General features: G+C 41.3%; 2 protein-coding genes and 1 long non-coding RNA gene across 16 annotated transcripts; 2 read left to right on the plus strand and 1 right to left on the minus strand.

The window, feature by feature from the left end:
- Nucleotides 1-996: 996 nt before the first annotated feature.
- TIAL1 (TIA1 cytotoxic granule associated RNA binding protein like 1) lies at nt 997-20,042 on the minus strand. Of its 8 annotated transcripts, none has more exons than XM_077126216.1 (13): nt 19,480-20,037; nt 16,787-16,848; nt 12,813-12,909; nt 7,839-7,988; nt 7,537-7,591; nt 7,293-7,380; nt 5,317-5,392; nt 3,893-4,001; nt 3,168-3,263; nt 2,972-3,056; nt 2,667-2,790; nt 2,192-2,331; nt 997-1,390 (listed from the first exon to the last, which is right to left on the minus strand). In XM_077126216.1, the coding sequence occupies exons 3-13, from the start codon at nt 12,822-12,824 to the stop codon at nt 1,264-1,266; spliced, it is 1,062 nt and encodes a 353-aa protein (XP_076982331.1). In that variant the 5' UTR covers nt 12,825-12,909; nt 16,787-16,848; nt 19,480-20,037; the 3' UTR covers nt 997-1,263. The 8 variants fall into 8 exon arrangements, with proteins under 8 accessions (XP_076982331.1, XP_076982333.1, XP_076982329.1 ...); XM_077126218.1 differs by having other exon boundaries at nt 7,839-7,937; nt 19,480-20,035; XM_077126214.1 differs by lacking the exon at nt 16,787-16,848 and having other exon boundaries at nt 19,480-20,042.
- On the plus strand, nt 18,886-84,001 carry LOC143654369 (uncharacterized). Of its 3 annotated transcripts, XR_013161780.1 has the most exons (5): nt 18,886-19,512; nt 21,660-21,712; nt 22,809-22,930; nt 83,570-83,588; nt 83,802-84,001. It is a non-coding gene; the product is annotated as an uncharacterized LOC143654369 (long non-coding RNA). The 3 variants fall into 3 exon arrangements; XR_013161782.1 differs by lacking the exons at nt 18,886-19,512; nt 83,570-83,588 and adding an exon at nt 19,573-20,568 and having other exon boundaries at nt 83,802-83,986; XR_013161781.1 differs by lacking the exons at nt 18,886-19,512; nt 83,570-83,588; nt 83,802-84,001 and adding exons at nt 19,573-20,568; nt 27,407-30,998.
- Nucleotides 84,002-84,475: 474 nt separating this feature from the next.
- Nucleotides 84,476-107,408, plus strand: BAG3 (BAG cochaperone 3). Of its 5 annotated transcripts, none has more exons than XM_077126213.1 (5): nt 84,871-84,911; nt 85,373-85,445; nt 99,793-100,122; nt 101,510-101,914; nt 106,040-107,408. In XM_077126213.1, exons 2-5 carry the CDS (start codon nt 85,443-85,445, stop codon nt 106,847-106,849), a joined length of 1,548 nt encoding a protein of 515 aa, XP_076982328.1. In that variant the 5' UTR covers nt 84,871-84,911; nt 85,373-85,442; the 3' UTR covers nt 106,850-107,408. The 5 variants fall into 5 exon arrangements, with proteins under 5 accessions (XP_076982324.1, XP_076982325.1, XP_076982328.1 ...); XM_077126212.1 differs by lacking the exon at nt 84,871-84,911 and adding an exon at nt 84,946-85,259; XM_077126209.1 differs by lacking the exons at nt 84,871-84,911; nt 85,373-85,445 and adding an exon at nt 84,476-84,697.
- The last annotated feature ends 36,771 nt before the right edge of the window (nt 107,409-144,179 follow it).

The following is a 144,179-nucleotide window of genomic DNA, read 5'->3' on the forward strand; positions in this document are numbered from 1 at the left end:
ATAAATTGGTACGCTGAACTGTCTAAATAAGATGTTTTAGCAATCTTGTTAAAAAAAGTCTTGGGTTAAAATATAGCTAATTTAAAAAAACATCCCAAGATTGTTTAAAAACCTTTATACTATACAGTTTATATGAACCCTGAAATAGGTTTACAAGGTTTTGAATCAAGGTATTTATATGCTAAGTAAAGCAAAAAAACAAAAACAAAAAACTTCCAATGACATTTTAAAACATACTGATGTATCACAGATTTGTATGAAATTAAAATTAAGGCTTTTTCTGTATAGCAACTTTGTGTAATTTTAATTTTACATAGTAGCCAACCTTGGAAATATCAATCTTGAACATTCTTATCAATCCACTGCATTCAGTGCAGTGAAGTATGTTAAGTGTTACTCCAAATAATTACATTGATGCTACTTCTATGTTGAAGCATGCTTTTTAAACACTGTAGTTCTTCAATATTTACAATGTATACCATTCAAACTTTTATGTAAAAGCACAAGTATGACTGTCTGACTTTAATACAAACACCATACTTGGAATTTCCCCCCAAAATGAAATGTAATTTACTAGAGTTTTAATAATCAATACTTTTTGAAGTTTTTAAAATATGTCTTAATGTGGACCACCAACATTCGCTCAAGTAACTCAGGCAATGCTGCTCCTTATTTATGCTGCAAAATTCTTTGTCAGTCTGGCTTCAGTTTCTTTAGGCCAAGAAAGTAAGTATTTGCTCCAAAGTGACTCCAAAGTCACGCATTTCTTCCGAACATCATACTTTTTCCTGCTGACTTCAACTGTGGTCCACCTTGGGGTGGGGGAGGGGAGTATCAAGATTCAGGATGAACTTATATATGATTCCCAGTTTTTCAGGATCCTCCCATTTTTGCTCTTTTAAAAACATGGGAAGTTAAAATACTGAACAGCAAGATAAAAATGGAATTGTATCTAAGAATCAAAATGTATTACCCATTTCTCCTATTATATCAAAATTTGCAGTCAGAATTGTCTTTATTGACTTTATTTTAGTTTTTTGTACACAAAGAAAAATCATGTTCATATCCATCATGAACAAAAACTTAAAAAGGCAGAACTAGAAGACATGTGTCCTTCACCAAAGTAAAGCTGTGCTAAAGGTTCCAAACATTTCAATTTTTAAAATAAATATTTTCATTTTCCGATGTCTACTTTCATGTCTTCAGAGTGTCATAGGAAAACCGAAGCCTATCATGAATTACAATTCTGTTTAGAGTCCCAGCTCACTGTGTTTGGTAACTTGCCATACCATATCCAGCTTGGTTAGGAGGAGGTATTACAGGGGGAGGAGCTTGTCCTTGGGGAGGCTGAGCACCAAATCCACCCATCCAAGCAGCAGAAGGTGATTGACTTGGGAGAAAAAAAAAACTTCAGTAAACACAAAAGAAGAAAAAAAATCATCCATACAATTATATAAAAATCAAGCAGAGAATAGACAACCAGAAATCAATAAACCTACACAAATGGAAATAGTGAAGAAAAAAATAATGCATATGTAAAATAAATAGCCCACTATTAGTTTTACATTTTAAGATACTATTTTAATTTCAATTTAGCACAATTTCTCATATAAAAAATCAGTATACAGTATAATGTCTGTATACTGATTTTTAAAAATGATAAATGATTTAATACATCATCTACCCAATATATATTTCATACATGGTGTACCATTTATAAAAAATTTTAAAAATACAAGTTCATGTTGGAAAAAAGTATAAGCAACCAATCCATTCTATGAACATGGGGAAAAAAACAAGCTACTCTTTATTAGATAAATTTCTGAGATTTCTCATACATGCCAACGGGCATAAAAATCATTAAGTTTTTGAACATATCTAGACAAAAAATTTTTACATGCAAAACAAGTAAATATGAGCATTAGAATGTAAATTAAATCCAATCAACTGTTTATCAGGATAGTAAGATACACCAAATGTTACCACAACCTCTTTCTTCATCTAGGTAATGAAAAGCAATTTTTAAATTTCACAGATCACATTTCTTAAGATTTGTTTCTACAAGAACGCTTATAATTCCTAATAGCGCAAGATATTTAATTTAAACAGATTCTTTCTCGGAGAACATAATTTTAAATTTCTTATGTCAAACCCTTATTTGTTTTGAACTGGAAAAACACAAACGACTTACTCTACTCCAAATCCTTGTTGATTCCATGGTTGCCCGTACACCCCGTAAGGCGGTACTTGCCACCCATTTGCCATATACTGTCCATATTGTTGTGGGTTTCCATAAACTTGGCTCCATTGGCCCCACTGGCTATAGTCAACCTAGGAAAAAGGCAATTATTGTTTTAGGGAACAAGTAAGAAACACCGTATTTGAAGAAAGAGTGGGAGACAAGGAAGAGAAAAACTAAGTAAGCACCCTTATGTGAATAGGACTCTGTTATTTATCATTGTCTAAGTTTATTGGGGTGGTGACACCTGTGAAAAGAAAGTATTAAGATTCAGTTAATACCACAAAATAATCACTTTTGAAATAGCATTAATAAAAATCAACTGAAAGCAGTTATATGTTTTGTTTGTTTATTTTACAGTTTCTAAAGCTTTTATGTAGATAAGCAAGATGGAAACTTTAAAAAATGCTAAGAAAAATAAACTTACCTGTTGGAAGTTTTTAGTCATATCAGGAGATTCTTTACCCCAATAGCATTTAACAACATGTCCTTCGATCGTAGTGCCATTCACTGAAACAATGGCATGGGCTGCACTCTCATGGGTTGAAAACCTAAGAAAGGAAGATAATGAGTTTTTTGGTCTTTATTTTTTAACAATTCAAGACAATAAATAATACAGAAAAACTCATTAGCTTATACCTGTCAACTTGGTATTTTTCCTAAATTATATTATATAGGTAAAGTATTATATTGCAAAGAAGAGTAACAATTATATTACAGGTATAATTTTACCTGACAAAAGAATAGCCCTTCTCTGGAAAAACTCTTATTTCCATAATTTGTCCAAAGGGTGAAAATGTCTGTCTCATTAGCTGATCTGAAAACCAAAAACATACAAAAAAATATTTAAGGCTTATGTGTATCATGAAATTATATTAATAGTGATGAAGCTCCACAGAGAAGGTGATTAGAAAACAAAACTCTGTACCTGTTAACCCAGAAGCAATTCCTCCACAGTATACAGTACAATTTTTTGGACTTGACTGGTTTACTACATCTTCAAATCTCAACTGTTTAGTGTTGTCTGTAGGCAGAAAGAAAGCAAAAATGCTGACTACAGTATAGTACTAAAAACCTATCTTTTATCTGCATGCTAGAACATGCAGATAATGCCTCAACAGGAAAAAATACAATTATTTTCTTGATATTATGTTTTTTAAAAACATTTTTATTGATAAATCTTTACAGAAATATATTCCAAACATGGTGTACAATCAATGGCTCACATCATCACATAATTGTGTATTCATCACTATGACCATTTTTTAGAATATTTGCGTCACTCCAGAAAAAGAAATAAAAAGAAAAAACTCATATATACCATACCCTTTACCCCTTCTTCTCAATGACCACTAGTTTTTTCTATCTACCCAATTTATTTTACCCTGTTCTCCCTATTATTTATTTATTTTTTTACTCATTTGTCCATATCCTGGATAAAAGCAACATTGATACTATGTTATGTTTTAATCTATAAATTATGTGGTTCACAGCTCCAAAAACACTTTTACCAAAGTCCAATTATTTCCAGATAAATAAATCAAGATGAGTCTTGCAATGCTAATAAAATTATATATTAAGAAATTAAGACTATGCTCGATGAACAATTTTTTGAAGAGTCCATAATTTTAACGTATGATAGACATATCTTACTTTCTTGTGTACTTTTAGGTGCAGGTGGTTTACGTGTGGCCCAATTGGTTCGAATCTGACGACCACCTAACCACTGGCCTCCCATATGCACAATTGCATTTTCTGCATCCTATGGAGAAAAAAAGAGAAAGAGAGAAAGTGCAGTCACAAAGAAAATACTGGTATATAATATCCAGTAAGATAAAATAAAATGTAGGCACTGCTGGATTCAGTAATTCTCATCAGAAAATGAATTCACTAAATACACTAACTGAATAAAACTGAATAACACAAGAACATGAATTGAACTTGAGTGATTCATAAAAGTTATTTTTGTATATAGATTTCAAAATGCTAAGACAGCATTTAAATATCAAGAGGAATTGTATCACAATTCAAATAAGCAAGGAAAAATGACAACCTCAGTGATTAAAAAAATTAGTTACTCAAATATACACATTTGAATAAAAAGAGGGAAAGCAAGAACTCCACAAGATCTTTTGAAATATCTTAATTTCATGGATGGTTTGTAATGTTAACTTATTCTAAAGAATAAGTAAAAGCTCTAATATCACCTCCCCCCACCAAATCTACATTCTAGCAGCAATGAATTATGACAAGACTAAAAACTCATTTTTAGTGTGCCTGGGTGGTTCAGTGGCAGCATGCTCGCCTTCCAAGTGGGAGATCTGGGTTCAATTCCCAGACCAAGCGCCCCCACCCCCTAAAAAAAACCCACTGAGTTTTGGACAGAAGACTACTGTAGTATGGTTAAGAATGCTGTAAAATGGTTATTGATAAAAAGATGAGTTTAGATTGTCAAAATCAGTATGACTTTGCAATCTAAGCAAAGATAGAATATGACTTCTGCCCTTCATTTTACATCGTCAATAAAATGAGGATAATTTAAGTTGTTGAAATCTGTCCTAAAATTCCAACATCAAAGCTCACTTTATTTAATGCAAAAATGTTTAGATATTTTGGTAACCCTTCCTTAAAAGCACAAACATCGAGATAAATTATTTAAATGTTTATTTACATAGCATGCTACTCTCGCTGGCATTTTAATAATTAAAAGACTAAATATTGAGATTTTCTGTCATGATTAAGACTGAATTCATCCTACCCCTACTGCAGATTCTCAGATTCGATCATTTATCCTAGCTTTGGACTTTACTTTTAACACACCTTAGCTTTATCAATGTACAAATGCAACTTTAATAATCTTCGTTATAGTGTTATTCAATTAAACGCTATCTTTTTCCAGCTACTTATTTTCAAGCTTACAAAAAAGGATGACTATATTCTAACATTAAAACATACAGAAAAGTACCTAAGAGTCATATCTGTAGTTAATACCTAAGAATATTAAATTTAAGATACAATATATTAATTAATGGTTAAATTTAGCATTAGGAAATTTAAACTGAGTTGAAGGAACATACCAGTTTGTTATAAAAAGATACAAAACCATAGCCTTTGGATTTTCCAGTTGCCATGTCTTTGACTACCCGGGCATCCCTGTGAAAAGAAGCACAGCTAAATGAGGGAAGTAAGAGTCACCCACAAAATAAAAACTAAAAGGAACCACACACACTGTATTGTGAGCATTTTTATAAATAAAATTCCAGTTAGCCCTAATTAACTACAGCCATTCCTGAACTCTCCCTAATGCTTCTTTACCTGTTAGAAAAAAGCAGTAGGACAAAAACATGTAATAAACATGCAACCTAATCAAATAGCCTATGCTTTCTAAACTAAATGATCAAATTTGAAGCTTAAAAGGAACAATAGTTTCCTTTTCTAATATTCTAATATTGGCTAGTGTCCTCTAAGGTTTACTGGTTCTATAAATTACTGTAACAATGCTAACTACTTTACCATGCAATCTCTAAATAGTTAAATGTCTTCTGCCTAGTGATACAAAATATATGAAATATTAAAAAATTGAAAAAGAGGAAAAAATAGGAATTAAAAAGGCATACATGGCCTGTAAACAGATTTCTTTATTTTTCTTGGTCAATTCTCTACCATCATTTTGGAGTTTGGGCAGCTGTAAATTTTGAAAAATTGACATTTTCAGAAATTTAAGAAAGGAGAATAAAAACTAAACAATGCTAAGCACACCAGTACGAAAACAACAAATTTACACAGAAATTTTAGTGAGTAAGTTAAAATGATTGGAAATATAGAACTCCACTGAATATAGAATGTTAAAATGTAAATACTAAAATATGTATATATAAATAATGTATAATAAGAATAAATAGAAATGAGAAAAAAATCTACAACTGAGTTCCAGTGTGCACAGTTCCTTGCAGTTAGCCTTCAAGATCCTGTCCATTCTTATGAGCAATTCTGCAAAATAACCAGAATGCTATTACTTTTAATTGTGACTTGGACTTTAGAAAAACTGCAGGTCTCAGGTATAAATAAAGATTGAAAAACAGCAACCTGTATCATTTTTATACCGATTTTTTAAACAGTACTACTTACCACATATAAAGATTAAAAAGCAAAGCAAATATCAAAATAGAAAATTAAGAATTAAATCTTTCTTTCAATTCAATATATAGAACAACAAATTGCATATAGAAAAAAATTGTTGTTCTTAGTTGAAACATATTCCGGTAAAGCACTAAAATATTTCATTTAAATCCACAGGAAATATACAACATAAACAAATTTTAATCAGAAAAGTAAATTGTTATAAACATTTAAAACTTATAACCATTTTTAATTTCCAAAATATTTGATCAAAAGACATACAGTAAAATTTGAGCATAAAGTTTGTTTAAAAAAAAACAAACAAAAAACCGCATGTGCCCCCTAATTGGCAAAATAAAAAACCACTAACAAATATATCTACAAAGTAAATATCCCACATATATAATTCAGACATTGAAACATTTTAACATTGTAAGAGTACTATTTTTCACTTACAGCAAAAATATCAAAACACAGTTATTAAAATTAAACATGAACATTTCCAATTTAACCACAATATACCGAGTTACCTATTTTTCCCCATTTAGAAACTCCTTCTATAAAAGTTTACATGGTATAAATCACACATTTATTTTTAGTTAAATCCATTATCCTTAATCACCAAATTTTGAAAACAGTGACAAAACATTGGATTTGTTATAGGTTTTCCTATCCAAATATCTGCTTCAAAGATAACAAATAGAATCATTAAAAAATTTTTAACACATTATACACAAGATCAGATGAAAACAAGACCCCAAAACATTGAAATGACATTAACATTTTCAACATCTACTACTCAAAAAACAAAACAAACGAACAACAACCAAAAAAAAACCAACACGCTAGCTAGGAAAAGAAAACCTTAATTCCAATACAAGTTAATACAATTTTGCCTATCACTGTTGAGTGTAGTATTGATTATGATACTTACGATATTTTACCAAAGGGAGCAAATGCTGATTTGATATCTTCTGTTGTAATTTCTGGACTCAAATCCCCAACAAACACATGGAAGTGATCTGAAAAAAAGCATTAGGAATCAAATATTTTTAGGAAGTCAGCTTCTACACCTTTTTTAGGCAATACTCAAGGAGGAAAAAACCCTATTTGGGCCGGTAATGCTGCCAGAATAATTTCATAACTCTTCCACAGTAAAATGCAGCAGGAGTACTTACTGGAAGTATCTTTTTTCTGGCTACTTGGTGTTGTTGCCCAGTTTACTTTGACCTCCTAAAAATAAAGATTATATTTAATACAATTATTAGGCATGTCATGATGAATCATAACACTTACCACTTATTAAATCATTTATCAAGCAGAGGATTTATTTTTGTAAAAGCAATAGGCCAAATAAAGCAAAACCATCACTCAGCAGTGGCATATTTGTTTAAAAACTTGGCTAAGAAAGAACACAAAGTAATTCAGCATGCAAATATATGTACTTATTTTTATAGGTACCATCATTCTATTATCTTACCTTTCCCAAAATTTTTCTCCCATTCATAGCAGCTAATGCAGCAGCTGCATCTCTGTGTTCATAAAATTCCACAAAGCAATATGGGTCATTGCTTGTATGCTGCAAAACAGAAAATCCAACAGAAGAGTTGACCCTTCTGCTATCGGGTTGCTGAGAAGAAAATCCAGGAAAAAACATTACTGATAGCTAGGAATGTACACAGTGAGATTGCATAAGCTTATGAAAGCCTAACTCTTAAAAAATAAGATTTATAGCTACACCTGACTTTCCACCTCAGCGCACTGTCATACTCAAAGAGAACTATAAAAGCAGTACAGAATCATGATTATCAGTATTAAATAAAAATCTTACTATGTTGACATTTCTGATTGATAAAAGCATACCAGATCATCAATCATTAAAGATAGAACAATGAAAAAAAAAATACCTGCTAGTCTATGATGCCTTTAGATGATTATATAGAAAGTTAAGTAGCTACTTAAGTAGCTTATTGATAAAGATCAAACTACAGAATTCTGGTGAAGTATATGTTAAATATAAAATTGAAGGTTATATTAGACTAAATAAAACCTCAAGTTCAGATTTGAGAGATGAGGGACACTCCGTACCACTGCTCTTCTCTCAATATTTTAAAAAAGATGATGTTACTCATGCAACATAACCCTTCATAAACTTATCCCATGACTATAACAGATTCAGAAACGAACCAATTTTACAAACTTCACTCCTGACTGAAACTAGGATTAGGACTAAAAATGATGGTAATTCTACAAAGACTAGATTATATGTTCTCTCTTTTATGGATAAAGAAAGAATGAGAATAAAAACAGAAAAGTTAAGATTTATAACCAGATACAGAAATGAATTCCCTGGTCATGCAAAATATTCTAACATACTAGAGATTCTATATACTGTGAATATGGTCTTCCAAAGAATATAAGAATATACTAGTGATCAAGAAAAGGATTTCTGAAAATGTGTCTGAATAAAATATTCCAGGACAAAACTACATTTTTACATCACAAAAACACAAATAGGAAATCTTTGTTAAATATATTCTACAACATTATGCTTGACCACAGTTTGGCAAACTGACATTTATAAAGCCAAAGAAAAAGGTGCACTACCTAAGCTAAAATAACATCGTCACCCAACCAACATGGAAATGAATTCTTATGATATTGCAACCTCTATTGAATAGCTGTATAACTATACAAATATATCTTTTTTACTCAAGGTTAAAAACGTTCATCACCGTTCAATGTAAATACCCTGAAAGAAGATTTAAAATGTGGAATTCTAGTTGGACTTACAAGGGATAATAATACCAGATAAAATAAAGATCTTTTCAACAACCACTGTTTTTCATTCCAGGAAAATTTTAGAAGAAAAATCCAAAATAGGACGTCTAAACAATAGTGGCGAAGCAACCAGAAGGCATTTCCTTGAGGGAAAAAAAGTGTGATCATTAATACTGACAACAAAACTATGGGCTCTCATACAAAATCCTATTGTCATAGCTATGTGAATGTTGTTCTTAGAAGCAGAGAAAGGAAATGGGGAAAAAGACGCCAATAAAAATATGCACTTAAATTCCTCTAGTAAAACAGTTAACATTTACCAGTAGTATTTATTGAAGAATTGATTAAGACTAAATAAGCTAAAACCATGCTAGCAGATGTTTCCTTTTACGCCTACCTCTTCTACCCTGATGGTCTCTAATAGAAACTTTGATAACCGTAGGAAAGCATGCATAAGTCCCATAGTAGATCTATAATAATAATATAGGCTCTGTGAAACTAGGCTACTGGCATACTGACTGATTTCAAATTCCTCAAACTAGTCATTAAGGGTTCAATGTATCCTTTCAGAAAGTGACATTAGAAGTATACACACACACACACATATATATATGTTCCCCCACACCTGTTATATATTATATATATAATATATATATATATTGTTATAGTATATATTATATAATATATATTATATATATATATTATATATAATATATAATATATATAATATATATATTATATTTAATAATCTTTTAAGACATTGATGATTTATAAGACATATCCCAACTATCAGAGATGTTTTATTTTTTTTTAAGTTTGCCTTAGAATTGCTGTAACACATTAATTATAGTAAACTGGGAAAGCTAGAATCTAAGATAAGCAATATCTAAAGAAAAAAAGAACACAAAACTAAGGGGAAAAGGAGATTTTTCATATACTGAAATTAAATTTGTGACCGGAAAACAGATTCTATATTAGACAGAGTTCCCGCCTTTCGGGAGTTTCCCATTTTATACCTTAGTGAGATGGTCTAAAAGTCAATTATGTCCTTACCTTAATTAATGTTATCAATTTTTGTTGGATGGCATAATGTCAAGACAGAGAAATATGAGATTTTATGATTACTTAAATGTCCAAATCTAGGTACTTCTAGAATATGGATAAATTATGAAAACTCATTTCAAATCTCTTCACCTCCCAAAAGGCTGGCTAACCACATAGGTTTTTAAAAATACTGCTAAAATAAATCTTTATCAAATGGTTTTCAAAAATTTCCCAATGACTCTTTTCACTTTCTCACATCCCATTCTCTCTAAAACCTACTCCAGTGGGCTTCTAACATAACCATGCCACTAACTGCTTATCAAGCTCACTAATGACCTCTTCGTCACCTCCATTATCCCTTTTCTGTCCTCATCTTGTCTTCTAAGCAGTGTTCAAACAGTTGACTCTATCTATCCTACTCCTTTAAAATTCTCTTCTTTTGGCTCTAACCATACCCTTGATTTTCCTGTTACCTTACTGGAGGACCCTTCGGAAGATGCTTCTTCCTCTTTAACTTTATCTCCACATGTAATTCCAAATGTTGAGATGCCCCAGGGATCGGGTCTAGGGGCCGTTAATTCTCTATTAATACTCTCCCTAGGTGACCACATCTAACCCACAGCTTCAAATACCATTGCAAGATAAAGTATATTTTCAGCACTGTTCTCTCCAAACTACTTTATTCAACTACCTTTATATAATGTCCATTCAGATATCTGATGCACACATCTTAAATTTAACATTGCCAAAGCAGAACTCCTGAATCCTACCACTCCTCCCACCCATTCTGTGCCTCCTTCCGTCATCCCTGTTTCAGCAATAATTAGCAATTATTAACTAAATCACATAGATGCATAAATAAGACGCTTATGGTCTTTCTTGATGTCTTCCTTTCCCTTACTTTCTATAGCCAATCCAGTCCTATTGAGTCTACTGTCAAAATATATCCGAATTTATCTAGCTCTATTTCTAGGGCTACGACTCTAGAGAACAAACCCCTATCACCTCTTATCTAGACTACTGAAATAAATCCAGCTGGTTTCCTTCCTTCTGTTCTTGCCCTCTACAATCTATTCTCCACATAGCAGTCCTTCTCCACACACAGTAATCTTAAAAATGCAAATTGGAGCATGTCACTCCCCAGTTTCAAACTTTCCAAAGGGTTGCCCTTGCAACCAGAATAAAATCCAAACTCTCTGTTATGGCCCATACTGTCCTATGTGATTTAGGACCCCTGCCTGCCTCTCTAGACTCACTTCCCACCACTGCCCTCCATCATTCACCAGGCTTCAGCCATTGTGGTCTATGGTTCTAGGAACACACCAAGCTCTAATTATCATCACAACACTGTTTTTTTCTCTCTATGGCTCTTATCCCTATCTGAAAGTATCTTGCTTATTAACAATATTCTAATAGGTAAGCTTATTTGTCTGCTTCTCCACTATACTGGGAATGTCTTAAATAGTGCTTAGCACAAAACAAATTTTGATTAATGAATGAATAAATAATCAAAGATAGTAAGGAAAGAAGAAAAACGTGATATACTGGGACAGAAAATGTGTGTTATTAGTTAGGAAAGATGACCAAAAAGCCTATCTGCTTTACAAGATTTTAGAGTTCCCCATGCAAACTCCTTAGCACGGCCTCTGGCCCTGCCAAACACTCTGCCTTGTTTCCTGGCATATCTTATGACTAATTCCATTCTAAATTCCAACCATGCTCCAGTTTCTATTTCCCTCCCTCTCTCTCTCAGAAGCACTTGCGTGTTCTCTATCAAAAAGCCTGGATCAAATGCTCTTTTCTCTACCTGAAACCACTTCTTCCCAAAATTACTTTCTAGCTTATCCTTTTAGGCTTCAGCCTAGATACTGACTCCTCTAGGAGCCTCTCCCAACCTCCTAAGACTGGACTGGATATTCTCCCAATGTACTCCCAGTGCTTTGAGCTGCCTCTTTCCATAGCATTTATTATGCTGTTAACTCCTCTGTCGCCCTCACCAGACTCTAAAGTTCTATGGGGTTAGGAAATGTCTTATTCACCAATGTATCCCTAGCACTCGCCATAGTGCCTGATTCATTGCAAATACTGAAAGGGAAAAAAGTTTATAAAAGCTAAGTTTTCTTTGAAAAAAAAAAGGACAACAAAATTACTACCCTAATAATTCAAATGCCTATCTACAAAAGCTGGTCAGTCATTCCTATTTACTGAAAATGTGCGTGGTGCCGCTGCACATACTAACCTAATGTTCTTTTATACACAACAATTCCTAACCTTTAAATGTGCTATCTGAATAAGTAACATTCTTATTGAACTTTTATGAAATACCATCTAATTTTCCACCACTCTGAGATAAGCCCTGACAGCGCTTTACAAAGAGAATTATTTGAAAATAACTACATCATAGAGAATGACCATTTGAAAATAACAGCAAAGAAACTTTGCCCTTTCAAATAAAACTACATTCTAAACAGTTTGTCAGCCAAATCAAAGTAATAAGTCAATACAACAAACATGAATCTCTCCACCAGAATAAGTTTGAAATGATTTTTAAAAATGCTAATCAGCCCATATACATCAAAATGTTAACCACCACACTAAATGACAGCACATGTAATTGGGAAGATCTTACCTCTGTTATCATTTTACAGCTTTTACAGGGTCCAATTTGACTGAATAACTGAAGTATAAGGACTTCGGTCACATCTCTGGAGAGGTTACCTACGTATCTGTACAAGAAGAAAAACAGATATTATCAGCAATTTTCCTTCAGCTCTGATTCTAATGTGCTATCATTTAACTCATCACCTTTTATCTCATTTTAACTTCTTGTCTTCAATAATTTTTTTTTCAATTAAGGCTGATCTTATGAAAGTAACATTTAACCCTTATTTAGGAAAGCAACAATTTTTAGGCCACTTAAGTACCACTTCAAATGAAAGTATAAAGGACAAATCAATGCAACCCTGCATACTCCCAAAGGTACATACATTATTCTGTACTCTATATATTATTTCCTCATGTAAATCAGTCTCAAGATATAAACTACAGAGTCTGTACAAGAGATACAGTTCAAAATAATTTATCTCTCTCTCTCACACACACAAGTACAGATTCATTAAAACATCTGACCATAAAGAGTTATCAGACATAAAGTGAACATATCTTAGACCCTAACCAAAGCAATTAAATGAACAAAGAACCAAATTAGAGTAAAGTTATAGTAAGACATAAGGAATGGAGTTTTTTCTTCTTCTTTCTGACTGAATAAGACAGTTATCAATGCACATCCTCACTGTTGAAATTTCTTAGTCATTTTAGCATCAGAGTCAACAAAATACATCTTATATTGATAACAAAACAAATATAAAGACTTATTTAGAAATTTGGAGAAAATTTAAGACAATTCAGATAAACTTGTGATTATGGATTAGACTTAGGTCGTTTTTTCCTAATTATAAATTAAACATGCGTTTTATATAAAAAAAATTAAATACAGCTAAAAGAAAGAAAAAAGAAAAGAAAAAACACACATAGCCTTACCACCCAGAGATGACCACTTTGGTGTATATATTGTACCATGGATTTATCTTAATAAATTGCTGTACTTTGTTTTGTACACCTTTAAAAATTCCTCAAACTTAAATGTTATGAAAAACCTCATAAACCAAAAAATATTTATGAAATTTAGCATAAGTTTCTTCTAGAAAGTAAAACAGCATAAGTTTTATTTTTCTAACTATAAAACGGGTAACACCCTGAAACTGAGTACTTAGACTAAAATAAGCCTTGCATCCATGGATGCCACATTAAATTCATAACTGCTTTAAGATGAAACACTCTGAAAGAGAAAAATAACAGACCTAGGGAGCTAAAACTAAGTAAGAAAAAAGTATCCATTTAAGTATGGGCAACAATTCTACAGCTCAGCTAACAATTTCACTGCAGTGAGAACTAAAAACCTTAGTTTACATACTCTAAAATTGGCATCAGATTTATTACATAAATAAAAGACTAAACTTGTTTGTCATTGGTTTGCCATCTTTCCTTAAAACTGTCATCTTTTCCTTATAATTAAAGCAGAGCTAGCCATGCAATGACATAATTTTTCCAGGAGCAGTGAAAGGTTATATGATTATGAACTAGAGCCACAGACAACTGCCTGCCCTTTTCTAACTCATAAGGGTATATGAGCCTGTATCCATGCAATCATTTCTTTTAGTACAAGGCAAACCACTTTATAAGGAAAATGGACAAGTAACCTTGATCTTCTATGCAAGATCTTCTAAGTGTTCATCTGATGTAAAGACCTAGTTAACTCATTTCTAAGAGAGTAGAGGAATAGATAAAATTAATTTTCAAATATGGGGGCTAGCTAGAAACAAAATTAAAATAGTAATCTCTAATATAACAAAGTTTAAATGATTTAAAAAGTTTTAAATTTCCATTACTGTTTATTCATTGATTTGTTCAGGAAAAACTACACGGACATTCATTACCTTCTCTACCTGTCACAATAAAAGCTGTTATTGTTTAACAGGACTTTGATTTCAAGTAACAAATTTTTTTTTTACTGTTTTCAATCAGTAACAGATTTTGAAAAATTTCTATAGGCACATTCAGATATATTAATTTACATTTCTAGCACTGATGCCAGAGAGCAAAATGTTAATATCTAAGTTTAGAATATCATGAAGTACTTATAGAAAAATACAGTTTTAAAGTCTTCTATTTTTCAAATGTCTCCTCTAAAAGGTAAGTGGTGAAGCAGTAATCTTATTTCAAAAATTAACATAACATTGTAGAACATCTTAAATCACCAAGATAAAAGAACATAACTCATTATATTATTTCACGTACATGTTACCTTAATTTCAGATTGCCTTTTCCTATATTCAGCATTTTAAAATTCAGGCATCCTAACATTTAATATCTATTTTATAGCTTTAAAAATATTTTACTATACTCCTTAAGTACTTTTACATTATCATAAAATAATCTGTCCCAAATAAATCCTAATAAAAATATGTAAGAGAAATGTCCAACACGTGACCTAGTAAGAACATCATCTCCTGGTAGTATCTGAAATATCTTTTTTCTCCAAATTGTAGCTTCTACATTTCATTTTCTTTCAGCTCTGGTTATGAAGAAGTCAAATATTGTAAAGTTCCAAGTTTTTAAATATGTAATTTCCACCTGAAGACTATATACAAAATAACAGGAAAAAAGTGGTTCAAATTCTTGTATTGAGAGATCAATTCAAAGAGTAACACTTATGTGTTAGTATAAACACTTACATGTTACTATAAACACCAAAATGATTTTTAATGCAATAAAATACAAGAAAAGGCATACCTCAGAATCTATTTTGACTCCTAAGAACAGGAATAGTAAAAACTGAACTGTTAAAAACTAAAAAATGATGGCACATGGGTGGTTCAGTGATAGAATGCTTGCCCGCCATGCAGAGACCCACGTTCAATTCCCCATCCATGACCAAATTCAAAAAACAAACCAACTAAAATTGATGCCTTCGTTCTTGAGATCAGGGTTAAAGAAACCTGGGAGTTTCACAGTAGGCAAAAGTTCACATTGCCAACTACTTCCTATGTCCAATGGGGCAGAATTTTAAGTAAAGAACATCATACCTTTCAGAAAATTAATCACACTTTTTCAACACTGTATTCTCCCTCTTTTGAGTAGCCCTACATGATTCAAATTACCAACATTTTAATGCAAATTCTATGGCTAAATGTCAATGAAAGTAATATTTTTGTTTTTGTTCTTGAGACATTCCTATATGAGGAGATTTTGCAACAATCTGGGTCTCAAATAGACCTCTAATAAATTAAGTCGGTATTTCCTTTTTGGAAGGAGGCAGCATGGAGTAAAGCAGCACAAATGAACTGACCAACTACATAAAGGATACTGACACACAAACATTTTAAAGAAACAGAGAGAATTTGAATAAATTTTTAAAGGAGCTTAATTACAGCCATAACATAGCCAAATTCATGGCATAGCTAGTCAATTTTATAATGAGGTTTCATAGTATTTTCTTCTGTTACATAATTTTCTAAATCATTGGCTTATTTAGTCCTTTTGACTGAGTCTTCTATTAGGAAGAAAGAATGGCCTTAAAGGATGGGATTGTATAACATGGTATAATCCCAGATTCACAATTTCTACCAATTTGGGGGTACTGGATAGATGCAAAAGCAAGGAAACAAACAAACAATAGAACACTACTATAATTTAGGTCTTATTATAGATTTAGCTATACCATGGACCAAATCGCTGCACTACAAAGCTATATACACCAAAAGTCTGAAATGTGTGTTCTACAAGGCAGGTGTCAGGCAGTTCAATTCCAACACCAGTATCACACAGCAGGATTCCGTTTTTTATTTCTTCCAAATTACAAGTTACCCAATATATATTGCCTCAAAATAAATGTCAAACGAGAATGGACATAAGAAAACAGATCTTTAAAGCAATTATATAACAAATAAGACTTTAGGCTCAATATCAAAACAATTCTTTACCATTTTAAATACCATCAAATAAATTAATAATACTGTAGGTAATGAATATTTAAAGACCTACCTAGGCTATAAACACCATATTGTTTTCTGAAGATAGAACCATATGTCTTAGCTTGTGTGTGTCTGCAGGGAAAAAACCTCACTAGTAACACACAGGCATTTTAAGGAAACAGTTTAAGATAAGCTTTGTTAAGAGTACATTTTAAAAAACATACTTGCCACTTGAAAACCTAATCCATATATTACAATGCAAAATAAAGGATCTCCATAAACAAACAAACAAAAACCCTACTAAACAGCAACCCCTAAAAATCATGTTCACATTTTTCATATTACTTGCATCTAGAAGATTTGAGGAGAAATACATAAAGTGCACTTAAAAAAATACTATGCATCATTTTTATTAAACTCTGACAAAAATCCCAATTGTGAAACATTTACTTTTATCTGAAGAGGATTTTAAAATATATATAAAAATCAACAGAATGCATCATGTATGATAGTTATGTCTGCCTATAATTTTAAATCAATTAAGACTTTTTAAAAAAAGAGGACTTAATACTAATTTAATGAAAGAAGTATAATCATTGTAAAATATTTGAGTACCTCTTATGTTCCAGCCAGTGAACTAAGTGCTGCAGGGGTAAGACCTAGGAGGATGTAGCAGTTCTTGTCTAAAAAAAACCTTACCATGGAGAAAAGTGGGAGAAGGAAAAAGGAAGACAGAATAGTAAACATGTACTGACACACATACAACAAAGCTTAAGATGTTTATATACTCATATGTATACATGTCATGTTTTTTTGACAACTGTAAACATAGATAACAAGTATGTTTCAGAGAAAGGAAAGGAGACTGAAAAGCTAGAGGTAATAGAAGACAAAGAAATTAGCTTATTAGTCTACTGGAAAAGATTTGATGAGATGAGGACAGGGCAATACAGTTATATGAATAAAAGGTGTTAAAACAGTATATTGCTTAGCATGACAAAACTGGGAGTTACTCTTTCTAAAGAACAGATAGATACTAAATAGTTAATGAGAAATGTGTCATATGAGAATTTACCAATTATTAAGTAGCTATTATGATGCAATGATGACAGTTCATGTAATTTAGATACATAGTAACTTTTATCTTGGTTAAATACATGCTAACTGAGCGTTAAATGGAGCTTTCCCAGATGCTACTATCAAAGTACTCATCACTAATTAAACACGAAGCCCTGGCTTCAACAGACTTTAGAGGACAAATTTCAAGTTTGTCCCAATTCCCTTCTTTCAGGAAAGCAAAGGCAGAAATGGAAGACAGCACAAAGCATACATAATAGTTCCACTAAGTAGGCTTTTCTTTCAAGCATTTCATGTACTTAGGTTGGCCTCAAATTCTCAGGATGGCAAATCTTTAGTGATTCAGTTAGAGAAATAGGAATAAAAAGGATGAATAAAAGGTCGCAAACAAACATCAGTATTGAACATAATATAATCTACCTTCTTCACTGAGCTTTCTTTCTTTGGTACGAGTGAAGAGATAAGAAACTGGTTAAAGTTCCTGACTAGTGAGAATTCACGTTCATCTATTCCCCCCAAAAGTAATTTCCCTATCAGATAGCAGAGCCAAGTGAACTATGATCATATACTACTAGACAGAGGCAAGAGAAACAAAGCAGAGACTTGACTCCTTGTACGCAAGGAGTACTGAGCCTCGAGAGGCTGGGAAAAACGAAATGTTCAATTTAAACATTTAATTAGAAATTGCTCAGACTTACAAAAATAAAATCACAAAAAAGAAAAGAGTGCCACCCTATCCCGAAAGGAACACAAACGCTGAGTCATCACTCTTCATTAGGAAAGGAAGAAAACTCGACTTATGCAGTTGAAGATGAAATTCATTATTAGATTAGGTTTACAGATAAAAAAAGCAACAAGACAGAGGAAAAAGCGCCCCAAAGATATATCGAATAGCGGAGAAAGACATTACTTTATTCAACTCTAAGGTCTCAAAGCACAAACAGATTAGAAGGAGGCAACACCGTAACGGCAAAATGAGTTTAACAACTGGCTGTCAGTTCAGCGTAGGTAGAGCTCAAAGTAAACTTCTTTATTCAAGAAGGCAAGATGCTCGGACGGCAGGAGACATCCCTTTTGCACATCAAAAGTAGCGGGCGCTTGGCGGGCGTTTCTGACAGCGTGGGCGGGGGCACGTGGGGCAGAAAGAGAAGGGGTATGAGTGGCGGAAGAGTGTTCGGATCCTCAGAAAGCTTAGCTGGAGAGTAGAATCGGGTGCACCTTGAGCCAGGGGCTGGGAGGGAGTGAGCGCTAATTCTTCGGGGCCCACAGGGGCTGTAGCCGCGGTCCCACCCCTAGTCCCACCCTCCCCAGGCCCTGCCCCCGTGGGGACCGGCAGCTCCCGGCCCAGCCCCAGGCCCCCAAAGCAGAGAGGGAGCAGGAGCCTTCCCCGGCCTGACAGCCTCTACCATGAAGAAACCCAACCTAGGAAGGGTGTGCAAAGAAGAGCGCGAGAGGAAAAGGTCGAGATAAGCCCCAGACCCCAGGAAGTGACTGCGTTTGGGGGAAGGGAGGGTTTCCTTCCCAAGGAAAAGGAGACAGATGAGGAATGCTCTTCGCGTTCGCGCCACCACGGGCAGCGAGCCACCGAGAGTCCCGGCCTCCGTTCCCGCTCTCCTGCACCCTCCCCCAGCGTCCCGTGGGGCCAGAGGCTCTCGGCGCCAGGCACCCCCAGACTCGGATACTCACAGAGTCCGGGGCTGTCCGTCGTCTTCCATCATGGTGGGTGCGACGGAGCGATCCCGGGACAAGGGGGAGGGCAGGGCTGGGGAGGGGAGGGGGTGGGGAGGAAGGGGAGGGGGACTCCGGGCACCGGCTGGGGACAGAGGAAAAGGCACCGAACCCTGCTCTCGGGCTCTCTCCCCCCAGCCCGCGCCGGACACTACGCTCCTACCAGGGGGAGCAGGAGGAGGAGGAGGATGGAACAAAATGGCCGCCGCCACCAGCCAGGCAGGAAACGGGGTAGCGCGCAGGCGCGTCCCGCCAGGTCACCGCTCAGGCCAGCCGCGACGGCCTGCAAAGGGGATAACTGAAAGGGGAGAGAAACGGGCCGCTGAGGACACTTTGTGCCCTGCCACGACAGACCACGTCGTCGCCACGGGCCTGCTAAGTCGGCCGATGCCCAGGCAGTTCAAAGAGAGAGCGGATAAAATGAAAAACGCCGTGAAGCTGAAGTCTCTGGGAATTGTGGTCCTAGAAATGAGAGAGGGAAGCGCTTCCCCGGAGGGCTTCTGGGAAGTGTAGTCCAAAAGAGACGGGCGCCGAAGAAAGGACTTCTGGGTAGTGTAGTTGTACGTGAGGACGTGCGACAACCAGGAAGTCGGCGTGCTGGGAGAATATAAAGGCGACGTTAAAAAGCGGGGAAGCCAAGTGGAAAAGGCGTTCTCCGGGAAGTAAACTACAAGTCCCAGAATGCTTCGCTCTGGAGGCTGTCCTAGGACTGCTCCTGGCATTTTGAAGGCTGTTCTGATCGCTCTGCTTGAGCCTCTGCTCCGCCTCCGTCGAGCCCGAGAGCGGTTTCTTCAACTGCGGCTGAGGCAGTTCTCTGGTTCCGCGTGGTGTCCGAGACTGGCAGGCCTTCCCGGCGTTTCCCTCTTACTGTAAACCGGCCCAAGGTCGTCAACGCCTGTCTCACGTGATAGGCCAGAGAGAGGCTGGCCGGGCGGGGACCTGGAGAGACTGGGGCGGACTTCGGGCCGGGACTGAGCCGCGCTCGCCAGATCCTTCAGTTTTCCCGAAGGCCTGCCGTGTCTTATGGGCGCGTTTTCCCGCTAATAGGTATTCATTCCTAGCGAGGTAGCCTGCTTGTAGATTGCTTTACAAATATCAAAGGTTTTGTTATGCATTTTCTCACTGAAGAAAAAGATAAAAAGCCAGTGGAAGGGGCGGCGATATGCTCTCCTCCCCCTTCAATTTTTGGAGTAAAAATCCTGGGACAGAGACGTACCCAGATTAAAAGTTGTGTTTACGAACATCAAGCATGTGACCCGAGAACGAAGTCTTGCGGGAAGATGTGGGAAATCGGGTTCAAACGGACTCCGCAACCCTGTCCAATTTTTTACCCTGACCTACGGGGTTCCCACTCCTGTAGCTTAGTGAAGGATAGTAGTGGGGAAGGACCTTTCAGCCTGTCACTCGAGCTTAAAGGTACCAGTTAAAAGTGCCTTAAAAGTTGTTTTCACAAACACGTCCTGAGTGCCTACTCTGTGCGAGCTGCCGTACTGTTTACAATCCTAATCTTGTAGCCATAATCAAACATGCAGCGAAGTGGTTGTAATGCCTTAGATGTCCATATGCAGGGCAGGGGAAGGGGATTCAGTCTGGAAAGAAGGAAGGCTTTAAAACAGAGGTGGTGACAAGGGAGCTGAGCCCCATGAGTCAGTGAGAGCAGCAAATGAGCATGAGACTGGGAATCATAGCCAAAGTGTTTATCATTCGTTTTGCTGAGGTGAGGGGGAGCGCGTGGAATAGGGATCTCAAGAGTTAAAACTAAAGAGGAGGGGAGGGGGTGTTACGGAACCATATTGTCAGGGATCCATATCATGTTGAAGAAGTATGGTTTGTTTTTTATCTTCCAGGAAACATTTGAGGGTTATCTATTTTTTAAGTGGCCCTAGTTATGAAATTGTATTGGTTGTAATCCTAATTCATCATTGGGCCATTACTGGCCCATTCTATGGGTTTCCTATTGTGGTTGTAACATTATCACAAACTTATTTGGCTTAAAGCACCCTAAATTTATTATCTTAAAATTCTGCAGGTCAGAAATCCTAACTCAGTTTCACTGGCCTAAAATCAAGGTGTTGGTAGGGCTGGTTCCTTCTGAAGGCTAGGGGAAATTCATTTCCTTGCCTTTTTCTGGTTTCTAGAGGCTGTGCATTCCTTGGCTCCTGACCCCTTCTTCCATCTCCAAAACAGCAAGGTATCACCTTATTTCCTCTCTGACCTCTGCTTCCATTCTTACATCCTCTCTCTCTCTTTGACTCAGATCCTTCTGCCTCCCTCTCACACTCATAAGGACCTTTGTGATTACATTACCCTCCCTTCCACCTCCCAGATATTCCAGGCTAATCTTCCTATCTCAAGATCCTGGATTTAATCACTTCTGTAAAAAGGTGATTACCCCTTTCACCGCGCGTTTCAGTCAGGATTCTTTAGAGAAACAGAACCAGTAGGATACACACACACACTCAGGCAAAGAGATCTTTTTTTTTAAATTGACTCACATGATTGTGGGAGCTGACAAGTCTGAACTTTGTGAGGTCAGCTGCCTAGAAATTCTGGCAAGAGTTGGTGTTGCAGTCTTTAGTCCAAAATTTGTAAGGGAGGCCAGTGCTGTAAACGTAGACTCAGGGTTGATATGGTAGTCTCGAGGCGGAATTTCTTCTGGAAACCTTACATTTTTGCTCTTAAGACCTTCGACTGATTAGACATTATCAAGAGTAAACTCCTCAAAGTCAAATGATTGTAGATCACACCTATATAATACCTTCACAGCAACATCTAGGTTAGTCTTTAACCAAATAACTGGACACCACAGCCTTACAAAATTGACACTTTATATTAACCATCACACTATGCAAGGTAATATATTCACAGGTTACAGTAATTAGGGCATGGATATCTTTGGGGGAGTATTATTCAGCCTTCCACACTCACCTTTATTAATTGATATACTTTTAATCAGTTGCCCATCCCACAGGCACTGATTCTCTTCCCTCACCTAGGGTAACCATTATCCTGAATCTTTATCATTTCTGACTTTCCATTTTATATAGTTTTATTCTACCTATATATTCCTTAAAAATGTGGGTATACATGTATTTCTTAGTTTTCTTTTTAACTTAATAAAAATATATCTTTATAATCTTGTGAGACATGTGTTTCAGTTAATGTACCATTACTAAGATTCAGCTGTATTGTTGTGTTTAGGTAGTTCGTTCATTTTCACTACTATATGACATTCCTATGTGACTATACCACACTTTCTCATTGATGGCCATTTGGATTGCTTCCAGGTTTTTGTTATTGTGAACAGTGATGTGTGAACATTCTTGTACATGTCTTCTGTTAGAAATGTGCAAGGGATTTTTTGGAAGATCTGTTGGGGCCTTTAAGACTGAAATTATTGGATCATAAGGTATGTGATCATTAAATATTAGAAGATAGTGCCTGCCATAATAGGGTAATATATGGAAACCTTGCATTTTCTGCATGATTTTTCTAGAAACATACATGTTCTCTAATAATAATAATTTTTAAAAAAGGTAATGCTAAACTTTTTTCCAAATTGATTATACAAGTTTGCACTCCCACCAGCATTGTGTAGAAGATCCTGTGAATGGATCCACATCCTCTTCGACACTTGGTTTTGTCAGACTTTTTTTTCTATTAGTGAAAGTGTTAGCTCAGAGTGGTCTTGACTTGCTTTTCCCTAATCAGTAAAGTTCAACATCTCTTTATATGTTTATTAGTCATATATGCTATATTAGTTAGGGTTCTCTAGAGAAACAGAATCAACAGGAAACACTTACAAATATAAAATTTACAAAAGTGTCTTACGTAACCGTGGAAACGCAGAGTCCAAAATCTGCAGGGCAGGCTGTCGAGCCGACAATTCCAATGGAGGGCCTGGGGAAACTCCACAGGAGAGGCTTGCCGGCCAAAGCAGAAAGAGAGCCTGTCTCTTCTGAAGCCTCCTTAAAAGGCTTCCAGTGATTAGATTAAGCGTCACTCATTGCAGAAGACACTCATTGTAGTGAGACCCTTGGCTTTGCCCAACCAGACAAACAGGTACCACCACTTCGCCAAGTTGACACGTGAACCTGACCATGACAGTCTACCCCTTGTCAACTTGGCAGCTATACATATCACCTTAAACCATACCTAATTTCTAAATAAAAAAACAATAAAGCACATTTTTTTTCTTTCACCTAACAATACTCAACTGTCCTGCACATAACTGGAAACACATTAAGTCTCTCCAGAATAGGGTGCAAGTTCTTGGGTAATATTCATTCTTAAACTTAATATCTTACAACTTAAATAGTATAACAGGAACAAAACAGCATTACAGTCCTCGTTTCTGTAACTGATTACGTGGTCATAGTTCATATTTATCACTACCTTCTTCCACTACCCATTCCATGTTCCCTTTATCCTCCACAAGCACTTCGGCTGGCCATGGTTCTTTGCCTGGTGGGGTGACCCAAACCTTCATTCCTGAAGTTTCAGAGCCATTGGTAGTCCTGCCTGGATTGAGTTTTTGTGGTTTTCCACTGATTTTAATCACAGGACATGGTAGTACTAAAAGATGCCCTACAGGATCTGCTATATTCCGAGAAAACTCTTTACCTCCATTGTGTAGTTGCAGTCCTATTTCCCCCTGATAGGGTCAATCACCGCAGCCAATAATGTAATCCTCTTCTTGGCTTGTTGATCTAGGGGCATGAGTAGCCCAAAGTGACCAGGTGGCAGTCTTAGATTCCAGTTCAATGGAATCATTGTTGTTTCTCCTTTTGGAAGCACTCCCCCTTTTGGAACTAAAACCTGTAGACCAGCAGAGATCAGGGTCACAGGGACAGGAAGCAAAAATTTTCCCAGTGGATCACTAAGGGTAATAGTGAGTGGTACCACTCCCATTTCCACCCCTTGGTTCCTGGACCCATGGATCCTGGCTATGGGAGAAACAGCACCATACAGCGGATGCTGATTCAGAGCACAAGGTATTGCCACCTAGTTGGCACTGTAATTGATTTTTCAAAAGGCCGTTCCACCATTCTATCAATCCAGCTGCTTCTGGATGATGGGGAACATGGTAAGACCAGAGAATTCCATGAGCATGTGCCCATTCCTGCACTTCATTTGCTGTGAAGTGTGTTCCTTGATCAGAGACAGTGCTGTGTGGAATACCATGATGATGGATAAGGCATTCTGTAAGCCCACGGATGGTAGTTTTGGCAGAAGCATTGCATGCAGGGAAAGCAATCCAGAGTATGTGTGTATTCCAGTTAGAACAAATTGCTGCCCCTTCTATGAAGGGAGTAGTCCAATGTAATCAACCTGCCACCAAGTAGCTAGCTGGTCATCTCAGGGAATGGTGCCATATCGGGCTGAGTGTGGGTCTCTGCTGCTGGCAAATTGGGCACTCAGCAGTGACTGTAGCCAAGTCAGCCTTGGTGAGTGGAAGTCCATGTTGCTGAGCCCATGCATAACTTTCATCCCTACCACTATGACCACTTTGTTCATGAGTCCATTGGGCAATGACAGGAGTTGCTGGGTAAAGAGGCTGAGTGGTATCCACAGAACGGGTCATCTTATCCACTTGATTATTAAAACCTTTCTCTGCTGAAGTCACCCTCTGGTGCACATTCACATGGAATGCAAATATGTTCATGTTTTTAGCCCACTCATAGAGGTCTATCCACATACTTCTTCCCCAGACCTTTTTGTCACAAATTTTCCAATTATGATCTTTCCAAGTCCCTGACCATCCAGCCAAACCATTAGCAACAGCCCATGATTCAGTTTACAAATGCACCTCTGGTCAATTTCTTTCCAAGCGAAATGAACAACCAGGTGCACTGCTTGAAGTTCTGCCCACTGGGAGGATTTCCCCTCACCACTGTCCTTCAAGGATACCCCCAAAAGGGCTTGTAGTGCTGCAGCTGTCCACTTTCATGTGGTACCTGCATATCGTGCTGAATCATCTGTAAACCAGGCCCGAGTTTTCTCTTCCTCAGTCAATTCACTGTAAGGAACTCCCCAAGGGGCCATAGCTCTGGTCTGGGAAAGAGAAGGTTGTATGGCAGGAGCAGAGACCTTGGGCATTTGGGCCACTTCCTCATGTAACTTACTTGTGCCTTCAGGACCTGCTCTAGCCCTATCTTGTATATACCATTTCCATTTTACAATAGAGTACTGTTGTGCACGTCCAACTTTATGACTTGGTGGGTCAGACAATACCCAGCTCATGATAGGCAACTCAGGTCTCATAGTAACTTGATGGCCCATGGTTAAGTGTTCAGTCTCTACTAAGGCCCAGTAGCAGGCCAAAAGCTGTTTCTCAAAAGAAGAATAGTTATCTGCAGCAGATGGTAAGGCTTTGCTCCAAAATCCTAAGGGTCTGCATTGTGATTCTCCTATAGGGGCCTACCAAAGGCTCCAAACATCTCTGTTTGCCACTGACACTTCCAGCACCATTGGATCTACTGGATCATACTGCTCAAGTGGCAGAGCAGCTTATACAACAGCCTGGACCTGTCGCAGAGCCTCCTGTTGTTCAGGTCCCCACTCAAAATTAGCAGCTCTTCTGGTCGCTCAATAAATGGGCCAGAGTAGCACACCCAAATGAGGAATATGTTGTCAACAAAATCCAAAGAGACCAGCTAGGCATTGTGCCTCTTTTTTTGGTCATATGAGGAGCCTGATGCAGCAACTTATCTTTCACCTTAGAAGGGATATCTTGACATGCCCCACACCACTGGATACCTAGAAATTTCACTGAGGTGGAAGACCCCTGTGTTTTTGTTGGATTTATCTCCCATCTTCTGACACACCTTACCAGTAAGTCTAGAGTAGTTGTTACTTCTTGCTTACTAGGTCTAATCAACATGATATCATCAATATAATGGACCAGTGTGACGTCTCGTGGGAGAGAGAAACAATCAAATTCCCTGCAGACAAGATTATGACATAGGGCTGGAGAACTGATATACCCCTGAGGTAGGACAGTGAAAGTATCCTGAAAGCAAACTGTTTCTGGTGGTCCTTACTAACAGCTATTGAGAAAAAAGCATTTGCCAGATCAATAGCTGCATACCAGGTACCAGGGGATGTATTGATTTGCTCAAGCAATGATACCACATCTGGAACAGCAGCTGCAATTAGAGTTACCACCTGGTTGAGCTTACGATAATCCACTGTCATCCTCCAAGACCCATCTGTTTTCTGCACAGGCCAAATAGGAGAGTTGAATGGGGATGTGGTGGGAATCACCACCCCTGCATCCTTCAAGTCCTTAAGAGTGGCAGTAATCTCTGCAATCCCTCCAGGAATCCAGTATTGCTTCTGATTTACTATTTTTCTAGGTAGGGGCAGTTCTAGTGGCTTCCACCTGACCTTTCCCACCATAATAGCCCTCACTGCATGAGTTAGAGAGCCAATGTGGGGATTCTGCCAGTTGCTCAGTATGTCTATTCCAATTATACATTCTGGAACTGGGGAAATAACTACAGAATGGGTCCAGGGACCCACTGGACCCACTGTGAGATGGACCTGAGCTAAAACTCTGTTGACCACCTGGCCTCCATAAGCCCCCACTCTGACTGGTGGACCAGAGTGACATTTTGGGTCCCCTGGAATTAATGTCACTTCTGAACCTGTGTCTAATAATCCCCCAAATATCTGATCATTTCCTTTTCCCCAGTGCACAGTTACCCTGGTGTGCTGGTCTGAATCTGTCGTGGACCCCAGAAAAGCCATGCCCTTTGATCCTCATTCAATATTGCTGGGTGGGAGTATTTTGATTGTTTCTATGAAGATGTGACCCACCCAATTGTGGGTGGTAACTTTTGATTAGATGATTTCCATGGAGGTGTGTCTCCACCCACTGAAGGTCGAGTTACTTGCTGGAATCCTTTAAAAGAGGAAACATTTTGGAGAGAGTCCCTTTTTGGTAGAGTCACAAGAAAGTCAGCAGACGCCGCCATGTTCGCCATGTGCCCTTCCAGCTGAGAGAAAAACGTTGAACATTATTGGCCTTCTTGAACCAAGGTATCTTTCCCCGGATGCCTTAAATTGGACCTTTCTATAGACTTGTTTTAATTGGGACATTTTCTCAGCCTTAGAACTGTAAACTAGCATCTGATTAAATTCCCTTATTTAAAAATCATTCCGTTTCTGGTATATTGCATTCTAGAGCTAGCAAACTAGAACAGATTTTGGTACCTGAGGAGTGGGGTGCTGCTGCATTTTGCAAATACCAAACATGTTGAAACAGTTTTTTAAGTGGATAAGGGGAAGAATCTGGAGGAGTTGTGAGAAGCTTGATAGAGAAGGCCTAAAATGCTTTGAAGAGACTATTGGTAGAAATGTGGACTCTAAAGATACTCTGATGAGGCCTCAGACAGAAATGAGGCACGTGTTATTGCAAACTGGGAGGAAGGTGATCCTTGTTTTAAAATGGCAGATAGTCTGGCAAAATTGATTAGTGGCTTTGGCTGGAAGGCAGATTTTAAAAGCCATGAATTTGGATATTTAGCAGATGAGATTTCCAAATTAAATGTGGAAAGTATAGCCTGGTTTCTCCTCTCAGCTTATAGTGAAATGCGACAGGAAAGCGATAAGCTGAGAACTGAACTCCTGAGTAAAAAGAAACCAGAAATTGAGGTCCTGGAAAATTCTGGGCCTCCCGAAAGGGAGACCCCAGAGAATAGAGCCCTGTGTGAGGATTTAACCAAATGTGAAACCAGTCTGCCATTTCAGAGAAAGTCAGGATCAGACATGGAGTTATCCAGGAAGGATTTGTGGAAACTCCTTATGTCTGATGGGCATGATCCAAGGCTACTCCATAAAAAGCCAATGAGAGTGCTGTGGGACCTGTATAAACAGAGCTGCTGCCAGTCTGAACTGAGGGGTTCAGAGAAGGGACACACTGGAGGAAAAATAACTTCAGAGGCAAAACCATGGAGGCTGGGGTCTGAAGTCAAGAAGCCTCGGGCCAGGAGAGCAGACCCACCCAAGCCCATGGAGAGGGTGAGTTTGCCCCAAAAGCAGAGAATGGGCCTTCCACCTCATTGCAGTGGAAGAGTCATGCCGCCTCAGGCCTTGGAGAGGGTGAAGCACATTCCTTCGGGTTTGGGGAGAGCCTGACTGCCACCACATGGAGGGGTTGAGCGTGTGCCCAAGAGATGGCAGAGAGCCTGGGTGTAGCCCCGATGCTTGGAGTGGGTGGAGCCTAGAAAAAGGTGGTCTCCCCAGTGTCCCCCAAGGTTGTATTTGGAGAGAGGCAGGCCTCTGTATAGGCCCTTGGAAAGGGTGGGACTGCCGCTTTCTAAAGCCCTGAGGATAAATAACTCTCAGACTTTGAAATCTAATGGACTTTGCCCTGCAGGTTTTCGAAAATGTATGGTCCGGTGACCCCTGTGTTCCTTCCTCCCTATGGAAATGTGTATATTTATCCTATGAATGTTCCTCCTCTGTATATTGGCAGCAAATAACTTGTATGAGTTTTCAAAGGTCCAGAGCAAATGGAGAGAATTTTGCCTTAGGACAGACCATTCCTGTAATTGACTTGATGAGATTTTGCACTGTCTCTAATTTGGTACTTCATTTGTATTGCTACTGAAAGGTTTAAGGTTTTCTGATATTGATATGGAATGAATGTATTTTGCATTTGGAAAGAGCATATCTTTTTGGGGTCCAAAGGGTGGAATGTGCTGGTCTGAATCTGTAGTGGACCCCAGAAAAGCCATGCCCTTTGATCCTCATTCAATATTGCTGGGTGGGGGCATTTTGATTATTTCTATGGAGGTATGTCTCCACCCACTGAAGGTGAAGTTGCTTGCTGGAATCCCTTAAAAAAGGAAACATCTTGGAGAGAGTCCCTTTTTGGTAGAGCCACGAGAAAGCCAGCAGATGCTGCCATGTTCGCCATGTGCCCTTCCAGCTGAGAGAGAAACGTTGAACGTTGTCGGCCTTCTTGAACCAAGGTATCTTTCCCCAGATGCCTTAAATTGGACATTTCTATAGACTTGTTTTAATTGGGACATTTTCTCAGCCTTAGAACTGGAAACTAGCATCTGATTAAATTCCCCTATTTAAAAATCATTCCATTTCTGGTATATTGCATTCCAGCAGCTCGCAAACTAGAACACCTGGTAAAAGGCCATCCATCTCCTTAGAGAAGGCTTGGAGAAAGATTAACTGTATAAATTTGTGGCAGTGTAACAGGATTCTCCCCCAAAGGGACCTGACCTCCCCTTCATTCAAGGGGCTCTGGTTTGTAAATTGTCTCAAGTCTGGAAATTGATTAAGGGGCCATGACTCTGTGTTTTTGTAATTCAGGTTAGACTTCTGTTCACTTGACCTAGAACTCTTGTTTATACACCTCTAAAAAGAATTTAGTAGACTGCCCATCTGCTGTATTTCTAGGTACCCCATGATTTACTAGCCAATGCCATAAATCTCTGTGAGTCATATAATTTTGACTCCCGTTTTGAGTTTACTGTCTATTATAATAGCCACATCTACCCTGACTTTGGTGATTAAGTGCTGACATCTGACTTCTGCCAACTCAGGATCTGGTCATCCCCATTGTGTTTAAGGATTCCGGCTCAGTTACAGCAGTTCCTACAGTAATATCTGACCTACAAAGAAGTGAAACTACAGAGTTCTCCAGGAATGATGGGCTAGTCTCACAAATTTATTTCTCACTGTGCATCCTCCGGACATTCCTGGGGTGTAAGAGTAGGCTTTGCATGATAATTCCATTCTAACATTCCAATCTCTCTAAGCCTCTGGATCCCCTCATCTACATTATACCAGGGTAGTTCTGGCATTTCAGCCTCAGGTAATGTCGGCTACTTTTTGATCCATGTTTCCAACCAACGAACCAACCAACCATCCAAACTGTTAATACCTTTTCTAACTCCTTGAGCTATAATCTTGAATGCAGAATCTCTGCTTAGTGGGCCCACATCAGTAAATTCAGCTATAATCTTGAATGCAGAATCTCTGCTTAGTGGGCCCACATCAGTAAATTCAGCCTGATCAAGCCTTATATTCTTCCCACCATTATCCCACACCCTTAAAATCCATTTCTACACATATTCCCCTGATTTCTGTCTATATAACTTGGAAAACTCACACAGCTGTTTTGGAGTATAATGTACCTCCTAATGTGTGATACTTTGTTCCTCACTTTTAGGGGCCTGTTGGGACTTTAGTCTAGTTATATGTCTGGGAGAAATGAGGGGTGGTTGGGATGGGTCGTGAAAAGAATTAGAAATATCTTCCAAGCCATTTGCCTCAGGCCATTCATTTGCAGTTTCATCTGGTGAAACAGGATTATCACTCTAGGGCTAATCCCTTCAGGAGGAGGTTGCGTGGTTAACTCCTCAAGGCAGGCTGGAGATGGGGCCGCTATGTCCTCAGGGCAGACTATTACAGAGTTATCTAGAGAAGACTCAGCATGACCTAGGGTTTCAACCTCATCCCCAACATCATTATCAATCCATATGTCACCCTCCCATTTTTCAGGGTCCCACTCCTTTCCAATCAATGCCCTCGCTTTAACAGCAGACACTATGCAACATTGAGATTTCAGTTTACGTTGCTACTCTAACAATAAGATTCTGAGGCTGATTTTCAGAGCTTTCAAGTCACTTATGGCTACAGGAAATAAGATTTTCCTTCAGGATACTCATAGAAACTTCTCCATCTGTCAGACAGCACTTAAGCTTCTTGTTTGAAACCTTAAGTCCGTCCCTTTCACTCCTTAATGTATCCAGTGTATCTAACAACAACCAGCCAACATCTCTATACCTCTTATTTCCACAAAACTCCATAAAGGTGTCAAAAACATTATCCCCCAGAGCCTGGCTTCGTACAAGCAACGCATTAGGAGAACCAAATGGTGATATTTTGACTTTCTCTTTTGCCAACTGACTCCATGGATTGGGAGTGTCATTCCAATTATGGGAATCAGAGCCCTTAGTGCTTTTGAGTCCAGTGAGAGTTGAAAACCATTCATAAAAACCCATTTTTAAGATTCTGTTTCTTAAGAACCACTCCTGGTACCAAGTTGTATTAGTTAAGGTTCTCTAGAGAAACAGAATCAACAGGAAACACTCACAAATATAAAATTTATAAAAGTGTCTCACGTAACTGTAGGAACACAGAGTCCAAAATCCACAGGGCAGGCTGTGAAGCTGACAATTCCGATGGAGGGTCTGGACAAACTCCACAGGAGAGACTCACCAGCCGAAGCAGGAAGAGAGCCTGTCTCTTCTGAATTCTCCTTAAAATGCTTCCAGTGATTAGACTAAGCATCACTCATTGCAGAAGACATACCCCTTGGTGGACTACAAATGTAATCAGCTGTGGATGCAGCTGACGTGATCATGATTTAATTCTATGAAATGTCCCTATCACAGCAGAAAGGTCAGCACTTGCCCAACCAGAAAAACAGGTACCACCACTTGGCCAAGTTGACACATGAACCTCGCCATGTCATATGCCTAATTTCTCTTCTGGGAAATGCCTGTTGATATCTTTTGCCCATTTTTCTATTAGGTTATTTAAGCTTTTCTCATTGATTTGAAGGGGTTATTGATACTAATCCTTCATTGGTTACATATGTTGCAAATATCTTCTCCTAGTTTGTAATTTGTCTCTTGGCCTTCAAAACATGCCTTGGATAAATGAAAGTTCTAAATTTTCAAATAGTCAAATTTATTTGTTGTGTTTGTGTGTGTGTGTGTGTGTTCATATCTGTCTTGTTTAAGAAGTATTTCCCTACCATAAGGTCTAAATTGTAGACTTGAAAAGATACTCATCAATAGATTATATTAAGAGTTTTTAAACTTTGTATTTGATATTTAAATCCTTGATCTTTCTGTAGTTAATTTTTATATGTGTGTAGGGTTGGGAGCCAATATCATATTTTTCCATGTGGATAACCATTATTTTCCAACTCCATTCATTGAACAGTCCTCTCTTTCCCCCTTGATCTGACGTGCTCCCTCTGTCATTGTGTCAGTTTGGGTCTTCTAAGAAGAGGATGCTAAAACAATTACATGTGTAAGAGTTGTGTTGAGGGGAAGTCTCATGAAGGATGAAAGGAGGAGGGAACTAGAAATGACAAGGAGAGCCTATCTACTATATTTGATAGGAATTGCCTCAGATTCAGTGAAGCTTTGAGAAAGTCTAGGCTAGGCCACTGGGGATCCCCAAAACAAAGATTGTCCTTTAGGGGAGACCCATGTTGGGCAGGAATAGTCCAGCTCTAATATCCCCACCATTTCTGTCACTGGCTGAAAACTGCCTTGGGAAAGCATGGTCTCCGCATGGATGCCACAGTGGATACAAAGATCTAGCAGCTGGTGACTATCCACCAACTTCACTCCTTACAGCAGGTTTTCTTTCTTTCTTTCATTCTTACTTTCTTTTTTTAAAAATATTTTTATTGACAAATCTTCACACAAATACAGTCCATACATGGTGTACAATCAGTGGCTCACAATATTATCACATAGTTGTATATTCATCACCATGATCATTTTTAGAACGTTTGTATCACTCCAGAAAAAGAAACAGAAAAAAGTAAAAGCTCATACACCCCATATCCCTTATCCCATCTCATTGACCACTAGTATTTCAATCGACCCAATTTATTTTACCTCTTATCCCCCCAACTCAACAATTTCAGTTACTTCCTACTAGCCATGCTAATACATCATAAACTAAAAAGGGATATCTATATAATCCATAAGAATAACCTCCAGGATAGCCTCTTGACTCTTTTTGAAATCTCTCAGCCACTGAAACTTAATTTTGTCTCATTTCTCTCTTCCCCCTTTTGGTTGCGAAGGCTTTTTCAGTTCCATGATGCCAGGTCCCGGTGGATCCCAGGAGTTCTGTGTCACATTGCCAGGGAGATTTACACTCCTGAGAGTCATGTCCCATGTAGCAAGGAAGGCAGCGAGTTCACCTGCCAAGTTGGCTTAGACGGACCACATCTGAGCAACAAAAGTGGTTTGTTGGGGGGTGACTCTTAGGCATAATTTTAAGAAAGCTTAGGCTATCCTTTGCAGGAATAAGTTTCATAAGGGCAAAACACAGATCTATTAACTTGCCTTTATCTATCAGCCTATTAACTTGCTTGTCCCCATTGCTTGTGAGAATATCAGGAATTCTCCAAAGGGGGAAGTTGAGTATTTCCTCCTTTCTCCCCAGTCTCCCAAGGGAACTTTGCAAATACTTCTTTTTTCACTGCCCAAATTACTCTGGGGTGTATTGAGGCATCACACTAACCCGGACAAACCACAAAATCTCACACCCTATTCAAGATTCCATGTACGTATGGTGTTCAACTAAACTGACCATACAAGTTAAATCAGGAAATACACTACCCAAAGTATAAGTTTTGCACCAAATAAACATCTCTTCCTTTGGTCTCACACAGAAGTTGAAGTTTTAAAATATGTTGTTGATTGTTCAACTCAACAACAAAAAGACAGCCAACCCAATTACAAAATGGGAAAAAGACTTGAACAGACACCTACCAGAAGAGGAAATACAAATGGCCAAAAGGCACATGAAGAGATGCTCAATGTCCCTGGCCATTAGAGAAATGCAAATCAAAACCACAATGAGATATCATCTCACACCCACCAGAATGGCCATTATCAACAAAACAGAAAATGACAAGTGCTGGAGAGGATGCGGAGAAAGAGGCACACTTATCCACTGTTGGTGGGAATGTCAAATGGTGCAACCACTGTGGAAGGCAGTTTGGCGGTTCCTCAAAAAGCTGAATATAGAATTGCCATACGACCCAGAAATACCATTGCTGGGTATCTACTCAGAGGACTTAAGGGCAAAGACACAAACGGACATTTGCACACTAATGTTTATAGCAGCATTATTTACAATTGCTAAGAGATGGAAACAGCCAAAATGTCCATCAACAGAAGAATGACTAAACAAACTGTGGTATATACATACGATGGAATATTATGCAGCTTTAAGACAGACTAAACTTATGAAGCATGTAATAACATGGATGGACCTAGAGAACATTATGCTGAGTGAGTCTAGCCAAAAACTAAAGGACAAATACTGTATGGTCCCACTGATGTGAACCGACATTCGAGAATAAACTTGGAATATGTCATTGGTAACAGAGTCCAGCAGGAGTTAGAAACAGGGTAAGATAATGGGTAATTGGAGCTGTTGGGATACAGACTGTGCAACAGGACTAGATACAAAAACTCAAAAATGGACAGCACAATAATACCTAATTGTAAAGTAATCATGTTAAAACACTGAATGAAGCTGCATCCGAGCTATAGGTTTTTGTTTTGTTTTGTTTTGTTTTTACTATTATTACTTTTATTTTTTTCTCTATATTAACATTCTATATCTTTTTCGGTTGTGTTGCTAGTTCTTCTAAACCGATGAAAATGTACTAAGAAACGATGATCATGCATCTATGTGATGATGTTAAGAATTACTGATTGCATATGTAGAATGGTATGATTTCTAAATGTTGGGTTAATTTCTTTTTTCCGTTAATTAATTAAAAAAAAAAAAAGATAGGTCAAGTCTACTTAAAATTTAGGCCTAAGAGTCACCCCCAAGAGAGCCTCTTTTGTTGCTCAGATGTGGCCTCTCTCTCCAGCCAATATGATGAGCAGTCTCACCACCCTCCCCCTCTCTGCGTGGACATGACTCCCAGGGATGTGGACCTTCCTGGCAATGTGGGACAAAGATCCTGGAATGAGCTGAGACTCAGCATCAAAGGACTGAGAAAAACCCTAGAATGAGCTGAGAATTAACATCAAGAGACTGAGAGAACCTTCTCGACCAAAACGGGGAAGAGTAAAATGAGACAAAGTGTCAATGGCTGAGAGATTACAAAAAGAGTCCAGAGGTTATCCTGGAGGTTATTCTTACGCATTAAGTAGATATCACCTTGTTGTTTAAGATGTAGTGAAGAGGCTGGAGGGAATTGCCTGAAAATGTAGAGCTGTGTTCCAGTAGCCATGTTTCTTGATGATGATTGAGCAATGATATACCTTTCACAATGAGACTCTGTGAATGTGAAAACCTTATGTCTGATGCTCCTTTTAGCTACTATATCAACAGAAGAGTAGAACATATGGAATAAAAATAAATAATAGGGGGAACAAATGTTAAAATAAATTCAGTTTGAAATAGTGGTAAATGAAAGCGAGGGGTAAGGGGTACGTATAGTTTTTTTTCTCTATTATCATTTTATTCCTTTTTCTATTGTCTTTTTATTTCTTTTTCTAAATCAATGCAAATGTACTAAGAAATGATGAATATGCAACTATGTGATGATATTAAGAATTACTGATTATATATGTAGAATGGAATGATTTCTAAATATTTCGTTTGTTAATTTTTTTTAATTAATAAAAAAAGTTAAAAAAAATTCCAGCAGTTTTTTTTTTTTTTTTTTTTTTACAAACGTGGAAAAGCTGATCCTCAAATTCATGTGGAATTATGAGGGGTCCTGAATAGCCCAAACAGTTTGAAAAAAAGAACTAAGTTGAATGTCTCACACTTCCTGATTTCAAAACTTACTACGAACCTAAAATAATCAAAACTGTGTGATACTGGCATAAGTATAGATATAAACACCAATGGAGGGCAGGCCATGGTGGCTCAGCAGGCAGAGCTCTTGCCTGCCATGCTAGAGACCCAGGTTCAGTTCCCGGTGCCTGCACATGCCAAAAAAAAAAAAAAAGCAGCAATAGAATTTAATTGAGAGCCCACACATTTATGGCCAACTAATTTTTACCGAGTACATTAAATGTGGAAAGAACAGTCTCTTCAACAAATAATGCTGGGAAAACTGGCTGTTCATGTAAAAAAAAAAAAAAAAGAGAGAGAGAGAGAGATGAACCTATGCCACGCCATATACAAAAATGAACTCAAAATGGATCTAATGACCTAAATTTAAGCTCTAACTATAAAACTCTTAAAAATGTAAGAAAAATCTTCATAACCTTGGATTTGACAATCATTTCTTATATATGACCCCAAAAGCACAAACAACAAAAGAAAGAGAGGTAAACTGGGATTCCTCAAAATTAAAAACTTTTATGTATCAAAGGACATTGTCAAGAAAGGGAAAAAAGGGACTTCCTGGAAGATGGCAGCTTAGTAAGACGCGCGGATCTTAGTTTCTTCTCCAGGACACCTACTAGGGGAGTAGAAACGATACAGAAAGCGCCCAAAGCCACAACAGAGATAAAAAAGACAGCGTACCCCATCCTGGAATGGCTGGCTGGCTGAAAGAAGCAGCTCGGGTGAGATCGCCGAGGCGCGCGGGCCTTACCGGGCGGGGTGGCAAGCGGCCGGAGTTACTCCCTTCCCCCTTCCCGGGCCGGCTGGGAGAATTGGAGAGGTGGTCCCCTGAAACCAAGGCGACTGGCGCCCACACCACGCGCAGCCCCCGGACCAACTGAGAGAATTGGATCGGAAACCCCCAGGCCGCGGAGAACGGTGACCCCGTGACTCCCGGGGAACGTGCACTCTCTCAGGTGGGCCGCTGCCGCTGGCGCCCTCCCGCCACGCTTGTTGCCCAGGGCCGACTAGGAAATTTGGACGGGCTCTTTCCCTGGCTGCGGCAACCAGCAACCCTCCCTGCGTTCGGACACCCTCCCTGCGTTCGGACCCTGGGCCGGCTCAAGCCGCTTCGGCTAGCGAACCCCCAGGACGGCGAGAGTTTTCCAAAGTTAAAGGTCCCACAGCACCTTTTACTGGTGGGACCCGCAGACAAACGTGTGCCACGAGCGCCACCTACTGGGCAGGATAAGAAAAACAGAACCCAGAGATTTCACAGAAAAATATTACAACCTTGCTGGGTCCAACACCAAGAGAAATCTGAATAAATGCCCAGACGCCAGCAGCAGAAGATAACTGTCCACGCTCAAAAGATTGAGAATATGGCTCAGTCAAAGGAACAAACCAATAGCTCAAATGAGACACAAGAGCTGAGACAACTAATGCTGAATATACGAACAGAAATGGAAAACCTCTTCAAAAATGAAATCGATAAATTGAGGGAGGACATGAAGAGGACATGGGCTGAACATAAAGAAGAAATAGAAAAACTGAAAAAACAAATCGCAGAACTTATGGAAGTGAAGGATAAAGTAGCAAACATAGAAAAAATAATGGATAGCTACAATGATAGATTTAAAGAGACAGAAGACAGAATTAGTGATTTGGAGGATGGAACATCTGAATTCCAAAAAGAAACAGAAACTATAGGGAAAAGAATGGAAAAATTTGAACAGGGTATCAGGGAACTCAAGGACAATATGAACCGCACAAATATACGTGTTGTGGGTGTCCCAGAAGGAGAAGAGAAGGTAAAAGGAGGAGAAAAACTAATGGAAGAAATTATCACTGAAAATTTCCCAACTCTTATGAAAGACCTAAAATTACAGATCCAAGAAGTGCAGCGCACCCCAAAGAGATTAGACCCAAATAGGCGTTCTCCAAGACACTTACTAGTTAGAATGTCAGAGGTCAAAGAGAAAGAGAAGATCTTGAAAGCAGCAAGAGAAAAACAATCCATTACATACAAGGGAAACCCAATAAGACTTTGTGTAGATTTCTCAGCAGAAACCATGGAAGCTAGAAGACAGTGGGATGATATATTTAAATTACTAAAAGAGAAAAACTGCCAACCAAGACTCCTATATCCAGCAAAATTATCCTTCAAAAATGTGGGAGAAATTAAAACATTCTCAGACAAAAAGTCACTGAAAGAATTTGTGACCAAGAGACCAGCTCTGCAAGAAATACTAAAGGGAGCACTAGAGTCAGATACAAAAAGACAGAAGAGAGAGATATGGAAAAGAGTGTAGAAAGAAGGAAAATCAGATATGATATATATAATACAAAAGGCAAAATGTTGGAGGAAAATATTATCCAAACAGTAATAACACTAAATGTCAATGGACTGAATTCCCCAATCAAAAGACATAGATTGGCAGAATGGATTAAAAAACAGGATCCTTCGATATGCTGTCTACAGGAAACACATCTTAGACCCAAAGATAAACATAGGTTGAAAGTGAAAGGTTGGGAAAAGATATTTCATGCAAATAACAACCAGAAAAGAGCAGGAGTGGCTATACTAATATCCAACAAATTAGACTTCAAATGTAAAACAGTTAAAAGAGACAAAGAAGGACACTATATACTAATAAAAGGAACAATTAAACAAGAAGACATAACAATCATAAATATTTACGCACCGAATCAGAATGCCCCAAAATACGTGAGGAATATACTGCAAACACTGAAAAGGGAAATAGACTCATATACCATAATAGTTGGAGACTTCAACTCACCACTCTCATCAAGGGACAGAACATCTAGACAGAGGATCAACAAAGAAATAGAGAATCTGAATATTACTATAAATGAACTAGACTTAATAGACATTTATAGGACATTACATCCCACAACAGCAGGATACACCTTTTTCTCAAGTGCTCATGGATCATTCTCAAAGATAGACCATATGCTGGGTCACAAAGCAAGTCTTAACAAATTTAAAAAGATTGAAATCTTACACAACACTTTCTCGGACCATAAAGGAATGATGTTGGAAATCAATAATAGGCAGAGTGCCAGAAAATTCACAAATACGTGGAGGCTCAACAACACACTCCTAAACAACGACTGGGTCAAAGAAGAAATTGCAAGAGAAATTAGCAAATACCTCGAGGCGAATGAAAATGAAAACACAACATATCAAAACTTATGGGACGCAGCAAAGGCAGTGCTAAGAGGGAAATTTATTGCTCTAAATGCCTATATCAGAAAAGAAGAAAAGGAAAAAATTCAGGAATTAACTATCCATTTGGAAGAACTGGAGAAAGAACAGCAAGCTAACCCCAAAGCAAGCAAAAGGAAAGAAATAACAAAGATTAGAGCACAAATAAATGAAATTGAAAACATGAAAACAATAGAGAAAATCAATAAGGCCAGAAGTTGGTTCTATGAGAAAATCAATAAGATTGATGGGCCCTTAGCAAGATTGACAAAAAGAAGAAGAGAGAGGATGCAAATAAATAAGATCAGAAATGGAAGAGGAGACATAACTACTGACCTCACAGAAATAAAGGAGGTAATAACAGGATTTACGCTAATAAATACAACAATTTAGAGGAAATGGATGGGTTCCTGGAAAGACATGAACAACCAACTTTGACTCAAGAAGACATAGATGACCTCAACAAACCAATCACAAGTAAAGAAATTGAATTAGTCATTCAAAAGCTTCCTAAAAAGAAAAGTCCAGGACCAGATGGCTTCACATGTGAATTCTACCAAACGTTCCAGAAAGAATTAGTACCAATTCTCTTCAAACTCTTCAAAAAAATCGAAGTGGAGGGAAAACTACCTAATTCATTCTATGAAGCCAACATCACCCTCATACCAAAACCAGGCAAAGATATTACAAAAAAAGAAAACTACAGACCAATCTCTCTAATGAATACAGATGCAAAAATCCTCAATAAAATTCTAGCAAATCGTATCCAACAACACATTAAAAGAATTATACATCATGACCAAGTAGGATTCATCCCAGGTATGCAAGGATGGTTCAACATAAGAAAATCAATTAATGTAATACACCATATCAACAAATCAAAGCAGAAAAATCACATGATCATCTCAATTGATGCAGAGAAGGCATTCGACAAGATTCAACATCCTTTCCTGTTGAAAACACTTCAAAAGATAGGAATACAAGGGAACTTCCTTAAAATGATAGAGGGAATATATGAAAAACCCACAGCTAATATCATCCTCAATGGGGAAAAATTGAAAACTTTCCCCCTAAGATCAGGAACAAGACAAGGATGTCCACTATCACCACTATTATTCAACATTGTGTTGGAGGTTCTAGCCAGAGCAATTAGACAAGAAAGAGAAATACAAGGCATCAGAATTGGAAAGGAAGAAGTAAAACTATCACTGTTTGCAGACGATATGATACTATACGTTGAAAACCCGGAAAAATCCACAACAAAACTACTAGAGCTAATAAATGAGTACAGCAAAGTAGCAGGTTACAAGATCAACATTCAAAAATCTGTAGCATTTCTATACACTAGTAATGAACAAGCTGAGGGGGAAATCAAGAAACGAATCCCATTTACAATTGCAACTAAAAGAATAAAATACCTAGGAATAAATTTAACTAAAGAGACAAAAAACCTATATAAAGAAAACTACAAAAAACTGCTAAAAGAAATCACAGAAGACCTAAATAGATGGAAGGGCATACCGTGTTCATGGATTGGAAGACTAAATATAGTTAAGATGTCAATCCTACCTAAATTGATTTACAGATTCAATGCAATACCAATCAAAATCCCAACAACTTATTTTTCAGAAATAGAAAAACCAATAAGCAAATTTATCTGGAAGGGCAGGGTGCCCCGAATTGCTAAAAACATCTTGAGGAAAAAAAACGAAGCTGGAGGTCTCGCGCTGCCTGACTTTAAGGCATATTATGAAGCCACAGTGGTCAAAACAGCATGGTATTGGCATAAAGATAGATATATCGACCAATGGAATCGAATAGAGTGCTCAGATATAGACCCTCTCATCTATGGACATTTGATCTTTGATAAGGCAGTCAAGCCAACTCACCTGGGACAGAGCAGTCTCTTCAATAAATGGTGCCTAGAGAACTGGATATCCATATGCAAAAGAATGAAAGAAGACCCATCTCTCACACCCTATACAAAAGTTAACTCAAAATGGATCAAAGATCTAAACATTAGGTCTAAGACCATAAAACAGTTAGAGGAAAATGTTGGGAGATATCTTATGGATCTTACAATTGGAGGCGGTTTTATGGACCTTAAACCTAAAGCAAGAGCACTGAAGAAGGAAATAAATAAATGGGAACTCCTCAAAATTAAACACTTTTGTGCATCAAAGAACTTCATCAAGAAAGTAGAAAGACAGCCTTCACAATGGGAGACAATATTTGGAAATGATATATCAGATAAAGGTCTAGTATCCAGAATTTATAAAGAGATTGTTCATCTCAACAACAAAAAGACAGCCAACCCAATTACAAAATGGGAAAAAGACTTGAACAGACACCTCTCAGAAGAGGAAATACGGATGGCCAAGAGGCACATGAAGAGATGCTCAATGTCCCTGGCCATTAGAGAAATGCAAATCAAAACCACAATGAGATATCATCTCACACCCACCAGAATGGCCATTATCAACAAAACAGAAAATGACAAGTGCTGGAGAGGATGCGGAGAAAGAGGCACACTTATCCTCTGTTGGTGGGAATGTCAAAGGGTGCAACCACTGTGGAAGGCAGTTTGGCGGTTCCTCAAAAAGCTGAATATAGAATTGCCATACGACCCAGCAATACCATTGCTAGGTATCTACTCAAAGGACTTAAGGGCAAAGACACAAACGGACATTTGCACACCAATGTTTATAGCAGCATTATTTACAATTGCAAAGAGATGGAAACAGCCAAAATCTCCATCAACAGACGAGTGGCTAAACAAACTGTGGTATATACATACGATGGAATATTATGCAGCTTTAAGACAAGATAAACTTATGAACCATGTAATAACATGGATGGACCTAGAGAATATTATGCTGAGTGAATCCAGCCAAAAACTAAAGGACAAATACTGTATGGTCCCACTGATGTGAACGGACATTCGAGAATAAACTTGAAATATGTCATTGGTAACAGAGTTCAGCAGGAGTTAGAAACAGGGTAAGACAATGGGTAATTGAAGCTGAAGGGATACAGACTGTGCAACAGGACTAGATACAAAAACTCAAAAATGGACAGCACAATAATACCTAATTGTAAAGTAATCATGTTAAAACACTGAATGAAGCTGCATCTGAGCTATAGGTTTTTGTTTTGTTTTGTTTTGTTTTGTTTTGATTTTACTATTATTACTTTTATTTTTTTCTCTATATTAACATTCTATATCTTTTTTGGTTATGTTGCTAGTTCTTCTAAACCAATGCAAATGTACTAAGAAATGATGATCATGCATCTATGTGATGATGTTAAGAATTAATGATTGCATGTGTAGAATGGTATGATCTCTAAATGTTGGGTTAATTTCTTTTTTTCCGTTAATTAAAAAAAAAAAAAAAAGAGAAGGGATAATTGGAGATGAAGGGATACAGACTGTACAACGGGACTGGATATAAAAACTCAGAAATGGACAGCACAATACTACCCAATTGTAATGCAATTATGTTAAAACACTGAATGAAGCTGCATGTGAGGTATAGGTTTTTTGTTTTTGTTTTTTTTGTTTTTTTTTCTTTCTATTATTGTTTTAATTCTTATTCTGTTGTCTTTTTATTTCTTTTTCTAAATCGATGCAAATGTACTAAGAAATGATGAATATGCAACTATGTGATGTTATTAAGAATTACTGATTGTACATGTAGATTGGAATGATTTCTAATTGTTTTGTTAATTCTTTTTTTAATTAATAAAAAAAAAAAAAAGAAAGGGAAAAAAAAAAGCCTATGAGTGAGAAAATATTTCCAAATCATATATCTGATAAGGGTTTAATATCCGGAATATACAAAGGACCCCTATAACTCAACAACAAAAAGACAACCCAGATTTAAAAATGTGCAAAGGACTTGAATATTTCTCTGCAGAAGTTATACAAATGGCCAATGAGCACACGAATAGATATTCAACATCATTAGTCGTTAGGGAAATGTGAATCAGCCACAGCAAGATACCACTTCACACCCAATGAAATATCTCAGCTCACCTTCTGGCATGAATACCGCAACATGAATGAGCCTGAGAGACACCAGCAGAGAACTGACTGAAACAGTTCTGATATCCCAATTTCTTCCCTCCACCATAGGGATGGTAGCTGCTTCTTACAATTATTATCAATAACCTCAAAATTCCCATCTTGCTTTTTCAGTCCTCCAAGACGGGTTTTATGGTTTCCCCTCCATTCTCTCTGTTAATGTGACTAGTGTAGTTTCTGTATTCCTGGCTGGACGAGGACTGATACGGTACTGTAATACCCATTTTACAGATAAGAAAACTGTGACCAGAGATTAAGAAATATGCCGAAGGCCACAGCTAGTAAGAGCCCCCAGGCTTTGTCTGATTCCAGAGCCCTTGCTATACTCCATATTAACATTATTAACGTACAGCAATAGATAGTTGTCATATAAAATAAACAGATTGCTGTAGATTATTATGATGACAATTCTTTGCAGTCACTATCCCCATTGGAAGTACTCAACATCTTGAAAGCTCCGGCAAGTGAGCCAGCAGAGGGAGCCCTGTCCTCAAGGAACCGCCACCAGTAGGCTGACCCAGGGGAAAATCAGGGTAATACCTGCTCCTTTCAAAAGATCTAGGAAACAATTTTTTTTTTCATATGTAAATCAATTTTGCATGCAAATAAAAATGAGGTTTTTAGAAAGGCTTGGAAAAGCATTTCGTCATAGGAGACAGTAGGCTCCTTGTGAGGAAGGGAAAGAAAGCAATGTAGCTACATTAAGTGCTAGGAATTGTGCCGATTTAACTTTTAAAATATTAACCTGGAGCTGCCCTGTTTGAAGGTTGTCCTCCTTGAGAAGGAATTCAGGACCTTTCCCATCTTCGACGCAGCTCCTGATACTACCCCACAATTAAGAGGCATTCCTCTGGATTGGGCCACATTTGCAAGTGGACAGAGATTGAGTAAAAGTGACCTTGGATTCAGGCATGGCTCTCTTCCCCAACTCCCTTTGTGGTAAGCAGAATAATGGGCAGATCTGCATCACTGGAGATGCCTGAACATCCCTCCTTTCTCCCTGTCCCCTTCCTCTCCCATGACCTGTGCCAACTCTGCTCTCAGTCTAGGGACCCTCTTGCTCTTTAGACACACTTTCCCTAATGCTGATGGGTCTCTGTGCTGCCTGTGACTCTAGTGCCCATGGCCACTTCTAGTGCCTGAAGCCTGGCATCTTACAATTTTACTTATCTTTTTGTAGGTATCTTGTCTACTCAGTGAGACAGATGTCCGTCTTAATGTGTCCTATAACTTCTATTGCCCCAGACATTTGTCTCTGTGCTGAATAAGTGCTCAATAGATAATTGGTGGGTGGGTTGCTTGGGAATCCCTGAAGAATCTTTGTGTTCTGGAACCTACAGTAGGCTCTGATCTGCTGGAAGTGATTGATAACTAAGCTGTACATCTGCTGTTCTAGCCACTTCCTCCACCATCATCTCTTGCATGGAAACTGCAACCACCTTCTCCACTGATCCCGTTCCTTTGAATGCATTCTCCATACAGCTGTCAAGTGATCTTTTTAAAAGATGGGAATCAGGGTGCATTGGTGCAGGAGACCTGGATTCAAGTCCCAGCCCAGGCACTCCAAAAATAAAAATAAAATTCAACAAATCATGCTGTTATAATGGGATATTCACATGGAAAGGAATGAAATATGACACCTACCTCACAGCATACAAAAATAGAAAAATAAAAGTTGGGAGTCATATTCTGTCACCGTGTGATGGTTTGGAGGTTTTATGGACCACAGAAAAGATCATGTTCTTAAATTCATTAGTAAATATAATCCATCGTGTTGAGTAGGACATTTTGTTTAGGTTATTTCAGTTGGAGCATGCTCTAGGTGGATCTTAATCTTCTAGCTGGAGTCCTTTATAAATAAGAGGATGAAAAGCAGAAAGAAACACAGAGAAGATAGAGAGGACACAGAATCTCAGAGTGCAGGACACACACAGAAGCTCTGAGAGGAAGCCACTGGAGCCAGAAGCTGGTAGCAACAAAACCCAAAAAAAATGGAAAAGACCAGCGATGTCTTGCCATCTGACAAAGGGACTGCTGGATCACCTGTTGACACATCGATTTGGACATTTTCACAGCCTTGAAACTGTAAGCTTGTAACTTAATAAATCCCCATTGTAAAAAGCCAACCCACTTATGGTACATTGCATTTTAGCAACTTTAGCAAACTAAAACACTGTTTTGCTTAGAATCTCCTGTGGCCTCTGTGATGGTTAACTTCATGTGTCAACTTGGCCAGGTTATGGTGTCCAGTTGTTCGGTCAAGTAAGCACTGGCCTGACTGTTCCTGTGCAGACATTTCGTGGACTTAAATCATCAGTAAATTGATTGCATCTTTGGCTGATTATGTCTACAATCAACTGAGGAGACTGCCTTCGACAAATAGAGATGTCTCATCCAATCAGTTGAAGGCCCAAAAGGAGAAGTGATAATTTCAGCAGCGAGATGAGAGAATTTCCTTCTCTACTTCAGCTGACCGACTTCTGGACAATTCATTGAAAACCTTTATCAGAGTTTTTCAATGCTTGATGCTTGCAGCCTGTATTACGGAATTTGCACTTGCCCTCCCCACAGTTGCATGGCACAATTCTTATAAAAATCTCATAAAATTTACATTATATGTACATATATTACACATATATTATGTATATCCTTTCAGGTCTGTTTTCCTAGTGAACTCTGACTAATACAGCCTCCCATAGCATTTAAAATGAAATCCAAACTTCTTAATCTGGTCTATACAACCCTGAAGGACAGAGCCCCTTTTAGCATTGTTTCTTCTTTTCCTCTTCCTCACTACAATCCAGCCACCTGGGCTTTTCTCAGCTCATCAAACATACTGTGCTTTTTTCCATCCCACTACCTTTGTCCTTGCTCTACCTTTTGTCTACAATGGTCTTTCTCAGCTTTTCCTAGGGCTGGGCCCTTCCCTCCATCAAATCTCAGCTTAAACATCCCATCCCTAACTTCCTATGCCAAATGGCCCCCCAATTATTTTCTAACTCATAGTGCTAATCATAGGCAATATATTTACTTAATTGTGTCAGTCTTCCCAACTAGCATCTAATCTCCACCATGGTGGGGAGCATGTTTCATTCTGTTCATTGTGTCTCTAGTTCCCAGCACCAGTGCCTGGTGCATTCCATAGGCTTTATAATTATCAGCAGAAGGCATATTGTGTGCTTCTCTGGGCCCTGTCGAAGAACTTTTTTCTTAGATTCAGGGAACCCAAAGCTCAGCAAAACCATCAGAGCAGCACCTCTGGTCCAATCCAGCTCAACTGCCAACCATCCTGTCTGCCATTAGAATTTAATTTCACCCCAGGGACCGAAAGTAGTTGAACAGAGCTAGCAACAGTTTACCTCCACAAATGTTACTCCCTGTAGCTCCTGGTATTAACTCTTGTTTCAGACACTTCCACTTCAATTAAGACTTGGCACATTTCAAAGTGCATCTAAACAGTGGGAGACTGATTGGACTTGGGGTGCCAGGAAGCCAAATGGAAAACATAATAGTAAAACCACTGGTCCTTTCATATTGTAGTTAAAAGCCTGAACAAACAACTATTACACCTCCTTTCACATTCCACTCTGTTCCTAATTAATAAGGAACCAGTATAGTAACTTACACTGCTTTTAACCTGCCTCACTAGGCAAGTGCATTCCAGTCTGTAGTGCTCTTGATTTGAGGTTTCGGTTTGTCAATCAGCAGCACAGTTGGTACATAATGTGGGTCAAGTTTACAAGATTTGCAAATAATGTTTGAATTATTCAGAAGGTTGTTTGCATGTATTTTCAAATATTGTTCAGAACTCTGAGCTCTTGGGTGACCAGGTGCATTGTCACTGAGCAGTCATATTTTGAAAAGAATCTTTTGTTTTTCTGAGCAATAGCTATCAATCGTGGACTTCAAATATTCAATAATGATTTTCATTGCAGGGTTGTGCTTACGAGAGAGAGAGAGAAAGGCCACATCTGAGCAATCAAAGATGTTTCCTGGAAGCAACTCTTAGGCATAATTATAGGTAGTCTTAGCTTCTCTGCTACAGAAATGAGTTTCACAGGGGCTTGGCCTGTTTTCTTGGGAGTCCCTAACGTTTGAGAAAGTATCAGGGGTTTCCCAGATGGGAAAATTTATTACTTCCATATTTTTTCTCTAGTTCCTCAAGGGATTCTACCAATACTTTTTTTTTTTTAATTTTCATCAATAAATCTTAACACACAAACACTCCATACATGGTGTATAATCAGTGGCTCACAATATCATCATATAATTTGCATATTCATCTCCATGATCATTTTTTTTTAACAGTAACCGAGACAAATATTTATTGAATATTATCTATAGGTCCTTTGTAGTATATATATATTGAACTTTTTTCTAGATGATGGGTTGGTTTTACATTTTTAAATAACAATTATATTTAAAATTCTATTATAGTCCTTTGATAATGATTTTATGTCATAAGGAAATATTTCACAAAGTGAAAATCTTTGCAAATAAATGCTTTATTTTCTGTACAGATTTCTTTGTTTTTTAATTAATTTTAAAAAATTAACAACAAACAAACAAAACAATAAGATATCATTCCATTCTACATATATAATCAGTAATTCTTAATATCATCACATAGTTGCATATTCATCATTTCTTAGAACATTTGCATCGATTTAGAAAAAGAAATAAAGACAACAGAAAAAGAAATAAAACGATAAGAGAAAAAAAAGTTATACATACCATACCCCTTATCCCTCGCTTTCATTTACCACTAGCATTTCAAACTAAATTTGTTTTAACGTTTGTTCCCCCTATTATTTATTTTTATTCCATATGTTCTACTCTTTTGTTGATATGGTAGATAAAAGGAGCATCAGACACAAGGTTTTCACATTCACAGAGTCACATTGTGAAAGCTATATCATTGTTCAGTCATCGTCAAGAAACATGGCTACTGGAACTCCATGATCATTTTTTTTAGAACATTTCCATTACTCAGAAAAAGAAATAAAAAGAAAAAACTCATACATACCATACCCCATACCTTTCCCTCTCACTAATCACTAGAATTTCAACCTACCCAATTTATTTTACCCCTTAGCCCCCCTATTATTTATTTATTTATTTATCCCTATTTTTTACTCAACTGTCCATACCCTGGATAAAAGAAGCATCAGACACAAGGTTTTCACAATTCCACAGTCACATTGTAAAAGCTATGTAGGTATACAATCATCTTCAAGACTTGAGACTATGGGAACACAACTCAGTAGTTTCAGGTACTTCCCTCCAGCCACTCCATACACCATAAACTACAAAGGGATATCTATATAATCCTTAAGAATAACCTCCAGGATAACCTCTCAACTCTGTTTGAAATCTCTCAGCCACTGAAACTTAATTTTGTCTCATTTTTCTCTCTTCCCTCTTTTGGTAAAGAAGGCTTTCTCAATCCCTTGAAACTGGGTCCTGGCTCAGCTACCAATATTTTTAAATTATCAGCACACCATAGTCTGGGATGTCTCCTGGTGGTACATTAAGCTTTACAGAATTACAAGGCTTCATTCCCATTCTGGGCTCCATGTGTTTGGGTTGTATGAGCCATCCAGATATGTTGATTTAGATTGTGTGTTACAGAAAATTTAGGTTCTAGACACAATAGACCTGTCTGCCTTTGGTCTCATACCATAAAAAAAGTTCAAAAACAAAATAAAAAACATGGTGTCAACAGAGGCATTGTCATCTAGGCTTTGTTGTTCCATTTACACAACACAGGAAGAGTAGATATAGTAGAATTCCTAAGGGTCCTAGGATTTTTGGAATGGTAAAAGAGCATGGGTTTCAACTTAAAATCACCAGCTGCGTTTGCTCCTAACAAGAGAGCTAGCCAATCCTCTGAAGCTTTGATGCTAGGTGTTGATTTTTTTTTTCTCTAGCTGTGAAAGCCCTAGATGGCATTTCCTTCTCATAGAAGGCTGTTTCAGCTACATTGAAAATCTGTTGTTTAGTGTAGTCACCTTCATCATTTATCTTAACTAGATGCTGGATAACTTGCTGCATCTTCTAGATCAGTACTTGCTGCTTTACCTTGCTCTTTCATGTTATGGAGATGGCTTCTTTTCTTGAATCTCATGAACCAACCTCTGTTAGCTTCAAACTTTTCTTCTGCAGCTTCATCACCTTTCTCGGCCTTCACAGAGTTAAAGAGAGTTAGGACTTGCTCTGGATTAGATTTTGGCTTAAGGGAATGTTGTGGATGGTTTGATCGTCTATCCAAATCACTGAAACTTTCTCCAATCAGCAATAAAGCTGTCTGCTTTCTTATCATTTATGTGTTCACTAGAGTAGAACATTTAATTTCCTTCAGGAATTTTTCCTTTGTAGTCACAACTTGGCTAACTGTTTGGCATAGAGGTCTAACTTTTGGCCTATCCCAATTTTTGTCATGCCTTCCTCATGAAGCTCAATCATTTTCAGCTTTTGATTTAAAATGAAACTTGTGTGACTCTTCCTTTCACTTGAACACTTAGAGGCAATTTTAGGGTTGTTAATTGGTCTAATTTCAATATTGTTGTGTCTCATGGAATAAGGAGGCCTGAAGAGAGGAAGAGAGATGGGGAAATGGCTTGTCATTGGGGCAGTTAAAACACCCAACATGTATCAATTAAGTTCATCTTATATTGGCATGGTTCATGGCATCCCAAAATAATTACAATAGTAATGTCAAAGATCACAGATCACCATAACTGATGTAATAACAATGAAGAAGTTTATAATTTGCAAGAATTACCAAAATGTTACACAGAGACAAGAAGTGAGCACATGCTGCTGGAAAAATGGCATCCATAAACTTGCTTGATGCAGAGTTGCCACGAACCTTAAATTTGTAAAAATGCAATGTCAGTGAAGTGCAATAAATAGAAGTGCAATAAAATGAGGTATGCCTGTACCACAAAGTAGATAGCATAAAACAACAAATTTATTCTCTCACAACTTTGGAATATACAAGTCCCAAATCAAGATGTCAGCAGGGCCATGTTCCTTGCAGGGGCACTAGGGAAGAATCTATCCTTGCCCCTTCCAGCTTCTTGTGGCCTCAGCATTCCTTGGCTTGTGGCAGCATTACTGTAATCTCTGCCTCCATCTTCACATGGCTCATTCCCTCTGTGTCTATGTCCCTGTGTCCAAATTTCCCTCTTACAAGGACACGGGTCTTACTGGATTTATGGCCCATCCTAATCCAGTATGACCTCTTCTTAACTCAAACACATCTGCAAAAACCCTATTTCCAAATAAGCTCACATTCACAGACTTGACATGAATTTTGGTGAGACGCTATTCAACACATACAGGGATGTATGCCAATTCTAATAGGAGGCTGCTGGGGAGCTTTGCCTGTCAGGAGATCATGTAACTATCATTGATTTTGAAAATTTAGAAAAAGAATAAAGATTAGTCAGTCTTGAGAACCATTGCAAGGTTGGCCATATTACACTAAGGACTGAGTGCAGACAGAAGATGCACACCAGTGGAAAGGAGCCTGAATCTGCTCTCCTAAAGACCCACGGAAGAGTGCGCATGTAGTTACATGACAACAAGAGTAATAACAGCTCACATATTTCCTGAATTTTTTGTTTGTTTGTTTTACATGGGCAGGCTCAGGGAATCGGTCTCTGGTATGGCAGGTGAGAATTCTGCCACTGAGCCACCGTTGCACCTCCCTTTCCAGAGCTTTTTATAAAGACTTATACTAAAAATTACATTCTTTATTATTTTATTTGCTCCAATAGCCCTTGGATCAGTACCACTATTATCTCCAGGTACCGCTGAGAAAAGTGCAGTTCGAGGAGTGATGTCCAAAGCCACAGAGCCTCCACATACTTGGAAGCACTTTTTTATAAATTTAAACAAATTATTAAGGTTCTCTTATGCTGGCAGTGACCCAGCCCAGCAAGAGGGGTGCTCACCTCTGTCCTGTGTACCCAGAAATCAAGCTCCTCTGGCTGAAACGTGGGCAGACGTTTCCCAGGCAATGGGGCAGTGGGTGCCCTTTTGTCCCAAATTTCTTCCATGGAGCACCCAAACTCCCTCAAAGCAGCAAAGACAACAGATTCATTAGCTAAATGTGTGACCTGTCACCTGCATTGCCCTGCCAGAACTTCCTGAGATTCATCTTCAGTTATAAATGCAGTAGGCAGCCAGGGAGGGGTGCAGAGCTTTGGGAAGCCACAAGAACCTGGAGTGGAAGTATTTCTGTGCCTCAAGGGGCACCTTCCCACACTGCTGGAGAAGATGGCAAGGTGGGAAACAGTCTCTGTCATTCAAGAAGGCCACCTCAGGGTGCCAGCCCAGCACCAGAAGAGAGCTATGGACACCTCCCCATGGGCCCCTGAGCTCAGTCCTGTGAATCAGCCCTACACCTCCTGCCCTGCAGAAGGCTCTGTGCGCACAGCTCCATAATTAGTTAATGACTATTTGAAGAATATTTCTGTAGTCATTCAACCAAACCCATCCTCAGGATGGTTGTTGTATTCAAGGTTATTTTAAAACATTATTGTATCCAAATAGAGTTTACTTCAGCAGACAGCGTGATTACTAATCCTGCTATCCCTGGTGTTTCTAAATTGTGCTATAAACTGCCTGGTGAGTCGTTCAAAAATGGCTGCGCCTGCAGGGAGCCCATCCCCTCCTGAGGAGCCGGGCTTCTGCACCAGGAACACCCGAGCCTCCGAGAGGGTAAGTGTTAAAAGCAGCTTGTGGCTGAAATCCCAGCTGACCTCTGGTTTAGAACAGACTGTTTTCGGAAGAGGTTCTCTTCCAATTCAATCTCCGTCTTTGGATGTGAACTACCTCTTCCATATCCTTACTTCAGAAGAAAATATTCTGACACCAATCACAGCCTGCCTCTCTTTACCACCTTCTTCCGACACATTAGAGGGATATGGTTAAAAAGCATGAGGGCAGCTTAATGAACCTCTCCAAGCCTCCGTTTCTTTGTCTGTAAAATGGGGATCAGAGTGACAGTGATGAAGGTTGACATTTTAGTGCTTCTCAGGTGCCAGGCAGGGTTTCCTAGTTTTACAGGAGTCATCGCATGTACTCTCTGAGATACTGTTAGTAGGTACTGTTACCATCCTCACTTTTCATGTTGGGAAACTGAATCACAGAGAAGTTTGGTAACTTCTCCAAGATCACGTCTCACAATGGGTGTGCTCCAATCCAGGAGACCGATTCTAGAACCTGAAGCCTAACCATACTGCTACTCTGTCTTTCTCTCCTAAAGTAGTCATGAGGATTCAGTGAGATTCACTAAATAAGTATTTCTTATGTGCCAACAACCATTCAGTATGTTGGAGTTAGGGACAAGTTCTTGTCCTCATGGAGCTTGCATTCTAGCAGGGAATTTTATCCATCTGAAGCTTTTAGCAAAGCATTCCAAACAAGGTCAGTGCTCAGTCCCTAGCATCAGGGCTTGGGAAATTTCTGCCTACTATTTTTGTTATTTATGTGCATGTTTTAAAATGCCTACTTACTAGATTATAAACTACCTGAAGGTAAAGTAATTTCTGCTTCTTCTTTATATCTCTTCTAAATCCTTACCCATAGTGGGAACTTGGTAAATATTTGTTGGATAAACAAACATATTGGTCCTACATATAAGTGTCAGAACAGTGAACCATGCTTTATCTGTGCATTCATGCAAAAGTTCTCAGTGTAAAGTTAAGCTATAGCTGTAACTATATCTGAGATACTGTGCTACATATAACATAGGTCTATTACTAAGAGACTCAAATGACACTTTGACAACTGTAGCACACCAAACATATAAAACCTCTTATTGGTATAATTAATATACAGAGCAGGAGGTGGGGTAGGTGGAAATTTTCCTTTTTTTCTATGCTTCCATTGGAGGCCCCTGGTTCGTGGATGGGAGCAGACCAACCATTAGAGGCAGCAGTGAGTAAATAGCAAGTATTCACACACAAACCAACACAGAATGTTTTTCCTGTAAAGACACAAAAGAGTATGTGTGTTAGTTATCTATTGCCGCATAACATATTACCCCAAATTTTAGTGGCTTAAAATGAAGGCATACATTTATTATGCCACACAGCTACACATTAGGAATTTGGGGGTGGCTTAGCTGGGTGGTTCTATCCCAGAGTTTCTCATGCAGTCAAATCTGCGTTCATCCAAAAGCTTGACTGGGGCTAGAGGATCTGCTCCCGAGGTGGCTCCACACATGCTGGCGTGTTGTTGCTGCTTGTTGGCGTGAGGCCTCGGCTCCTCCCACTGTGAACCTCTCCACAAGGCTACTTGAGTGTCTTCACAACATGGTGATGTCCCTCTGAGGGAGCTATTCAGAGACCAAAGCAGCATCTGCAATGCCTTTTTTTTATTTTTGTTAAAGCTTAACAATTTATTGAGTCGAGGAAGTAGGGAGAAGGTAGGTGGGAGAGCATAAGGGAGAAAGCAAGTGGGGGCCTGAAAATGGTTCCTGCCTGGGGAGCCAGCGAAAAGAAAGAGAAAATGGCTCCCTGCAATGTCTTTTATGCCCTAATCTTGGAAGCCACCCATTGTTACTTCTGCAATATCTGATTGGTGACACAGGTCAGCCCTATTCAGTATGGGTGAGGACCACACAAGGTCACAAATACCAGGAGGTGAGGATCATGGGGCCATTTTGGAGACTGGCTACCATGAAGGGGAACTGGGTCTCAGAAGTCAAGAATGATGCCCACAACCCAGAGAGGCCTCCAATAGACAAGAGCTATTGGACATCTGAGGACAATGCAGCTCTGGGCCCTTCCATAGCAGGCATCTCAAGTCTCCACTCCTGTCCTCCATCCTTCACAGGACTCAGCCACAACCTTCTGGTCCTTTCCTATCAGTTCTTCCCATGTTTATTAGTTCACATTCCTAAGAAAAGAATCGGATTGGCTTAGTTCCTCTTTGTACCAACGTCATTACAGATCATTTTCAAGCCTTTGGGTTGGCTTCCAAGGATACACTCCTAGCCCAGACATTGTGTGTGTGTGTGTGTGTGTGTGTGTGTGTGTGAGAGAGAGAGAGAGAGAGAGACAGAGAGAGACAGAGAGAGAGAGACAGGGTGCACATTAGACAAAACACATACACTGCAGCACAGAACTGTGGTCAGGACTGTCTCCTTAAGGTGGGACCAAAGGTAGGACAGAGCTTTGGAAATGTAACCTGTCCAAACAGCTTCTGGTCACTGGCATTGTGCTAGATGGAGGGACCACAGGCAGGAGAAGGGAGAGAAATGAAGACAAATTTAAAAAATCCCTGCTCTTGAGGAGCTTTCAATTTAGAGAGAAAGACATCTGTACTATAGTGAATTGTGCACTCCAAGTTAGACACATTCTTAATCCTAATCCACATTTTGTGGGTATGAACCCAAAGGAGTCAAAAGAACTTCTTAAAGATGTTATTTTTAGTTAAAGTGTGACCCAGTTGAAGAAGAATAGATCACAATACAATTGCTGGAAGCTTTATAAAGAGAACCTAGAAGTCACAAGAGCCAAAAAGGTGAGGACAGGGCCATCGATGGGAGACAAAGATACAGGTCAAAGACCCTGTGCTGGTTTGAATCTATTATGTACCCCCCAAAAAGCCATATATTAATCCTGATCCAATCTCGTGGGGGCAGCCACTTCTTTTCATCCTGATTCAATATTATAGGGGAGAAGCTCTTGATTAGATGATCTCCATGGAGATGTGGCATGCACACTTGTGAGTGTGACCTTTGGGTTAGATGGAGATATGACTCCACCCATTCCATGTAGGTCTTGATTAGTTTACTAGAATCTTTAAAAGAGGAAGTGTTTTGGAGAGAGCCATAAATGACAGAATCTTCAGAGCCTACAGAGAGAGCAGATGTACATGCTTGGAGAACAGTGGCTTCAAAGAACAGAGACACAGATGTTTGGAGATGCTTGGAGCCCAACAGATGTTACCATGAGATGTTAAGCAAGCCAGAACCTGGACAGGGCCAAGGGAAGCCAACAGATGAAAGCCAGGCCCGGAGAAGCAAACTGAGGAACCGCCACAGGAACAGAAGCTGAAAGCAACGGAGCCCAGGAGCAAGGGGCCAGCAGATGCCAGCCACGTGACTTCCCAGCTGACATAGGTGTTCCAGACCCATCGACCTTCCTTGCATTAAGGTATCTTTCCCTGAATGCCTTGGTATGGACATTTTTATAGGCTTAGAACTGTAAACTTGCAATTTATTGAATTCCCTTTTTAAAAGCCATACCATTTCTGGTATATTGCATTCTGGCAGCTTAACAAACTAATACAGACCTTAGGGATTGCCAGGAGCCAGCACCGGAACACTACAATCTTTAGGGAAGAAGGAAGCCTTCAATATCTTCATTTTGAACTTCATCTAGCCTCAAAACTGTGAGCTCATGAATGCTTGTTGTTGAAGCCAACCTTTGGATGGTATTTGTCACAGCAGCCTGGCAAACTAAGACAACCTCATAGCTAAATAATCGTATCTTGTACATTAATAAAGCTATACCAGAAGTGTACCCATGGCACTGTGGGAGCTCAGAAGTGGGATGAGTCCCACCATCTGGGACAGATGTGGAAGACTCCTCAAGAAGATATCTTCCAGGGTCTTGAAGAATGAGATGGAGTTTGCTAAATGAAGAGAAGAGAGAATAGCATTTCTGACAGGAAGGAACCTACATAATTTTTGTGTTTTTTTTTTTTTAACAAATCTTCACACACGTATAGTCCATAAATGGTATACAATCAATGGCTCACAATGTCATCACATAGCTGTGTATTTATCACCATGATCAGTTTTAGAACATTTGCATCACTCCAGAAAAAGAAATAAAAAGAAAAAAGAAAAAGCTCATATATCTCATATCCCTTACCCCTCCCTCTCATTGACCACTAGAATTTCAATCTACACAATTTATTTTACCCCTTATCCCCCCTATTATTTATTTATTTTTTTATCCATATTTTTTACTCATCTGTACATACCCTGGATAAAAGGAGCATCAGACACAAGGTTTTCACAATCCCAATCACATTGTAAAAGTTACATCGTTATACAATCATCTTCAAGAATCAAGGCTACTAGAGCACAGCTCAACAGTTTCAGGTGTTCCTTCCAGCCCTGCCAATACACCATAAACTAAACAGGGATCTATATAATGCATAAGAATAACATGCAGGATAACCTCTCAACCCTGTTTGAAATCTCTCAGCCACTGAAACTTTATTTTGTCACATTTCTCTCTTCTCCTTTTTGGTCAAGAAATTTTTCTCTATCCCATAATGCCGGGTCCCAGCTCATCCCAGGAGTTCTGTCCCACATTGCCAGGGAGATTTAACCCCCAGGGATAACTACATAGGGTATTTAGGAGAAGGTAAGATGCTGTAGAGGACTGGACGGCTGGGCAGATGGAAGGAAAACTGGCAAGGTGGACTGTGTAACATGGTCTCAGACTTACTGGACCCAGCCAAGGAGCATGGGTTCTCCCAAGAGCAGTGGGGAGCCCTTGAAGGATCTGAAACAGAAGCCTCTCCAGAATGGAGGCTGGGACTAAGATTTCCTTTGAAGCCTTGTTTAAAATCATAAGCCTCCTTCCCCCTTCTCGTTCTAGTTCACGAGGGGCTGTATGTGATTTGATGAAAGCTGTATTCTCCGTTACAAAAGGACACCCATGTTTGTGAGAAGCTGACTCCTCCTCCTCTGGTTGCCTCTAATAGCAATCCCTCCAGATATAATTCTATGGGCATCCAAATTAAGCAAAGCTTAATTAAACACCGAGAAGGCCACATCTGTATAATGAAACGATTTAATTGCAAGGCTGAGAAAAACCAAGTGGACTCCTCATCAAGTAACTCCCCATTCTCGTACAAATAACCTTCCAACCAATTCAGAAAATAATGTCTGGAAAAGAAACCCCTGTTTGCATTTCAGGCTATACCAGTGAGTATTTGCAGTAGACTTATGTAAGGGAATGAAGTCAGAATGTGCCCACTTGGGGGCTTTATTATTTTAGTGACCTAGGGCCCATTTTATGTCTCACTGATCATACTTATAAAGTGACATTAGAGGCAAAAGCAAGCTCCTGGCTTTCACTGAGAGAAATGGGTGGCCCTGGTTGTTGTGGGGCACAGCAAAAGAGAGACCACACAATTCAAAAAAATCTGCAAGCCAATTTGGAGTTTTTATTAGCAGCCGGTGACTGCCTCAGAAACCCCCAAGAAGGAGGATTCAGAGAGCAGCCTTGAGAGGTTCTCAAGGGGGGCTTATAAAGGCAAAAACCACAAGCTTATCCATAGAAGCAGGAAAGGGGCATTATCTTTTTAGAGCCACATCTTGGTTTGCAGCTGTAAGCAAGCAAGCTTATCTACAGAAGCAAAAAAATGCCGTTAGCTCTTGCACAATACATCCCATTCTTTCAGTTTCTTAACAATGATTATTGTTCAATTTTTAACTCTTGGGGACTTTCCGCCCTAGATCTTGTGATTCCGGATACCTTCTCCTTGCTAGGGCCTGATTTACTGCTCCTGACCCCCCTCCCCCCACACTGGTGAGGCCTGGCCTCAGGTGGGGAGACCAATAGGTTGCAGAAACCCAGTGTCTCAGCTTGCCAGGGTTGCTATAACAAATACCATGGACTAGTTGGCTTAAGCAAAAGAAATTTATTGTCACACCACTTTGGAGGCTAGAAATCCAAAATCACAGCGTTGGTAGTCTACACTTTCTCTGCATTCTGTAGCCTTCTGATGGTGGCTTGCCATCAATCTACAACTCAGTCTCTGCTTCCGTCACATGGCCCTCCGTCTCCTTCTGTCTCCTGATATTCCTGCCATTGGGGGCAAATTTCCTTTGCTTATAAGGACTCCAGTCATATTGGATTAAGGCTTGCCTGATTCAGTTTGACCTCAACTTAAGAAGATCTTACCTGATCCTATTTACATATGAGGTTGCATTCACAGGACCAAGGATGTGGATTTGAACATGTCTTTGTGGGGGGCATGATTCAATCCCTAACACTTAGTCATCATTAATATTCCTGCCCAGCAAACTCCTATGTTTCCAACAGAGCCCAGCCTATGTGTGACTCCCTTAAAGATGCCTTCCCTGCTTTTTGGACTAGAATAGGTTTCTCTTTGATTAGTTTCTCAAGGCATCTTATACTGTTCCTTCTTAGTGTTAACAATAGTGGTTAAATTCTTATTGGAATAAAATGTTTTAGTGTCCATATTGTTCACAGAATATCTTCAGAGCTTGGTGTGGTGACCAGCCCCTGGTAGGCATCCAATAAATATTGTTAAAATTTCTGGATGAATAAATGAAGGAAGAAACAAAGGAACAGATGTGGAATCCCTCCTTGGGGTCTAACCATCTGCTGCAAATGACATTCTGAAGAGCCCTGCTTCATCTTGCCTATCCTCTCTCTGTGGGGGCAGCAGTGGGGGCAAAAGTCATAATGTTTAAAAACAAGGCTGAAGACAGGCTGCCTCTGCCAAGAAACCAGAGCAGGAAGGTATTTTAGAGGATGATCATCCAGTCCTCTGCTTTCTGTCAACACCATCCATGAAGGAGAACTCATACCTAACTGTTAGTACGTTCTTACAAATACCAACCTTAATCCTGACTCCTTAAATATCCTCACCTATTCGTGAGATTTTTATTTTCTTTTGTGACTTTGGTGCTCTACAGCTTTCACAGAATGCCTATAAATTGCTTTGTGATTGGTGAGAAAACAAATTTTTTTAAATTCTAGCCACAGATTCTAATTCTGTTCTTTATATTAACAAGGAAGGGAAAGAGAAACAAACCTAATTGCTGGTCTCACCTCCTAACAGCTAGGTGGGGACTGAGTCTGCCACCAAGTTCAGTTTTGCCTAAGTTTTCTTTTGGATCTGCCTGCTATTTGCATGTACAGTGAGCTGCCTGCCACTAATTATTAGACACTTTTCCCCAGTTTTCAAAATGCCCCTTTTCCGGCCTAGGGCATGGGCCTGGATTAGAGTGTAGACTTCAGGAGGCCAGTGCCAGCAGACGCAGGCTCCATGTCCAGATTATAGACCCCTGGAAGGTAAAGAGGGCCTGAGTCCATTCATAGTAGGTTTCAGCATCCTGTGGCCAGGCAGAAGCACAGGAGAGCTGGGTGGGAGATGCAGACTTTTAGAATAAAATTAATCTGGGAGACAGGAACTTTTACCATCTTAACAGGTGATTTCAGGTATAAGGGGTTCAGCTCTGGGCCCAGCCCCTAGAAGAACAATCTTAAAGAATGCAGAAATAGGCCAGACTAAGACTTGTTGGATGAAGTGCTTCGTTTAGATATGAGTTTAAAATTTAAAATACATTTTATATATTATCTATATGCTTTTTGAAAAGTACTACTATTAAGAAAATCCAAACATAAGCAAGAGAAGTTGTTCTAAATGTTTTCTCTCTAGTTACTAAGAACAATGCTTCTTTTTGTAAATGAAAAGTGATAAAACTAAACCAGTTTGGGCTGTCAGGATGAATGCTCAGTAGAAGAATGTGTTCTTTAAACACAAACAACTACCAAAAAAAAATCATTAAACTCAGGAGGTTGAATTTCCAGAGGTGTTTAAGAGAAGAAATGAATAGGGCCCTTCAAATTTAACAACCCATTTTCTATAAAATGCAAATGGCTCAGATATAGACCCTCTCATCTATGGACATCTGATCTTTGATAAGGCAGTCAAGCCAAGTCACCTGGGACAGAACAGTCTCTTCAATAAATGGTGCCTAGAGAACTGGATATCCATATGCAAAAGAATGAAAGAAGACCCATATCTCACACTCTATACAAAAGTTAACTCAAAATGGATCAAAGATCTAAACATTAGGTCTAAGACCATAAAATAGTTAGAGGAAAATGTAGGGAGATATCTTATGAAACTTAGAATTGGAGGCGGTTTTATGGACCTTAAACCTAAAGCAAGAGCACTGAAGAAGGAAATAAACAAATGGGAGCTCCTCAAAATTAAACACTTTTGTGCATCAAAGAACTTCATCAAGAAAGTAGAAAGACAGCCTACACAATGGGAGACAATATTTGGAAATGACATATCAGATAAAGGTCTAGTATCCAGAATTTATAAAGAGATTGTTCAACTCAACAACAAAAAGACAGCCAACCCAATTACAAAATGGGAAAAAGACTTGAACAGACACCTACCAGAAGAGGAAATACAAATGGCCAAAAGGCACATGAAGAGATGCTCAATGTCCCTGGCCATTAGAGAAATGCAAATCAAAACCACAATGAGATATCATCTCACACCCACCAGAATGGCCATTATCAACAAAACAGAAAATGACAAGTGCTGGAGAGGATGCGGAGAAAGAGGCACACTTATCCACTGTTGGTGGGAATGTCAAATGGTGCAACCACTGTGGAAGGCAGTTTGGCGGTTCCTCAAAAAGCTGAATATAGAATTGCCATATGACCCAGAAATACCATTGCTGGGTATCTACTCAAAGGACTTAAGGGCAAAGACACAAACGGACATTTGCACACCAATGTTTATAGCAGCATTATTTACAATTGCAAAGAGATGGAAACAGCCAAAATGTCCATCAACAGAAGAGTGGCTAAACAAACTGTGGTATATACATACGATGGAATATTATGCAGCTTTAAGACAGACTAAACTTATGAAGCATGTAATAACATGGATGGACCTAGAGAACATTATGCTGAGTGAGTCTAGCCAAAAACTAAAGGACAAATACTGTATGGTCCCACTGATGTGAACCGACATTCGAGAATAAACTTGGAATATGTCATTGGTAACAGAGTCCAGCAGGAGTTAGAAACAGGGTAAGATAATGGGTAATTGGAGCTGAAGGGATACAGACTGTGCAACAGGACTAGATACAAAAACTCAAAAATGGACAGCACAATAATACCTAATTGTAAAGTAATCATGTTAAAACACTGAATGAAGCTGCAACTGAGCTATAGGTTTTTTTTTTTCTATTATTATTACTTTTATTTTTTTCTCTATATTAACATTCTATATCTTTTTCGGTTGTGTTGCTAGTTCTTCTAAACCGATGGAAATGTACTAAGAAACGATGATCATGCATCTATGTGATGATGTTAAGAATTACTGATTGCATATGTAGAATGGTATGATTTCTAAATGTTGGGTTAATTTCTTTTTTTCCGTTAATTAATAAAAAAAAAGTGCAAATGGCTTTGGAGAAATGTTCTGAGAGGTTTGTTCAGTACTGCTTTGGAAGAGGACAGAAAAAACATATTCAAGTACAATGACAACAAAAGTTTGTGTGTCCAGCAGCCAAGAGGTGACACAGAAACACCAGAGCTGGGAAAAGCTTTGATTCTAGAAAACTTTTTCTAATCAACCAGCTGCTTCCAGAAGTCAGGGACACCCTGAGCAGATCTTGTTTAATTTTGTATTTCCATTCCTAATATGCTGGCTAACACACAGTATTCATAAGCAAAGAAAGAACTGATAACATAGCAATGGTAACACATCACATTTTTAAAAACTTTTAATTTTGAAATAATGTCAAACTTACAGGACAGTTGCAAAATAATACAAACCCCATACAGAGAACTCCAGCATACTCCCACTTCTCCAGATACCCAGATCCACCAGTGTTCTAGTCTGTTAGTTGCCAAACTGCAATATAGCAGAAAGAGAATGGCTTTTAAAAGGGAGAATTAATTAAGTTGCAAGCCCACTGTTCTAAGGCTGTGAAAATGTCCCAACTAAAGCAAGGCTATAGAAATGTCCAACTTAAGGCATCCAAGGAAAGATACCTTGGTTGAAGAAGGCTGATGATGTTCATGGTTGTTCTCTCAACTGGAAAGGTACATGGTGAACATGGTGACATCTGCTAGCTTTCTCTCTCAGCTTCTTGTTTCATGAAGCTTCCCCAGGGCGTTTTCCTTTTGCATCTCCAAAGGTCTCTGACTGCATGGGCTCTGTAGCTTTTTCCAATATGGTTCCCTCTTAAAGGGCTCCAGGAAGCAACCCTACCTTGAATGGGTGGAGACACACCTCCAGGGAAACCATCTAATCAAAAGTTACCACCCACAATTGGATGGGTCACATCGCCATGGATAATTTAACCCCCCCCCCCCCCCCAGCAATACTGAATAAGGATTAAAGGACATGGCTTTTCTGGGGTCCACAAATTCAAACCAGCACAACCATTTTTAACATTTTGCCACCTTTGCCATTTCTCTTTCTTCCTACCTTCCTTCCTTTCTTTCTTTCTTCCATTTTTCTTTCTTTCTCTTCCTTCCTCCCATTCATGTCTGTCTATCTATTTATCTATCTCTAACATCTGTCTTTTCTGAACATTTGAGAGCAGATTGCTTACATCATACACTTGAACACATAATACTTCTGTGTACATTTCCTAAGACAAGGATATTCACTGATGTGATCAACTTAAGTGCAGTTACCAAGTTCAAGAAACTTAACATTGATGTGACACACATTCTATATTCCAATGTTTCTTATGGCCCAATAATGTCCTTTTGAACCTTTTCTCCTAAATTCATAGTTCCCATCCAGTATCATGTAATGCATTTGCTTGTCATTATCTCTTTAGTTTCTCATTCATTTTTTTTAATTGTGGAAACTTATCTATAAGATAGATCATGCCATTCCTAAACCCTTCCAAGCTTAACATTCAGTGGGATTAATCACGTTCACAGTGTTGCAGTACCCTTACCACTATCCATTACTAGAACTTTTTCACCCTAAGCAGAAACACCTCTCTCATTTTACACTAACTCCCCATTTCCCCACTCCCCACCCCTGGGACCCTGCACTCTATTTTCTGTCTCTATGAGTTTGCATGTTCTCTTATATTTTCTTTGTGGTTACCATGGGGCTTAATTTAACATCTTAAATCTATAACAATCTCATTTGCTTCTGTACCAAATTAACAACTTTGAAAGCGTATGTAAACTATACCCTTTCGCCCCCTCATCTTTATGTAGTTCTTGTCACAAATTACATGTTTATATATTATGAGTCAAAAGCCACTGATTCACCATTACAATTTGTGCACTTGCCTTTTGAATCTTGTAGGAAATAAAAAGTGGAGTTACACACCTAAAACACAACAGTACTGGTATTTATAGTTACTCATGTCATTATCTTTACCAGAGATCTTCATTTCTTCTGGTAAGAAAGGAAGCCATTATTTTGTGTTTCTCAGTATGTTTTGTTATCTGTTGTTGAAACCTGGACTTTTTGATATTTTAATGTGTTAAAGCTGGGATTTAGATTCAGAGGCATCTGTTCCTAAATGCAAGCTACTGTTATGACAGAGCTTTCCTTGAATGCCAAGAACTAACAAAAAGAAGGAAGAGGAGGAGGAAAAGAAGGAGGAGGAGGAAGAGGAAAAAAAAGAAAACACCTTTCCCAGTCTTTGCAGACTGTCCTTCAGAGATTATCCAAACACTGAGTTAATAAAATAGCTCCTGGCCAAAGTGTAGTGGCATCCCTGATCCTTTCTGTCTTGTCTTGGGCATGTTCCTTAGCCCTTAGCATCTCTGCTGTTATTGTGGATAAGGATGGCCCCTCTTTCTTACCAAACCAGTTCCTCACAGTCCAGGCACTGCTCTGGGTGTCCTACAGCCTGCAACCCCTTTCAGCTAGGACGCCATGAGACCCCATTGCTCTTAATTAGCCTTTCTCTTGATTCTGCACTCACTCAGTCACTGCAGCACTATAACTTTCCTGGAGTTTGAGAATTTTTTTGTCAGTTCTTACTGGTTGGTCAAAGCTTCTGTGATGGGACGGCACCCCGAAGAGTCTTACTCTACCACCCTGATCCGGGTAGAGGTAGCACATTGTATTTTACAGCTAACAGTGATTTAGCATTATTTCATTCCCTTCTCATCTCTGGGCAGTGGGGCTATAGATGTTCTATTTTATATTTTTCTGCATTGTGTGAACTATTTATGAGTATGTATTTTGAAATGGAAAGAAATAAGATTATTTCCCCATCCAGGAAAAAGTGATTCTCATAACCATCATCAACAATTTCTTATTTTGAAACCTCATTTTGGAGCAAGGTAAGGAATTAAGTCTACCCTAGATTATAATTCAGTAGGAGGACAAAATGATGGATCATTTGAATCCCTTTATTCTTAAAATATTTGTTCAACACTGACTCGTTCTAAGAACGGAACTAGGTAGCAGGGGAATAGTTATATGCAAAAACCCCAGTTTATGGGCGGGCAGTGGAGACAGGTGTTAAAACACATACTCCAGTGTCCACGTACTAACAAGTGTCCAGCTGCAAACAAGACAGCTGCCATGGAGAAAGGAACCTAGTGCTTGGAATGCCTGGGACCCAAGGTTGGTTCCCTGCTCAGGCTTATCTCCGCATGTTTGCCATTTCTCCACCCAGAAAGCTCTTCCTCCTTCCTCCAACTATTCAAACCTGAACTTGCTTCAGAATCCTGCTCAAGTCCTCAGTTCCTGCTCAAGGCCTCCCTGACTGCTGGGACCCTTACTTATTCCTTCCCCTCAGCATCTCTTTCGTCCTGGTGCTATCAGCTCCTAGTTTAAGGATTATGTAACTCTTTAGTAGTCTTCTCTCCCCAGCTATAGTCTACCATCTTGGAAGGCATGGATCAGCTCTTAATCTCTTTGAATCCCTCCACCTGGCCTAGCTCAGGGATCATTGTCAGGAGGTTTACAATAAATCCTCAAAGAGCAGAGGTGGTCTGACAGACCTTCCTAAAGCAACATTCTGCACGTTTTGGAAATAACAGAGGCACTGTGACCAATACTTGCTGAAGTCCCAGAGTACAAACCACAAAGCAGCAAAGAACGCAAAATACAACCTGCTCCTGTCTCTGTCCCTGAAAACACCTCTTTGGCCATACTCAGGCTTATCATCTGTTAGTCTGAAGCTGTTATATACCCCAAGAAAAGGCCATGTTCCTTTAATCCATTCCTGTGGGTGCAGACCTTTTGTAGGGGCCCCCTTTTTTTTTTTTTTTTTTATTTACATGGGCAGGCACCGGGAATCAAACCCAGGTCCTCTGGCATGGCAGGCAAGCATCCTTGCCTGCTGAGCTACCGTGGCCCGCCCTTGTAGGGGGCCCTTTTGATTAGGTTGTTTCAACTGAGATGGGCCCATCCCATCAAGGTGGGTCTTAATCCGCTTATAGCGTCCTTCATAAGAGGATAAAACATGTATAGAAGCTCCAAGATGAAGCCCAGAGAGTTTAGAGAAAAGCTCCAGAGAACTTAAAAGAGGACCCACTGAAGCTGAGAGAGGAAGCCACTAAAGCTGGGAGCTGAAAGCTGAAAGCAACGAAACCCAGGAAAAAGAGAAGTAGCAGATACCAGCCATTGTACCTTCCCATATGCCAAAGGTGTCCCAGATGTGGCAGCCTTTCTTCAGAGAAGGTACCATCCTGTTGATGTTTTAATTTGGACATTTTCACAGCATCAGAACTATAAATTTGTAAGCTAATAAATCCCCATTATAAAAGCTACCCATTCGGGTATATTGCATTCCATCAGCTTTAGCAAACTGAAACACCACCTAAAATAATAGATTTAGACAGAACTGTCTGTCCATGTGGGTTTGAACTTAGTGCATCTCTAGCCAGTGAAGAATAGACAAAGAACAACGCAAAAGAATATCAGGGCCTGGGAAGAAATTCCTGACTAGTTTCTGATTATCTTTCTATGAAATATGTACCTGTTTCAACCTTCATCTTTCTTCCAAGCCTACGACTAATTCATGCAACTAACTCCCACCTTTTATCCCCTCCCCTCCTACAACCCTAGGCTCAGAGGAGGAATCTACCAATTTCTCAGACAATTCCACATTTTAAGTTCAAATTTGCAATTCTAAACCCAGAATCTAATTTCTAGGCTTCCCCCTTGGTTTCTGAGCTGGCTGCTCCTTAGGTAGGAGGAAAAAGGAAAGCCAGGCCAGAAATGTTAGAACAGTATTAGTAGGTTGTTGGCCATTTTTCTATGCCAGTCCCCATCTTTAGATCATATCTGGTGCCTTTGTTTTATCTCCTTGTCTGCATCTACAAAAAATCCTTTTTGCTCCTCCTTAGCCCCAAGAGAAAAAATGGGCAAAGGATAGGTACAGACTGTTCACAGACAAGGAATTCCAAATATCTCTTAAATCCATGAAAAGAAGCTCAATTATGATCATAATAATAGAAATGCAAATTAAAAGTACAAGGAGAAATTATCAGATTGGCAAACACTAAAATGTTAGATAACACTGTTTGGTAAGATTGTGGGGAATGTGTTTTGAAGCCTACTGGTATGAAGCTAACCTTCTCTGACCTCTTTGGAGAGCAATTTGGCAAAATAACTGAAATTTAAAAATATACTGACTGAATGACCAAGCAATTCTGCTTCCAGGTAATAATAGATTTACTTGTACATTTGTGCAAAATGACGTGTGCATAAGACTTAACACTGTAGCAGTGCTTATAATTGCAGAGGACTGAGAACTATCTAAATGTCTATCAATAGGGGGCCAGGTAAATAAATTATGGTAGATTCCCACAACAGCATACTATACAGCCATTTAAAGGAGTAAGGAAGGTTTATCTGGAGTGATATGGAAAAATTTGCAGATATATTTTTGCATCCGTCAGTGTTCTCCAGAAAATTAGAACCAATAGTATAATGTGTATATATTTATATACATATATAAAGTGTATTATAATGTATATATATATATATATATAAAGAGGAGTTGGCACATGCAATTGTGGATAGTAGCAAGTCTGAAATCTGTAGGGCAGCTGGCAAGCTAGGAACGGAAACATGACTTTTATGCTGCAGTCTTGAGGCAAAATTTCTTCTTCACTGGGAAACCTTGGTTTTTGCTCTTAAGGCCTTCAATTGATTGATTGAGGCCCTCCCACATTGTGGAGGGTGCTCTCCTTTACCTGAAGTTAACTGATTTTAGATGTTAATCACATCTACAGAATGACTCCACAGCTACATCTAGACTAGTGTTTAAGCAAACAACTGGGACTGTAGGCCAGCTAAGTTGACACAAAAAATTAACCATTACAATTGCGAAGGAAAAGAGGAAGGCAGAGGACAGTGAGCTAGGTGTGCTACCATTGAAGACTATGCTCATATGTGTTGGTAAAAGCATGGAGAATCCTTGGGAAAACTCCCCATGACCCAGGGATATTGGATGGCTGTAGAGCAGGGAGCTAGGGGTCTGGAGAGCATCAGAGAAAGGAAAACTTATTTTTTACTAAGTTCTCTTTTGTGTCTTTTGAGTTCTGTTTCATGTGTGTATATTATCCACTTAAAAAAAAATCAGGGTGCAAGGGTAGTTCAGTGGTAAAATTCTCCCCACCATGCAGGAGACCTGGGCTCGATTCCCAGTCGATGAACTTCTTCCTACAAAAAAGAACAAGCAAAACAAACAAACAAAAATTCAACAAATCATGAGGTAATAATGGGATACGCACATGGAAAAAATAATGAAATGTAACCCTGCCATACAGCATACAAAAAAAAAAAATCAAAATTAATGTCCAATCCTCCAAAGCCCTCCCCAATTCACCAGGCTGAGTTAGTCACTCTATCCTTTCGGCTCCGAAAGCATTTGATCTCTGTCTCTGCAATAGCATTTACCTGGTTGTAATGTAATTTAACTGTTCACAGGGTTCTCTTCTCTACAAAATCATTAACTCCTGGGAGGCAGGGATAGAGCCTATGTTTCAATCATCATTATACTACCACAGCCTGACCTTCAATTGTTTGCTGGAGTAAATAAATAAATAGATAACTAGACATTTTCATTCCCTTCCTACATTCCCATCACCATCACCTTAGTTTTCTAGGGCTACTGTAATAAAATGCCAGAAACTCATTGGCTCAAAACAACCGACAGGAAGGACTATGGGAAGGTGGTGGAGGAGGAAGTTCCAGGAATCAGTCCCTCCACAAAAAACCTGTTGAACTGCCAGGAACTGTCTGTATCAACTATTCTGAAACTCTGGAGTCTAGTATAACACTGTGCAGCATTGTTACAAACAGGAGGAAAAGGCAGGTAAATTGTGATCAATACCAGTAAAGTCCACTCTCCCTGCAGTGGTTGCAATCCCCCATCCCCTAGCCTTGTGGTGGGCAGCAGTGGGGACTCAGCTTGGGCTCCTGCACAGCTTGATGGTGCCAGAGTGGATATAAAAAGACTTAGTCTTCCAGACTCTAGGAGCATGTGCTCTCATCACTGATCTCTGTTTTTGATCAACTACTTCATATTGCTGGGACCAGCTCTGAGGGCAGCCATTGTTCCAACTCCTCCGGGCAAATATGTTAGAGGAATTTTAAAGACAGTAATCTTCCTTAAATCTATGGAAACAGTTAAAGGACTGCATTAACTAGGAAATCAAGAAAACACTGATTCAGTAGCCATAGAAGAAACTCTTGGTGCCCTTGTTTGCTCCTTCCCCACTGTTTTGGTTTGCTGATACTGCTGTAATGCAATTTACCAGAAATGGGTTGGCTTTTACAATGGGTATTTATTAACTTACAAGCTTACAGCTCTTAGACAATGAAAAATACCCAAATTAAGGCATCCACTGGACAATACCAGTTGAAAGGCTGCTGGAAATCCAGACTCCTTTGTCACATGACAAGGCACATGACAATGTCTGCTGGTCCTTCTCTCTGGGTTGCATTGCTTTCAGCTTCTGGCTTCTCCATCTGTGGCTTCCTTTCTCAGCTTCTTTGGGGGCCTTTTCTCTAAATTTATCTGGGGCTGTTTTCTTTCTTTTGTCCTCTTACAAAGGACTCCAGTAAGAGGATTAGGACCCACATTGAATGAGGTAGGTAACATCTCAATTGAAATAGCCTAATCAAAAGATCCCACCTACAACAGGCCTACATCTATTTAACCCAGGAATGGATTAAAAGAACATGATCTTTTCTGGTGTCCATAACAGCTTTAAATTACCACTACCATCCCCTCCACAATGTGGGGTGGAACCAGCTTGTGTTCCCATTGTGGACCCCTGGCCCTGTTCCAGAGAGCAGAGTGGCCCCTGTAAATGTACTGGGGTGTCTGTATATCAGTACAAATCTCTCAGGTAGAAGTCTGAGGGACTGAACCAGGAAACTTGTCTCAGGCTCATTCTCCCAGAGTTTGTTCTGAGGGCAGAGAAGCAGCGTGCAGACTGCTGGGATGGTGTGAGAAAAGATTAAGTCAAAGAAGTCTGGCAAAAGTCTACCAGCATTAAGTCATAAAAAAAGAGCACCTAGTAGGGGGTGAATGTGTATTTCAAAAGGAGTACAGGGGCAGTCACTGGAACTCCTATAAACGGGGTCACCTCCAAGCACAAGCCCAGGCAAAGAAGCAGGCTCTGTGACTCCACCCAGCCCTGGGTTGACCTATTGGATAGGAGGTTAAGCTGTGAAGGAGACCACCACGTAAAGTAGAGCTAATTTTCACAGACTGTGAAAAGTGTTTTATGCTTTGGTTTGTTTGTTTTGATTAGTTCCTGACATTCAGGGAATCTTCTGTTATATCACTAGCTAGATACAAACTTAAGGAATATACAGCTCAGGGATTATATCCCAGGGTTAACACTTTAAAATATTAAAATGTACACCGTGTAATAAACTATTACAAGACAAAGAAACAGTCCATACAAAGGAACAAGATAAAAATCCAGAAACTATCAGTGAAGAGAGCCAGATTTAGAACCTACTGGACAAAGACTTAGAAAAACTGAGCCTCAATATGTTCAAGGAGAAAAAGGAAAACACAAAGAAAGAACTAAAGGATATGAGGAAAATAATATGGATATCTGTTTGAGATTCTCAATAGGAAATACTTAAGTTGAAGAACACAATAATTGACATGAAAAATTCTCCAGACAATTTCAACAGAAAGTTGGAGGAAGCAGAAGAAAGAATCAAGATTGAAGACAAGAAAATTGAAATGATTCAGGCTGGGAAGCAGAAAGGAAAAAGAATTAGAAAGGACCTGTGGGACACCATCAAGTGCAAGAATATATGCATTATGGGAGTACCAGAGGGAGAGGAAAGAGAGAAAGACGCTGAAGGAATAGTTAAAGAACTAATGGCAGAAAACTTCCCAAATTTAATGAAAGATGTGAACATTTAAGAATCCCAACAAATCCCAAACAGGGTTAACTCAAAGAGACTCATGCCCAGACACATACTAGTCAAACTTTCCAATGTCAAGTACAAAGAAGAGAGTTTTGAAAGCCACAAGAGAAAAGCAATGAGTTCTGTACAAAGGAATCTCAATAAAATTAAGTTCTGATTTCTGATTAGAAACTATGCAAGCAAGAAGACAGTGGTGCACAATATTTAAAGCACTGAAAGAAAATAATTGCCAATCAAAAATTTTATACCTGGCAAAACTATTTCAAAAATTAGGGAGTGATTCTGACACTCCCAGATAAACAAAAGCTGAGGGAGTGCATTACCACTAGACTTGCCCTATAAGCAATACTAAAGGGAGTTCTTCAGACTGAAAGAAAAGGACACAAGCCAGTGGATCAAAGCAACACAAAGAATTAAAGACCCCTGGTAAAGGTAACCATTTGACTAATTATAAACGCAAGTACTATCATATTATATTTTTTTGGTATGTAACTCCAGTTCTTAATTCTTACATGTGCTAAAATGCAGTTGCATAAAAGTAATGATAAATCTATGGTTTGAACATATAATGTACATAGATAACTTGTATAAAGTAAAAAAAAGTGCAGGAATAGAGGGGTTTAGGAAGAGTGTATGTGTATGCTATTGAAGTTAAGTTGGTATTAAGTCAAGCATAATTGTTGCAGGTTTGGGATATTACATTTTAACTCCATGCTAACCACAGAAAAAATATATTTAGAAAGAAGTGAGAAGTGACTCAAAAATGATACAACACACAAAAAAATTAATAAATATGAAAGCACACATTAATAGAAGATATGATAGTCAGGAAAGGTATCACACTAACAAAGACAAAATACCAAAATGACAAAAGAAAGTTCTGAATTATCAGTAGTTACTTTAAATGTAAATGGATTAAACTCTCCAGTCAAAAGGCAAAAATTGGCAGAATGGATAAAAAAATAAAACTGACCCACATAATTTACAAAAGACTAACCTTACTACTGAAAGACACAAATAGGTTGAAAGTGAAAGAATGGAAAAAAAGATATACTATGCAAGTAGTAGCCAAAAGAGATCTGGGGTAGTGTGGTGAGTTCAACCTTGTATGTACCCCAGAAAAACATGTTCTTAAATTTAATCCATTCCTGTGAGTGTAAACCTAATGTGAGAAGGACTTTTTAATGAGGCTACTTTAGTTAAGGTGTGTCCCACCTTAGTCAGGATGGGTCTTAATCCTATTACTGGAGTCCTTTATAAAAGAATGAAATTCAGACACAGAGAGAGAAATCCAGGAAGCAAGAAGCAGAACTCAATGAAACCTAGAAGAGAAAGGAGAGACCAATGCATCCTTCCATTTGCCTTGCTTTGTGAAAGGGAGCCAAGGATCACCAGCAGCTGGTCTTGGGGAAGAAAGTATTGCTTTCATTTTCCCTGCCTCAAAACCATGAGCAAAATAAATTCCCATTGTTTCACCTGACCCTTTTCATTGAATTTACTTTAAGCAGCCTAGGAAACTAAAACAGGTGGCTATACTAATATTAGATAAAATAGACTTTAAGTCAAAAACTGTTATGAGGGACAAAGAATATTATTATACTGACAAAGGAATAAATTTAACAAAAAGTCACAATTTTAAATATATATATACACCTAACAGCAGAGCCCAAAATAGATGAAGCAAATATTGACAGATTTGAAGGGAGAAATAGCTGGCTCTGTATTAATAGTAGGAGACTTCAATACATGACTTTCAACATTGGGTAGAACATCTAAACAGAAGATCAATAAGGAAATGGAATGATAATGTAAACCAACTGGACCTAATAGACAAATATAGAACACTTCAGTCAACAGTAGCATAATATACATTCTTCTCTAGTGCACATGGATCGTTCTCCAGGATAGTCCATATGTTAGGTCAAAGAACAAGTCTCAATAAATGCAGAAGTCTTGAAATCATACACTTTATCTTCTCTGACCACAATGGAAAAAAGCTAGAAATCAATAATAGCGGGAGAAATGGAAGATTCACAAATATGTGGAAATTAAACAATGTACTCTTAAATAGCCAAGGTGTCAAAGAAGAAATCTCAAGGGAAATTAGGAAATATCTTGGAGAAAATTAAAAGAGAACACAACATACTAAAACATATCAGATGCAGAAAAGGCTGAGAGGAAATTTTATAGTTCTAAATGTTCACATTAGAAAGGAAGAAAGGAGCAAGCCATCATGGCTCAGCAGGCAGTGTTCTCACCTGCCATGCCGGAGACCCCGGTTCAATTCCTGGTGCCTGCCCATGTAATTAAAAAGAAAAAAAAAAAAAGCAGAAAAAAAAAGGAAGAAAGATTTCAAATCAGAGACTTAACCTCAAAACTTGCTGATCGAAAAAAAAAAAAAAAGCTCAAACTAAACCTAAAGCAAACATAAGGAAAAAACTAAGATTACAGTGGAGATAAATTAAATAGAAAATAATAAAAGAAAAAAGTAGAATCAACAAAAACAAAAGTTGTTTCTCTAAAAAGCTAAATAAAATCAACAAATCTTTGGTTAGACTGACAAAGAGAAAAAGAGAGAGGATTCAAATAACTAAAATCAGAAATGGAAGGGAGAACGTTACTACCAACCCCACAAATAAAAAGGAATATAAGAGGATACTATGACAACTTTACCCAACAAATTAGAAAGAGGAAATGGACAACTTCCTAGAAATATACAGACCACCTACACTGACTCAACAAGCCAAAATCTACTAGAGATTGGCTCAGTCATCAAAAACCTCCCAGCAAAGAAAAGCCCAGGACCAGACGGCTTCACAGATGAATTTTACCAAAACTTTCAAGAAGAATTAAAACCTATTCTGTTCAAACAGTTCAAAAACAATGAAAAGTCCAAAAATATACCCATATATTTGTGGCCAATTGATTTTTGACAAGGTTGTTAAGTCTACTCAGCTGGGAAAGAATAGTGTCTTCAACAAGTGGGGCTGGGAAAACTGGATCTTCATATGTAAAAGAATGAAGGTGGACCCCCCCACCTCACACTATATACAAAGATCAATTCAAAATGGATCAAAGACCTAAATTTAAGAGCCAGAACTGTAAAACTCCTAGAACATAAGGAAGCATCTTCAGGACTTTGTGTTATGCAATGTCTTCTTAGATTTTGCACTCAAAGCACAAACAAGAAAACCAAAAAAATTGACAAATAGGACCTTATTAAAATAAACAACTTTTATGCATCAAAGGACTTTATGATGAAAGTGAAAAGACAGCCTATTCAATAGGAGAAAATGTTTGGAAATCATATATCTGATAAGGATTTAATATCCAGAATATATAAAGAAATTCTACAATGCAACAATATAAAGACTGTTAGTTCACAAGCTGTGGAATGTGGTATACCAGAACTGAAATGACTTTTATTTATTTATTAAATTTTGTTTGTTTGAATGGCTTTTAAAAAGGGAAATTGAATTAGTTTCAAGTTTACAGTTCTAAGGAAGTGAAAGTGTCTAAATTAAGGCTCCAATAAGAGGTTATCTTCACTCAAGAAAGGCCAATGGGTCAGGAACACCTCTCTCAGCTGGGAAGTCACGTGGCTGGCATCTGCTGGTCCTTTGCTCATGGGCTCCATTGCTTTCATCCCCTGTACCTGTGGAGGTTCCTTACTTTACTTCTCTAGGGCTGGCTTTGATCTCCTGGCTTCCCTTGGCTCTCTCCAAGTTCTGGCTTGCTTAACATCTCATAGCAATATCTGCTGGGCTCTAAGCATCTCCAAACATCCATGTCTCTGATCTCCATGTGTGTACATCTGTGTCAGCTCTACTGTGAAATTTCTGTCAGCTCTAAGGCTTCTGTCATTTCTCCAAAATGTTTCCTCTTTTAAAGGATTCCAGTAAATTAATTAAGTCCCATCTGGAATGGGTGGAGTCACACCCCCATCTAATCAAAAGTTAATACCCACAATTGGGCATGTAACATCTCCATAGAGATAATCAAATCAAAAGATTCCAACCTACAGTAATGGTTGCTCCCACAAGATTGGATCAGGATTAAAACATGGCTTTTCTAGGGTACATAGTACTTTCTAACTGGCACAAAGACAAATAAGCCAATTTAAAAATGGGCAAAAGTCTTGACTAGACATTTCTCTTAAGATAGACAAATGTCTAAAAGCACATGAAAAGATAGCCAACATCATTAGCCATCAGGGAAATGCAAATCAAAACAACAATGAGATACCATTTTATATCCACTAGAAATGGCTACTATTTTTTAAAAAAACCTGAAAATTACAAGTATTGAAGAGGAGGTAGAGAAATAGGAACACTCATTTATTGATGGTGGCAATGTAAAATGGTGCAGCAGCTGTGGAAGATAATTTGACAGGTCCTCAGAAAGTTGAGTATAGAATTACCATATTGACCTGGCAGTCCCACTGCTAGGTATATACCCAAAAGAATTGAAAGCAGGGACTTAGACAGATATTTGCACATCAAAATTCACAGTGGCATTATTGACAGTTGCCAAAGGATGGAAGCAAGCCAAGTGTCCATCAACAGATGAATGAATAAACAAAATGTAGTATATACATATATTCTGGTTTGCTTATCCTGCTGGAATACAATATACCAGAAATAGATTGGCTTTTACAAAGGAGATTTATTAAGTTACAATTTTACAGTTCTAAGGCCATGAAAAATTCCAAATTAAGTCCTTCTATCCTGGCTTCTGGTTTCAAATTACTCTCTCTAAGTGTCTGTGGGTTCTTGTTCTAGTTTGCTAGAATTTAGTAAGTTACAAATTTGCAGTTCTATGGCCATGAAGATGTCCCAATTAAAGCAAGTCTATAAAAATGTCCAAATTAAGGCACTAACAAGAGGTTACCTTCACTCAAGAAAGGCCAATGAAGTTCAGCGTTTCTCTCTCAACTGGAAAGAAACATGGCAAACATGGCGACATCAGCTAGCTTTCTCTCCCGGCTTCTTGTTTCATAAAGCTCCCCTGGGGACATATTCCTTCTTCATCTCCAAAGGTCTCTGGCTGTGTAGCTCTGTGATTCTTGAGGCTCTGCTGTGCTCTCTCATCATTCCCTTGTAGTTCTCTTCAAAAAATTATTCCCCCTTTTAAAGGATTCCAGTAAACTAATCAAGACCCACCTGAAATGGGTAGAGTCCTATATCCCTCTAATCTAAAGTTAATACCCACAATTGGGTGAGCCACATCTCTGTGGAGACAAACTAATCAAACTTCCAACATACAGTTCTGAATAGGGTTTAAAAGAAACAGCTGCCTCCACAAAATGGGATAAGGGTTAATACATGACTTTTCTAGGGTACATAAATCCTTTCAAACCAGCACAGTCCTCACTTAGCTTCTCTGGGGAAAACTCTGTATTTCACCTCTTAGCTTAGCATCTCCAAACGTCTGTGTTCTGGATTCATCTTTCTGCTCTCTGTGTCAGCTCTGCCTCTCTCCCTCTCCGAGAGCTCTTTTTCTATTTTTTCCCCGTGAGCTCTTTAAAGGACTCCAGTAAACTATTAAGGCCCACCTTGAATGGGTGGGGTCACATTCCCATGAAAATAATTAATCAAAAGGTGACATCCAAACGATAGGTCTGCCTCCACAAAATTGGATTAGGATTAAAAGAACATGGCTTTTCTGGAGTACTTAACAGTTTTAAACCAGCACAACATACAATGAAATATTATTCAACCATAGACAGGAATAAAGTCCTGATACATGCAACAACATGGATGAACCTTGAAGACATCACTTTGAGTGAAAAAAAAGTGAGACACTGAAGGACAACTATTGTATGACCTAACTGGTATGAAATAAATAGAATAAGCAAACTCATAGAGTCAGAAACTAGAATATAGTTTACCAGGGGCTGGGATAGGGGTAGAGAATGGGGAATTAATGCCTAATTGGTTCAGGGTTCTGTTTGGGGTGATGGAAAAGTTTGGTAAAGGATGGTAGCACATTGTGAATATAATTAACAGCAATGAATTATATGTTTAAAGGTAGCTAAAGGTAGAAATTTTAGATTGTATATATGTTACAAGGATAAAAATTTAAAAAAAACAACCACAGACCTGCACAACACAAAATTGAACCCTAATGTAAACCATGGATATAGTTAATAGTACAATTATTACAGTGTTCTTTCATCAAGTGTCACAAATGCACCACACTAATGCAAGGTGTTAATAATACAGTGGTAAGGTACATGGGAACTCTGTATTTTATGCATGATCTTCCTGTAAGTCTACAACTTCTCTTGTAAAAATAAATTTAAGAAGTATAAAATAAGAACACAGAAATTTATTCTCTCACACAGCTAGAGACTAGAAGTCTTAAATCAAGGTGTTGGCAGGGCCATGCTCATCCCATCTAGGGGATGAACAGTTTTCGTCTCTTCTTAGCTTCTGGTGGTTGCTGGTAATTTCTGACATTTCTTGGCTTGCAGATGCATCACTCCAATCTCTGCCTCGTTGTCACATGGCCTTCTCCCTCTGTGTCTGTGGGTCTGTGTCCAAATTTCTCTTTTATAAGAACACCCATGATATTGGCTGCAGGGCCTACCCTAATCTAGTATGACCTCATCTTAACTTGATTGCATCTACAAAGACTCTATTTCCCAGTAATGTCATTTCACAGGTGCTGGGTGGACATGCATTTGCAGGGACACTATTCAACTAGTACAACTATGTATTCAAGTTTTACTCCATAAACTAGCAATTATGTAGGGTCAGTGTTTAGTTTCTTAGTCTGCTTAAACAAATACAGTGAAATGGTTCAGCTTAAACAATGGGAATTTATTCACTCACTGTGTTAAGGCCAGTAAAGTGTCCAAATCAAGGCATCATCAAGGAGATGCTTTCTTCCTGAAGGCCCATATTCTGGGGCTGGCTGCCAGTGATCCTGGCTCCTCTGTCATACAGCAAGGCACATGGTGCGCCTGCTGGTCTCTCCCTTCTCCTCTGGGTTTTGTTGGCTTCAGCTTCTTGCTTCCACAGCTTTCTCTCTCTGCCTGAATTTCATTCTCCTATAAAAGACTCCAGTAATAGGATTCAGACCCATTCTGGTTGATGTGGGACATACCTCAACCAAAGCAACCTCATCAGAATGTCCTGCTTACAATGGGCTCACACCCATAGGAATGGGTTGAATTTAAGAACACGTTTTTCTGGGGTACAGACAGCTTCAACCCACCACCATCAGAATGACATGACTGAAACCCAATCCTTAGATTTGGAGGATATTAGTGGGTGGAAGTAAAAAAATACATATAATTATATATATTTAATTATATATAATTTAAAAACATATTGAAGAGTTTCAGTTTAATGAGTTGAGAGCTTAATACTTTTCATGGCAAATAGTTCCTCAGACAGGAAGCAGTTTAATTTTTGCCTGGTAGGAAGATAAGAAATCAGGAAACTTTCCCTCCCTGGGCTGCTGCGCTTCCTGAGGCCAAATAAGGCAATTAAGGTTGATGCAGTTCACACACAATCATTACCCAGAGGGAGGGTCTCACTAGGAATTCCACAAGTGGCATCTGAGTTGGCCAATAAGGGTTGGTAGCCTGACTGTCCAAGTAGGACTCATCAAGATGGAGAAGTAGAAAAGTCAGACGGGCATTTAGCCTCATAGGCAAACACAAGCTATGCAATCAGACAGACCTGTTTTCAAATACCCATTTTACCTGCTGGTGTTACTCAACATCTCTGAGCCCATTTCCTCATCTGTGAAATGGATCTGGTGAAAGCCAGTGCCTGAGTGGAATTAATAAGATCAAGTGCCTAGCAGAGTGATTTATATATATATTTTTAAATAGCCTTTTATTAAGGTTGAGTCCCCTTTTCCATGGATCCTGCCATTCTCTCAGGGAAGAACATAAACAGTTCAATAACCGTACAAGAAAGTTTATGATTAAGGGCCCAGACGTCTGCCTGGTGAGGGCGGTATCTGACGTGGGAGGTCACAGAGCAGAGGGCTGCTGGACTGAGCAGGCACAGACGTTAACTTTTAATAACAAACAGATGCAAAATGAGTGCTGCAATCTGAAACTCTGCAGTTAAGTCATACTGATTTCCCCCCCTCCACCTACACCAGGGTGTATTTATAGAGCTTATCATGGAAGTCTCCACTGCGTAATCAGACCTGAGACCTGTTCACTCTCTGCTCTAACACTCAACTGTCTGTGGTCTCTCCAGATGCACTTGACCAACGTTCGAGAAAGGCCACTGCTTCTGTCCAGGTGTCCCAGGCCTCCCCTTGTCTATGCTGCCCACAGTGAAAGAGCCCACCCGGGCGGTGTATAGGTGCATATACCATGCCTGATAACATCCTAAAGACAAACAAAAATGACTTTTTGGTTTAGTTTGGGATGATCAGTGCTTTTGCCGTGATTTTGCTGAAATCTTTTGGGTGACATTTTCATTTAAAACTCATCATTGTGGCTGGGCTGGAATCCCCAGTCTGTGGCCTGTGCCGTGAGTCAGCCAGGCTGGCACACATCATCAATAGGGCTGATCTGTAATCTTCCATAGCAGCCTGCTGCTGCCCTGATTTCCTCAGCATTGAGAACACCTGTGTGCTCAAATCTCTGTTTCTCCATTATAGCTTTTAAAATATTTTCCTTTGATTAAAGGGACGGAACAATGGATTCATTTGTTTATTTAGTGCCCGATTTGTAATGTAGGCTCTAGAGTCATACTGCCGAAATTCAAATCCCACCTCCACAAATCATGAGCTGTGTAAGACCTTGAACAAGTTACTTAGGTTCTGTAAACCTTAGTTTCTTCCTCTATAAAAGGAGAATCATAATCATTCCTGCCTCATAAGGTGGCTGAGAGGATTGTCCCAGGTTTGGTTCCCCAGGAAGCAAACTCTGAGACAGTACTTGGCAAGCTGGACGTTTATTCGGGAATGATCTTCAGTGCCACACCTGTAAAAGGGAGGGCAGGAAGCAGGCTTGGGGCAGAGGGAGAATCTGAGCTGCAGTGCAGTCCCAAGGAAAGTATCAGCCAACCCCAGATGGCACTCTGGAGCTGGGACACCCCTGAGAGCTATCCTGCTCTGGGACAAACGGCCTGGACCTTTATACATAACCCTCTGTACACAAGCCATTGGGAGGCTTCCAGACTGCTTGGGGAAGGCAGTTTTCTTCAACTGAGCCAATCCCCAAAGGGGACTGACAAGGGCGCGTAGTCTTCCTGCAGCACTTTGCAACTGTGGGAATAAGACTTGCATCACAGCCTCCTCCCAAAGATTAAATGAGATCATTGACATAAAACCTTTAACAGAGTACCCAGAATACAGTAAGCACACTCAGTAAATCATAGCCATTACAATTTTCATTGTTGTTTTTACTATTATTTGCCCCCCATAATAGATGGTAGAGAAACAGTGGAGATGAAGGGTCTGCCCCTGACCTCAAGAGAATTAATCCATGACAAATCGGACAATCAGACAAACAACTGCCATGCATGTAGCTGAAAGGGTGACACAAGATTTGCACGAGAGTACTTAGAAAGGACACAAGATGCAGACTAGGATGAGGGAAGGGATGCCAAAGACTTGAAGACCAAGAGGAGTCAGGCCAAGGGAGTGGGAGGTAGATGGGGGTGGGAGAGAAGGTACCCAGGTGGAGGAAGAAGCGTGTGTGGAGGCAAAAGAAAGCGCAGGGTGTGCATGATTTAATTCAGCAGGGTGGGTACATAGTGAACACTGGGGATGGGGGTGGAGGGGGGAAGGACCTGGGTACACCAGGCCAAGGAGTTTGGACTTTGGTATACAGAATGCAACCAGGAGCCATCAAAGGATCTACTCAGAGAAAGGACACCACCCATTTTGCGCTTGAAAAAGGTCACTGTGGCTTCCTTGTGGGTCATGGAGGGGAGATGAACAAGACTTGAGGCTGGAGACCCATTAGGAGGCTGCTGCTGGAATCCAGATGAGAGATGAGGGTGAACTGGGCCAGGCTGGTGGCAATGAAGATAGAGGAGAATTGACAGAGTCAAGGAACATTTAAGAGGTGGAGTCTACAGACTTGGTGATGATTGGATAGTAGGAGAGAAGAAGGAATCCAGGGTGAAGCTCAGGCTGGGAAAATAAACTTCAGAAATCTTGGGGAATGTGTACCCTAAGACTGGAGAAATTGCTACTTTGATTTAAATATATATATATATAACATAGTGTGATGGTTAGGATTATTTGTCAAGTTGGCCAGATGATGACGCCCAGTTGTCTGGTCAAGCAAGCACTGGCCTAACTATTACTACAAGGATATTTTGTGGACTGAAATTATCAGTCAGTTGATTGCACCTATGGCTGATTACATCTTTGATCAACTAAGGGGGGTGTCTTCCCCAATTGGAGAATCCAATCAGCTGGATTTAATTCAGTCAGTTGGGGGGCTATTAAGGGAGAGGTGAGACTTCAGCAGTCAGAAGAGAGAACTTTTATCTCTACCTCAGCCAGCCAGCCTCTCCTGGAGAATTCATTGAAAACCTTCATCAGAATTGCCAGTTTGCAACCTGCCCTATGGAATTTGGATTCCTGCATCCCCACAGTTGTGTGAGATACTTTGTAAAATCTCATATTTACAGATATCTCCTGTTGGTTCTGTTTCCCAAGAGAACCCTGACTAATACACATAGTATATAATGGATACTATATAATGTAATAAATAACATAAACACACAAAGTAGACTATACATTCCCTAAAGGGAAGAGACCATGGTATGTATTCAATAAAAGTAATCTGGTTTGTTAGTTATCTGAATTACCAAATTTTGTAAAATAACCCAACTATTTTGTATTCAATTTTACCTTTCTTAGATGGATGTGAAGGTACTTTGCATTCATCATTGTGAATATTTACTTGTCTTGTGGAACTTTATAGCTATAAAGGACTAAGCTAAATTAGGGCTACCCCAAGGCATGCTGGATGGACTTTTGGAATCATTAACTGATATCATCTCATTCACTTAAGCATTTATTAAGCAACTTTGATATGCCAGGCACTAGGTCCTGATGATACCAAGAAGAATAAAAGCCAGTTCCTGCTCTCAAGGAGCTCACAGTACAACAGAAGACACAGAAAAAGAAAACAATTCCTGACTTTTTAACAGGCATACGACAGAGAACTACACAGAGTGATTCTGGGAAAGGCAATACCCTTAGACTGGCAATATCAGCGTGTTTTTTGTTTTTGTTTTTTGGGGTTTTTTCCCCCACGAAAATAGAAGAAATTCTAGTTACTCAAGCTTTGGAGTTAGTTGATTTGATATGTAATCCCTCAGATTATTCCATAAAACAAACAATACCGTGTTCCCTTTCTCTCTGTAAAATAACTTACCAAGTATATTGTGGTCAATAAGCAATACAGTAAGTTCTTCCAGGAGAGACAGGATGGAAAGCAGGACTCTGTCTCATTTGGTGGCAAGAAACCCTCTAACCAAGTCTCCCCATGTAACTCATCTGGTTACATCTTTCTGAACTCTGGAGCAGTGGCTAAAGCTGATGGGAAAATCTGAGCAAAAGTCAAGACTCACTGTCTGGAACTCGGTGAAGAAATACCCAAGTTTTATTCTTTTTTCTGGTCTGTGTATCTGAGGCCTCCCATTGAGGCTATGTCACAGGCTTCTGGATTAAGACAGAGGTTACTCTTACCAGTGAGAAATTCTACAAGAAATCTGTAATAAAGCATAGCCTGAAGAAACTTCTAACCAGCTTTTAAGACTCAGGGCTCTGTTTTAGACAAATCCATAAGTCCCTCGTGGCACACAACCCTCAGAAGCAATTAGGTTAGTTCCAGAGAAACTTGCTTCCTCCCTGCTTCTGTCTAGCAAAAGAAGAAAAGGAAAGGAAAAAAAAGATCAGCAAAGAATGCCGTCAGTACTTAAACTCACACTGTAGTGGAAAGTAAATTGAGCAAAGGAAATAGGAATAAAAACTCACTTTGGATTCCTCTTCAATGAACATCAACATTTACTGAATATGGATTCTGGACCCAGCCTTGTGCTCAGGGCTTCAGATATGAAGACACATTAGACACCACGAGTGACATGAGGGTCCAGGGCCTTCAACAGTAATATTTCTCATGGTAAATCAGTGCATGGCATTCGGGTTTATACATCAGTCTCTTGTATGTTTGGTGAGCCGACACAGTCCTTGTAGTCTAAATCACCTGCATGTTTTCACAAAATTGAATTTTGGGACTTCAAAGCTGCTAAGTATACCTTTGTAAGTGGTGATCATTCCACTGGAAATGATTGATAGGCCTTCCTAGCTCTAGAAGGAGTGAGCTAAGCATAGGGAGAGGCAAGGGGGTCTCTTAGAGTTCCAGGATATTCTCTGAATCTGAGTTGGAAAATTGGGCCTAACATTAGTCCAAAAAAGCTTCCCAGTGAATGAGTCTGCATGCCCAAAGATATAAAATGGAACCTCCCAAACATTCTCTTTTCTGGGCAAAGACCTCCCAGGTGACTCAGGGTGCTTAGTTGAGGTTACAAATGCAACCACCTTTTAATCAACCGAACAAATCTTTTTACTGGTAAAAAAGATTTGGCCCCTACTTCCCAAATAGAGGTCACAATTTGCAATTTTATCTTTCAATCTGGTAGCAAAAACCAAACTCTACTTTAAAAAAATAATAAATTAGAGGGACCAGGATGGTGGAGGGGTGGGGAATAGGTAATTAAGGCTTGGGTACAGCTCCTGTTAGGGTGATGTCAAGATTTTGGCAAGGGACAGTAGTGATGGTAGCACAACATTGTGAATGTAATTAACACCACTGTATTGTATACTTGAAAGCGGTTAAAGTGGAAAATGTTGGGTACATGTTACCACAATTTTTTATATGTGACTTTTCTTTAGAATTGTTCACTGCAATGAGAGTTTCTGTATTTGAGACATAAGATTCAAAGAGAATAAAACCATGGTTTTTCCTTCTTCAGGTTTCAAAAAAGAAGGCAGGTGAGTTTCCATGGCACTTACATTTTCTGCCTGACTTTGTTGATGGTGTCAGAGCAGTCTTCCAGAACTCCTCCCTATCAGTCCCCGGGCCCCAGGAAAGCACATGATTTTCCTAATATCAGTGTATTGGGGCGGGGGGCAGCGGGGGGGAGTGAGAGAACTGTAGCTAAAAACCACCCAGAAGGTTCACAATGCCTTCGTTTCTATACGAAGGTGGGGCAGCCGCCACGCAGCGCGGACTCCCACCCCTGCGAGGAACACCCACGCGGCGCAAAGCAGTCTGAAAACCGAAACCGGTCCTGGGGACACCGGAGGACGCCCCCGGGCGGGGCCCGCGGACCCAGCTGACCACCAGCAGGCGAATGTCGCGAAGGCGTCGTCGCTCACCCCCGGGCGACCTCTGCCGGGCAGCCCCAAGGAGGGAAAAGAGGAGGAAGGAGGGCTCCGGGTGGGAGGAGGGGCGGCCGGCCCCCCCCCAGGCCCCGCCCCGAGGCCCCGCCCCGCCGCGCCACGCCGCGCCATGATTAGAGCCGATGACTCAGGGCGGAGCTCCGCATCCAACCCGCGGGCGCCGCCAAGTTCTCTGGATGGGACCAGAAGTTTCTACCCGGCCAGTTGCTACGTCCCTTTATCTCCTCCTTCCCCTTTGGCAGTGAGGAAGCTATTTCCAGACCCTTCCACCCCTCTCAGGCCACGTCACCCCCTCCTTTAATTCATAAAGGTGCCCGGCGCCGGCTTCCCGGACACGTCGGCGGCGCGCAAGGCTCACACTCCGGCGGCGGCGAGGTCCTCGCAGCGGCGGCCCAGCGACTCGGCGCCCAGGAGGCCGGCACCCCGCGACCCGGGATCCCGCGCCCCAGCCCTCGGGGACCCCGCACTCCGCGCTCCGGCGGCCGCCACTCCGAGCCAACCCCGCGCCCAGCATGAGCGCAGCCACCCACTCGCCCATGGTGCAGATGGCGTCCGGCAACAGCGCCGGCGACCGCGACCCGCTGCCTCCGGGCTGGGAGATCAAGATCGACCCGCAGACCGGCTGGCCCTTCTTCGTGGACCACAACAGCCGCACCACGACGTGGAACGACCCGCGCGTGCCCCCCGAGGGCCCCAAGGTGAGCCGGACCCGCGCCACGCCCCGGCCGGCGGCCCCACCTCGACGGGGGAACAGGCCCGGCCCGGCGGCGGCTGGACTGGGTTGGGCGAGCGCGGGGCTGGCCCCAGCTCCCAGGTCCCTGCACCGGGGGTCGGGGCATCCCACCCCGAGCTCGCCCTGCTGCGCTTGGCCAGGCCTTGAGAGGCGTGGGGGTGACGGAGTGCCCCGGAGAGGTCAGTCCTCACCGCGCCGCGTTTGATTTTGCGAGGGGATTGAGGGGGACGGGGAAGTGCGACCCGGGACGGGGTGGAGGCATGGGCGTCAAGAGCTGTCCCCAAGTTCCCGGGCTCGGAAGGGGCGGCGGGCCTGGTCAGCGGGAGGCCTGGGCCCGGCCCTGCCGCCGGCTCTGCTCCGCGTCCTGAGATAGTCGTTACTGGAAGGTTCTCTCATCCGCCGACCCCTGGTGCCTGGGGGATGGGCTTTTCCGAATTTCCCCCTCTACTTCTGGACAACTTGGTTGACAGTTATTTTGACCTTACTCTCCCGGTTCGCGGACAGAGTGACTCAGGACGCTGATATAAGTAGTCTCTTTTTTTTTCTTTTTAAAATTACTGTTGTATCGTTGTTTGAGGATTTTTTTGAGTAACATTGAGTTTCAGTGTGATTTGTTAAAAACAAGATGCTGTTCTTCCAGGCAGTTGGCCCTTCCCTTAAGACTTCGCCTCAACTGGAGAGAAAGAGAATGATGATTTTTGTTTGTTTTAATGGTATGTGTTCCCTTCCTTGTAATGGCATTAAAATATTTAGGATTTGTTTCCCATACACAAATAACTAAGTAATAATACTTATATACAGCAGAAATATGCTTCATCTAAATACATGTAAGAGTATTTACTTCTTAACCCTTAGAAGCATGACAGTTTTTATACATTTGGTAATTTAAAAAATTATAATTAGTTGTATTGAAACAATTTTCTACAAATTAAAATTTTTCAAAATAGAACGTTTGCAAAAAATAGTGTACTTAAAGGGTAACTTAATATTGTCTGTGCAAAATAAAAGCAGTAGAAACTGGTAAATTATTTTGAAGATTTAAAAAGTCACAGTTAAATATGCTTTGCAAGGCTTTATTTTAGAAGAAAGACCTTTATGATGTTCTGCACCTTTTTCCTTTAAAATATTGGTAAAACTCTCGTGTCCAAAAGTGATGTATCTTACACTCAGCAGTTTACATTTACAAGGAGTTAATTGCATCTTTATTTCTGAAAATTAGATCTAGAAGGTGTAATTAGCTGGGTTGGACATAATTATATGCACCTTTTTGTGTGTTCTCCCTGTAGAGATGGGCTTGTTAGAAGCTGCTGGCACCCTTTGTTTTCAGTGAAGATCAGGTTTAAACAAACACTGGGAGTTCAGTATGAGACCCAAATTGCCAGCACTTTGTTTTCAACATGGAACTTTCTCAGGGAGTTGGATTGCTTGCTGCTTTGCTTCCCGTACCCGCCGGGTGGATGGGTTAGGCTGTAGTTTCATAAAACTTCTTGAGGAGAAGAAACAGACCGAATTACAATAATTACTTTAAAAAATACATATAGAAAGTAAGAGCTACTAAATCAGAAGTCTGATCCTGGGAAAGGTTAAATACAATGTAAAATGCACAGTGAGCAAAGGGCCCCAGCTAAGAGGACATTCCAAGCATCCTCACCTTTAAGAGGAAGTGTTGTCAATCAGAAGCTATTCCTTGAGCATCTGCAATTTGGGAAGTACTTTTTCTGCAAGGACTCAGCTTCAGGATGTTTAGGGTCTAACCGTGTTGGTAAAGAGGTGGCTTTCATGGAAGGAAAAGACTAGAACTTAGTGTTTTATTTAGTCATTTATACTCCATCTTCTCACAGCTGACTGTACCACCTTCCCCTGAAGTGGTTAGAGTGATTCTTTCACCCCCGTTTTTCAGAGGAGGCAGTGGAGGTCTGTTTTACCCTTCATTGCAGAGCCGGGAAGGTTCGAGACAAAGGTGTTGAGTTTTATCCACCTCCATTGTAAGCTGTGGCACCTCCCCACCTGCAGTTTTCTGGATTTCAGTTTTCTACACGCTTGGGCTTCCCACGAACTGCCTGACAAGTTCCTATCAATCCAGACCCCTTTCCTGGCAGAGAGGTTGGCATTTGCTTAGGAATCAGGAAACCACTCTTTCCTGGTCTCCTCCCTGAATAAAACAGGTTGGGTATCTTGGAGTATCGTGCACAAACCTCTGGCAGGAGAAAGAGACCCTCCTCTCTCAAGGACCAGTGCTGCGAATCTCCAAATCTTAGAGGTCGTGAGCACTGATTTCCAAGCCTGGCTGTGTCTGGGGGAGCCTTTTAAGAACACAGATTGCCTGCTGCGTCATCAGCCCCACCCTGCTCCCCCCATCTCATCCCTCCAACATGTTTAATCTGAATTGTTCAGGGTGGGGCTCAAGAATCTCTGAATTTAAAATGCCTCCCTCAGGTTTCTGTTTACCACCCTGGCAACAGGGAGCCCCTGAAGGACTGTGATCCCCGTTTTGTAGAAGAAGCTGCTGCTTACTGTGCCCCTGTCTGTAGACCCTGGGCTCCTTCCCAAGCAGTACCTGCTTAATATCTCCCCGGCAGAGCTTTGCTTGGCGCCGCTTTTCTTGGTGAAACTCGCCCAGTGCCTGGTGTAAGGCTTTGGTGGGTGTGAGTATGCAGGAGGCGTGGTGAGGGAAGGAAGACAGCACCCCACAGAGTCTGGCAGGGTGGCTGTGCTGGGCATAGGGAAGTGATCAGACAAGATGTGGCATTGTCCCAAGATCCTGCGATAGCCCAGAGATTTCCTTCCTGTCTTATTCTCCCAGCAGAATTGCACCATAATAATTTGACAGATTATTCCAAGGCACTGTGAAAGGTAAAAACTGTCTTTTGGAGGAAATTGGCAATGTTTTGAATTATGATAGGGTCATTTGTTCTTCTTCAGGTTCAGCAGCACGTCCTGAATTTTCTTAAAGATGAGGTCATCTTGCTTTTGTTCCTCTTAGAATCAGAACACAGTCAGGAAATGAGTAGCTGTTCCCTCCTTCCTAAGCCAACAAGATGCAGTTAGGGCTAAGCAGATTCCTTCGTAGCTTGGTAGATGGTGATTTGTTGGGGGGTGGGAGGAAGGCAGTAAATCACTGCCAGAATGCCTCAAGTCCAGCTTGTCCAAGACTTTCATTTTCCCCTTGCTTAGCTTATGCAAGAACTGGCTGCCCCTCTGAGAACATAATTAATTTGCCCCCTGTTTTGCAGAATAGATTTGCCCTTTACGAGCGTAGGGTCCATTTGCAGGAACTCTGGCGGCATTTAACATTAGCCAGGGCTGAGAAGGCTAAACTGTTTGATGCTGTCGGACTGGTTGTGAGTCATAAAGCTTCATACCACCCTTGAAGCTTGATTAGCGCTGTCCTCATTTCTGGAATGGCACATGGGTGCCTTATGTAAACCACGCTGCGGGTTTCTTATTTTCTGTTGACATTTAAAAGTGATGCTCTGATGCTTATCATCAAAAAATAGGAAACTATATAATACAAACCTGCTTTTTCTTTTGAATTTCTGCTGTTTTAATATGTCTCTTAAAAAAAATTGAGGCCTTGTGGGGCAGGCCACAGTGGCTTAGCAGGCAGAGTTCTCGCCTGCCATGCCGGAGACCCGGGTTTGATTCCTGGTGCCTGCTCACGCCAAAAAAAAAAAAAAAAAAAAAAAAATTGAGGCCTGCAGTAGGAAAACTGAGAGGTTAAGACAAGGGCATTGCTCGTTAAGAAGCTCTGATGTCTCCTCGAGCGCCGCCCCCCCCCTCCCCAAATATTTGTGAGCACTCCTCTATTATGCTTTACTGTATTATTCTCAGCCCCTTCCTGGCTCCCCTTTCCTCACCTAATCAAGTCCACATCCCATGGAACTCAGACTGGGTTGTGACTTTGAGGCTTTAAAGCCCAAACTTCCTCATTTTGCAGATGCAGAAGTTGGTCTCTTTCTCTCCCTTTGACATTCATGATGCTTTGTGAGATATCTGGTATTGTTAATTTTTCACATATTTCTGTTAGAACTTCTTTGAAGCCTTGGCAGCATGTCAGGCAGCAAGGCAGTTTGCAAAACCTTAAGCAGAAAGGATTTCTTTAGCAAGAAATGAACTTAATTTTTTTCTGTTAGCATATTTCTAAGTGTGTGCTAGACACTAGTGAGTGCTTTTATAAATCATATCTTTAAACCCTCAAAACAGCTCTCTGAGATGGAAACTATTAAGTATGTCTTAGGCACAAGAAAACAAACTTGGAGAGGGGCTGTGCATGGTCTGAGGCCTTTAGCTGTGGTACAGTTGGAAAGCTGTTGTAGCCAGGGATTCTGGAAGGGGTAACTTGCCTCCAGGGGGGCTAGCTGCTTCTAGAAACTCCTCCATCCTCAGAGCTCTTACCCAGGCACAGCCAGGCTAATAAACAGCCTTGAAGTCCATCATGTACAGTTGGTCAGAAATGCTGGCTCATTTCCTGGGCCTGGGCTCTGGAAGCAGATGAGCCCAAGGTTGGACTGGCTTGTTCATTCCATCAGAAGTTTACAGAGCACCTGCTCTGTGCCGGTCACAAAGGCCGTGTCGAGGACACCTCTGCTCCTTGGGTGCCATTCTCCACGAAGCGCTTCCTCCTTCTTTGCAGTCCGAAGCAAGCTGTCCCTTCTCTGAAGTCTGCATTTTAAAAATTTGAATCTTTCTTGCAAAAGTTGCTACTTTGGACAGCTGCTGAGGCCAGAGTCTGTTACACATGCAATGAAAATTGAACAGATGAGTCAGTGTAGAGAAGAGTAAGCCTGGGCCTGTGCTCAGGTGTGTGCGGGCTGCTTAGAGAAAAGCCACCTGTTGTGAGGTACAAACCCAGGAGGAACGTCCCTGTGACTGGAAGCAAGGACTGAGTGTAGCATGGTGTGTAGCCTGTCCTGGGCCCCCAAATGTCCTTGACATTTTGGCTTGTTTTTTCTGTTGTTGTTGCTTTTTATATAACCTTCTAAATGGCCTTTTCCCCACAAAGGAGTTCACTGTGGATTCCGAAGTTCATCCTTATGGATCTGGAGAAGCTGTAAGTTGTCCCTGCTAGCAGCGGCCTCCTGGAGCAGGCCTGCTGGGAAACTCCAGGCTGGGGGTCGCTAACCCATCGTTGCACAGAGAACAGCTCCTGGCACTGGAAAAGAGTCCCCCTTTAATTCTGATTTTCCTGTGGCTGGCAGTACCATCAGACATGTACGTGTCATATTCAGTGTCAGTTAGAAAAGCCCAGAATTGCAGATTGTCTGCCACCTGCTCCAGGAGCCTGTTGTAAAAAGCTCAGCTGCCCCAAAAGTACTCCCAGCACAGAACTGTGCCCCAGTGAATTGATGTGAGGCTTCCTCTGAAAATTCTTTAGCTTCCTATTGGAAAGCAAACATTTCCTATTTTGAATTAATTTCTTCATTGTTCACTAAAGTAGAACTATAGTTTTTTTCAGATTAAAAAAAAATTCTTCTTGAATACTGAATGAATGAGTGAATAGTTTAAGACTCCAATGAGTGATAGATTAAGAAAACATGTGCCTCTTCACTTTTCAAGTCATCCAGATTTATTCTGGAGACCCTCAACATCAGAGGGGACCCGGCTCCCATCCAAATTGAACTGGGTTTTTCCCTCAGTGGCCAGGATTCTGGCAGAGCCCCCATGAGAGGGCCGTGTGGAGTCCTGGGCTCTGGTGACTCAGAGCGAAGCCCAGTGCTTTCACTCTCACTTGCCTTGCCTTGGCCCGGCCAATGACTCAGCACTGAGCAGCAGCTCACTGACCCAGAGCACATTCGAACTGAATGTTCCAGGTCTGAGCCTCAGCCCAGCTTGGCCAGGGGAAATGAAATGCTTCCACTTCTGCTGCATTTAACCCTGGAAAGGTAAAGACTTTGGAGACATTAGCCTCAGTTATCCTCACACAGAGTACAGGTGTGGTGTGAAGAGTGAAGAGTGACCCTGGCCTTAGTATCAGACTAACCTGGGTTCTAGTGATTTTGAATAAATCATTTACGTTCCCTGAGCCTCATTTTCCCCTTCTGTGAAATGGGTATAGCAACCTATCCAATAGGTTGTGAGAATCAGGGGAGAGGGTTCAGGGAAGGTGGTTAGTCCAGGGCTTGGCCCAGCTGTGTGTACAAGCCATGAAAATGTTCACAGCCTCTGCTACGAAGTAGGCAGCTCTCCATGGATAGGTGTTTGGCCTCTGCAAACAGTTGACCATTCCGGCTATGCTTGGGTCTTTTGGTTCCTAGGAAGGTCTGCTGTCTTATTTCTCAGAAGTAAGGTCTGCTTTTATCAGCGTGGCACCATGTCAGCTGATTCCCTATAGACCAGTGTTTGAACCACCCTCAGAATAGGACAGAGATGGGCAATCACTTGACCTTGCATCCTGAGGTTCAGGTGGAGGCCCTGCAGCCTATCACCACTCATCCTCTAGACTCATCCCATTGTCCAACATGGGCAGGTGGAATTGTGTTTCCCTACAAGATGCTGAATGGAGTGCTGTTCTACCCTCAACCCCAACTCCTTGAAGAGTGGAATCTCCCTCCTCCATCTTGAGGACAATTCCAAGCAGGACCTAGGTGACCGATTGGTATTGCAGGGAAACCAAGCCATGCTAATGAGGGACCAGCCATCTGCTGTTCCCAGCTCAGCTCTAAGGGACGTAAATGTCACCACAGATGGATGAAGGTGGAGGGGATTTCTAATTGTTACTGCCCTCTGGGGAGTATGGATGTAATGGGGAGGGATGTTTTGAGAAGCTGCTTAGGGTGAGAGAAGACTTCCCCCAAAGAATTTGTTTCAGGGTTGCACCATTGGCCACACGAGCATCTCCGTGGGGATTCTTTTGGATGATTGTGTTTTGCACAGATGCGTGCCTGGTGATATCCTACACACAGATACCTGACAAGCACTTCATGGTTGGTGTCTAGTGGATGGAATAGCGAGGTGATTGCCCAGTGTCTTGCTTTTAGTAGAAGACAAGATCTTGAAAATTCCGTGGAAACATACCAGATGAGGGAAGTACCTTTTCTTGGTCTTTTTGGTTCTTGATATGAAAAATTCAGCTACTTTTCCATTAGTGATCCCCAGCTTACAGCTGATTAAAACAGGATTCAATGCTTTTCCTGAAGTAGAAGTAGGTAATTTTTATGTCCCTGAAGTGAGGAGTTCAGAAGTGTCATGGCCTCTGCCTGGCTCATCACTAACATCTTGTGTGACCTTGGGCCACATCCTTGCTCCCACATCTGCTCCATGGAGTGGCCTGGGAGGCAGGCGCCCTCCCTGCAGCAGAGGGTTGTCAGGCCTGGCCTCTGACAGAGCCTGGGGTGGGGGGCGCCCAGGTGGCAGTGAGGAGACCCTGCGTTGGTTCTGGGATTTTTTCCCCTAGGACCCTGGGGCTGTGTGCAAGGAGCCGACTTAATTATTTCCTTCGGTTGGGTCTTTTTTTTTTAAATTTTTTTATTAATTAAAAATTAACAGACAAAACATTAAGATATCATTCCATTCTACATATACAATCAGTAATTCTTAATATCATCACAGTTGCATATTCATCATTTCTAGAACATTTGCATCGATTTAGAAAAAAATAAAAAAGACAACAGAAAAAGAAATAAAACGATAACAGAAAAAAAAAGATTATACATGCCATACCGCTTACCCCTCGCTTTCATTTATCACTAGCACTTTAAACTAAATTTATTTTTAACATTTGTTCCCCTATTATTTATTTATTTATTTTTTAATTAAAAAAAATTAACACAACATTTAGAAATCATTCCATTCTACATATGCAATCAGTAATTCTTAATATCATCACATAGATGTATGATCATCATTTCTTAGTACATTTGCATCGATTTAGGAAAAGAACTAGCAAAACAACAGAAAAAGATATAGAATGATAATATAGAGAAAAAAATAAAAATAAAAAATACAAAATATATATATAAAAAACAAAACAAACAAACAAAAAAACTATAGCTCAGATGCAGCTTCATTCAGTGTTTTAACATAATTACATTACAATTAGGTAGTATTGTGCTGTCCATTTTTGAGTTTTTGTATCAGTCCTGTTGCACAGTCTGTATCCCTTCAGCTCCAATTACCCATTATCTTACCCTGTTTCTAACTCCTGCTGGACTCTGTTACCAATGACATATTCCAAGTTTATTCTCGAATGTTGGTTCACATCAGTGGGACCATACAGTATTTGTCCTTTAGTTTTTGGCTGGACTCACTCAGCATAATGTTCTCTAGGTCCATCCATGTTATTACATGCTTCATAAGTTTATTCTGTCTTAAAGCTGCATAATATTCCATTGTATGTATATACCACAGTTTGTTTAGCCACTCGTCTGTTGATGGACATTTTGCCTGTTTCCATCTCTTTGCAATTGTAAATAATGCTGCTATAAACATTGGTGTGCAAATGTCCGTTTGTGTCTTTGCCCTTAAGTCCTCTGAGTAGATACCTAGCAATGGTATTGCTGGGTCGTATGGCAATTCTATATTCAGCTTTTTGAGGAACCGCCAAACTGCCTTCCACAGTGGTTGCACCATTTGACATTCCCACCAACAGTGGATAAGTGTGCCTCTTTCTCCGCATCCTCTCCAGCACTTGTCATTTTCTGTTTTGTTGATAATGGCCATTCTGGTGGGTGTGAGATGATATCTCATTGTGGTTTTGATTTGCATTTCTCTAATGGCCAGGGACATTGAGCATCTCTTCATTCGGTTGGGTTTTGACCCTTGGTTTAGCGAGGGAAGCTTAGGACCCCTAGAGTTGTGCTTCTGCTTCTAGGCTGTGAAATTTTAGACACAGCTCTGAGAGAAAATGGTATCCTTGCTAATTAGTGCTCTTAAAGGCAATTTTAATCCTCCGATAAAGGAGCCTCTAACTCCAGTGGGCTCTCGTTAGCAATTTGGGGTAACGACTAAGGAATTAGGCTGAGTAGACAATGGGTCAAGCCTTCGGTTGCTGGAGGAAAGCTGAATCTGTCAGTAACTATTTGTGGAATGAAGGAACGTGATTGTGTCAAGCATAGAGCAGCTCCAAAAACTTCCTCGTGCCTTATTTCACTTAAATCTTATGAAAACTCCCTGGGAAGTGTGTGTCCACGTTTTACAGCTGGGAAACTGTATCTTAGTAGCTAGGATCCTGTCCAGGGCCACACAGCTGGTGAGTGGTAGGGGTGGGCTGGGAGTCTGGGGTGCCGAGCTGAAGACCAGACTGTCCCTGCTGCCCAGGGACAAGCTGGACAGTGTGACAGAGCAGTGCAGTGTGGAGTTTCACCTTGAAAAGGAAGTGTTCCCCAGTAGAAGCACATAGGAACACCCATTTCATTAATCCCGGAGGCGGGATGGGGAATATTTTCTAGTAACAGGCATATCAGATAAAGCCACCAGTAACCCGTGACTGGCGATGGTTTACTGAATTTGTGCAAAAGGAGTCTTAGAACAAAACCGAACTCCATTGTACAGTAAATGGGTTTAGATGGAAGGTGGGATTAGCTGATCATTCAGAATTTATTTAGTGTCTGCTCTGTGCCCCACGTGGTACTAGAAGTAATGGGAGACCCTATATCACACCCTGATGGGAACTGAAGGAATTTTGATAGTTTGGCTATAGGAATGCAAGCGACTATTTATATACCAAATTGTCACTCAGATGTAGTTCATTTTTAGGGCCTGTAATAGTAACGAATGGAAAGTCTTGGTAAGATGTTGAAGCTCAGTGCTCTGTTTGGGCTTTAGAAGAGTTTTGCTTTTGTTTCCTGCCTGATGTAGGCAAGCCAAGCCATTTCACTTTGATCTAGATCCTAGTTCTCTGGTGAGTTTGAGGGTCCCTATTTCTCTCTACTTTTTTTTTTCTCTTTGTTTTAGAAATTTTGAAGTATGGTTGGTAAAAATCAACACCTGACCTATATGAAGGCTTTTCTGGCCTGAAAACCCAGTTAATAAAATCTGTCCTACTTAGGACTCCAGTGCTATTGAGGTAGAAGTGCCATGGGGCAGTCCAAAGAGTTGCTCTTGTGATCACTACCTTCAATTCAGAAAGAGGGATGGGAGTTGTGGTTTGGAGATGTTGGACCCTCTCTCATGGATTGGGGTTCACAGAGGGACCCATTCCTGTACTTCTTATATGGGACCCTACTGTGGAGGGGTAAAGGCAGACCCTTCTCCACTAAAGCAAAGAATGTGTGACCCCCCTGCACAGTGGTTGCATGTATACAGGAGGTGCCCAAAACTTCTGCTCCTGCCCTGTTTTTAAGGCACAAGGACTCCTGTTGGGGGGTGGGGGTGGAGTGGGGGGTGGGGGTGGGGGGTGGTCAGCAGCTTCCTCTTAATTTTGAGTGCAAATTTCCGTGAAATTTATTTTCTTTCTTTCCTTTTTTTTTTTAAAGGTTCAGGTGTTTTATATGCTGTATGGTGGGGGTCATATTCCATTCTTTTTCCATGTAACTATCCCTTATTGCACACCCTTTGATTTGATTTTTTTTTTCTTGTTTTTAGAAGTGCATAGGCCGGGAATTGAACCCGGGTTTCCTGTATGGCGGGTGAAAATTCTACCACTGAACTACCCTTGTACCCCCTTTTCCTTGTTTTTGAGCTTTATGTAGCTGTTAGAACTCGAAGGGACTTTGGAAATCCAAAGCCATGTGATGTCGGAGCTGGAAGGGACTTCTAATTGGTGTTTCTCAGTGCGGTCCCTGGGCCACGTGTTTATTGAATCTGCCTTTCCTGGGGGCTTAGTCTGCACTTACTATTTTTTTAATTCCTTGGACGCTTCTGATGCCTCCTAGAGTTTGAGAACCACTAGCTTTATAGAACCTATCTGGGCTTCCCCTTATTTCACAGCTGAGGAAACGAAGGTCCAGAGAGGGGATGTGGGATGCTTACGTCCACACTAGTTAGGGGCAGATCCAGGACTAGGACCCAAGTGCATGCTCTTTTCAGGTGTCCTTAGTGCCCTTGTTACTGTTAGTGAAAATCGATAGCAAAGTTCAAGCACACTGTTGGGCAAACAAGCCCAGCTGCTCGCCCAGGCTCAAATGGACCCCAGGCTTTCTCTTATGAAATCTTTTATTTTTTTTCAATTGGTATTGTAAAATATACCTAACATAAAAGCATTTTAGCCTAATATATTTAGTGGGGCAAATTTTGTCTCTTGGCAGATTTTTTCATGCTTTTTAATCCTGGCCATCTCTTGGAGTTATAGGACTTGCCTCAGGGGATTTTAATGCAAAGTACAAACAAGTTGAAAGAATTAACCAGTTCATTTAATAAATTGTATAAGGAGATAAGCAGTAAGAATCAGGACCCTACCTTCTGGGCTTTCTTTTCCTAATTGGGCTTCATAAGTGTAAATTCCTGGTGTCTCTACCCAGAATTGAGGAGCTGAGCTGTCCTGCAACGCGACTCCTGCAGTTCCACCGTGACTGCTGGAGAAGCGGGTCAGCAGGCCGTGCGAGGGACACCTGCCAGCCCTGTGCCTGCACCCCGGCCCTCCCCCGGGACCGCACTGAGTCACAGCGGCCGTCCAGGTCCACACTGAAATCAGGAGAATGCTGCTGTGGCAAGTAGAGAGGGCTCTCCTGGGCTTTGTGCTTGCACTTGAGGATGCTCTCTGTGCAACTCAAGAGACAGACATGTTTTTGTCATATTCTAGGGAATCATAAATATCCAAGCTTTTTTTTTCCCCATTTGATTTAAAAAAGTTACTTCTTGGTTTTACTTGAATGTGATGAAACAGCATAGGAGATAGAAAGGGCAGTTTAACTCTTTCAGGTGGTGCTTTTAGGAAGTAATGAGTTAGTAAAAGCTGAAGTGTCTTGCGCTGGTCCCCCGGGGCAGGGCAGGGGGCGGGGGCATGCCCAGCACAGCTCTTCCTGCGGGCAGGAGGGTCAGTTTTGATTTAAGTTGTTCATTTAGGTAGGAATGTTTCATTTTTTGTTCTGTAAAGTTGATGTGGTTTTTTACTTACCTAAGATTGTACTGTTCAAAACAAAACCTTAACAGAGTAGCAGGGAGAAACTGGCACTCCTTTCCGATGCGAAGTGTGTGAAGAAACGTGCTTTTTAATTAAATGGGATAAGGGGATCATTATTACACACGGAACCGGGAGTGCAGACGTTGGGACTGCAGGGAGCACTGCCTCCTGCCCATCTGTAACCACCCCTGCCTACCCACCTTGTGTCCCCGGGGCAGCCAGCTGCGTTTTCCATCTATGCCAAGTTCAGGGCAGGAGTCTCCGTAAGGGCCCCTCCCATCTTCTCAGGTCCTGCCAGCCCGTGAGGCCTTTCCGTCCCTCCTTCTCACCTTCTAGTCACTCCTTTCCGTTTTCTCTGTCCCTGCTTCAACCTCACTTCCTTACTCTCATCCCTGACTTTTTTTTTCCCTTCCTACTGCACCTGGCTTCTCCTTCTCAGACCCTGCTGTCTTCTGAGCTTCTCTCCTTGGTCTCCTCAGCAGCTCTGGGACAGTGGACGCAGTTCCTCACTTACGGCTTGCCTCTGGGCCTCCAGCCTTTTCTTCTTCAGCTGAGCACTCATCTTCAAGCACCACCCCCCTTCCAATTTCTTCTCCCCCGCCACACATACACAAGGGACCACATTTTTAACTCCACTGACCCAAACACACCACGCCGCAGCTTTCAAGGCCCAGGCTCAACATTGGCTCAAGGAAGCAGCGTGTGTTGACCCAGCCCCGCAGGCAGGCAGGCAGGCTTGTCTTCCCTCCCCATCCTTCCTCTCTTGCTTGCTTTCAATATAGGTACAAAATACATTCACTGAGGTGCATAAAATATGCAGCTCTTGGCAGGCCAACTCCAGTGCCTTCTGGACACAGGGGCTTCCCCCAGGAGGAGCTAACCTCAGTCAGGCCTGTATAGGGGATTCCAGGCCTGCGAGAGGGATGGCGGGATGCCTGCCCTCGTTTGGTAAAATCGGATAGTGTGAGTCATGGATAGGGGATATGTCTGCATGCTACCACTTAGAAAAAGGTATAGAACGTTTCCATCTCCTCATAGGTTCTTCAGGGACTCTTCCCAGTCGTTACCATTTCTTCCAGTGGCAGTCCCATTCTGACTTCCGTCACCATCAGTTTTATCCATCAGTTTGGTCAGAATATCACTGTCCCGTGCCTGTTTAGGGAGGGAATTGGTGATTGTGGAAGGTCTACAGGATGTCCTCATTGGACTCTGAAAAATCCCACAAGAGCCCAGCAGGACAGGTGTATGTTACATAAGGAAATTAAGGCTTGCAGAGTTTAAGGGAGTTATCCACAATCACAGAACTGTTAACCCGTAGGGGTAAGAAAGAACTTGGCTTCTGTCTAGCTCCAAAATCCATGGTCTCCCCCATTCTGTTGGGCCTCTGTGCTGTCTGAGGAGTTTGCATTCTATTTATTTCATGCCTGTTCAGGCTTTCTTGTAAACCCCTTACAATAGGAATGGTTCCTTGCTTGCTCGGCAGCCCCATGGCACCGAGCAACCCTGTGGCTGAAGGAGGCAGTGGATGAGGACTGTCAACTGCTCAGATCCCTGGAGTGCTCAGATGGCGTGAGGTCAGCACCCGTGCACCAGCAAAGGTGATGGCCAGGACTTGTCTAGGCCCCCGATTCATAGTGGAAAGAGGGCACCCCAGTGAGTGACTAAAATGCCCAGAAGCCATGCTGTGACTGGACTCTGAGTGGCCTTCTTGCTGGTTCCCTTCAATGGCAGAAATTCAGTTCTTATTGTGTGGGGCTGGACCCACTCCCTGCTCCTGGGTGACCCAAGAGTTAAGTAGGTGAAAATAATGCCACCATCCTGAGCATGTCGGCATTCTAATCTGAGCATGCCTGTCTGCTAATGTCCCCAAGGACACGGAGCCACCCTTGTCTTTCCTGTGGCTGGAGGTGATCCACAGGGCAGGGAAGAGTCTTTGAAATTCTGGGGTCAGCCCCCTGGTATACATGTCTGTACCCACATATAGAAACATTGCCGAATTAAAGGGATTCCTTATGCTACATGCGAATCAGCCCTCAGTGTCTTTCCTTAACTATGGACCAGCTTTCCAGCGGTAGAAATTATCTCCTGCAAGCTCGTAGATTCTCAGCCTCAGGCATTTGCAGTTCAGAGAGCTGCCTCCTTGAGGAAGGGTCACTCTCCTTCCTGATGGTTGGTTGGCTGTTGGGATATGTACAGGTGATACAGCCCCCTCCTCTGTAAAAGTCCCTCTGTGACCTTAGGGACCTTGACTTCTGTCGCCCAGAGAGTGGCTGGCCAGCCTTGTTGTCTGAAATGAGATCTTTCCCTGTGGTACATCTGGAACTTGGCCTTCTTAAGGGTCCCAAAATAGCTGGGCCACTAAAGCGAGAACTTCATGAGAGGACATAAGAAAGAGACCCCAATCTCTACGCCCGACCAGCCTTCATTGGCATCATGAGACCAGCACAATTAATCCCAGGGTTTTTGTTCCTATCCTGCGCGACCTCTGCATTCTTTGTGTATCTGCCTTTCCTGCATCTTCTTAAAATATTCTTAGGAAGCCAACCTAACCTCATCATGCTTCTTCTACAAAGGTTTCCAAACTGTAGTTCATGTCTGGGTCCAGTTGGAACTCTGTATTGTTGGGAAACTTGAAGCAGAGAAGCAAGCTGTAATGTGGGGAGTTGGACTTGAATCCTCATTCCTGTGGGATTGGATCTTGGGTGTCTGAAGATTTGGGTGACAATGACTCTCCTACATACACTGCTGCCTGGTTTCACCCAGAAAACAAACTTGTCCTACTAGTTTAGGAAACTGGAATGTCTCTCTTTGCTCAGCAGATATCTGGACTCAGCCTGTTTGCTTTTACACCTCTGGCCACACAGCAGCCCCTGTCTCGGGAAGAAGCGGGGCTTCTGTAGAGCAGCCACCTCCTGAGCTCCAGCATCAGGAAGCTGGTTGACACTGGGGTCCCCCAGTCCCTCTCTAGGACATTGGAATGCTTAGTACCAAGCTGTTGCCTGTCCAAGGGTATTTCCTTCCCAGCTTCTCACCAGTCTGTGTTTCTCCTCTTTTTGTTTTAGGAAACTCCAGCCTCTGCAAATGGCCCCTCCCGAGAGGGCTCTAGGCTGCTGTCCACTAGGGAAGGCCACCCTGTGTACCCCCAGCTCCGGCCAGGCTACATCCCCATCCCTGTCCTCCACGAAGGCGCTGAGAGCCGACAGCCATACCCTTTCCATGCCTCTCCCCAGCCTGGGACGCAGAGATTCCGAACTGAGGCCGCGGCGACGGCGGTGCCTCAGAGGTCCCAGTCACCTCTGCGGGGCGTGACGGAAGCCGCCCAGCCGGCTAAACAGTGTGGACAGGCGGCAGCAGCTGCAGCGGCCCAGGCCCCCGCCTCTTACGGACCCGAGGTGAGGAGAGGCCTGGCTCAGGCTGCAGGAGAGTGTCCCGGAGCCGAGCTGTGGTACCTCTGAGGCTGGGCCCCAGGCACCTGTGGGGAAGCAGGGATGCTGGGCCTGGCCTGGTATTATAAGTAACCTGGAAAAGAAGACCTGACAGCCCCATTACCCCCAGCTCGCTTCACAGGCAGGCAGGGCAGGAGCCACGTGGCTTGTTTTTGTAGTGAAAGAATCAGGGCTCAGATGGGGAGATTGCTTGGGCGATCTGTATACAGGTAGAAGAGAGAGTTGAGACTGCAAATCTGGTTGTCTGGCTCCTAACTAGGCTTTCTAGTTCAGAAAGCATGGAGAGCTAGGTATTACTTTATTCACTTCAACTAATGGATAAATATGAACATTTGGAGCTATGTTGATAGAAAGATGAGACACTAGACTTGTCCTCTAGTAGCTCACAGCATCCCTCAGTTTGAAAGGAAATCCTAAATAAGGAGTCAGGAAGGCAGCTGCTCTGATCTGAGGTGTGTTGGTGAATTTGTTCTTTATCTGGCCGGTGGTCCCTCGTAGGATTCTGAAGCAGCAAGCCCTCTTCATCCTCCAGCTTAGGAAGCTGCGGCGCATCCAGTCGTGTCCACTGGCCTCATTCTTGAGTATGAAATTTTTTGTTTCCTGTCCACACCCAGAGTCTTAATTGCCTCCTTTGGTTCCGTTCTGAACCTCTTTAGCATCTGTAACTGCTTGGGCATAAAAAATTACACTAATGCAAGATAATGGGGGCTTTTCCTTTCTCAGAGAAGCAGTACCTGTTTTGTAATGTTTTTGTTGTAAAAATCAGATGTGAAGTATTAAGCATTGACGTATCAGAGAAGTCCTAACAAAGTAAGCGATCAGGAATCTTAGAAACCAGTGGGAGATCCCTTTCCCCCCTTATCTTCTGAGTGGTCCACAGGGGTAGGGACCTCCCTTGGGCCACCAGGGAGCTCAGCTGAATTCTCCGGATGAGTAAAGAAGGGTAAGGAAAGAAGAAGTGATCTGGCATGTAATAACCACAGATAAAGTGGATGGAGTGCTTCTTCTGGGTCAGGACTTAGGCAAAGGCAGAGCCACAGATTGTTTTACTTCATCTTCATAATAGCCCTGTGAGGGAGGGAGGTAGTCTTTTCCTCGTTTTTCAGATGAGGCTCAGAAAGCTATTAAGAATTTAAACCCAGGGCCTTTTGACTCCAGAGCTCCTGGTTTGAGCACTGAAATGTTTACACAGCAGGAGAGTCATATTAAATGTCTTTCCATGAGCAGGTACATAATGAAACCCCCCACCCCTCCCAGCCCACTCATTTGTGGTTGGCGCTGCAGGGCAGAGGCCTAGTTCACAGAGCTGCCCTCTTCCCTTCTTGTCTTGCAGCGGCCCCAGTCTCCGGTGGCGTCCGACTGCTCGTCCTCGTCCTCCTCAACCAGCCTGCCCTCCTCCTCAGGCAGGGGCAGCCTGGGCGGTCACCAGCTGCCCCGGGGCTACATCCCCATCCCTGTGATCCACGAGCAGAATGCGGCCCGGACAGCTGCCCAGCCCTCCTTCCACCAAGCCCAGAAGACCCACTACCCGGCTCAGCATGGGGAGTACCAGACCCACCAGCCTGTGTACCACAAGATCCAGGGGGACGAGTGGGAGCCCCGGCCCCTGCGGGCAGCGTCCCCATTCAGATCACCCGCCCGGAGCACATCGAGCCGGGAGGGCTCGCCCGCCAGAAGCAGTACGCCGGTGCCCTCCCCGTCGCCCATCCGCGTGCACTCCGTGGTCGACAGGCCTCAGGTATGGGCATTGAGCTGATGGCAACCTGGCCAGGGCGGCCACCTCTCCAGGGGCTGAGAAACTTCTGGACAGGTACCCTGGATGCCCCTAGCAGCCCATCCTGGTTACAGGTGTAAGTTCAGGAAGGTGTAGTCCAGAAATAGCCAGTCAAGCAGAGAAATGCAGGACAAGGGCTGTTATCCCTCAGCCCTTTCTGCAGCTTTTACTGGTCTGATCATTTTTCTCATGTGGCTGCCTTGGGGCCAGACCTCCAGGTATTGTGACAGGAAGCAGTGTGCAGGACCCAGGCAGTCCCTGACACCCCGGAGCCATAGGGCTCCTCACTGCCCACCACACCTGCCTGCCTTGCAGGGCCATTCAGGAATCCCCCGCACCTACCCATCTTGCCTCCAGGCTTCCCTGATGGCTTTTCTCCTTTCTCACTGTTCCCTCTTCTCCTCTCTGCATGTCCATCCTGCCCAACCCCACCTCTGTGCCTGTACTCACGCTGAACCCTCCCCTAAATGCTTTTGCACCAAATTCTCCCCATACTCCCAGGGACGAGCTAGGCTCACCTTTCCATGAAATCTGTTCGTCTTTCTCAGAGCGTCTTTTATGAAGACCTTGCCATTGAACGTGGTCATTCTGTGCGTTTCAGAAGGGTCATGTCACCTGTCATTCAGCTGTGGGCTCGGGGACAGGGGCCATGTCCTACACCCTCTCCTCCCTCTTCAGCAGAGGACTGTGTGGCCTTCACTGCAGTCAAACCCGGTGAAAGCTCCTGGTGCAGGCCTGCCTGTCCGGGTCTGGGGCACCGATTTCCTGGAGGGATATGAGGTCATTGGGTTTTAGTAGCTTACAGCATGCTGCACGCCACCTTTTTTTTTTGAACATTTTTTGTTTGGAAATAACTTCAAATATACAGAAGAGTTGCACAAATCTTACAGAGAAGTCCCATATGCCCTACACCCATAGTCATTTTTAAAATTCTGTTTGCTTTGTCATTTCTGTTCTCTCTGCACTGTATGTATTTTTTTAACCAATTGAGAGCTATTTGCAGATCTCACACCCCTTTACCTTTTAAATACTTTAGTACTTTCCTGAGAAAAGACTCCAACTATTCATAACCATAGTAGAATGATTACATTCAGGAGGTCTAACCTTCTTTTACAGTACAAGACAATCTAGCACACAGTCCGCATTGAAATCTCATTTACAGCAGTTTGTTTCCCTGTTCCAGGATCGAATCCAAGATCAAGCACTGCACTTAGCTGCCCTTTTCTCTTTCATCTCCTCAGGCTTGGAACAGTTCCTCAGCCTTTCTGTGCTTTCATGACCTTGACATTTTTAAAGCATTACAGGCCGTAGAGCAACCTCTCTTAAGTATTTATAAAGTCACTTCTTACCCGGCCATTGTTTTAAAAACCCAAAACGGAGTGCATGAGTGGTAAGAACCAATATTGACATCATCTTGGTTGGCAAAAGAGTTTTTTTTATTGACAAAACAAAACAACATGTAAACATGAATGTTCTTAACATATGAACATTCCATACTTGCTGTGCAATCAATGACTTAGAGTATCATCACATAGTTGTATATACATGACCACGATCATTTCTTAGAACATTTGCATCACTCCAGAAAAAGAAATGAAAAGAAAAAAGAAAAAATTCATACTTACCATACCCCTTACCCCTCCCTCTCATTGACCACTAGTATTTCCATGTACCCAATTTATTTGTTGGCCATACTTTTGATATAAAGTTTGAAAATCTGTTGCCTAATACAAGGTTCTTAAGATGTCTCCCAGTGTTATCTTCTATGAGTTTTATAGTTTGGGTACTTATAATGAGATCTTTGATACATTTTTTAAAAAATATTTTTATTGATAACATACAAACACAAGGATTCTTTTTTTTTATTTCAAGCTGCCTTTTCTAGCAACTGAATCTTTTTTTTTAATGTTTTTTAAACATGACAACATTTAAACACAAACATTCTTACCATATGATCATTCCGTTCTTGGTATATAATCAATAACTCACAATATCATCACATAGTTGTATATTCATCACCATGATCATTTCTTAGAACATTTGCATCAATTCAGAAAAAGAAATAAAAAGAAAAAACTCATACCATGCCCCTTACCCCCTCTCATTGACTGCTTGTATTTCCATCTACCCAATATATTTTAGCCTTTGTTTCCCCTATTTTTTTCTATACCCTTTACCACTCCCTTTCATTGATCACTTGTATTTCAATCTACTAAATTTATTTTAACGTTTATTCCCCCATTTATTTATTTTTAATCTGTGTGTTTTACTCATCTGTCCATACCATAGATAAAAGGAGCATCAGACACAAGGTTTTCATAATCACACAGTCACACCGTGAAAATTGTATCATTATACAATCATCTTCAGGAAACATGGCTACTGGAACACAGCTCTACATTTTCAGGCACTTCCCTCCAGTCTCTCCATTATACCTTAACTAAAAAGGTGGTATCTATTTAATGCAGAAGAATAACCTCCAGGAAAACCTCTCAACTCTGGAATCTCTCAGTCATTGACATTTGTCTCATTTTTCTCTTCCCCATTTTGGTCGAGAAGGTTTTCTCAATCCCTTGATGTGGAGTCCCAGCTCATTCCAGGATTTCTGTCCCACGGTGCCAGAAAGGTTTGCACCCCTGGGACATAAGTCATGTCCCACGTAGAGGGGGGGGAGGGTGGTGAGTTTGCTTATTGTGTTGGCTGAGAGAGGAGCCCACATCTGAGCAACGAAAGAGGTTCTTTGGGGTGACTTGTAGACCTAAGTTTAAGTAGGCTTAGCCCATCCTTTGTGGGTGTAAGTTTCATGTGAACAAACTCCAAGATTGAGGGCTCAGCCTGTTGCTTTGGTTGTCCCCACTGCTTGTGAGAATATCAGAAATTCTCCACTTGGGAAAGTTGAATTTTTCCCCTTTTTCACCATTTCCCCAAGGGGACTTTGCAAATACTTTTTGAACAGAAGCATTTTTAACATAAAAACATTCCATACATGGTGTATAATCAGTGGCTCACAATGTCATCACATAGTTGTATACTCATCACCATAATCATTTCTTAGAACATGGCAAAAGAGTTTTGATGGAAAAGGAGGTTACTGGTGTTTCATCAGCTGAATGTCCCATCAGATCCTTTCTTGGGTTCACTAATACTAGGGAAAAAAATGGCTTTATATAGAGATATTGATATTTTCCCACGTAATTGGTGAAACAATGTTTAATATTATTTTTACGCCCTTTTACATTATTATTGGGGACCTCCTTTTTATAGATTGCTGAAAGATTCCCTTTTGGAAGCTTGCAAGGATTTGACCTAACTGAATATTAGAATGCTTGCTTGCCATGAAGGAGACCACCCAGTCCATGTACTCAAAGGAAAAAAAAGGTCTGTGACTCTGGCTTACATCATGTCAAAGAGTAGGTCAGCTGTGCAGACAGACGTCAGCGCAGGGGTGGTACTTGTTATCGAGTTTAGCTCTGCTTCAGATTTGCATCTGAATTCAACAGGGTTAACTACTAGGGCCATCTTGCTTACTCTTGAAAAATACATTAGTCTGGGCAGAAACCACTAGGTTGTCATAGGTCTTTAAAAACAAACAAAAAAATTATATCCTTCTGAAACAGGAGATGAGACGGTTACGCCCTTTCCACAGCGTAAGGAAAGAGAATAAATGGCAGTCACCCACAGCTGCTTCACCTGAGAGCCTGAGTCACCCAGATTTTGCTTTGAGCTGTGGGTACTAAACCAGCTCAGCAGTCAGCCTGAGATGTTGGAATTTTCATTTTTGAAAATTATATTGGCTTTCTTTTCATTGCCATAAAAATACCATCTACAAAGAAACTTCATGAGAGGTGCCAGACAGACAGACCAAGGTCAGAAATGGAAGCCTGACATGGTTTGGTCATGTACGTGAAGGAATATCATTTTTTAATTTTGTGAGCGCTCTTGAATGACTTTGAAAGTTTCTAATATACTGTTAAATTTTGTAAAGGCATTTCCCAGTTTCTTTCTAATTGGTACTAGCTGCACACGATGGCTTGTGACTGTCAGCCAGTTGTTAAAAAATATCTTTGTGTCCTTTTCCTTTCTTCCCAGCAGCCAATGGTCCATCAAGAACCTTCACCTATTCCCCAACCTGAAAACAAACCAGAAAGTAAGCCAGGTCCAGCTGGACCAGATCTCCCACCTGGACACATCCCAATTCAAGTGATCCGCAAGGATGTGGAGTCTAAGCCTGTTTTCCAGAAGCCTGCACTTCCATCTGAGAAGGTGGAAGTTAAGGTCCCCCCTGCTGCAGTTCCTTGTCCTCCAAGCCCTGGCCCTTCTGCTGTCCCCTCTTCCCCTAAGAATGTGACTGCAGAAGAAAGGGCAGCCCCCAGCCCTGTCCCTACTGAAATCACGCCCCCAAAACCAGGAGAAACTCAGGTCACCCCAAAACATCCGGGAGTACTGAAAGTGGAAGCTATCCTGGAGAAGGTGCAAGGGCTGGAGCAGGCAGTAGACAACTTCGAAGGCAAGAAAACCGACAAAAAGTACCTGATGATAGAAGAGTATTTGACCAAAGAGCTGCTGGCTCTGGATTCGGTGGACCCTGAAGGACGAGCTGACGTGCGTCAGGCCAGGAGGGACGGCGTCAGGAAGGTTCAGACCATCTTGGAAAAGCTTGAACAGAAAGCAATAGATGTCCCTGGTCAAGTCCAGGTTTATGAACTGCAGCCCAGCTCTCTCGAAACCGATCGGCCACTGCAGGAAATCATGGAGATGGGTGCCACAGCAACAGACAAGAAAAGCTCTGGAAATGAAGAAGGTTCCCAAACTGAAATACCACAGCCAGAAGTCAAAGCAGCAGCCACTGTAAACCTCCCCAACACAACAGATGCAGCTGGTAACCCAGCAGCACCATAGTTCCTTCTAAATGAAAATCAGACCCGAAGACTTGGAACTGATTGTACACTTTAGGAAATTTCAAGTTGCATGCATTTCAGGGACTTTAAATCAGTTGGTTTTTACTATTTGTAGCCGCTTGGTATGCAGGAACAAGTTGGGTGGAGGAAAAACACTAATAAAAGGGCTAAAAGGGAAATGAAGCTTTCCTTCTGTGTTCTGATTCTGTACAAATAAAGAAGTTGCTTGTTCTTTCAAAAGCTTAACACCTTGCTTGTCATTCTGGGGCCCTCTTTGCGTGGGCCCCACGTGTTAGCGGCTTTAGCTGTGAGTTGCCTTCCTGTAGCTCTGGACTGAAAGAGTGTTAGGGGGTTAGATGACAAATCAATTTCCCATCACATAAGTACGGTACGTTTTTCAGAAATGTTGTCATTTTAATGGGATGATTTTCTTCATCTCATAGTTAAGAAACCTAACTCTAGACAGAAAAAAACATGTAAGGAGCTATGGGTATATCCGTATGTTTGATGGCTTTAATGCTATGTTTTAAAAAAGGAAAATAAAGTAATATAACTCAAAATGTTCTTTGTGGTTTCTTAAACTCTGAAAAGCATGGCAGTTTCAGCATCATCTGTCACTGACTTCAATCAGACTTAAGCAGCAGGCATATTTCTAAGCCGGCTGTGGATTTGCTAACCTCTCCACTGGCCTGTTCATGAGAGGATGAGTCCTGGTCACTTTTGAATCTCAAATGACAGCTGGAATCTGGGGAGGCTGAGACTGTGAGCTCAGGTAATGGGAATGTGCCCACCACACCCCTTCAGATTGCCCCAGCCAACAGCCAAGGTATCATCTGGACAGTAGCTCTGCCCATCTGGCCTCAGGCCACCCTCAAGCTGCACCAAGGGCCTAAAATGGTTCAAAAGCCCACAGGGAAACCAAGGTATTCTTTGGAGTCCAGGACACTGGGGGTTGTAAATCTACTCTCAGAGTCTTGGGCTCATCTTTATCTGACACCTCTGAGTCACCAAACTAACCCAGGACTAGGTTTAATGTCTCAGATTGTGTTCCTCGAAGCTGTGAGGGTTAGAGACCAGAGGCATTCATAAGTCACTGGTGGAAGAAGATTCTTTTGGAGCCAGTGTTTTTTAAAACCTTGAGAAAGTCCCTAGCCCCAGAATTTGGAGATGTGCTAGATTGTGTTTGTTTTTCTTTTTTAATTGCTTGTCAAATAAACCTGAAAATGAGAAGGAAGAGAAAGTTGGGCCTGAGACCATAGAACTCCCTTACTTACGAGCCCCAAGCTGCTCATGACTGTTTTGAGTTAATATTGGTGCCTGACGATGTCCCACAAGAATACACACTTGTGTCCTCACCACTCTTAGCTTGCTGAGAAATGTTGAAGTTATTCTGATGGGAGTCTGCCAACATCGTTCCAGGGTGAACTCATTGGGGAGCACAAGCTGACGGCTAAAGACATGCCACTGATTCTAGAAACGCAAACCTGTAAGTAGGAAAAAAGCCTACTGAACTATTTTTAGAACGAACGAAAGATTTTTTTGAAAAAAGACCATTTCTCTTTGGGACTTGGTCATCTGTTCTGTGTGAACTGGAACTGATTGTAGAAACTCAAACCTATAAGTAGGAAAAAAGCCTACTAAAGTATTTTTAGAATGAACCAAAGATTTTTTTTTAAAAAAAGATCATTTCTCTTTGGGACTTGGGCATCTGTTCTCTATGGATTGGATATACATGAAGGCTCCTTCAGCGGTCACTTAATTGGGTTGATGTCGTTTTTATCACTAGACATCATAATAAGTAGTTATTTTTTTGTAGTTTTTTGTAGTTTGAATCCTTTCCCGTCATCCAAATTAGATGGAGCTCAGACATCTGCACCGTTAACTGGCCTGTCCGTGTTAGTGGTCTCTGGCCCTGCGTAGGTCGGGTGTAGAGCTGGTGAAGGCTCCTAATAGCCCAGAAGAGTGAGCATCTGCCCCGCGTCAGGGGCTCTTGGTGTACTTAGCCATCCCATGCCATTTGGAGAACTTCAGAGTTACAAGCACGGGCTTGAGTCAGACGGCCTGGATTCACCTCCCAGCTTCACCACTTACCGGGAACACTGGACAGGTTGCGTAGCCTTTCCCTTCCTGGTGTCATCATTTGAGAAAAAATGATGAAACAAACGCAGGCATGTGCAGCACTGCAAGTAGTGCCTGGCGTGTTACAGAAGTTAGCTATTAACATCCTAGGTCTAAGGGTAAGGAAGCGGCATGACTTGTTCACACTCAGAGCCACGAGCAGAGGCAGGATTTGAATTCAGGTCCTTGGGACATCAGCAGCCACGTTAGACTCACCCAGTGCACCAAGTGGGCCAAGGGGGAGGGGACTAGCACCCAGATCTTTGAGAGTAAATCCTCACCTCTTCCCAGTTGTGTTAAAAACCTAAGGATTATTATTCCCATACCCCAGATAGAGAAACTGACTTGGAGCTGGTAAGTGATGGCATTTACATCGCAGACCACAGCTGGCCCAGACCCTTGCCGTGGTCTACTCCTGCCTTCCTCATGCCCTCCTCCAGCCCATTCCCACCTCTCTCCCGTCCCCTCCAGATCTGGCCTGTCCTGAGCCCCAGCTTTTGTGAAACTTTCCCCGCCTGGAGGGTGCCCCTCACAGACCTTCCTGTCCTAACTGCCCCCGCCGCCCCCCCCCCCCATCGCCCTGTGGTGTACTTGACCACGTTCAGTTGACCTCTAGCCTTTTTCACCCCTCAGCTTTTGGCTGTTGTCGGTAATGCTGCTGTGAATATTGGTGTACAGGTATCTACCCAGGCCCCTGCTTTGGATGTCCATACCTGATTGGGGTATGTGTCTAGGGGTGGAGTTGCCTGGTCATGTGGTAACGCTATGCTTAACTTTCTGAGAACTGCCAAGCTGCTTTCCACACTGGCTGCACCATTTACATTCCTGCCAGCAAAGCGTGAGGGTTTCAGTTTGTCCAAAGTCTCGCCAATGCTTGTTATTTTCCATTTTTAAAATAAACCATCCTACTGGGTGTGAAGGAGAATCTTAATTGTGGTTCTGATTTGCATGTCCCTGATGTCTAGTGATGTTGAACATCTTTTTACGTGCTTATTGCCATTTCTTCTTTGGAGAAGTGTCTATTCAAGTCCTTTGCCCATTAAAAAAAAATTTATTTATTTAATTAAAAAAATATTACAAATACACAAACATTCTTACCATATGATCATTCCATTCTTGATATATAATCAGTAACTCACAATATCATCATATAGTTGTATAATCATCACCATGATCATTTCTTAGAACACTTGCATCAATTCAGAAAAAGAAATAAAAAGAAAAAAACTCATACATGCCATACCCCTTACCCCTCCCTCTCATTGACTGCTTATATTTCCATCTACCTGATATATTTTAGCTTTTGTTTCCCCTAATTTTTCTATACCCCTTACCACTTCCTTTCATTGATCACTAACATTTCAACCTACTAAATTTAGCATTTGTTCCCCCTATTATTTATTTATTTTTAATCCATATGTTTTACTCATCTGTCCATACCATAGATAAAGTAGCATCAGACACAAGGTTTTCACAATCACACAGTCACATTGCAAAAGCAATATCATTATACAATCATCTTCAAGAAACATGGCTACTGGAACACAGCTCTACATTTTCAGGCACTTCACTCCAGCCTCTCCAATATATCTTAATTAAAAAGGTGATATCTATTTAATGCGGAAGAATAACCTCCAGGATAACCTCTCGACTGTTTGAAATCTCTCAGCCATTGACACTTTATTTTGTCTCATTCCTCTCTTCCCCCTTTTGGTCAAGAAGGTTTTCTCAATCACCTGTTGCTGAGTCCCAGCTCATTCCAGGATTTCTGTCCCACATTGCCAGAAAGGTTTGCACCACTGGGAGTCATGTCCCATGTAGAGATGGGGAGGGCGGTGAGTTTGCTTGTTGTGTTGGCTGAGAGAGAGAGGCCACATCTGAGCAACAAAAGAGGTTCTCTGGGGGTGACTCGTAGGCCTAATTTTAAGTAGGCTTAGCCTATCCTTTGCAGGGATAAGTTTCATATGAACAAACTCCAAGATTGAGGGCTTGGCCTATTGTTTTGGTTGTCCCCACTGCTTGTGACAATAACAGGAATTCTCCACATGGGGAAGTTGAATTTTCCCCTTTTTCCCATTTTTAAATTGGGGTTGCTTGTCTTTTTGTTGTTGAGTTGTATTTTGCATCTGAAACCCTTAACTGATTTGTGGTTTCTAAGTATTTCCTCTCATTCTGTAGGTTGTCTTCGCTTTCTTTATAATAATGTCTTTTGAGGCAGGAAAGTTTTTAATTTTGGTAAAGCCCATTTGATTTTATTTTCTTGTTTCTTGCTCCTTAAATCTTCAGTCATTTCCTCAAAAAGACTTTAAATCTCTGAAGATAACCTCTAACACCTCCTTATCCCTATGGAGGCCCTTAAAATCCCTGAGACTTAAGACCCTATGATTCCAAGACCAAGTCAGTGCTTCTTCAGAAACACCAGTTGATGAGCGTTTAGGGCCCAGCTCTCCCACCAGCATCCCAGATAGGTAATTTGGGGCGAATGGTTTCCTCTCTCTGGGCCTCATTTTCCCCATCTATAAAAGGTGGGCAGTTGACTTGGTCCTGCTTGGTGTTCTGGATGATTCTGAAAAGTTCACTTTCAGAATCTTTTGTGGACCCTGTCCTCAGTATTTCCTCATTACCAGCCCACCGTGAAGCATAGCGTGGACCCTCATTACGGGCTGTGCGTTCCTGTAAACGCCCTTGTCAGTGTGGACGGTTTGTCCGCGGTTCTGTAACATTAGACAGATGTAATCATGCCAGCGGACAGGATCCAGGGTTGTAGTTATTTTGGGATGTGCAGGAGCCTGTTGGGAAAATGCTGGAACATGTCTGAGTCACTCGGGCAAATACCTTTCCTTCCGTGTTTCAGCATGTTTTGAGCTTTCAGGCGGCACACAAAATACACTCCAGCCGGCACCCACACCCCTGGTGATGCGGTCGTGCCCTTCCTGGGCAGCACTCCCTGCTTCTGGGCCTTTGCCAGAACATCCTCTGGGCTCCGAATAGTTTGAGTACAGAGGGGTGAGAGGCAGGCCTGAGCTGCTGCCAGGGCTGGATTAAGCCTTTGGAGGTCCCATGTATGCAAAAGATTGTGCTGCCTCCCCCCACCCCATGTAATTCAAAATAAAAACAAATGTTAAGCTATAAAAGAAATATAAGATCTAACTTCACCTGTTTTGCTTTTTGGAAAAATTAACCAACTTCCTCCCTTTCTGTGTGTGCTGGGGAGTGTGCCTGCTTTCCCGGTGCTCTGAGCTGCCCGCGGGGCGGCGGGGAAGAGCCCGGGGAGGCCAGGAGGCGTGGCTTCCGTGCCGGGGGCGGGGAGGGCCCAGGACGCTGGGAGAGAGCGCGGAAGCCCGCAGGGGTGGCCGTCGGCTCTCGGGGAGGGAGGGCTAGGCAGCCGCAGGCCATCCGGACGGACGGGGGAGCCCAGAGCAAGTGGGGCCACAGCGCCCGGTGGAACTGGAAGCTGGCCTGAAGGCTGTGAGGAGGGAGTGGGATAAAGCATTCCCCGTAGAGGGAGCCTTTAGCTGGAACAGCCTTTCCTCTCCTCGCGTCTTGTGAGTTGTGTCCGGCTGACCTGGGTTTGCCACCGCGGAGGCCGCGCTTCCCGCCGCAGCTCTGTTACTGAGAGGGAAGGTGTCCTTTACCCCAAAGGAAATCCTACCACTCACCCCTCCCTTGTCCATATGACTTTTTCTCCTTCTCAACTGGATCCTTCTTTCCCACTTAGTCTACAGAATGCACACATCAAAAGGAAGCATTTTCTTTCTCCCACCGAAAAGAAACGTTTCCCATTTCCTCCTCTTCATTATTAAATATCTTGAAAGGGCTCTTTAGAGTCACCACTCTCATGGCTCTCTGCGCTGCAATCTGCTTCTCTAACCCCTCACTCCCAGCTCCCTCCGAAACTACTTCTTGGCAGTTAGGTAACAGGATGTGGTGTCTTCTTGGGACGCTCACTCAGCTCTCCTCCTGGTCAGACCTCCTGGCTCCCCGCTTCCCCTGCTCACTCCTGTGTGGGGTTCCCTGAGCTTCCCTCCGCTACACTGCTCTTCTCACCGTTAACACTCCCACTTCCCTAGACCTTATCACCTACTGGTCATTGTTTCTGGCACCCTCTTTCTCCTGAGCACCAAATTTATATGCTCAACTCTCTCAGGTGAATGTTCACCTGACAGCTTCCAGGAACTTCCGAGTTCAGATTCTGGAGTGGCCTCAGGGTTCCCCCCACCCTGAGTCAGCTCCATTTCAGTGCAAGCCTTTCAGGGGATGCACTCTCCAGTGCCCACAGAGGCCAGCCGGGTGGAGGAGTGACACAGCCAGCTGTCATAAGTGGGGAGGGGAGCGGGAAGCAGACACAGGGCCTGCGGCGTCTCAGCCCCAGCCAGTCACTGCCATGCAGGACTGAGGTTCAGGATTATAAGAGCTTCCCATTTTGCAAGAAAGGCCAGAAATCTGTTGATATGAAATCTTTCCATTTTAAAATATTTTCGAAATGTTTTAAAAACCCAGACAGGCCCAACAAAATCCATCTGCAGGCCAGATTTGGCCTTAGGACTGCCAATGAGCAAATTCCAAATCTCGCTGTGCTATAAATATTTAATCCTGTCTCCATTCCCTTCTGTCCTTCTACCCCTTGCAAGTGTCAAGAGGGAAGGACTGTGGCTTGGGCTCCTTTGCCTCTGCTATACCCCACATGGGGTGGGATAAATGAGCAAGAGAAATGGCAGCAAAGAGATGGGACTTATCTTCCTGTTCCTGTTTGTTTCTTCTTGCTAAGATGATTTTTTATCCCTATCACTGCCCCCCCCCATCCAAGGCTTTCATCCTGTCACTCAAAAGTTTGCCTTTGCAGCAAAAGCACCCTAATGCACCTAGTTCAGAGTGGGCCTGACCTGCAAGGTCTCCCAGCCCCTGACCCCTCTGTTCTAAAGAAGTCAGCAGGCTGCTTCCAGGATGCCCTCATGAAAACAAAACTCACATCCAAATTCACTCATTATCTTTTTACTGGCGTGCATTTTTCATTGTGGGTATTTAAAAGGTAGTAGTTGAGAGTTGGCTCTGGACAGATAGGCTGGGTTCCAATCCCAGCTTCCTCACTCAGTAGCTGCGTGGCCTTAGGCAGAGTCTTCTTTGAGCCTCAGTTTCCCCCTTTAGTTGAATGGTGAATGATAAGAGCATTAACTTTATGGGAAGTAGCACGTTCAATCCTGAGGACGAACTTGCCTGAGACAGTTAACTGGGAGTGTTGTTACCACCTTTCCTCCTGTTGCACCAGACTCAGTGACAAGGACAGAGAGTTCAGAAATGGGTGGACACTTGTTTCTTTTGCAGAGGTACCACTGCTGGCCTAGATCTCTAGAGCCAGCCCTTGGGGCCCCAATTCATACTCTGAGTTCAAAGCTTTCTTGGATCACACTCAGTTGGGTCCAGAGCTTCCTTCGTCTTTCTGCTGTCCAACCTCAAGATGCTCTCTGGGCAGAGTCTAAGGGAAGGGTCATGGGACACCTGTCTAATTCCTTCTCTCCTTGCCATCCCTATCCATGTCTTCAACCTTCCTGCTCAAGTCTGGATGAAATCTTTTTTTTAAGAAGCGCTTGAGGAAGGGATTCTGTGGTTGCGAGGGCTTGGGAGCAGAGGCCCACTTGAAGTATCTCAAGCAAAGGGGTTCATTGTAAAGATCTTGGAGCCATAGGACCAAGGAAACACCAAGGCAGGACTTAGAGGAGAAGTACCTGGTGGGAGGCGGGGAGCCAGGGTGCCCAAGAGCTCTTCCCAAATTTGCTCCTCTCTCTCCACCAATGATCAGGACATAAAAATCAGTACTCGTGATGCCGACAGCACTGAGAGGGAAATTGGCTTTGGCAAAGGGAAATCGGGAAGCAGCACGGTTTCCTGGAACTAGAGCCTACTCTTGGTAAAAGTAAAGGAATGTAGAAATGGGGACTCTTTCTTAGAGACCGTGTCAGTCACTCTTAATGGCCCTTTAAGATTATGTATATGGAAGCCTAATTGCCAAACCAAGACAGAAAACGGATAACCATTTATTTGTTTCTAAGTAAAATTGAAGCAAGTTCAATCCTAGGTGGTAGGTTTTGAGATAGACAGAGCAGATGTTAGGTCCAACTCCTAGGATCTTAAAAGCTTATGTGCTCAACCTTGCAAAATCCCTAATTACCCACGTGCCTTCCCACTGCCCTTCACGGACAGAGCAGGCTGTGACAGGATATCACGGTAGCCATGCCTAGACAAACTCGTGGTAGACAGGACCGAGTTAGGAACCGGTCTTGTGGAAATTCATAGTGGACAAGCTCCAGGAATGCCTACTATAATGTGGTTCTTTATGAGCTACTGATTCTTAGAACTGCTTGGCGTCAAATGACCACTGTGGTGTGGGAATAAAGTGAACAGATGCGTTAATTCTTAAGGTAGAAGGTTGTTGGTGATGATTTATTGTGTTCTGGAAGGCAAGAATGCACTTTAGCTAGCTCACAGAGAGTTCCAGAAATTTGTAGAACAATCTTCTTAGATGGTGCGCCTGCATTGGTTGCTGTGAAAACACAACTTTAGAAGACCTTCTTAACATCCATCTCCTTCAATTCCTCCTGAGAGATACAGCTTCTATGTACTCATAGCTTTGGTATACACAGGTCCACCAAGGCCATCCTGCTCTCTCTCTATATCTGAACCCTTGAGCTTCCTCACCCACTGTTCACTGCCTCATCCTCTACATAACTTAAAAAATTTTTGAACAACACAGCTTTATTGAGATATAATTCACTACCATACAATTCACTAATTTAAGTGTACAATTCAATGGTTTTTAGTATATTCACAGAGTTCTGCGGCTATCACCACAAATTTAGAGCATTGTCATTACTCCCGAAAGAAACCCTATACCTATTAGCCATCACTCCCCATTTCCCCAACCCTCTCAGCCCTAGGCCACTGCTAATCTACTTTCAGTCTCTATAGATTTGCTTATTCTATAAAGTTTGCTTATTCTAGATTAAGAGTGTCTTCCTTTACTTAGCTTGTTTTCAAGGGTTGTCCATGTTGTATCATGTATCAATATTTCATTCCTTCTTATTGCTGAATAATGTTGTAAACAAATATGGATATACTGTATTTTATATATCTGTTCCTCAATTGATGGTCATTTGGGTCGTTTCCTTTTTTTTTTGCATGGGCAGGGGAATCAAACCCGGGTCTCTGGCGTGGCAGGCAAGAACTCTGCCACTGTGCCACCATTGCCCGCACTCCATTTTTTTTTTTTTTTTACTATTATGAATAATACTGCTATGAACGTTCATGCACAAGATTGTCTGTGAACATATGTTTTCATTTCTCTTGGGTATATTCCTAGGAGTGGAATTGCTAGGTCATACGGAAACTCTATGTTTAACATTCGAGGAATGGGCAGACTTTCCAAACCATCTGTGTGATTTTACATTCTCACCAGTTGTGATGAGGGTTCCAGTTTTCCGCATATCATTCTCTCCGTTTCTTGGTTTAAATATTTAGGAGCATGGATTTGACTGACAGCTCATCTCTTGGCACCAGGGGTTAGCGTGGTTCACTGGCAAGCGCGTGACTTGGCTGCCTCGGAACAAGTGCTCACCCCTGGTCCAGACAGCTAGGGCCAGGGTGACGAAGCACAGCACAAAGCATAGCTGCCACAGGCTTCTCCCTTCGGCAGGGCCTGTGGCGAGAAGAAGAGGTCTGAACAGCACTGATTCCCTGAAGGCAGAGGAGGGTACCAGCGTCTCCTCAGAGCCACATGCACAGAGAGGCCAGCTGGCTAAAGAAAAAAAATGGAATTGCTCTTTTTGGGATAAATTAGGCAAATTAGGAGACATGTAAGTAATTTGCCTTACTTGAAACAACACCTCAGGATTCATGTGTGGACTACATGTATTCAGGTCTCTGATTCTTTCAGTTTAATTCTGGAGCAACTACGTGCCTTATGTTAGCAAGATGTTCAGTGTTCCATGCAAGGCCTCTCCCCTCCTTTCTGAATTGTCCAAGAACTTCAGGGGCTCACTCACTCATTGAGTGGGAGTCAATTCTGCTTTAGGAGTAAGGCAGAGAGAGAGAGAGGGACACACAGAGCGAGAGGACAAACAGGGAAGGTCTGATTTGTTCACCAGCCAGTGCTTTGGAGAGACCTACAGTGTTACTGTTGAAAGCTTGTCCTTCCTTGTTGGATGGACACTTGTTACTTTTCAAAGGCACCATTGCAGGCGTAGATCTCTAAAGTCACCAACTTGGGGCCCCAATTCAGACTTCAGTTCAAGCTTTCTTGGATCACACTCACATGTTCGTCATTTGGGTTCAGACCTTCTTCCTCAGCCATACCCTAGTCTGGAACTGGCATATTTTCCCCCATGAAAACATACAGCCCGGACTTGAGGTTCAAGAGTGATGGACATGGGCCTTTCAAGTTCATTGGATTGCAGACTTATGCACCTATCAGTATGAGCAAACAGTTTGCTTAGTATGAAGACTATGATTGTTGAGAGAGATAAGAGAATGTGCAAAATATATTCTGCTAACCAGAGGAACTTGCGAATCCATGGCATTTGTCAAGTGGAAAAATTAGGAGGGTCCTTGAGAAACTCTCCGCTGGGCTGCACCTTAAGCCTTTACATTCCTTCCAAGGGGTGATTCAGAGGAAGTGCTTATCACCCTAACGAGACTCCTTGAACACCTTCACCTGAACAAGAGCTTTAGCCAACAGCTGAACACAGCCAACTAATTTTTACCTGTGGATGGTCAATCTTGGCCTCCAGGTGTGTCCTCCATGAGCCTCACTCATCTCCTTACCACCCCTCCTGCCATCTCACTCCCTTTTCCACATCTGAGCTCCAGTTTAGACTTTTCTCTCTTGGAATTTCCCTTGGGGCTTTTGGTAGACTCTCCTTTCAATGATCTGTCCCAACAGGTGTTCCTGGACTTTGAGTCTCGGAGTAAAAAGCCCGGATCTGCAGTTTTTGCCCCAAGGAGGCTTCTTGTCTGCTAGGCAAAAAAAAGATTACACTCCCTCTTCCTGGCAGCCAGCTTGCTCATCAAGAGGATTAAGGGAAGGACAGTCTTCATCAACTTTTAGAAAAGTTTTATGCCACTTTCTGTTCAGGTAACAAGCGCCTACTTGCCCTACATTTTCATAATTAAAAGAATCCCCACAAAGTCTCTTGTCTGGACAAAGAAAGTTCTGAAGTGACTCTGTGTCCACCTCTGGCATAGAAGCAGCTGGTGTAATTTAACAGTTTCTCCCAATGGTGCCCAGTTGTATTAAAATTTAATTAGGATAATTTTGACTACTCATTGGGTCATGAAGTTCCTTCAGATATTAGAAAGACAAAAAGATTATTATCTCAAATACTCACATTTATTAAACCCTTAGGATCGAACAATATTAAAAATGACAACGCTTACATTTTTATTTTTCATTATTTTACCCTAATGATCAAGATTCCAGAAAACATGCAGTTTAAAAATGAAATGACATCCCACAATAATTTCATGAGCAGTTTTAAGAATAAGATTCCCAATTAGAATGATGAAAGAAAGAAAGAGAAGGAGGGAGAGAAGGAAGAAAGGAAGGAAGGATGGAAGGAAGGGAAAGAAGGAAGAGAGATAGAGAGATGACAGAGAGGGAAGAGAGAGAGAGAAAGAAAAGAAAGGAAGAGATGGAGGAAGGAGGTGAGGGGAGAAGAAATAAGAATAATCATTGGTTTGTAAAAAATGTATAGATTGAAATGGTTAATTTTGGAAAAATATGTTTTTTTTGTCATCCATTGGAATGTGAAACTCATTCTGTCTTTACAACTGTTAAAGTTGAAAAAGGTATCAGACTTCTACTAGCGATAGGAATGAACCTGATCTGGATAGGACTAAGGTAAATCAGAATACAGGGTAAAGGATGATATGGCCCATATTTTAAAACTTCAGATTCTGTGTGAACAAAGGGAAGAGATGTTTATTTGGTGCAAAATTTATATTTTGGGTAGCACATTATCTACTTTAATTTGTATGGTCAGTTTATTTGAACATCGTAATTACAAAGAATCTTGAATAGGGCATGAGATCTTGTGGGTTTGTACAGGTTAGTGTGATGCCCCAATATATCCGAGTAATTTGGGCAGAGAATAAAAAGTATTGGCAAAGGCCCCTTGGGGGACTGGGGAGAAAGGAGAAAATATTCAACTTCCCCATCTGGGGAGTTCCTGATACTCTCGCAGGCAGTGGGGACAACCAAATCAATAGGCTGAACCCTCAATCTCGGGATTTGCCCCAATGAAACTTATTCCTACAAAGGAGAAACTAAACCTACTTTAATTATGCCTAAGAGTCACCCCCAGAGAACGTCTTTTGTTACTCAGAAGTGGCCTCTCTAAGTCAAATCAGCAGGTGAACTCATTGTCCTCCCCCCTACATGGGACATGACTCCCAGGGGTATAAATCTCCCTGGCAACATGGGACAGAACTCCTGGGATGAGCCAGAACCTGACGTCATTGGATTGAGAATGCCTTCTTGACCAAAAGGAGGAAGAGAGAAATGAGAAAATAAAATTTCAGTGGCTGAGAAATTTTGAACAGAGTTGAGAGTTATCCTGGAGGTTATTCTCATGCATTAATTAAATATCCCTTTTTAGTTTATGGTGTATTGGAGTGGCTAGAGGGAAGTACCTGAAACTCTTGATCTGTGTTCCAGTAGCCTAGATTCTTGAAGACAACTATATAACTATAGAGCTTGTATAATGTGACCGTGCGATTGTGAAAACCTTGTATCTAATGCTCCTTTTACCCAGGGTATGGGCATAAAAAAATAAGGATTAAAAATAAATAAATAATAGTGGAGGGCAAAGGGGAAGAAAATCGGTAGATGGAAATACTAGTGGTCAGTGAGAGGGAGGGGTAAGGGGTGTGGGATGTATGAGTTTTTCTTTTTATTTCTTTTTCTGGAGTGATACAAATGTTCTAAAACCGATCATGGAGATGAATATACAACTCTGTGACGATATTGTGAGCCACTGATCATATATTATGAACGGACTGTATGTGTGTGAAGATTTCTTAATAAAAATATATTTTTTGAATCAAAGTGTCTTTAGAGGTAAAGCTCTACTGCAGCTTTTTGTACATTTGAAATCTGCAGGGGAATTAAATTATGGTAACAGTTTAGGCTACTGGCATCTGGATTTGGTAGACTCGCCATTACCTCGGGTCCTGAGATTCCAGGTTAGAATGATGAAAGAAAGAAAAGAGAGGGAGGGAGGAAAAGAGAGAGAGAGAGAAAGGAAGTAAGAAAAAAGGAGCCCCTTCATCCCAGCATCACCAGTAATTCACTATGTGTTTCAACAGGCTGCTTTCCCTAGGATTCATGAAATTCTGCTCTAGTTCTGTGCTTTTAAATCAATAATGAAACCCCACAAATTATTACAATCTGAGATGAGGAGTTTTAACTCATTGACCATTAGGGGGCGACTCATTACTGTGCTTTCCATTTTATGGAACAGAATATCCTTTCCTGCTTCCTCAGGAAGTCATTCCTGGGATTGTGGGCTTCATTTCAGAATGGATCACCTGTAGAATTACTTCTTTTATAATTATTTTTTATAGTACAGGTGATACACCATCGAAGACTAAGGCCTTATTTGAAGCATGTACAGAATGGTTGGTTCTGAGCTAGTCGTTTATCCTGGTTGTTAAACGCGGTCACGTGTTCATTCACTCTTTCCCTTCCGTGAATAAATGAGACACCTCCACTTTTAAAATTAAGGAAAATCGTGAATCAGAAGTGATCTAATCCATAGTCAGATTAGAATTCCTTTCTAATAATGGAGCTCACCACACCCATCTGAGATCTCGCCAGGCACCTCTGTTGTGCTCAGAGGAGGCCAGGCTTTGGGAGGAAAGACACATGCTCTCAGCACTTCAATGCCAGGTTTATTCTCTCATAAGGAGCAGAGGCGAAGTAATTTTCCCAGGAGGAAAAGGATTTCCTCCGATGAGACTGGATTTTACCCTAGCGTGACACTTGAAAAACTAATGAGGCATGTTTGCTTCTTAGAGAACTAGAGAGAAACCTCCAGATCCCCGGTGCTCTAGCTGGAGGTGGTAATTATCGGAAATCAGAGCACACTTCAGCGCTCCTCGCTTGTGGAGTAGAGCCGTCCCTCTCCACGCAGAACGGGCTCATCGATGGTGAGCAGAAAAGAAACTCTTTTGACATCAGGGTAAAATCTGAGGCATGCATTTGCAAGATTCAAGGAAAGATTGAGAAGCAAACTCCTCTTTCTGCGGCCAGGGGTGGGTCAGGTAACAGTATACGGGCTGCCCTCCTGAAAACAGGTAGGAACGCTGAACAAAATATATAAGATGTCTGTTTGAAGGCATTGACTAGTTACCAAAGCTGTATAGATTTGAGGGCCAAGATCCTAGAGAGAAGGATTACCAGAGAGGTTAGCTTTGAGGCATTTGCCCATTCTCAAAAGGCGGAGAAGCTTCCAGGTGTCTCATGCTAAGGGGACAAAAATAGAGTTCAGGGCCACCAAGGAGAAGGGTCCCATGTAAATATTTCAGGTTTCAGCTGGGATTTTCAAAGGGCTACACCCAAGGAGTAGGAATAAAAATAGAGCCACCCACAGGATGATTGAAGCCCAAGTTTCAATCAGTTCAAGTTTTAATTGGCTTAAGGCAGGTTTTCTCAACCTCAGCACTGTTGACATTTTGGCCAGCTAATTCTCTGCATGGGGATATCATGCACATTGTAAGATGTTAAGCAGTCTGATAGGCTTCTACCCACTTGATGCCAGTAGCATATATACAGTTTTTACAACCAAAAATGTCTCCAAACATTGCCAGATGATCCCTGGTGGAAAAAATCATCCACGGTTAAAAATCATCGGAACTCAGTAGGCTTGGTTCTTTTTTAAAAAATATTTTTATTGATATATCTTCACATACATGCACTCCATACATGGTATACAATCTGTGACTCACAATATCATCATGTTTTAGAACATCTGTATCACTCCAGAAAAAGAAATAAATAGAAAAAAGAAAAACTCATACATACTATACCCCTTACCCCTCCCTCTCATTGACCTCTAGTATTTCCATCTACCCAATTTATTTGGTCATGGGGATTGTGAAACCTTGTGTCTGATGCTCCTTTTATCCAGGGTATGGACGGATGAGTAAAAAAATATATAAGAATATAGAATAAATCAGTAATAGAGGGGGATAAAGCGTAATAAATTGGGTAGTTTGATATACTGGTTGGTGGTCAATGAGAGGGAGGGTTAAGGGGTGTGGGATGAATGAGTTTTTTCTTTTTATTTCTTTTCCTGGAGTGATGCAAATGTTCTAAAAACGATCATGGTGATGAATACACAACTATATGATGATATTGTGAGTCATTGATTGTATATAATGGTTGGACTGTGTGTGTGATTTCTTAATAAAAATGTTTTTTAAAAACCATTGGAACTGTCATATGATCTGGCAATCCTGCTTTTAGGTATGTACCCCAAATAATTGAAAGCAGGGACTTGGACAGATATCTGCGCAATGATGCTCATAGCAGCACTGTTCACAGTGGCAGGGGATGGAGACAACCCAAAGGCCCATCAGCAGATGACCATATACAGGACGTGAATATACGTAACAGTGAATGTTCAGCTCCAGAGAGGCGTGAGGTTCTGATGCACGTGCCATGTGAATGAATCTTGAAGATGTGATGTTGAGTGAAAAAGCCAGACACAAAAGGACAGATATTATGTGATTCTACCTATATGAAATACCTGGCACATTCAAATTCATGGGGACAGAAAGTAGAGTACAGGTTGCTGGGGTGGAGGAGGGTGAAGTGGGAGGTAATGCATGATGGGTGCAGCGTTTCTGTTTGGAGAGATAGGAAAGTTCTGGTAGCAGATGGCGATGAGGGTTGCACAGCACTTTTAGTGTGCTTAATCTTATTGAATTATATGTTTGGGAATGGTTGATATGGGAAATATCATGTTGTATTTTGTTTCCACAATTTAAAAGGAGAGATATTGATTAAAGTGATAATAGTAACTAAATGCAATACATGATCCTGGGCTAAATCTAATAATGGAGGAGAAATGCTCTAAAAAACATTATTGGGACATAGGGAAAAAATTGCAAATATTGACTGTAAACCTTATATCAATGTTAAATTTCTTGAGCTAGATAACTCTACTTAATATAATTAAATAAGTGAATATCCTTGTTCTTAGGAAATGCAAATTGTCTTAGGATTCTCTATAGAAACAGACCCAACCGGAGAGATCTGTAAATATGAGATTTATAAAAGTGTCTCTCACAATCGTGGGATAGGAAGAGTCCAAAGTTCGTAGGGCCGGCTGTGAAGCTGACGGCTCTGATGAAGGGTCTGTATGAATTCCCCAGGAGAGGCTCCCTGGCTGAAGAAGCAGTGAAAGAGCTTCTTCTTCCTTAAAAGCCTTCAACTGATTGGATTATCTCATTGTAGGAGACACGGCTTAGTTTATTGCAGATGTAATCAATCACAGATGCAGTCAACTGACTGATGATTTAATACACCAGCCTTCCGGTTTATCAGCCAGTCATGACATATCCTTGCAGCAACGATCAGGCCAGTGCTTGCCTGACCAGACAACTGGGCGTCATCATTGGCCAAGTTGACTCCAGAACCTAACCATCGCACACATTGTGTTCAAAGAGCATGATGTATTCAAGCTCCTCTCAAATATTTAGAGAATAGATCAATGAAAAAATAGATGTGTATATAAAATGCAAAACATTAAAAGTTGGTGTATCTGGGTAACTGGGTGGGGGGGCCTGTTGGAGTTCTCTTTATGTTGTGTATTATTGCAATTGTCCTGTAAATTTGAAATTTAAAAATAAAAAGCTAATAAAAAAGCAAATATCCATTAAAAAAGGCAGAAATATGTCTGCCAGGTTATATAGGGGTCATATCATGCCTTAAAACTCAAGATGAGGTGTTTTGCCGAATTTGATTATTGACAAGGAGCTACTGAAATCTGTGGAGCAGGGAAGTTACATCTAGAAACACATTATACAAGACCCCTTCTTGTCCTTGATTCCTGTCTTCACTAGGGCCAAATCAGAGATCAGATTGCAGTGGACAACGGCATGAGTGTCATTGCTAGGATGGATTTTGAGGCCTGAACTTGCAGGAGTGGAGTCTCTCTTTAACATGCATCCTTTTATTAGATCAGATGCCTGCCCTGACATATGGCCAAGGTTCAGTGATAACACCAAAGTTTAACACTCTGCATGAAGTGGCACTCTGGACAGTTTCTTAGCTGTTACATTCCAGATGCTTTCTTTCCAAATTCTCTTCCTTGGTCACTAGGGGTCTATTTAAGTCTTTTCCTGGGGATTTGGAGGGGAATGGGAATCAATCATCACTATAGAGACATTAACTTTTTTCTTTTTTGACATGGAATCCTTATGGCTGGAAAGGACTTTGGAGTTATTTGGCCCAACTTTCTCATTTTCAGATGTAGACATCGGTGCCCAGAGAAGTTAGCTGATTTCCCTGCAGGTGATGGCAGATCACAAAATGACTCTGGTCACCCCTATGGGCATCTCACATCGTTGCCTGCCTGCCATCTCACCTTTCTCTAGTTACCTGTTTTGCTTTGGGAAATCTCTGATCCTTTACTCACCATCCACATGGGCTCAGATAGCCCTGAAATGCACCCCTGTCCTACCCACCATTTCTCAGGCTTGGTCAATCAGACCCCCAAATATTGCTCCATGGCTTTTGCTGAAGCTCTGAGAATGTATCTTTTTCTGGAGCTTCTCAGCTGGTAGAATGTGAGCCAAGTGCTTCCAACAGCCACCATTTAGAGAAAGCCTGGCCCAAAATGATGTCAACTAGAGGAAAACAAAGCTGAGAGATGGAGAGAGTGTGATCAAGTTCTGATAATATGATTTGATCCCCTGAACCCAAATATGCCTGATACATGTCTACCTCTGAACTTTTCAGTAATGTTAACCAATATGTCTTCTTATTTGTTTTGTGTTCCCTTTCACTTGTTAACTTTAAGTGTCTGCTCTAATACATTTCCTGGCTTGGATACCTTGGGCTTGTTCATTTGGGTCCATTTGGGTCTGTACAGTTTTTGTCCCATACATCATTGCCCTCTACTGTGGGAGCCTCCAATTAGGAAGGCAGTGGCAACAAGTTGTAAGTAAGGAAGTTAGCTCTGGTATCCGCAACCAGAATGGAGGCTTGGATTCTGAAGACTTGAGCCTGCATTTCGCCATCATTCTCAGTGGATTTCTGTAGTGACATCAAAGTTAGTAAAAATAGAAACAACTTGTTCAAATGAGAAACCAGCCAAGGTATACATGTGCTGGTTTGAAAGTGTTGTGTACCCCAGAAAAGCCATGTCCTTTGATCCTGATTCAGTATTGTAGGGTGGACACCTTTGTTCAGATTGTTTCCATGGAGATTGACCCACCTAGTTGTGGGTGTGGCCTTTTGGTTAGATGGAGATGTGACTCCTCCCATTCAAGGTGGGGGTGTCTTGATTATTCTACTGGAGTCCTTTAAAAGGAGAGGCATTTTGGAGAAAACACAGTTTTCTGTGTTGGCTAGAGAGCCAACAGAGACACTTGGAGAACAGTTGCTTCAGAGCCAACAGAGACACTGGAGGTGCTTGGAGTGCTAACAGAAAAAACAGATGCCTTTGGAGCCCAGTGGACATTGCCATGAGCCTTCTCATGAGATGCTAAGCAAGCCACAAGCCAGAGTAGCTAAGCAAAGGCCCACAGAAGCTTAGAGAGGAAACTACTGGCATCAGAAGCTGGAAGCAATAAAACTGGGAACAAGGACAAGGAGATGCCAGCCACTTGCCTTCCCATGTGACAGACATCAGCCCTTCTTGAGTCAAGGTATCTTTCCCTGGATGCCTTAGTTTGGGTGTTTTTATGGTCTAGAACTGTGAACTTGTAATAAATTCCGTTTTTAAAAGCCATTCCATTTCTGGTATATTGTAATTCCAGCAGCATTTACCAAGCAATACATAATACAATACATGCCTTACAATTTTTGCCTCCTGTTTTCAAATAAATGTATGTATATATATATAATTTATGCATGCATGTGTGTGCATGCATTTTGATTTTTTTTTTTTTTTTTTTTTTTTTTAAAGGAAAGACAGAGAGAAGGAAGGAAGGATAGAAGGAAGGAAGGAAGGAAGAAAGGGAAACATTTTTAAACATTTTCTTGTTTTATTGTATTCTGTTTCTCCGTTTTTGTTACATGGGCTGGGGCCGGGAATCGAACCGAGGTCCTCCGGCATAGCAGGCAAGCACTTTGCCCGCTGAGCCACCGCGGCCCGCCCGCATGCATTTTGATTTTAAATAATGCCCTTCCATTGTAGAAAATTGAGAAAACCAAAAAATATAGGGAAAACAATTTTTCATAATGTGAACACTCAGGGATAATCATTACTAGCATTATGGCATATTTTCCTTTGTTATTTTTGCTATGCATATATACTTTACAAATGATCAGATCATATATTTTAATTTTAAGTATTGTTAAGTAAAAAAGCAAGCTGTAAAATAGAAAGTGAATGACATTTATGTAGTATATAGGTATGTATCATATGTTAATACTCTAAGGTCTGAAAATGTATGTCAAATTAAAAATTCGGATTTTTTTCTCTGCGATTAAAATACTAAAAACTTATGCTTTGTAAATCTTACATTGCTATGTTCTTTGAACTTTTTGGAATAAGTATGGGTTTCTTTTGTCATCTGAATAAACAAAGATAAAAAGTGAATTTTTAGCATCAATGCTTCAGTCCGTGTTTTGTTTAATACTGTTTATTCAGATGTAAATTGCTATTTACTCTCCAATTAGTTTGTTAAAACCAGTGGTTATCATGTTTCAGTGAGCACAGATGTTAAATGATACAGCTAGAAACAGCCAGAACATAAGCAACTCTATGTTTGAAGCTCCTCCCTCCCCTCCTTCTTCTCTCCTCTGCTTCTCTGTGACCATCTCTTCCATTCTCCCTCTTCTCCACTTCCTCATCTAGCACCAACTCAAAATGACCACTCCTGCTCCAACCTTTAGCTAAGCTCCCTTTGTCAATGGACAGATGCTCAAGAGAGATGGGCTCTGATTTGCCCAATAATTTTGTAAAGCCAGGCGGCAGCCACAGGCCACTGGCTTCATGTTTCAGAACATGGTGTTTTAGGCCCATGGGTTCATGGACAAGGAAGCTTCTCCTAGATTGGGCAGTGCGGGAGAGCAGCCATGAGAAGCTTCTTTGTATTCCTCCCCTGCGCTCCCCAAACAAGGCAATGTGGCTAATGTGCTTTGCAGCCCGGAAGCTGCCCTCCCTCACATGAGAAACAACTTCTTCTTGTTGCAGCCAGTGGAAATTATTTAGTTCTTTCTGTTTAGGAACGTTGAGCAGCTTTCAGAACCATTGACCATTTTTCTGTTCCTTATCCTTTAAAGTCCATGAATTCACACTCCTTAGTTCCTCCTACTTTTCTGCTGTTTCTTTCCAACCTGCCATGTCTGCTCTTCTTTCTTGGCCTCTCCTTTCAATGTTGGCCTTTCCCCTGGGCCTGGATTTTCCTTTCTTCTTGCATAGTCCCTCTCGAAACAGTCTTCCTCCCCCGGATGGCCTCAGTCCCCTGCTTTATCACTAAGAGGTTCCAACTTTATACAGCTGCCTGACCTCCTCCCAGAGTCTTATCCAAGTAGCCAACTCCACCTGGATGTCCCATGGGTACGTCAAACGTACAGTACACTCAGCCAAGCTCACCCCTTCCCTCCTCCATCTTTTCTCTCCCCTGATATTTTCTACTTCAGCAAAAAGATGGCACCACTTATGTGCCTAAATGAGCAACTGAATATCACATGTAAATCTCTCCTACCAAATCTTACCAAACACCAAACATAAAAGAACTGACAATAATTCCTTAATATATCAAATTACACTGTTTCACTTTCTAAGTCTCCCGTAAATCCATCTTTCTCTTTCTCCTGCCACCACCCTTGCTCCTGGAGGCCCCCAAACCGCCTCCTAATGGGGCTCCCCACCTTCAGGGTTATAGTCCCCCTCCCCCACCCCAATCCAGTCAGTCCTCTGTGGCCAGGGTGTTTCTCTTTCTTCCTCATTTTTTTTTTAAATGTTTTTTTTTTTTTTTTTTTTTGGCTTGAGCAGACACCGGGAATTGAACCCACGTCTCTGGCATGGCAGGCGAGAACTCTGCCACTGAGCCACTGTTGCCCGCCCTACCTCATTTTTAAAAGAAATGTGGTTTTAGTACTTTCATATATGCACAGAGACTCAAACCACTATTAAAAAAAATAGAGATAGGACTGCTTTGATAGTGAAACATATTTTTGTGGCTTTTAAACTGTTTATTTATTATTTTTTAGGCAGAATTTTGAACATCCATTAAAGAAGACAATATTTCTATGCTTCCTCCACCTACCCTCCACAACCGTCAACCCAGGCAGGCCTGCTCCATCTCTCTCCCTGCCAGGGATCAGGAGCTCGACCCCAGCCGAGTGGAAAAGCACCCCCCCCAGGCCCATGAAGAACACCTGGTAATGGGGCCAGGATGTGGGAATCACACAAACCTGCTTTTGCAAAAGCTAATAGCACTCCTTGCTTCTGTAGATAAGCTTGCTTGCTTACAGCTGCAAAACCAGGATGTGGGTCTGTGAAAGTAACGCCGCTTCTCTGCTTCTGTGAATAAGCTTGCGGTTTCAGCCTTCATAAGCCCACCCTGCAAGCCCCATGGGGCTGCTCTCTGAATCCTCCTTCTTGAGGGTTTCTGAGGCAGTCACCGGCCGGCTAAAAAAGACTCCAAATTGGCTTGCAGTTTTGGAATTTGGGGTCTCTCTTTTGGTGCACCCCACAACATCCCAACCCACCTCCCCCTCACACAATATTTTAAAGCAAATCCATACAATTTATCATTCCATTCATAAATATTTTTGTGTGGATTTCTTTAAAAATAATGATTAAGACATGCCATTATCACAAATAAAAAGAAGTGACAACTTTTTAATATCATCAAACATCTAGTGATCAAATTCCCAGTGATCTCATACGTTCCTTAAAAATTAGGATCCAAATAAGGTCCGTCCATTGTGATTGGTTGCTGTGTCTAAATCTCTTTTAATCTGTAGCTTCTACTTCTCTTTCAGCTCTTTCCTTTCCTTACAGTTTATTTACTGAAAAAAAAGAAAAGTATTGTCTGTCCTCTAGACAAAGCTACAATCTGGGTTTTGCTGATGGTATCCCTGCAGTGTCACTTAACAAGATCCTTAGTTTTCTGTATTTCCTAGAAATTGGCCGTTTGACCTAGAGAATATCTTTTATTATAAGCAGCATCACTGCATTAGAGAGGTCTTTTAGTTAAGTTTGTTTTCCTTTCGCCCTTTAACCTCGGGAAGGAAGAGCCACTTCTAAGACAAGTGAATCTTCCTAAAGTATTACTCTTGATTTTATCCTCCCCTACTTAAAACTGAAGGCCACAGGGATGAGTCATGTGATCATTCTCTGGCCAGTGTGATTGGTCAAGGGGGGAGCATGTGCCCCGAGCTGGGTCGATCAGAGCCTTTTACTGCTTTGCGGCTGGAGCTGCTGGGCGGCTCTCTAGCTGCGAATGTCTGGGGCCTATTCTAGGTGAGGCTCGGGAGACCCCCTCCCGTCGGCTCTAGTGCCAGGAGGGAACTTCTCCGGGCAAACCACAAACAGTGTAACCCTGTTTGTAACCCTGGCTGCCCAATTGGGGGTCTGTTTAAAAAATACATAAGCCCACGAGAGAAGCCAGACACAGAAGGCCACATCATGTATAATCCATTTACATGAAATGTCCAGAATAGGCAAATCCACGGACACAGAAAGCAGACTGCTGGCTGTGTAGGGCGGGGGGTGGGGAAACAGAGAGCGACTGCTGACAGGTACAGGATTTCTTTCTGGGATGATAAAAATGTTCATCACACTGGTGATGATGCACAGCTTTGTAAATACTTAAAAACTACTGAACTTTACATCTTAAAAAGGTGGATTGCGTGGTATGTGATCATATCTCAATAAAAGTGCACAAATGCACACCTTGAGCTTCATCCCAGATCAGTTAACTCAAAAAGTCTGGCTGGGGTCCAAGCGGAGACAGGGCTTTATAACGCTCTCCAGGTGATTCTAATGAGCGGCCAAACTTGACAGTCCTTATTAGGATTATTAGGATTAGATGCTTGCTCTCTCTTCCCCACTTGCTCTTCTCCGAGGAAGAGGAAATGCCAAGACTGGAGAGACAGCTGTTAGCATGCTTGTATGACACTTTTCTTACTGTGCTTCTCTTACTCTCTCCCTTATTTGCTCCTTCTCATCCTCCTCTCAGCTCAGTTCAGTGGAGAGGGTATCAGATAAGCCCAGTTGTGGCCACAGATCTAATCCTAGTCTCTAATCCAGCTGTATCTCTAATAGAGCTAATGTTTGAGTTTCTCTCGTTCCTGAATTTAACTCTCAATTTCCCCCAGGAGATGGGAAAGGGGCACAGTTATTAATCCAAATCTGAGCACTCATTTTCCTATCCTCATTCCTCTCCCGTGGGGAGAATTATTTTCACAGTGCTAGAGCCCCTGGTTCTCGTTGACCCTAAGGCTGTCCCTACCCCAGCCCCACCCAGTTACATAAGCCAGTACATTTCCCCTTTTTGAGAGATAAAATTCAAGTTCAGTTTCTGTCACTTATACCTCTTGATTTGGTCACTGCCTAGTCCTTCAGCCTCACCCTTCTTGCCCCTCCCATCTTCGCAGTCTACTTTCCGGCCTTTCAGAATTACTTTCCATTCCTCAAACAAACCCTGCCCTCTCTTATTACCAGGGCGCTTCCCTCTCCCCACTCTTCTCCAGCAGGCCACTATTCATCCTTCTTTCTTCTCAGAGCAACCACGTAGAAGGAGCCGCTCTGAGCCCAAGCCTGGGTTAGGAGAACCTCTCCTGTACTGCCCAGCTCCCTGTCCATCTGTCCGTAGCGGCCATCTGTTACGTAGCCAGACTATCTTGTCCTGTGATCACCTGCATACCTTTTAGATACTCCATTAGACTCTGAGCTTGTTGAGGGTGGAGGCTGCATCTCGTTCACCCCTCTCTTCCTGGCACAGCCTGGGGTGTGGGCCCGGCCCCTACCAGCCCATATGACATCTTCTGTGACTGAGAAAGAAGTGCCCCTTCTTCTGGGCAGATGCAGCCCTGTGCTAGTGTGCTCAGCTAAGCCAGCAGACTGTAGGCTGGATTCCAGCTCCTACTTGCCCCCTTGGCTGGACTCTCTTATGCAGCGCCCAAGACCCGAGAGCACCCTGGAGACCGCAGTGGAGCTGCATTTGGGTGTTAGTAAATATTAAATAGTGTGTTAATTTAAATGAATGTAAAGCTTTCCTTCCCCCTAAAAAGGAGACTCGAGGAAAATGGGGCAAAAAAAACCCATAAAATGTGAGGGCCCCACTGCAAAGAATTTGCAATTTTGCAAATTCGCATTTCTAACAGGCTCCCAGGTGATGCTGCTGCCTGCTGGTCTGGGACCTCACAACTACGTAGGGGAAGAGGTAGACAAGCCAATGAAAAGGCAAGGCCGGCAAGATGAACGAGAAAGAATTCACACTGCAGAATAGGGTCAAGGCTCGGGTCTCCCCTAACTCACCCATCCCAGCCTTTTCCTCTCTAGTACTTTGCAACCCTAGTTTGTAAGAACTCTGTTCACCCAACCTGTAAATCTTGTGGTGTGTGTGTGTGTTTGGAGGTGGGGGTGGGGGTGGGGGCAGGAGGGAGCTGGTTAAATAAATTTTAGTTTATACATCTAGTGGAATAATGCAAAGATCTAGAAGAAAAAAAATGAGGCAGTTCTACATAAAGTAACCCAAAATAATTGCCCAGATAAGTTAAGAAAAGAAATCACTACTGAACAATGGGTAATGTGTGGTTCTACTTGGGAAAAAGGAAAAGAATGTGCATGTATTTACAGAGTATCTCTGGAAAGATCCATAGAAACCATTAACAGTGGAAGGTCTGGAGAAAAAACTGGAGAGTCAGGACAGAGAGGATCTAGTTCTCACTGTGTGACCTTTTGTCCTCTTTCAACTTTTTTGTTAAGTGCATGGATTATCTTCTCAAACTATACAGAAAAGATTATGTTAATGAAATAAAACCAAGATGAACTCTTTGGTTTCTCTCTTTCTCACCCCCTCACCCACCACGCCCCCCCCCCTCTTTCTCACACCCAAGCAAACACACGTGCGAAATGTGTGCGCGCAAATAAAAGGAGTTCTGGTTTCAGCTTCCATGTGCTGGGAGTAAAGGACGAATTGAAAGCAGAAGGTATAAGAAACACACACAGGTTGGAGTGAAAATGCTAGAGGTAAGGAACTAAGCGTCAACTCCAGCCGAGATGTTTTTAGCAGCAGGCAGGCTGTGGTGTGTCTCTTGGCTGCCCTTTCCTTGTAGTGGGACTTCCTGTAAGGCTGAATCAGAGCTTGCTAACACGAGAGGGTGTGGCTTGTTTGAGGAATGGTTCAATTCACTGAGCCTAGGCAGTCAAATCTTCTGTATCCTTCAATGCCTAGTGTGTGAGTAAGCTTATGAATTCCATGAGCATGTGCTGGCCAGCGCAGCCATCAGTAGATAAGGGAGCAGACAAGGGTGTTTTATTTCTCTATTCCTTTAACTTTATGATTAGCACCAGCTGCAGGTTTTCTAGCTTCCCAGAACTTGCTTTCTAGGCTGCTTAATAGAACCAAGAGCCTACTGATCCTTGAAACTTAATATGTATTGATTTGGGCTGCCCCTCCCATCCAAACCTTCTCTGGCAAGAATTGCACAAATTTTTCCCCAGGCACTGCAGGTAAGCCCCAGCTGATCACTGGATGTGATGGGGGAAAGGATGCGACTAAAAAAAATGTTATTTTTAGGTGGTTATCTCCAGTAGTAAATGAATTCAGTTTTGGCATAAGATTTCAAGTGAAGGGTGTATACATTGGATGGACTGTGAAGCAATCTCAATAAAAATATTAAAAAAAATAAAATACTCTTCAATTGGACCTTTGGGGTCAGAAGAAAGCGATACAGTGTCTTGAAAGAGAAAGACCAGAACAGTTAGATAATTTAGAAATAAAAAGATATACTAAAACATTTTTTTTCAGGCTATGGTATATTTAAAATTCCATGAATCCTGTTTTTCCAGTATCCAGATGCCCAAAAATGCCCCAGTGTTATAAAAAACAGCAACAACACATTGCCCAACAATTGCTCTTTATTACTCTTTTTTCTGCCCCACATTTTACCCCTTCCCACTCTCCTTCTTAGAAAACACCATATTTTGATTTTGGAAAACTGTGCTAAAATGTGACTTTAAAAATAATCTCTTATATTTCACAATTTAAAATGTTAAAAAAAAAAATTCCAAGTGAAGGAAAATAACCACAGATACTGCTGGCCGAGGGGCACTTTGCTTACATGGTCTCATCTGATCCCACATCAGCCCTCCAAGGCAGGCAGGGTCATCCTCTCAGCATCCAGGGCAAAGCCTGTGGCCTGAGGCCTCACAGCTTGTAAGAAAGAATGTGGATCCAGGACTATCTGATCCCTGAGCTCACATTCCTTGCTTCTACCAGATCCGGGCTGCAAAGGGTGTCAGGGTTGGAACTCTCTTCACAGGGCCTGGGGCTAGTTCTTGAGTCTTCTCCCTGTGCGCCCCTCAACATCCTCTCACCTTGTAGAGAAGCTCCAAGAGGTTGGCCTCTGCCAAGCACCTAACTACCTGCTACCTGTGCCACCTGCCCAGTCATCGTATTGGCCAGTCCCAGTGGGAATCGGATGACACACACAAAGTTGGTAAATGAGAAGAGTTAGTAAAAGGACTTTCTCTACACGAAGGTGTCAGCAGGGCTAAGGCAAACCAACAAGGGCCGGTGAGGTACCTGGGCTAGCAAAGGGGACCGAGCCATTGCCACCCCTGGGCCCAACGGAGAGAGTACAGGAAGCAGAGTCGAGGGCCTGGAGAGAGGAGCTGTTTGGCTGGAGAGGCCACCGGCCAGGAGCTGTGTGGCCATTGACAGAGACATATGGGCACCTGTGGCCTGGCCAGGGTGCCCCAGGGACCAGTGGGGGCTGGGCGGGGTGGGGGCCCCTAACCCACCCTCACTCTCCTCCTGCCTTTTGACCTCCTGCCAGTGTACCCCCGCCCCCCCCCCCATCCAAACCCACATGAAAGCCAGGGGGCAAGAGACCCCACTGATGCAGCCAGGTTTGCAGGACAAAGAGCTAGCTGCAAAGGGGGGCAATCTGTCTAGGTGGGGTGCTTCCCCTTTTTCTCTTTCTGTATAATAGAAATGATCATAGCCCATAGTATCTTCCTTGGTGGATTCTTGGGAGGACGGAATGAAATGGTGCTGAGAGAGGGTTTGTGACTTCGCCTTAGGGGGCCTGCAGGAAATAGGAAAACTGAGCCAAAGGCCAGAGTAACCAGAGTGAGCCAAGGGCCCTGGGGCAGTGAACCAGGGGTTTCCCGCCGAGAGTCCTGGGAATGGAAGGAAGCAGCAAGCCTAGAGAATTCAGACTTTATCTGGTGGAAAAGGAGTGATAAGGCTGTTTATTAGTGTGAACCCCAGAACCCGCAGAGCCCAGTGATGGTGGACCCCTTTAACACTGCCTCATTCTTTCTTGGTCATCGTGGCTACTGGTGTCCCAAAGAGATTTGAACTCGGAACCTGCAACACGTTCTGTGGGCTCTCCTTACAGGGCCAAGGCGTTGTCCTTTGGAGTGGTTTTTAATTGTGGAAAAGGCCAGAAATTAGTTGGAACCAATTTTGTAAACAAGGTGGGTGATCAGAAGTAAAATCATCTGGTCTGAGGGCAGTTCTTTCCCAGGCAGCATTCCACACGTGGTGGTTTCACGATTTAGATTTATTTCAAAACAAATCAGCCTCCTGGGGGGGGGGGGGAATCTTCCCTCAGAGTCAGCTAATAAAAGGACAAATCTCATTTTCTTAGAACTTTGGAGGACGAGATAGATTGGAGAAGGACTCCACAAACACTGAAGTGAAGAAAAGGAGACAGAATCTCCAAGATCAGTTGGACATTTCTGTCACTGGTCCCTCTCATTGGCGGCGCCCAGGCCCCTCCTGCCGCAGGTGCAGGCTTAGAGCCCCCACAGGATGGAGTTAGCACCTCACCCACGCGGGACCCCCAGTCCGCACAGCCCCAGGGCGCACCTCGAGCCACTGAGTCCTGCCAAAGGTTGCATTACAAAAGATGTTGAAAAAAGCGGGGTGGGTGTTGAGAGAGACCGCAACCCCAACTGTTGGCAAGAGGTGCGCACGCTCAAGCCTGAGTCTCCTGCACCACCTAAATGCAAATCACACTTTTCTGGATTGACCCACTTTTCTGGATTGGCCCCGTCTGGCTCCCTGGGGCCGGGACATCCTAACCGGGAAGAAATCGGAGGCAGAAAAGCCTCACAGCGAAAAGAAAATAGAAGGACCGGTTAGGGGGACTGAACGGCTGTAAGACAGGACAGGTCTGCAAAGAGAAAAGTAGAAGGAAAAGGGGACACTGAGTGACGGGAGGGGGTTGGCGGCCACGTGCACAGCTTCCCCGGGTAGAACTGCTGGCGCTTGAGCGTGAGAGCTCTCCCTCCGCGTCAGGCCCCCGAGGGGAAGCGGCATTGCTCCCTTGGGTTTTTTCAACCATTCCTAAAAGCCTGCTGTTCCCAACGTTATCTTTATAAGGCACAGAGCTCATCTTACCAGTGTATCTTCTGTGAACTGACCCGATATCTTTTGCCTTCTTCTTAACCGAGGTGTTTGATGCCTTGCCTTTATTGTAGTTTAGAGATATTGGAGATATGAGCCCCTTGTTTGTTACCTACATTTCTAATATTTTCTCCCCAAACTCTCTTTTAATTTTGTCTATTATGTTACTGCTCACAGACACATTTAAACTTTTAAGTAGTCAGATCTGGGAACATTTTCCTTCATGGCTTCTAGCTTTTGCATCTTGTCTGAAATGAGAAAGCTATTCCTCAATTCAAAGTTATAAAAGTATTTTTTCTGTCAATCTTATCGTCATTTATGTTTTAGATGTTTAATCTATCTGAAATTTACTTTTGGATTTGGGTGTACAGTAGAATTCTTCATCATCTTTCAAACAGCGTGTCAATTGTTTCAACGTTTGTTGAATAAATCCTACCTCATCCTATGTTCAAATTACTACCTCTATCAGGGTCTGATTTTCCATGTGCTTATAAATTTTCTCCTATACTCTACTCCATTTCATTGTCTTATTTGTCATTAAGTGACTGGACCACATTGTTTAAATTAATGCAGAAGGATAGTAAGTTTTGATATCTGAAAGGGTAAAAACCACCTCTATATTAGTTTTCTTTTTTTTTTAAATAGTCTTTACTACTCTTAGGTATTTATTTTTCAACCTAAATTTTAGATCAATTTAAATTAAACAAAAATCTAATTGGAATTTTTATTTGATTTCTGCTCATTGTATAGATTTAATTGGGGGAGAACTGATATTTTTATGTCTTCTCTTTTAGGAGAACATGTCCCTTCATTTTTTTCTAAGTCTCTTTTTATGAATTTTAGCAAAGTTCTATAACAAATATTTTTATTGAGAAATCCTCAAAAACATGCAGTCCATACATAGTATGCAATCAATGGTCACAATATTATCACATAATTGTGTATTCATCACCATGATCATTTTTATCAATTTGTATAACTTTAGAAAAAGAAAAAAAGCTCATATATCCCACACCTCTTACTCTTCCCTCTCATTAACCATTGGTATTTCATTCTAACCATTTTTTTACCCTTTATTACCCACTATTATTTATTTATTTTTATCCTTATTTAAAAAATATATTTTTTTATAATCAGCAATAAACCGATATACCAACATTCTTGATATACAATCATTCTTGACATATGAACATACTTGACATGGTTACAATCAGTGGCTCCCAATATCATCACATAGTTGTCTACTAATCACCATGATCAATTTTTTTTTAACATTTGCATCACTCCAGAAAAAGAAAGAAAAAAGAAAAATTTCATACGTATCACACCCCTCATCCCTCTCTCTCATTGACCATTAGTATTTCCATCTACCCACTTTATTTTAACCTTTGTTCCCCCTCTTATTTGTTTATTTTTTTTTTTACCCATATTTCTTACTCATCTGTCCATACCCTAGTTAAAAGGAACATCAAGACATGGGGTTTTCACAATCACACAATTTTAAAAGCTGTATCATTATACAATCATCTTCAAGAAACAGTGCTATTGGGACACAGCTCTACAGTTCAGGTACTTCTCTCCAGTTGCTCTAACATACCATAAACTGAAAAGGGGATATTTATATATTGCATAAGAATAACCTCCAGGATAACCTCTCAACTCTGTTTGAAATCTCTCAACCACTGAAACTTTATTTTGTCTCATTTTTTTCTTCCCCCTTTTGGTCAAGAAGGTTTTCTCAATCCCTTGATACCGGGTCTTGTCTCATCCTGGGATTTCTGTCCCACGTTGCCAGGGAGGTTTACACCCCTGGGAGTCATGTCCCACGTAGAGGGGGAGGGCAATGAGTTCTCTTGCCCTGTTAGCTTAGAGAGAGAGGCCACATCTGAGCAGCAAAAGAGGTTCTCTAGGGGTGACTCTTAGGCCTAATTTTAAGTAGGCTTAGTCTATCTTTTGCCAGAATGTTTTATAGGGTTGACCCCTAAGATTGAGGGCTCTGCCTATTAATTTGGTTGTCCCCACTGCTTGATAGAGTATCAGAAATTTTCCAAATGGGCAAGTTGAATATTGTCCCCTTTCTACCATTTCCCCAAGGGGACTTTGCAAATACTTCTTTATTCACTGTCCAAATCTGTCTGGGATTTATCGGAGCATTACACTAACCTGGACAAACCAACAAAAATCTCGTGCCCTATTCAAGATTCCATGTACTTAAACCATCATCATTAATCTCTCCAGAAAAAGAAAGAAAAAAGGAAAAACTCATACATGCCATACCCCTTACCACTCCCTTTCATTGACCACTAGTATTTTAACCCATTCGATTAACTTTAACCTTTGTTTCCCATATTATTTATTTTTTATCCATATTTTTTACTCATCTGTCCATACCATAGACGAAAGGAGCATCAGACACAATTACATGGTCATGTTGTACGTGCAATATAGTTATATACTCATCTTCAAGAATCAAGGCTATTGGAACACAGCTCAACAGTTTCAGGTACTTCCCTTTAGTCTCTGCAATACACCCTAAACTAAAAAGGGATATGTATATAATGCAAAAGAATAACCTCTCTAACTGTTTGAAATCTCTCAGCCACTGAAACTTTATTTTGTCTCATTTCTGTCTTTTCCCTTTTGGTCGAGAAGGCTTTTTCACTTCCATGACATCAGGTCCCAGCTTACCCCCGCAGTCCTGTCCCACATTGCCAGGGAGATTTACATCCCTGAGAGTCATGTCCCACATAGAGGGGCAGGCAGTGAGTTTGCCTGCTGAGTTGGCTTAGAGAGAGAGGCCACATGTGAGCAACAAAAGAGGTTCTCTGGGGGTGACTCTTAGGCATAAACATAAATAGGCTTAGCTTCTTCTTTGCAGAAATAAGTTTTATAGGGGCAAATCCCAAGATTGTGGGCTCAGTCTATTGAATTCATTGCCCCCACTGTTTGCAAGACTATCAGGAGTTCCCCAGCTAGGGAAGTTGAATATTTCCTCCTTTCTCCCAAGTGCCCTAAGGGGATTGTGCTGGTTTGAAAGTATTATGTACCCCCAGAAAAGCCATGTTTTAATCCTGATCCAATTTTGTGGGAACAGCCTTTCTTTTAATCCTGATTCAATACTGTAGGTTGGAAACTCGGATCATATCCACAGAGATAGGATACACTCAGTTGTGGGTGTGACCTTTTTATTAGATGGTGATATGACTTTGCCCATTCCGGGTGGGTCTTGATTAGCTTACTAGAGTCTTTAAAAGGGGAAACATTTTGGAGAAACCTCAGAAATGACAGAAGCCTCAGAGCCAACAGAGAGCGCGAGAGCCAACAGAAACTTCAGAGCAGACATGATATAGATGCCGATACTTGGATAACAGAGACAAAGATGTTTGAAGGTGCTTGGAGCCCAGCAGACATTGCCGTGAGATGTGAAGCAAACCACAACCTGGAGAAAGTCAAGGGAAGTCAAGGGATGAAAGCCAGCCCCAGAGAAGCAAAGTGAGGAATCCCCACAGGAACAGAGGCTGAAAGCCACGGAGCCCAGGAGCAAGGGACCAGCAGATGCCAGCTGCATGCCTTCCCAGCTGACAAAGGTGTTCCAGACGCACTGGCCTTTCTGGAATTAAGGTATATTTCCCTGGACACTGTAGTTTGGACATTTTCATAGGCCTAGAACTGTAAACTTGTAATTTATTAAATTCCCCTTTCTAAAAGCCATTCCAGTTCTGGTATATCACATTCAGCAGCTTGCAAACCAAAACAGGGCCTTTATTCTCTGCCCAAATTACTCTTGGATATTTTGGGACATCACACAGCCAACAAGACCTCACGCCCTAGTCAAGATTCCTTGGAATTATGGTGTTCAAATAAGCTGACCATACAAGTTAAATTAGATAATGTGCTACTAAAATAAACATTTTGCACCAAATAAACATCCCTTCCTTTGGTCTCACATAGAAGTTGAAATTTTGAAATATGGACTATGTCATCCTTTATCCTGTATTCTGATTTACCTTAGTCCTAGTTAAATCAGCTTCTTTCATATCTCTAGTTGAAGTCTGATCACTTTTTTTTTTTTTTTAACTTTTTTAACAGTGGCTGTACGGGGTAATTCTTACTTTCATAGCTTCTGTGCTCTAACTCAGAGTCTCAGGTGTCACACAAATACCTGAGATTTCAGGGAACAACCAAATTATATACAAACAGCTCAGTATCTCAGAATTTAAAAATAGCAGTTAAACTCCTGAATATATGTGACTGCTGTAAGAGCTTACAATCTAGACCCCAACGTAATAATCCATGCTCTTGATTTCAGTTCTCTGAGTTTGTATATTATAGTTAGTCCATATGAGTGAAGCATGATAATATTTGTCTTTTTGTTTCTGACGTTTCATTCAACATACTGTCCTTAAGGCTCGCTCACCTGATTGTATGCCTCACAACTTCATTCCTTCTTATGGCTGCTCAGTAGTCTATTGTACGGATACACCACAGTTCCCCCTTCCATCCTCAGTTGTTGTACCTTAGGCCACCTCCATCCATTGTGGATCACAAACACTGCCACCGTAAACACTAGTGTGCGAATGTCCATTTGTGTCCCCAATCTCAGTTCCCCCAGATATATACCTAGCAACAGAGTTTCAGGATCATATGGCAACCCCACCCCTAGCCTCCTGTTGGAACCACCACACTGCCCTCTGGAGGGACTGCACTTCTCAGTTTCCCTCTCCATAGTTTCTTTAGCACTTGTTTCTCTGTGTTCATTTTTAAACAGTTTTATTCACACGTCATACAATCCAACCTAAGTAGCCACCATGATCTATATGAAGACATTTCCTTTTCTTCTGCAAGCAATCCATATCCCTCCCTCATTCCCCTGCTTGTTGACATTTAGTGTTGGCATAATGCCTTTGTTACATTCAGTGGAAGAATATTATAGTGTTACTGTTGACTATAGACCCTCACTTGCATTCATTGAAATTTTTCCTATATACTATTCCAATTTCAATACCTTGCAATGTTGTCATTCGTTTTCCCTCATGCAAAAACATTTTTACTTTTGTACATTTAATCACCATCATTGTCCACTCCAGGCATTTCTAAGTTATACCATCTCAGTCTTCATCTTCTATCCTTCCTTCCGGTGTCATAGGTGCCCCCAGCCCTTCTCCCTCCACCATACTCACATTCAGCTTCATTCAGTGTACTTATGTTATTGTGCTACCATCAGATAAAATTATATCTATCTATTTCTGAATTTTTACACTAATCAGTCCTGTTGCACAGTCTATATTCTGTCAGCCCCAAATTCCCAATCTCTACTCTCTTTCTATCTCCTGGTAACCTGTGTTCTTAACTTTAACTCTCACAAAGTTCACTCATTGGTATTAGTTTATACTAGTGAGACCATATAGTATTTGTATTTTTGTTTCTGGCTAATTTCACTCAACATAATGTCCTCAAGCTTCATCCACGTTGTTGCATGCTTCATGACTTTATTCTGTTTTACAGCTGCGTAATATTCCATTGTATGTATATATCACAGCTTGTTTAGCCACTCTTCCACTGATGGACATTTAGGCTGTTTCCATCTCTTAACTATTGTATTAATTTAATTTGATACTGCTGTAAATATTCGTGCACAAGTGTCTGTTTGTATTCTTGCCTTCAGTTCTTCTGAATATGTGTTTAGTAATGGGATGGCCAGATCATATGGCAATTCTATACTTAGCTTCCACCAAGCTGCCTTCCAAAGTGGTTGTACCATTTTATGTTCCCACCAACAGTGGATAAATATACCTTTTTCTCCACATTCTCTCCAGCACTTGTTATTTTCTGGGTTTTTTTTTTTTTTTTAATCATCACAATCAACTTTTTTTCTTTTTTTGTGAAAAATAATATATATATATACAAAAAAGCAATAAATTTCAAAGCACAGCCCAACAATTAGTTGTAGAACAGATTTCAAAGTATGGTATGGGTTACAATTTTACAATTATAAGTTTTTACTTCTAGCTGCTCTAAGGTACTGGAGACTAAAAGAAATATCAATTTAATGACTCAGCAATCATTCATTTGTTAAGCCCTACCTGTTTTCTGTTTTTTTAATAATGGCCATTCTAGTCGGTGTGAGATATCTCATTGTGGTCTTTTTTTTTCCCCTTGGGCAGGCACCGGAAATTGAACCCGGGTCTCCAGCACAGCAGGTGAGAACTCTACCATTGGGCCACCATCACCCACCCTCATTGTGGTTTTGATTTTCATTTCCTTAATAGCAAGTGAAGTTAAGCATATTTTCACGTGCCTTTTAGCCATTTGTATTTCCTCTTCTGAGAAGTGTCTGTTCATATCTTTTGCCCATGTTTTAACTGGGTTGTCTTTTTTGTTGTTGAATTGTAGAATGTCTTTATATATTCTGGATACTAAACCTTTATCTGATATGTAGTTTCCAAATATTGTCTCCCATTGAGTAGGCTGCCTTTTTACTTTCCTAACAAAGTTCTTTGATGCACAGAAGTATTTAATTTTGAGGAAATCCCATTTATTCATTTCTTTTTTCATTGCTCGTGCTTTGAGTGTAAAGTCTAGGAAACCACCTCTGTTACAACAATTATAAGATATTTCCTTAATTTTCTTCTAACAGTTTTATGATCTTAACTCTAATGTTTAGATCTTTATCCATTTTCAGTTCACTTTTGTATAGAGTGTGAGATATGGATCCTCTTTCATTCTTTTGCATATGAATATTTAGTTCTCCAAACACACTTATTAAAGAGGTTGCTCTGTTCCAGGTGGGTTGACTTGACTGCCTTATCAAAGATCAACTGATCATAGATGAGAGCATCTATTTCTGAACCCTCAACTTGATTCCATTGGTCAGTATATCTATCTTTGTGCCAGTACCATGCTGTTTTGAGCACTATATCATAATATGCTTTAAAGTCAGGTAGTGTGAGGCCTCCCACTTGAGTTTTTGTTCTCAAGATATTTTTAGCTATTTGGGGCACACTGCCCTTCCAAATAAATTCGGTTATTGATGTTCTATTTCTGCAAAATAAGTTGTTGGGATTTTAATTGGTATTGCATTAAATCTATAAGCTAATTTGGGTAGAATTGACATCTTAACTATATTTAGTCTTCTAATTCATGAACATGATATGCCCTTACATTTATTTAGGTCTTCCATGATTTCTTTTAGCAATTTCTTGTGGTTTTCTGTGTATAGGTCTTTTGTATCCTTAGTTAAATTTATTTCTAAATATTTCATTCTTTTGGTTGCTATTGTAAATGGATTTTTTTCTTGATTTCCTCCTCAGATTGCTCATCACTAGTGTATACAAACATTACTGATTTTTGCATGTTGATCTTGAATGCCGCCGCTTTGCTCTACTCATTTATTAGTTTTAGTAGCTTTGCTGTGGACCTTTTGGGATTTTCAACTTATAGTATCATTTCATCTGCAGACAGTGAGAGTTTTACTTCTTCCTTTCTAATTTGGGTACCTTTTTATTTCTTTTTCTTGTCTAATTGCTCTGGCTAAAACTTCCAGCACGATGTTGAATAACAGTGGTGACAGTAGACATCCTTGTCTTGTTCCTGAACTTAGAGGGAAAGCTTTCAGTACTTCCTCATTGAAGATGATTTTAGCTGTGATTTTTCATATATTCCTTTTATCATGATGAAGACGTTCTCTTCTGTTCCAATCTTTTGAATCTCTTGTTTTCAACAAGGAAGGATGTTGAATTTTGTCAAATGCCTTTTCTGCATCAATTGAGGTATCATGTGGTTTTTCCACTTTGACTTATTGATATGACATATTACATTAATTGATTTTCTAATGTTGAACCAGCTTTGCATAACTGGAATAAATCCCACTTTGTCATAGTGTATAATTCTTTTAGTGTGCTGCTGGATTTGATTTGCAAGAATTTTGTTGAGGATTTTTGCATCAGTATTCATTAGAGAGATTCGTCTGTAGTTTTCTTTTATTGAATATCTGTGTCTGGCTTTGGTATGAGGGTGATATTGGCTTCATGGAAAGAGTTAGGTAGCTTTCCCTCCTCTTGAATTTTTTTGAAGAGTTTGAGCAGGATTGGTACTAATTCTTTCTTGAATGCTTGGTAGAATTCACATGTAAAGCCATCTGGTCCTGGACTTTTATTTTTTGGGCGCTTCTTGATGACTGACTCAATCTCTTTACTTGTGTTTGGTTTGTTGAGATCATTTGTTTCTTCTTGAGTCAATGTTGGTTCTTCATGCCTTTCTAGGAAATTGTCCACTTCATCTCCATTGCCTATATTATTAGCATATAGTTGCTCATAGTATCCTTTTATTACATCCTTATTGCTGCAGGGTCAGTGGTTATATCCCCTCTTCCATTTTGATTTTATTTATTT

This window comes from Tamandua tetradactyla, chromosome 13 (assembly GCF_023851605.1).
Source record: "Tamandua tetradactyla isolate mTamTet1 chromosome 13, mTamTet1.pri, whole genome shotgun sequence".
In the NCBI taxonomy this organism is placed as follows: Eukaryota; Metazoa; Chordata; class Mammalia; order Pilosa; family Myrmecophagidae; genus Tamandua; species Tamandua tetradactyla.

Excerpts from the sequence above, each read along its gene's own strand:
- TIAL1 (XM_077126214.1), bottom strand. The coding sequence starts at position 19,511 with ATGATGGAAGACGACGGACAGCCCCGGACTCT. Across the intron at positions 7,989-12,812 it reads GCTGTAAAATGATAACAGAG|CAACCCGATAGCAGAAGGGT; the intron begins GTAAGATCTTCC and ends TTTTCTTCTCAG. Across the intron at positions 2,332-2,666 it reads TGACTAAAAACTTCCAACAG|GTTGACTATAGCCAGTGGGG; the intron begins GTAAGTTTATTT and ends CCTTTTTCCTAG.
- BAG3 (XM_077126209.1), top strand. The coding sequence starts at position 84,512 with ATGAGCGCAGCCACCCACTCGCCCATGGTGCAGATGGCGTCCGGCAAC. Across the intron at positions 100,123-101,509 it reads CCGCCTCTTACGGACCCGAG|CGGCCCCAGTCTCCGGTGGC; the intron begins GTGAGGAGAGGC and ends CTTGTCTTGCAG. Across the intron at positions 101,915-106,039 it reads CCGTGGTCGACAGGCCTCAG|CAGCCAATGGTCCATCAAGA; the intron begins GTATGGGCATTG and ends CTTTCTTCCCAG.